The following is a 141,021-nucleotide window of genomic DNA, read 5'->3' as shown; positions in this document are numbered from 1 at the left end:
TCCCCAAGACATTTTCCTTCTAAGAAGAACGCGACCAGTCTAGATTTCTTAAGTGGTCGGGAAGGGCCTAACTTAGCAAACCTAGTTGTCCACGTTAACTCATGGGCAGCCCCAGTTGACGCCATCACGGCCTGAAGTAAGAACTAGGGATGCAAACGAATCATGGCAAAATTGATATTCGAATATGTGGAAATTCCTTTGATCGAATATTCGATTTTTTAAAATCAATATTTAAGAAATGTAGTAAACAACTACTCTATTTACAAAAACTATGGAAAAACCAAACCTACTTGGAAATTATTTTAATAATAAAACAAAAAAAAACTGAATTTTGACTTATCTATTGTACAACAATGTACTTAAACGCTACTCTATACAGTAACATTTAAAAGCACAAACGTTATATTGAAACTCGGAAAAAATAGAGTACAAAACCAGCACATGTCATTGATATCATTCCGGCGATTTGAATAATATTGCTCGGCTTAATTGGCAACCATGACACCACATTGGTAGCTGATACCATCTATCCTTTACTGACATGGTCATTACAATTTACTGAAAGTAATTGAAACTTGATTGTGTCACTTGCCTAATAGCCAGTTTTTGTAAAATTACGGGTACTGTTTATAGTCACCGATGATATGTCCCTTATTAAAATGTGACGCGTGTACAGTGTCATCACGTTCACGCCTCTGGCATAAGGGATCAATCGTTGTAAAAACAAGACAAGCAAATACGTACGACAACACAGTTGTAGACAAACGGTATAATTTTTTATCAAACAAAACATCGAATATTCGAATACCGATTTTGACATTCAAATATCAAACGTTCGATCGAATATTCGTTTGCATCCCTAGTAAGAACGTAGTCCCCAAGAAATTCGCCTTCTAAGAAGAACGCAACCAGTCCAGCCCTCTAAGTGGTCGGGAAAGTGCCTAACTTACCGAATCTATATTTATTTAACATGACACTAAGCCTTCTTGACAAGTAACTTGGGCACATATGATTGTTTAATATCAGCATTTCATTTATGTAGGTTTGTGCAGGAATGAAATCCCATGACCTATGAATCCGAGTCCTCACATTAAATAGATGAGTGACAAGAGATGTTTGTCAAACAATTTAATCATGTTAAGATGATGACTGATATTTGCAGATAAAAATGTGTCCTCTTCACAGCAGAGAATAAGTAAATATGACAAAATTTTAATAATGAATATGAGTTATGACCATGACCTTTGACCTTAAAATCAGAGCACAACTGGTCAGGCCCAACCTCCCAAGTCAAGTTTGAGGGCCATGGGTGCTGGCATGGATAAATTATAACTTGGACAACCCTATATCATTCAAGGTCACTGTGACCTTGACATCCTGACAACATAGTGCTCAGGGGGGCATAATGTTTGACAAACACCTCTTGTTGTGTTTAACATACAAGTTATAATTCATCCATGCCTGCACCCATGGCCCTCAAACTTGAATATAACATTGCCAAAAATAAATGGTACTGACCCTTGTATTGCGTTAAAAGTTTGAATATGGAATCCTATAACTGCATGCTGCTTGGCCCTTGTGACAAGCGTGATAGTTATGACCAATCTCCTTAACAGTTAACTACCCTAACAAGCAGAATAGATCTCTGCCATCATGAGCGACTAAAGCTGGATGTCAGCTATATAAACATTTGTTTATGTTTTTTCTTCTCTCTTTTTAGGATAGTTTTTATCAAATTTCAATTATTCAAGGTGCAATGAGGGTAAAATGCAATTATTTTTTGTGATATTATCGGTTATGACAATCTTTAGTGATATGATATATGGTCACATAATTTGCATGACCTTCAAGACAAGAGTGTGATAGTTCTGTCCTGCACACATTCCCATGCTGTTTTACCACTTTAAAATCTAGTTTCTTGAAGGTGAAAGTTACAATACAGACATATAATACCACTATAAAATCCCCAATGGGCACCATAGATAACTTAATTGCGACTCTTCCGTGCCCAGCGCATACAATTTACTGTTATGCTGCTCTTACTTCACCTAAATCATATGAAAACAGAGGTATGCTAAGATGAAACATCTATCCACTTATTGCTGAGTTTTGAAACAAGAGGGCCATGATGGCCCTGTATCGCTCACCTGTAGCTTTGCTAAATAAAGTGAACATTCTGACCTATTATCTTGACCTAGATTTTATAGAGATGATCATTCTGACCAAGTTACATTTAGATTAGGCTTAAGTTGTGACCTCTATTGTGTTCACAAGGTTTTTATACTAATTGACCTAGTGACCTAGTTATTGACCGCGAATGACCCAATATCGAACTTGACCTATATTTTTCTAGAGATGATCATTCTGACCAAGTTGAATTGAGTTAAGCCTAAAATTGTGACCTCTATTGTGTTCACAAGGTTTTTCTACTAATTGACCTAGTGACCTAGTTTTTGATCTGGGTTGACCGAATATGGAACTTGACCTAGCTTATGTTAAGATGATCATTCTGACCAAGTTTCATTAAGATAAGGCTAAAATTGTGACCTCTATTTTGTTCACAAGGTTTTTCTAATAATTGACCTACTGACCTAGTTATTGACTGCGTATGACCCAATATCGAACTTGACCCAGATTTTATAGAGATGATCATTCTGACCAAGTTGCATTAAGATTAGCCTAAAATTGTGACCTCTATTGTGTTCACAAGGTTTTTGTACTAATTGACCTAGTGACCTAGTTATTGACCGCAGATGACCCAATATCGAACTTGACCTAGAATTTATAGAGATGATCATTCTGACCAAGTTGCATTGAGATTAGGCTAAAATTGTGACCTCTATTTTGTTCACAAGGTTTTTCTAATAATTGACCTAGTGACCTAGTTTTTGACCCCAGATGACCCAATATCGAACTTGACCTAGATTTTATAGAGATGATCAGTCTGACCAAGTTTCATAAAGATTAGGTCAAAATTGTGACCTCTATTGTGTTCACAAGGTTTTTCTACTAATTGACCTAGTGACCTAGTTATTGACCGCGGATGACCCAATATCAAACATGACCTAAATTTTATAGAGATGATCATTCTGACCAAGTTGCATTGAGATTAGGCTAAAATTGTGACCTCTAATGTGTTCACAAGGTATTTCTACTAATTGACCTACTGACCTAGTTTTTGACCCCAGATGACCCAATATCGAACTTGACCTAGATTTCATAGAGATGATCAGTCTGACCAAGTTTCATAAAGATTAGGTCAAAATTGTGACCTCTGTTGTGTTCACAAGGTTTTTCTAATAATTGACCTAGTGACCTAGTTATTGACTGCGGATGACCCAATATCGAACTTGACCTAGATTTTATAGAGATGATCATTCAGACCAACTTGCATTGAGATTAGGCTAAAATTGTGACCTCTATTGTGTTCACAAGGTTTTTGTACTAATTGACCTAGTGACCTAGTTGTTGACCGCGGATGACCCAATATCGAACTTGACCTATATTTTATAGAGATGATCATTCTGACCAAGTTGCATTGAGATTAGGCTAAAATTGTGACCTCTATTGTGTTCACAAGGTTTTTCTACTAATTGACCTAGTGACCTAGTTTTTGACCTGGGTTGACCCAATATGGAACTTGACCTAGCTTATGTTAAGATGATCATTCTGACCAAGTTTCATTAAGATAAGGCTAAAATTGTGACCTCTATTTTGTTCACAAGGTTTTTCTAATAATTGACCTAGTGACCTAGTTATTGACTGCGTATGACCCAATATCGAACTTGACCCAGATTTTATAGAGATGATCATTCTGACCAAGTTGCATTAAGATCAGCCTAAAATTGTGACCTCTATTGTGTTCACAAGGTTTTTGTACTAATTGACCTAGTGACCTAGTTATTGACCGCGTATGACCCAATATCAAACTTGACCTAGATTTTATAGAGATGATCATTCTGACCAAGTTGCATTGAGATTAGGCTAAAATTGTGACCTCTATTGTGTTCACAAGGTTTTTGTACTAATTGACCTAGTGACCTAGTTATTGACCGTGAATGACCCAATATCAAACTTGACCTACATTTTACAGCGATGATCATTCTGACCAAGTTGCATTGAGATTAGGCTAAAATTGTGACCTCTAATGTGTTCACAAGGTATTTCTACTAATTGACCTAGTGACCTAGTTATTGACCCCAGATGACCCAATATCGAACTTGACCTAGATTTTATAGAGATGATCAGTCTGACCAAGTTTCATAACGATTAGGTCAAAATTGTGACCTCTGTTGTGTTCACAAGGTTTTTCTAATAATTGACCTAGTGACCTAGTTATTGACTGCGGATGACCCAATATCGAACTTGACCTAGATTTTATAGAGATGATTATTCTGACCAAGTTGCATTGAGATTAGGCTAAAATTGTGACCTCTATTGTGTTCACAAGGTTTTTGTACTAATTGACCTAGTGACCTAGTTGTTGACCGCGGATGACCCAATATCGAACTTGACCTACATTTTATAGAGATGATCATTCTGACCAAGTTGCATTGAGATTAGGCTAAAATTGTGACCTCTATTGTGTTCACAAGGTTTTTCTACTAATTGACCTAGTGACCTAATTATTGACCGCGGATGACCCAATATCGAACTTGACCTAGATTTTATAGAGATGACCATTCTGACCAAGTTGCATTGAGATTAGGCTAAAATTGTGACCTCTATTTTGTTCACAAGGTTTTTCTAATAATTGACCTAGTGACCTAGTTTTTGACCCCAGATGACCCAATATCGAACTTGACCTAGATTTTATAGAGATGATCAGTCTGACCAAGTTTCATAAAGATTAGGTCAAAATTGTGACCTCTATTGTGTTCACAAGCAATTGTGAACGGACGGACGGACGGACGACGGACGAAGAGTGATCACAAAAGCTCACCTTGTCACTACGTGACAGGTGAGCTAAAAAAAGTTGAGAATGGAATGCTGACCAAAATTTAGAAATTCCATCTGCTATGCCCTCGTAGCAATTTCAAAATGCCCCTCTCTACTGAAATAGAAACAATAAATGCATAAATTTAACCCTCTCTGTGGCCCAGTGGTTAAGGCTCTGCTTACGGAGCGGTAGTTCGTGGGTTCGATCCCTGGCCGCGTCATACCGAAAGACGTTAAAAGTTGGTACAAGTAGCTCCCTTGCCTGGCGCTTGGCATTTAAAGGGTAGTGCTTGGAAAGGTGGTGTACTCAGTACTGATTTAACCCAGGAAAGTTGTACCCCGTGTATTGATGCTTTACACTGAGCACGTAAAAGAACCAAGTGGTCTCTTTGAAAAGAGCTAGGGTATCGCACCACTGTCGCTTCCGCGTGCTGTCCCTTCAGCAAAAACAAAGGACCTCGTTGGAAATAAGTGCTTGCACTTTCACGGGTTATCCTTGACCGCAAGGTCTAAAGAAATACATACATACATACATACAGATGACTTTTTCCACAGTTTTATTTTAAAATTTAAGCTCACAAAAGTGTTTAATACAAAAACGTATAAGAACTACAACAATTAACAGGCTTATTTACAATTGAGAAACTGATACAGCAATAATTATTGAACATAGAAATGACTAAAGGTCCTTTAACAACAGATACTATTCTGTAATATGTAGAGATTCATTCACACCCTGTCTTCTAAAACACTCTTGTTTGTAAATACTAACATAGAAGGAACGCAGATTGATTATGATGGCAAAACAGTAATGGCTAGTTGAATATTACAAAGATGGTATTGGCACATACTGACAAATATCAAACTGAAAAACACAACTGAAATGTAGCAGTACAATGATGTGAGGTTAAGATGCATAGATTCTTACAGAAAGGCTCTACATGTACCAACTACAAAACCAGTTGCCCACTACTTGAAACGTATACATTTTAGGCCAAAGCTTTCTTACTACTAACACATTGATTGCAACACTATGTACATAATGATCAGACTATTACGCTGACTGGCAGAAGTGCTTTAAATATCGAGGAATAATAAAGAAGTTGTTGCCCTATTCTTAATGATCATACATGTACTACAAAGTATCATAAGAGGTAAATATGAAGCTTATATCACAAATTAAAAAGAAAAGGTTGACATGCAAATTCATGTTTCATATATATTTGATCAATCAAGCAACTTTTCACAAAAAGTGGGAATAATTAAAAACTGTAAGTAACAACTACTTATTGTGAGACCATCTTACAAACACATGCATCATATATTTAATTTTTGTATTGTTCATTCTAGGTCGCATCAAGATATATTTTGCAACAAATAGTTGTCTGGATTAATTATTATAAATTCATTTAAATAAGCATGTAAGAAAGTTAATTCTGACACTGGATCAGTAAACAAATGAATTTCTTTATCAAACAATTTTTTATCGCATGCTTGTTGGTAAGATGGCTCTGATGAACGAGCATAATCACACAGAAAGCATCACAGAAAGACTAGAGAGGTATTGTCGTAAGCAGCAACAAGAACAAACGTAACAAACAGCCAATCATGTTCTAGTATAATGTTAAAGATAAAATCTGAGTAGTAGATACATTCCTTCATATCAAGCATATTTAGATTTTCATAAAATACATAGAAAACTCTTACAGCTTAAGTTGTACTACCTTTATTAGGATCAATATTAAATACCAATTTCCAAATATATTTGGAGATCTTATTTTCCTTGAATGTAATCCTTTTTGAGAATCATAGCTGAAAGAATAGAGAGGTAGAGTACCCTGCAATAGGATACTTATGAGAGGTGGAGTACCCTGCAATAGGATACTTATGAGAGGTGGAGTACCCTGCAATAGGATACTTAAGAATAGAAAGGTGGAGTACCCTGCAATAGGATACTTAATAATAGAGAAGTGGAGTACCCTGCAATAGGATACTTAAGAATAGAGAGGTGGAGTACCCTGCAATAGGATACTTAATAATAGAGAGGTGGAGTACCCTGCAATATGAAACTAAATAATAGAGAGATGGAGTACCCTGCAATAGGATACTTTATAATAGAGAGGTGGAGTACCCTGCAATATGATACTTTATAATAGAGAGGTGGAGTACCCTGCAATAGGATACTTAAGAATAGAGAGGTGGAGTACCCTGCAAAAGGATACTTAAATTTCTTACACAACACAAGGGCATAATCTAGGATAATGTAAATAATTTAAAAAAAATCAACCATTTACGAGAAACTACTTATTCTGATCCAGAGAACTAGGATGCAATTTTGCAAACAAGTTTGAGTCTCAGGACTGAAGCTAAGCTCACAATATTTGTTTTGGTATTATTTGTGTATGGTTCTCAATTCTAAAGAGTTTTAAGATTTGTAAACAAAATTATTTTGATATTAAACTATTTTTTCTTTTGTAAAATAGTGCCAAGGATTTTGGCTTAGATAAGCTTTTTTGCTCAAATCTTTTTCAAGAAATTGGGCCCCGGTCTTTCAGAAAATAAGTCACATTCACACAAAATCTAATCATCACTATAAAATTTCCCCTCAACACACTCAGATGTAACAAGGCATAACAAAAAATAAATAGTAAAATACCCATAAACATGAATATTGTTAAGACTTGTTTTGGTTTAAAGTATAACGTGACCACATATTAACAAATATACAAAACAAAGCAATGAATTTATATTGCACATACATATCTTACATAATGTAAAAAAAACAACATCTCCCAACACACACACACACACACTTTTATATGGATAGTTTGTTCTTTACAATATTATATATTTACTAATTATTCAGCAAAATAACAACAAAAACACAACCATATACAATGTGATGCTAATACAAATCTGATAATACAGATTAACTTGTTATATATGAGAGTCAAGCGTAGGCATGAGAGTCAGGCATGGTTTTGATTTCATAGTTTTGAATATTAATAAGTAAACTAAGTATCCTTAAAATGAATAATAAGGCATACATTACTGTAAATGTTCCAATTTGATATACACAGTGGTCGAAATTAACACAAGCCCGCAAGCCCTGCACTGGTAAAATATCTTCCGGGCTTGCTCAAATTCTGAATTTTATACAGCAGGGCTTGTTAAAAAATTTGATGCCAAGGTAAAGTATATAGTTCATCCAAAAGTCTAATTTCAATGATTGTATATATATAACTAATGTTTCATTACATTTGCAATGTGTTAAGCTTGTGGAAAATCTTTTCAGCATATCACACATACTACTTATGATTTACTATTTATGAAAGATGTCACTACAAATACTTATGTTATTCTTTGTAAAGAGTAATAGGCATCAAACTGATATGCCCATTGGCTGATGAAAGTCTTTGAATAACTGTGCAGTAAAGCGCTGTTGTTGAGGTCAAGAGAAGAACAAAATGAATAAATCTATAGGCCGAAATATAATACATGGTTTTCAGTTATTTAAAGCAAATAAAAAATTAAAAAATGACAAATTGCATTTATGATCAGTTGAATATCTACAATCCTGTATTGCTGATACAAATAGAAAATGAGATATAAGAAGACACACTTGCAGCTCTCTTATGATTTCTTTCATCAAATGTGCACCGAACACACTTTGTTTACTGGCCTAGAAAGAACTATTAACATTGCATACAATAACATATGAATAATTCAATAGAAAGCATGTGTCCCAAATGTATCGGCAATTCTTTTTAAATCAAACGCGGTCGAACAAAAAGTTCTGAAGCTTAAAAAATATTATGATAGAGTAATAAATATTTGAAATATTTCTTCATTGTCTTAAATATGGTAAAATGGAATTACTGTCTTTATAACACATCAAAAGCCTGATTTTTTATATTTAATTATCAATTATCAACATTATTTTATTGTTTGATTATTGACCCTTTACAACATGTTGGTTTCAAGTTCTGTAAAACTCATCAATTAAGCTAAGGGCTGTTCTAGGAAAAGAGGTAATGGGGTGTTGGAATCAGATGAATTCAAGTTGTCTTTGTGGGGGTGTAAAAAGAATTCAAATTGTCTTGGTTGGGTTGTTAAAGGAGTTCAAATTATCTTGGTGTTGGGTTGTTAAAGGAGTTCAAATTGTCTTGGTTGGGTTGTTAAGAGTTCAAATTGTCTTGGTTGGGTTGTTAAGAGTTCAAATTGTCTTGGTGGGGGGTGTTATAGGAGTTCAAATTGTCTTGGTGGGGGGTGTTATAGGAGTTCAAATTGTCTTGGTGGGGGGTGTTATAGGAGTTCAAATTGTCTTGGTGGGGGGTGTTATAGGAGTTCAAATTGTCTTGGTTGGGTTGTTAAAGAGTTCAAATTGTCTTGGTTGGGTTGTTAAAGAGTTCAAATTGTCTTGGTTGGGTCGTTAAGAGTTCAAATTGTCTTGGTGGGGTTGTGAAGAGTTCAAATTGTCTTGGTGGGGGGTGTTAAATTAGTTCAAATTGTCTTGGAAGGGGGTGTAAACTACATATTCAACTGTGTTGGTTGTGGGGTCTTAAAGGCAGACCAACCAGTCGAAAAATTATTAAAACTAATACCAATTGACTGTAGTTCGTAACAAGCAAACAGTACCGATTTCAAATCCAATAGTTAAATAGTATGAATGCGAATGAACTGACTGGTACTGAAGCAGTAGTCACAAATGAGATGTATCAATGATGTTTTCCGCTTTTTAGCAGAGAACTATTTCCAAATACTAAAAGACACATTCAAAAATATAGGTGAAATGACATCCCATGTGGTGGTAGGTGCAAGCTCTTTTCTAATGGTGGTGCCTTTTCTCACTGGAGGGTGAAAGCCCAAAACAAGTTGAGGCGGTGGAGGGTGTAGGCCCTATTCAAGTTGTGGGGGTGGAGGGTGTTAGCCCAAAACTTGTTGAGGCGGTGGAGGGTGTAGGCCATATTCAAGTTATGGCGGTGGAGAGCGTTAGCCCAAAACTAGTTGAGGTGGTGGAGGGTGTTAGCCCAAAACTAGTTGTGGCGGTGGAGGGTGTTAGCCCAAAACTAGTTGAGGCAGTGGAGGGTGTTAGCCCTATTCTAGTTGTGGTGGTGGAGGGGGTTAGCCCTATTTTAGTTGTTGCGGTGGAGGGCGTTAGCCCAAAACTAGTTGTGGCGGTGGAGGGGTTAGCCCTATTCTAGTTGTGGCAGTGGAGGGTGTAAGCCCTATTCTGATTGTGGCGGTGGAGGGTGTTAGCCCAATACTAGTTGTGGCTTTCGAGGGTGTTATCCCAAAACTAGTTGAGGCAGCGGAGGTTGTTAGCCCTATTCTAGTTGTGGCATTGGAGGGTGTTAGCCCTATTCTAGTTGTGGCGGTTGAGGATGTTTGCCCTATTCTAGTTGTGGCAATGGAGGAGGTTAGCCTGATATTACTGTGAAATCATTAATGTTCGTGGGGCATTAATGTTCATGGTTTTTGTGGGTTGGGTGATCCACGAATTCAAGATCCCACGAAATATGGACCCTTTATTTACTTTTTTCAATTGCCATGTGATGTACATTCTCTAGTTTATTCATTACAGAGGCCGCAGTATACAGTGTAAATATATATATCCATCTCACTGTATATCTTACTATCATCATTTTGTTAATATACATTATATCTGCCTTTAACAAATAATAAACCAAATTATTTTAATATGTTTTATGAACCAAATGACAGAAGCACGTGCCTAAATGTGTGCTGTTCATAGAAGTCTCCAGGCTAACAAGATGTGAGTGATGAGTGTCGGTTCTTGATTTTTTTTCTTTAATCAAATAATTAATCGATTACATTGGAGATTCTGAGCAGCCAACGTGACAATGTGTAAAACAACGCGTTCAATACACTTATTAAACAAAAAAAGTGTGAATAAATATTGAAATTATGATATGAAATGAGATGGTATTCAAAGTGATTGAATTTGTAAACATCAGCTATCTTTTGGGATTGTTTCTTCAAATATACAGACCTTCTCGGTGTTTTCACAGTTTGCAAAATTCTTAATTAGCATTCAATGGCTTCGGCTATTTGTATTTATGATCAGGGTACATCTTCTTATGACCTTAATTTCCAATTAAATCGACGATTGACATGGGTATATACACTAATTGGCATGTGTACAACTTTAGCGAGTGTCATAAACCGAGTGACGTTGAAGACAGAAATCACGGGCCAGCGCGTGGAGATAATGCAGACGATCTAGGACGATCGCAGCTTCGATTTTTTTCAAAAATGAAAAACCACGAATTTAAGTACCCACGAAATTGTAATTTTTCGGCGAACCACGAAATTTCATGCCAACGAATATAAGTGATTTCACAGTAGTTGAGGTGGTGGAGGTAGTTAGCCCTATTCTAGTTGTGGCGGAGGAGGTGTTAGCCCTATTCTAGTTGTGGTGGTGAAGGGTGTAAGCCCTATTCTGGTTGTGGCAGAGGAGGGTGTTAACCCTATTCTAGTTGTGGTGGTGGAGGGTGTAAGCCCTATTCTAGTTGTGGCTGTGGAGGGTGTTAACCATATTATAATTGTGGTGGTGGAGGGTGTTAAACCTATTATAATTGTGGTGGTGGAGGGTGTTAACCCTATTATAATTGTGGCGGTGGGGGGTGTTAACCCTATTACAATTATGGTGGGGGTGTTAGCCATTATAAAATGGTTGTGGTGGTGGGTAATAAGGTGGGGCAGAAATGAATCATAATTGTCTTGGTGGTCCCCCTTTTGGTAATTCAGTTCCTCCCTCCCAGTACATTTACTCCTGGAACGGCCCTAACATAATGTCTTGATTTCAATTCTTATATTATATATGAGAGATGACCTAAGGCTAGTCCAAATGCCAAAGGGCTGCATTTACATTCATTATAAGAAACATGCTGCACATAGCTAATTTAAAGCACACACAGGGTGGTCGCTATCATATTGCACTTGGTCTTTGGTTGGATGGTCCACAGTCATCACACTTATGTAGGGCACAGAACTGAAATACAAATATCCAGGAAAATGTAAAAAAGATGTATATATATTATCACATTGTTATAAGCATTATTAAAAGTGGAAACTGTCCATTATATTTTCATATACATTATATAAGTATAATTAACACATAAATGCATGCCACAGTTATAACTTGACTTGAACACATGAAAGACAGAATAACAAGTGCATAGTAATTGAATGAAATAATTGGCCAAGAAAAAATGGTTTGTATCTAAACAGAGCTGTCTTAAGAAATCATAAATATTGCATAAACCGTTATAGGTCAACTGAATGACAACATGTGGTTCATCAAACCCCCCTGAGCCTGGAAGTAAAGGGTTCAAATTTTAAACTCAAAAAGTGTGTTACCAGTACCTTTGAGGATGTAGTCTGTGAGGAGTGAGGGCACGGTTGGGCTGTCCTCATTTATAGCCTGCAGGACTGGAACACAGAAATCACCGTTAGAAATTGTCATTAAAACATAAAGCTGTCATTGAAAGTTATAGAACAAATGTTTTTTTATTTGTATGAAAGAGAGTAATCGTTTAAAATATTGGTAAAATATTTCACAAAAAATCTCAAGTAATACATACAATTTACATTAATTACAAAGAACAGAACAAGCCTTTATTTTCTCAAAAAATCCCCATCAACCCACCAAAGAAACAACAGAGTGTGTTTTAGTTCAAATGTGTAATATTAATAATTTTATTTCTGATTTAAGCATACAAACTTTTGATGTAGATCTGGAGTTGCTCGGAGTTGGGAGGACCCTGGTGGGGATGATACGGGATCACCGTGCTCAGGAACTGAAATGGTCAACACATATACCTTACCAGATCTTAACCAATGACAAAGTTAGAGTGAATGTACATATACATGCATGCGAAAGGAATGTATTAAGTACAATCTATTTATTTCAGAAATGTTTCCAGTTTTATGGACAGACAATGAAATATAGTTGAACATTTTGATTATTCAATGATCATCTTTCTAAAATCTGATCACATGAATGAAGTTGGAAAAATCTGATTTTTTTAAATAATGTAACTTACATAACAAGATTCATTTTTGCTGACAACATCACATTTTGCTTTTGTCCTAATTATATGCAAATCTGCATAGCATTCAGATTTTAACAGAATTAAATGGTGAATGGTTTATGAATAAGATTATTCAAATGTCATTTACAATGGACCAATGGCACATTTGCTGGTATTGCAGGTAAGATGTAACTTAAATGAGGACTGAAAATCACCAGTGCAGATTAAGATATTCAAATCCACTTATCAATATCATTTACATATCATTCATCTTAATGACTGTGAGATAAATAACAATAAACCTACCACGCTGGGGCCAGCCTCTGCGGTTGGACTGTTGTTGTTGTTCCCACTCCCGCTCGGAGAGCTTGTAACACTTCCTGTCTTGCTCTTCCTCTTCTTTTTATCCACATTTGCCTCTCGGCGCTTCCTCTGTATATTCAGCAGTAGCGATATAAACTGATTTTTCAGTTCTTTATCATATTCAAGTTCATCTCTAAGCGCCAATTCCTGCACCAGAGTCTCAGATAACTCCTTAATTGTGAGCTCGTAGTCACTTAATATTTCATTTATGGCTGTATTAGACATCTCCTTCATCTCTGAAAAATGGGAATTTCTTTTATTTCATAGCATATTTCGCGAGTGTTTTGAACTTGAATATATTTGTTTGCACTTAAAAACAAATATGGAATGCGAATATTTATGAGGATAAGTTTCTCAAATGCACTTTTAAGTGTTGTATTGACATAATTGTTTGATACACCAATTCCATTTACTTTTGCAGCAGATTCTATAGTTTAACAATACACATATATGAATAAAACAAACCTCACTACTGCTCACTATTATTTCTGTGACCAAATGTTCAACGAAAATTTAGGCAACCCTAAATGCCATAACTTCTACAGAAAAAGTCATTCTACAAATGCCAGACCTAAGTTGAAAATTAAAGCAGCCCTAAATGCCTTACTTTGTACTTAATATTCAGGCATTCTACCTTCCACTAAATATCATATTATACAGTTCATCATTTCTACTGAATATTCCTACCTCCTTAGTCCTTAACTTCCACTGAATATTCAGGTCATACCCGAGTTCTATTGGCAAATCATACAGCCTTAACTTCCACTGAATATCCAGGTCATACCCGAGTTCTATTGGCAGTTCATACAGCCTTAACTTCCACTGAATATTCAGGTCATACCCGAGTTCTATTGGCAGTTCATACAGCCTTACCTTCCACTGAATATTCAGGTCATACCCGAGTTCTATTGGCAGTTCATACAGCCTTAACTTCCACTGAATATTCAGGTCATACCCGAGTTCTATTGGCAGTTCATACAGCCTTACCTTCCACTGAATATTCAGGTCATACCCGAGTTCTATTGGCAGTTCATACAGCCTTAACTTCCACTGAATATTCAGGTCATACCCGAGTTCTATTGGCAGTTCATACAGCCTTAACTTCCACTGAATATTCAGGTCATACCCGAGTTCTATTGGCAGTTCATACAGCCTTAACTTCCACTGAATATTCAGGTCATACCCGAGTTCTATTGGCAGTTCATACAGCCTTACCTTCCACTGAATATTCAGGTCATACCCGAGTTCTATTGGCAGTTCATACAGCCTTACCTTCCACTGAATATTCAGGTCATACCCGAGTTCTATTGGCAGTTCATACAGCCTTAACTTCCACTGAATATTTAGGTCATACCCGAGTTCTATTGGCAGTTCATACAGCCTTACCTTCCACTGAATATTCAGGTCATACCCGAGTTCTATTGGCAGTTCATACAGCCTTAACTTCCACTGAATATTCAGGTCATACCCGAGTTCTATTGGCAGTTCATACAGCCTTACCTTCCACTGAATATTTAGGTCATACCCGAGTTCTATTGGCAGTTCATACAGCCTTAACTTCCACTGAATATTCAGGTCATACCCGAGTTCTATTGGCAGTTCATACAGCCTTACCTTCCACTGAATATTTAGGTCATACCCGAGTTCTATTGGCAGTTCATACAGCCTTACCTTCCACTGAATATTTAGGTCATACCCGAGTTCTATTGGCAGTTCATACAGCCTTAACTTCCACTGAATATTTAGGTCATACCCGAGTTCTATTGGCAGTTCATACAGCCTTAACTTCCACTGAATATTCAGGTCATACCCGAGTTCTATTGGCAGTTCATACAGCCTTACCTTCCACTGAATATTCAGGTCATACCCGAGTTCTATTGGCAGTTCATACAGCCTTACCTTCCACTGAATATTTAGGTCATACCCGAGTTCTATTGGCAGTTCATACAGCCTTACCTTCCACTGAATATTCAGGTCATACCCGAGTTCTATTGGCAGTTCATACAGCCTTAACTTCCACTGAATATTCAGGTCATACCCGAGTTCTATTGGCAGTTCATACAGCCTTACCTTCCACTGAATATTCAGGTCATACCCGAGTTCTATTGGCAGTTCATACAGCCTTAACTTCCACTGAATATTCAGGTCATACCCGAGTTCTATTGGCAGTTCATACAGCCTTACCTTCCACTGAATATTCAGGTCATACCCGAGTTCTATTGGCAGTTCATACAGCCTTAACTTCCACTGAATATTCAGGTCATACCCGAGTTCTATTGGCAGTTCATACAGCCTTACCTTCCACTGAATATTTAGGCAACTGTACAAGGGTCTCCTGCAGTTTAGTGTATGGAGAACCTGGCATCTGGGGAAGATCTGGCTCCTCAGACTCACTACGATCTGTTCCACTGTCCTGTAGAGGAAATAATAGTTCAAGTCAAAGAAATTACATTTACAAGGGATATAATTTGGTAATGTTGATTGTGTTCCACTTTGTAAGTACAGAGTACATTGTATTATTATAACAGTTTTCTGAAATAAATGTACAAACTGATCCTGAAGTCTTTCAGTACTGGCAATAGAGTAATTGTCACAAGTCAAAATTATCTTTCCTTCACATGTATTTCTTTATATCCTTTACAAGGTACAAAAAGCCATACTGTCCATTCCTTACCATGGAAAACATAACAAACTGTATCTCTTTATTAAGTTGTCTCACACAGTGAATACAACAGAGTTTTCTCCCCCATATATCTGAAAATACAACGTAAGTTGTCCTTCTTATACAGTGAATACAAAGAAATTGTCTCCCCTATCTGTAAGAACCATAACAGGCCCATTTGTGTCCCTTATCTGTAAGACATTTAGCCTCTGTTGTCTTCCTTACCTCCATCATTATCTCCAGCTCACTTATGACCTCATCTGCAGTGACGAGGTGGTCCGGGTCGTCATTGGCGTGGGAACGCATGATCATGGAGTGATAGTCCATCGCCGTTGTCAACTCATCATCGTCTGACAGGTCAAGATTTATAGGCTCTGGGCTCTTGAAACATTCAGCAAATAAGATATTTATTCATTATTATGTAATTTATGTACCGGGTAATTATTTTCATAATGAAAATGTTAGTTTTTGTTTTCTATCTCAGGTGCTATAACGCAGTCAATTAACATTACAAAGTGTTGTCATGTGTCACTGTGTCAAATTATAAGTGTGTAATTCATTTCATAACTAACTAATATGTAGAAAGTATTTGTTACCTGTCCTTTTTACATACACAAGGTAAAATATTAGTTAAACAAAAAAATGCTATAAACTTAAAATGCTAGAACGTCTTTTCACACAGCTACAGTTTTCAATTACACCATCATGATCCCAGTCACTATAAGTCAAAGAAATCCAAAAGAACAAATACTGGTAGATCATAACATGATTTGCAGTCTTTAACAGGGGAAGGATAAAACAGGGGCCCTAAACACAATCCCATGAAAGGTCTCCATGAACATTTACTATATGTTTGGTCACAATATATCAATCAACCCTAAATAAAGTTATTCATTACAAGCACGTTTTTCTATTTCTAGTAACAGTGACCTTGACCATTGGATCCTCAAATATACTCCCATGAAAGGTCTCCATAAACTTTTCCTGTATACCAAGTTTGATCACTTTATGTCAAACCTAACTTAAATTATTCCATAGGTAAGTTTGCCACCTCCCGCCTGCTGGAACAACCACATACATCATTCCAATAACCAGGTTCCACTAACTGTGAACACCTGGTTAAAAATGCCTTGTGTATGAAATATCAGTGTATTAAAGTTTATTCAGGTGCAGTCACTATATCAAACCAAGATTATTTCCAGGAACATATAGAAACGCAAAAATATTATTATGATTTTTTTTTAACAAAAACATTTTATATATCTATAAATGCTCTGATAATAACTCTGAAATATACTGCCTGCATGTCAGCACATAAATAATTAATTATTACCAGTACATATAGCCAACAGAGAGCATCATACTTCTTCACACAAAGAGGATGGAGAGAAATATTTAGCCAGATTGATTGATATGTATAAGCATTCACTGCCAACTTTGTAAATTTTGTATTAATGTGTTGAACAGTTGCACCAAGATATATTTTGGGTATATACAAAAATCTTCATTTTGAAAAAAACAAGAGCTGTCACAGAGACAGCGCGCTCGACTATTCCGCCGCTTTTCAGTGTAAGGATTGAAAAGTTTTGGCGGAACATGAATGGATCACTGTTAGATTAGATTTCAATGCAGTACATGATGTGCTGAGATATTAACATAAATGTGGTTACATGCAAAATTTTAACCAGAATTTTTAAGTGTAATAATAAAGGGCCATCATTTGCAAAACACAGTTATCTAACTTGATTATTCAATTAGGTTGGGTGGTTGAATACCATTGTATAAAGTCTCAGACACCCACTCATGTACTATTTAAATAATTGTCTTCCCCCTGTGGGTTATATGTTTTACTGGAATAGCCCTAAAGTCAAATTAGTTATGCAATACATCAAGTAGTTGCTGAGATATTATCCAATGTGTGCTAACATGCAAGACCTTAACCAGAATTTCTAAGTCGCATAATAAAGGGGCAAAAATTATAAAATATGAAATATAGAGTTATCTTACTTGATTAAATAAGAAGGTTAAATGGTTGGGAGCCTGTGTGTAAAGTTTCAATGCAATACATGATGTATTTGCTGAAGCATGGTAACATGCAAAACCTTAACCAGAATTTCTATGTTGAATAAAAAAGGGGCCATTATTTGAATTTAGTGCAAACTAGAGTTATCTTACTTGGTTATTTAATTAGATTAAATAGATGGTTGAGTACCATTTTATAAAGTCTCAATGCAATTCATCCAGTAGTTGATGAGATATTAACCTATGTGTTCTAACATGCAAAACCTTAACCAGAATTTCAAAATTATATAATATGCAAGATAGAGTTATCTTACTTGATAAATTAAGAAGGTTGAATGGTTGGGAGCCTGTGTTTAAAGTTTCAATGCAATAGATGATGTATTCGCTGAGGTATTGACTTAAAAGTGGTTACATGAAAAACCTTAACCAGAATTTCTATGTAAAATAAAAAAGGGCCATTATTTGAAATTTAATGCAAAATATAGTTATCTTACTTGGTTACCATTATCGCATCAATTTGTAGTATTGGTATGTTAAACAGAACAAAAGGCAATGCGAGTTTTTCACACCTTATCATACAACTGACAAAAAATATTTTGACAGTGCCCAACTTTGCTTTCTTATATGCAAGTTTAATTATTTTTCAATTCAATTTATTATTAAAAATAATATTGAATAACTTTTATCTAAAAATATTTTTGTTAAAATTATAAACGTCTTTCGCTATACCGTATACCGATCTTCAACTGCCGTTTTAACCCGTATATAATCGATCAATATGACGTGAGTAACATCCCTTTCTTCATAAATCTAAACAAACTCTCGGCTTGAAATCGACCTCAGAAAAAAAAGTTCAAAACATTGTTACTGGGTATTATACGCAGGCATTTTTTTGCATCGGAATCTGAGGGAAAAAAGCGTGTCTAATACCCAGTCATTTACGGTAGCTCTCCTTATTTTTCGAATAATCGAGCTAAAAATCATGTGATGCAACAAAAAGAATAGCAGAATGGTTTACCCGTCTTTCTCCTAGATTGAGAGCCTTCTCCTGCAGTTTTCTGGCATATGACTGCGACCAGTCAATGGGGAGGATATTGCCATAATGGCCCGTTATTGTCCACCAGGTTCTGTAAACATATAGACCAGAAAATTAATATGCATATTATGACACAGTCCTTTTCATAAAAATATGTTTTCAAATTAAAAAATTCCTAAATCTTAATATATGAAAGTACATTGTTATATTTTTTATATAATAAACAACAAGAGATGCTTGTCAAACATTATGCCCCTATGAACTCAATGTTGTCAGGAATATTTGGTCAATTGTATAAAATATGAATGGACCAAAATGCCAGCTAATTTGACCTGATGACCTCAAAACCAATACAGGTCATTTACTGGTCATACCCAGCCTCCATGTCAATTGTGAGGACCACACCCACAACTAAAATTACTTTCATGTCAAGTAAGGCCATGGTTTTAGGCATTGTCTAGTTATCACTCAGAGAATATTTTCACAATCAAGGTCACTGTGACCTGAACCTTTTACCTGATAACCTCAATAGGGGCCATCTATTTGTCACACCTAACCTTCATGTCATGTTTGAAGGCCATGGGTGCAGGCATCATAAAGTTATAACTCGGACAATCCTTTTGCATTCAAGGTCACTGTGCCCTTGACCTTTGACCTCCAAATCAATAGGGGTCATTTACTGGTCAAGCTCAACCTTCATGTCTTGTTTCTGGACAATAGGTGCAGGCATTGTCCAGTTATCACTTGCACAATATATTCTGTTTTAAGATCACTGTCACCTTTGACTTGATGACCTCAAAATCAACAGGGGCTTTTAGCTGAGCCCAACCTCAAAGTCAAGTTTGTGGACCATAGGTAGAGTTATCAGTTGGACAAGCTTTTCACGTTCAAGGTCACTGTGACATTGACCGTTGATCTGATAACCTCAAAATCAAAAGGGTTTATCTACTGGTCACGCCCAACCTCCAAGGCAAGTTTGAGGATCATATGTCCAGATATTGAGTTATCACTCAGACAAGCTCTGGTTTACTGACCTACCGACTGACCAACTGTGGTACCATTGGACTAACATGTGCAAAGACTGACATACCAACCAACAAACAAAATGCCCCCCCCCCCTTTCGAAGGGGGGAATAATTAAATACCACCAATGCAATGTTTATGAAACATACATTACCGTGAGATTACTAGTAATATTTTTGGTAAAAATGAACTAAAAAGGAAAAAGGTTTAAAAAAATTCAAACTATGCCGCTTGGCAATATCATTGATTTGTCAGGTCTTACAATCTTAGTCATCACCAGTACTTGTAATAATGATTAATACCTTAACATCACTTGAAGCAATATGGTGAGTAAATCGGAAACAAAAATGCTTGAGAACTAATTTTGTTTAAATCCTATGCTAAAATGAACTTGATCTGAGACTGTTATACCTGAAATAAGTTTAAACCTACATAAACTTTTGAATACATAATAGCTGGCAAGAAATGCAGGGCACTGAGCACAGTTATGCTACTCATCATGGAGTCCACTCATAGCCAGCATGGTTGCCTTAGATCTGTGTATCAGTATTCAGCCTGTGTATTGATCCCAGAAATGATGCCCATGTAAACAATGCCTTTAGGAAGCCAGGAGGCAGAGACAGATTCACCCCTCTACAACTCATTGCTGATCAATATCACTCAGCCATTGATTCAAACCCACAATAGATCAGCAGTAGCAGCCAGTTCATGCACCTATTCCCATTTGGCAAACTAGAATAATTAGATATCTTCCTTGATCTTGCTTTTTTTTTATTATAATTATATTTAAATATTATTAAAATAAAATCACTGCACTTTTCAATAATTTGCCAAAAGCCCTTTTAAGTCATTGTCTGTCTTATTTTTATTAAAATCAGGGGTCTGAACAACCTTTAGGAATGATTGTTGTAACAGGCTGAAGCACTAAGGTGACATGCACAGAGGCTGGCCCCTTTCTGATTTTCTGATGGGTGTAGTGTTTTACATAGATGCCATTCATTTTTGTCAAAACAAACCATGCTATATATATATATATAATGCAGCCTATAGATGGGTACCTGCTGACTTGGTGATAACTGGACAAAGGTTTCTAAAGTGATTGATCGGACAAATGCTTATTTTAGGTAATTCATATAATTAAATATCAATAACTCTGGAGTGAGTTAAGAGATATGGCTGGTTATCACACTTGTGCATTATGGCATTATGCCCATACACATTCTGACCAAACTTGGTGATGATTGGACAAATTCTACTAAAGTTATCAATATGACAACATACTGGATGCCGTTTGCACGCCTCTCCGTAAATCCACAGGTGTAACTATTACAGTTCCAATCTACAATCATCTAAGTAACACAAATGATTAATGGTTTGGTTTGGGGTATGTTTTGAATTTGATGTAATGTGGTTAGTTTGCAAATACACACAATTCGCATGGTACCAGTAGCAACATTAATTCTAGTCCTACAACATTGATTAACACAGACTTGACACTGTCAGTAGTTTTCATCACTTTTATGGAAATTATTGAAAGTATATGCAATGCCACGGATGCATCAAGAAATTTACAGTATTTTGCGTGTTGTTAAAATATCAGACCAGTTAAAAGAAATTCCAAGAAGTTTATTCACCTGATATCTGACAGATCGTATGATTTTTTAAAGAATTCTTGCCAGGATTTTTACATGTACATGTAGTATTATATTTTTTTTGTAAACCAATGCATCCTTGTAAAAATCAATCGTCCAGTGACACATGCATTTTTCTCACTGTTACTTTCAGTTTCATTTTAACTTTAGGATTTTGCTAAAAACACTCATCGTTTATATTGCCTATATAAGTATATTCCTATATTGTTCTTTTTAATAAATTGCAAAGCAGTCAAAGTTGTTATGGAGTCAGAACTACTGTTCACTGTCAATGGTTTATGCCAAACATTTCCTTTTACTTTCATGAACATTTATAGGACTATTTCCTGCGCATTAAGACTGCATACTACAAAAACTGTTACACATTAAAAGCTTAAAAAATGTTTTGCAAAGGGATGGTAGTTTAAAAAAGGTATCCATTAATTTACATCATGGGCCATTAATGGCACATGGGTTTCGGCACCTTTTATCAACAGGGCTGTCTTTCATCGAATTTTGGGGCCGACATGAGGTCCCATTCCCCAAGCCAAGGAAAATAAATTTTTCCCTAAATGTTGGTAAATATTCCCCACCATTATTTAGAAAAAACTAACCTTTGGAAAAATGATTGCACTTCAAATGTAAATAAAGAATAAAGGATTTCATTAATTATTGACACTACATTGTGTTATGGGTTTTGATACATGTATATTACATCAACTTGCATCAAAATGTTGTTGTTTTATTTTATTCTGATAAGCTTGCAAAATTGCCCTTTTCAGCAAAAATAACAATAAATTCCTCTTTCTGAGGGCCTCGGGCCCCATTACCAAAATGTAGAAAGAGGCTCTGATTTAAGAAGATCCTAGACTACCTGCACTTTTACTGTTATAACCCCACATCAAGGTTAAAGCTTGCTACAAATTTATGATGCCTCAATTCGGGTCATTTATTTATGCACCAGTCAATTGTAACCACAGCCGCCCCAGGGCCGGGGACTTTGACTTTCGGTCCAGCCAAGCCCAGGCAAAATCCCCACCTTGCGGGAACAAACTGCTGGTAAAATCCCTGCAAAATGCCCCGCACCACAGGGACCCTAAGTAAGGCCCATTCCCTGCTATATTTGGAGCGAAGACAAAACCACCGCATTCACCCGGCACTGCGGGGCCAACTGGAAGGTAAAAACAAGGCCCATTTCCCTAGTATGGGGGGGGGGGGGGGGCGTGGTTACAATTGACTGTTGCATTATTGTGCATCAAAACCTAGAAGATCAGGTCATATTATATCGATGCCTGTGATAAATAGATCATATATACAGGGAATTAATTATGTGTATGCAATACATATCATGTAATGTGATACGAATGTCATACAACTGGTGTGTTTTGAAGCACTCATTTGAACAAAAACGTTACATCCAGTGTTCAGATGAATTTAGTTGGTACTTTGACAACATTTATAATGCAATTCATAATATTTCCAAACATTGTGTGCATTTGAAGTACTGGGTGCATAACAGTGCATTTGAAGTACTGGGTGCATTACAGTGCATTTGAAGTACTGGGTGCCTAACAGTGCATTTGAAGTACTGGGTGCATAACAGTGCATTTGAAGTACTGGGTGCCTAACAGTGCATTTGAAGTACTGGGTGCATTACAGTGCATTTGAAGTACTGGGTGCCTAACAGTGCATTTGAAGTACTGGGTGCCTAACAGTGCATTTGAAGTACTGGGTGCATAACAGTGCATTTGAAGTACTGGGTGCATAACAGTGCATTTGAAGTACTGGGTGCACAACAGTGCATTTGAAGTACTGGGTGCCTAACAGTGCATTTGAAGTACTGGGTGCATTACAGTGCATTTGAAGTACTGGGTGCCTAACAGTGCATTTGAAGTACTGGGTGCATAACAGTGCATTTGAAGTAATGGGTGCATAACAGTGCATTTGAAGTACTGGGTGCACAACAGTGCATTTGAAGTACTCGGTGCCTAACAGTGTATTTGAAGTACTGGGTGCATAACAGTGCATTTGAAGTACTGGGTGCCTAACAGTGCATTTGAAGTACTGGGTGCATTACAGTGCATTTGAAGTACCGGGTGCATTAAGGCACACATAATAAAAGAGTATTTTCTTTGTAAATTGTTCATCATGTGTGCCATGTTTTTTTGTTTTAAATATTGCTTGATCCAGCAATATTGCCTTACTTGGCAAGTTCAACCAGCTTATTAAACATCAATCAGTTTTGATTATCAAATTGATGATTAATCGAGATACCTTCTCCAATCATTTTATCATTGATTAAGGTATTTGTCCAATTTCAAAAATTTCTACTGATAATTGCTTTTCAGCCTTAGCACCCTGTTGTTCAACTAGTAAAATTTAGTTTGATTAAAATATATGATGAAATCAACAGGTTACAAACTTTTTTGCAGTTACTTTCCAGTTTGAACTAAACGTTAACCTGCTTTATCCACAATACAATCCTATGACTGACAATGATGAGGGATTGCGATGAATTTGCCTAAGACTTCTTGTGAGTATTTTAAGTGCATGGAAGTGTTCTACAGTGTTTTTTTTTATTTGTGTTGTGTTCACAATTATTATCATTATTGCATTAATTTATATTCATAATTGAGATCAATATTTCATAATTTCAATTTGTTTCATGTTGTTCTCATGTTTTATGATAGCATGTTATTTCATATTTTTAGATGTATGTTTAATTTAGTACATTAAAAACCTTCTTAATCTTATGATCAATCTAATATCACCTGCTACATCTTTAAGTACTGTCTAATATTTGTATATTCTTAATCACTAAACCAATATGCCAGCTAAAAGGTCTGACTGACTGTTTGGTGTTCATAACATTACTTTTGTTCAATTATTCATTATTGGTCCAGACAGTTATTATATAAGAACTTGTACAATATTGTGATAGTTTTAAATGACTATCTCATCCAACTGTGTGTGGCTGGTCTAGTATGTAACCTGGGTTTAAAGTCAGACAAATCAAACTTAAATGTCAAACTGTTTTGGTGCTTGTCGATCCAGGTACCCTCCTAACCCGAAGTGCAAGTGGTCTAGCAATAAGCATTAGTAATAACTCAGTTAGAACATAAGCCGAAGAAGCTCAATTAACTCAGTTGGTTAAAGTGCCATGCTAGTGTTCCAGCGGTCGTTGGTTCAAGCTGATGTGTTGGTGTCTAGTCAAAAAAGCCCAGTACCAGAAAGGCCCGGTCCAGATAGGCCCGCTTTATATTCAATGAAAAACACCTATACTGTGTTAGAGTGGGTTTGACTTTGTTAGGATGAGCAGTGTGTGTCTTATACGAGTTGATACTTGTTACGTTTTGTTTTTGATGTTTCACGGTAAGTTTTACAAGGGATAAGATGTGTGATAAAGATATGTCAATAATGTTTATATGTTAAATCTTGAATTGTATACTCACAATTCTGTTCACATTGCACTTTACCATCAACATGAAGTATACAGTTAATAGAATGTATATATTTATTTGGTCTCAGGTGTAAGATATTTCAGTATCCAAATATAATGCAAAATCCGAATTGCTGAATTATTTAGAACTATTAATAAATGCTTTAATTTTAATAAAATTTGACCAAATGTGTTTAATAGTAGACAATAGTATTTTCGTAGAAATTTGAATTTATAACAAAGATAATTGATTTCAAAATTGTGGCCGCGAGGAATCTCTGCGCAAGGACCGTTCGCTACTTTTTGCTGGGATGGTCGACGTCACGAGTCTGCCATAGTAAAGAAATCGTCAAAAGACTCATTGACGGCCATTTAGGTAGCGATGCCAAGTCAAATGTAGTAATCTCCCCTTATGAATCTCATGAATATTAATTTTTCACGGAAGGCGACCCAATACTGGTACCGGTTTTATACACCCTTAAAACACATATACCCTTTAAAACACATATATCAACATTTTCGGAGAACCATGTGGCTATTTATAGTTAATTAGATGATGAAATATTCTGGAAACCAGTCAGAGTTCACTGAAAACGTGGTTTTTCTAGTCCAAAAACGAAAGTGGAAATTTGATTAAACGTTTTTTTCATGTCTTAAGGCAAGTACAAAGGATTATTTGGTTTGTTTTTATATATATAAAGCATGGGATGAATCTCTCATAGTTTTTTATCACTTTTGATACGAAAACAACTGGACTATGATCGTTCTTAGACCATTTATAGACTTCGCCAAAATGTAAACAAAAATCTAAAATGGCTGCCGCAAAGTGAAACTACAGTTTTCACTTAGTCAGATGCTTGATGATTAATGCATGAAACAGTTGCTGACAGCTTAAAACTGCAAGTACACCTTGTGTAAATAGGTGTTAACATTCAGAATGAATACATTTTATGTCTATTCTTTAAATAATTGTAAAATAAACAATTTTACAATGTTTTTTCACAAAGTTTGTGTTCGTCCCCAGTTTCATACCGTTTCCTTCTCAAATATGTTTACAGTATGTAATAAAGAAGAGTTTATATAAAATAAAGCCCGAGAAAAATGCCAGATTTAGGTTACATCAGTAGTTTTCTAACTGAAACGTTGTTTTGTGTAATAAGAAAAGATAAGATAAATTTTATTCCAATCATTGGTCATGTTATATGAAATATAAATCACAGATAATTACATAATGTAGAAAATAAATTGAAACAGTAAGGCAACATATTGAGTGAATGCAAATAAGGCTTCATTTTGATTTTTTTTTTCAACACAAATAACATAAGCTTATTTGAAAAATTAATAAGCATGTTTCCCATTTCCTTTTTATGCCTTAAAGTAATGTAAATGTACTATTTAAATCCAGAGTTGATGTTTATATGTAATTATAACTTACAAATGGGAATCATGTTTATAATCAACCACAAATTAGTATTTATAAACAGGGCTTTTTCACTCAAAATTGTGAAGAGGCCTAGCCTTTTCAATTTGGGAAATTTAAACGCGTGAAATACTGCAAATTGTGATATTTAAATGGGTAAACATCTCAAAAATGGGAAATTCCACATATGAGGATTGAAGACACCTTTTAAACACGGGTCAAGGTATCCATATGAAACTTGGAACTCATTTTACAAAAAACAGGCTCGTACCTTACATGTGAGTCTACTTCTAGCTGAAAAAGAATAATTTGCTCAAACAGGATAATTTTTATTTTAAATTTTTGAAGTAAGATCTTCCTTTTTGGGAAAATTTCTGGGGATTGTGAAAAAAAATTCTGGAAATTGGGAAAAACTACCATTTTTCCAAATTGTGAAGTAGCCTTATTTCGGCCCCTAGCAAAGAAGGTGAAAAAGCCCTGATAAAACATTTAACAGGAGACAACAGCAAAAAGAAGGAATTCACTCATAAATTGACATTTAACAGGAGACAACAGCAAAAAGAAGGAATTCACTCATAAATTGACAATCATTATTACATATAATATAATATTAATATAATAATTGGTTTGATCAATATCACATTATTAAATAGCAGTGTAATACAAATAAAATCTGTTTTTGCAATTGTACAAGTCGTTTCAGTTTGTAACAAAACTGTTTATTTATTTTAGTTTGTTTATTTGCTGTGTTTTATTCAGTTATTATGTTTGCATGTAGTAAAAAAGCCTTTTGGGCAGATCTACATGCCTTACAATGAAAATAAAAACTTGGGTCAGGATTTCGTGACTTTTCAGTTAGTGCATTTTAATGGCGGTGAAGGGTGGGTGCATACAAATTGCTATATCTTCACTTTGAAATGAGATATTTGAATAATTCTTGCATTTTTATATGGGCGAAATGATATACTGTAATAATATGCATTGATGTTGAATAATAATGACAAAGTTGTTCAATTTTTATCCGACAGTGATCTGAACTGGATTTAATCTGTCATTAGAGTTGTTATTTTCACATTAATATATTATGGGTCACGAATACCGTTATATTGTACACAACCAGTCAGATTTGTCCCAGATTTACCGATATCGGGATACTCGATAAACAATCGACACTTGTAAGTGTTTCATGACAACTTAACATGTTTTTTGGGCATACTGACATAACTTGTTTAATAGTAGGCAATAATATTTGCGTAGAAATTTGAATTTATAACGGAGATAATTTCAAAATTGTGGCCGCGAGGATTCTCTGCGCAAGGACCGCTTGCTACTTTTTGCTGGGATGGTGGACGTCACGAGTCTGCCATATCAAGAAAAGCGTCAAAAGACTCGTTGACAGCCATTTAGGTGGACTATCTGGTACTCGGGCCTTTTACCCGGCCTTTTTTGCCCGATTTCATTCCAGCCCAACATCAGGTGCACTGACCCCCCCCCCCTCCCCCCACACACAATTCTTAACTGGTGTCAGAAGTAAAAGTTAAGAATGACTTGATTGGCCAAAGCATAGTTAGTAGAAATGGGGAGGAATTGCTGTTGGAATTGCCATACACAGCTGACACTACATTTATTACTCCTCAAAAGATACTTACGGACAGTTTGCTGTGAGATCATCTGAACTTCTCACTTGAACAGGAGCAATTTGCTCTACGTTATCATCATAATTACAAAAACAGTTTGTAATTTTTTCGTCTAAAGATTTCACAAGATCTGACAGAGAGCCGGAAAAGGTTTCACCAAAGTTGTCGGATGCACCCTCTGTTTTTTTCTCCTCACTGTGTTTTAATGGAACATTTTGTTTATGTGAATCTGCATTCATTACGGACTGAAAATCGTTAAAATCATTCCATTCTTCTGTTTCAAAACTTGCCAACGGAGCTTCGAACTGCAGCTCTGCCATTTTTGCAGTTACTCATAGTCACCTTGACCTTCGTTAATTATTTACACCGAAAAAATCCGCTACCTTATGGAAGAAGGTTAAACTCTACCAATACAATCCGTTAATAGCTTTCGTGGGAAATGCCGTCACTTGTTCATGTTTTTTAGGGTCAGACATCTTAAATAGAAATAGATATCATGGGCAATTTTAAACAAAGTGCTTGTTTCAACGTTAACTCGTCATCACAAGTACATATTAAAAACAGTTAACTGGTTCCTGATGTGCTCTATTTTGGGGTATGTATAAAATCCGGCCCTATAAGGTCTCTACAGAGGTATAGGTAAGAAAAACACGGCCCTAGGGTCTAACAGTTAACTGGTTCCTGATGTTAGTTAAAATATGCTCTATTTTGGGGTATGTATAAAATCCGGCCCTATAAGGTCTCTACAGAGGTATAGGTAAGAAAAACACGGCCCTAGGGTCTAACTTTTTTAATTCTTTACCAATTCAATAAATTCTGTTGTCGTTGTAAAGAAAAAACAAACACCTTTCAGAAAATGTTTTTGGTTTTTAATTTCTAGTTTAAAAAAAATATGAAAATATTACTTTAAAGTCATTGTTGAAAACCGCGTATTTTCACACAGAGAAATAGGTATGAAAAACACGGCCCTAGGGTCTAACTTTTTAAATTCTTTACCAATTTAATAAATTTTGGTATCGTTATAAAGAAGAAACAACCACCTTTCAGAAAATGTTTTGGTTTTTAATTTCTAGTATAAAAAATATGCTTATATTACCTTAAAGTCATTGTTGAAAACCGCGTATTTTCACACACAGAAACAGGTATGAAAAACACGGCCCTAGCATCTAACTTTTTTAATTTTTACATTTTAAAAGTTTTGGAATGATTGTAAAGAAGAAACATCCAGCTTTCAGAAAATGTTTTTGGTTTTAAATTCCTACCTTTATAAGCTATGTAAATAAGGTCTAAAAGTCACCGTTGAAATTCGCGTAATATCGCACATGGGCGCAAGTATGGAAAAACACGGCCCTAGTGTCTAACTATTTTAATTCTACATCAATTTAATAAATTTTGGTGTCGTTGCAAAGTAGAAATAACCAGCGTTTAGAAAATGGTTTTGGTTTTAAATTCCTACCTTTATAAGCTACGCAAATAATGTATAAAAGTCACCGTTGAAATTTGCGTAATATCGCACAGAAGCGCAAGTATGATAAACACGGCCCTAGTGTCTTTCCATTTCATTTCTTCATCAATTTAATAAATTTTGGTATCGTTGCAAAGAAGACAAAACCAATTTTTTGAAAATGTTTTTGGTTTTAAATTCCTACCATCATAAGCTATGTAAATAATGTCTTAAAGTCACCGTTAAAATTCGCGTTGTATCGTTCAGAAGCGCATCGTTTAATTGCACATTACTGTCACAAATGTCACATAGGTGTGAAGAACGTGGCGCTATGATCTCATTTCATTCATTCTTATTCAATTCCAAAGAAAATAATTAGTTTAGTTATTGTTGTAAAAAAAAGACAATAAACTTACAAATAATTTTTGGATTTAGATTTAAGAACAAATATGTCTTGAAATCATCATTCAAAATCCGGTCCTTTACTCAAGTAATTGGTAATACAGGAGAAACACGGCCCATTTTTTTAATGTGATAGTTATTCGCATAGAATACACCATCTGGAATGCAACATTTCAGAATAATATAAGCCAAAACTTTCATGGGCACTCATGCATGTACAGCTTTCAAAGGGGACCACCCAAGTAACTATTAGGCCCTCTCTTGCTAATGTCAAATCATGGGGAGCCCCATGTGTAACGTTTCTTCCCTAGCTAGCTCGGACACACTACCATAAATTAAACTACAAACATATTCTCGGACTGCATTGCCCCAAAAATTAAGTGTGAAATCAGTAATATAAACACGTGATTAACAATATTATGTTTCAAGAATCAATGTTTAATTATCCCAAAACTAATTACGCACAAACAGAAACACTACAATACACTACAATACCTGTACTTCGACAGGACCATCATACAAAACGCTTATGTGAAGCATTTTACTTCGGCGCATATAACTTAAGGTCTACTGTATATTTGACGAGGTTCACCTAAGTGTAATCTGCATAATCATTTTGACCAACCTCAAATTATCAAAAATTAGTTGAATCAACTTGAGTCTGAATTAATGGAATGTTAATCACCAACAAAACATAAAACCATGCTCGTTTCTTGTGTAACGAACGATAAATCTGCCCGGAGGCTCTCTAAATGATACACGGTATGGTGTAACCTCATTCGCCTTATTCCAGAAGCCCATAATGCTTTGCGACAAAGGTGACTTCCGGTTTATTTCCGCATTCAATTTCCTAGTTATCGATACGAGTGAAAGGAAGAGCATACTTGGCAAAATAGATCGATAGGTGAGTAAAACATGTTAGGAACATCAGGTTATACATTCGTCTATAAATATCTACCGTTTTTTGTAAATGTCAATGAAGTTTTTGACGTTTATACACAACTTCAATACACATTTAAGTGGGTGGGGTAAAATAACAAATATAATGGTAAAGACTTTCATAGTAGTTCTCAAAGACTTCAAATACATATTGGTTGTTATAAAGTATGCATTCAATTGTGGTTTGTTGAGTTTGTTATTAAATTAAATGAATGATATGTTGCAATTAGTGTGAAATTGTTAAAATCTGCAACTTCAAAACAGTCAAGTAAATGAAGCTTAAATGTGATTAAGAAGGGCATTTAAATACTGACTGCTGTGCTGTATGTAAACAAATATGCAGGTCTTAAAATAAAAGCTTATTAATATTGTACTAGTAAATTGTAACTATATAAATATCTGACAGATATTAAAGCTGCACTCTCACAGATTAAACATTTTGACAACTGTTGTTTTTTTTGTCTTCGACTGCCAATTTATGCAAACGTGCAAGAAAACCGGCGATATAAGACTGCTGACAAAACATTGGATCGTAGATTTTCATTTTTAAGTAAATAAAATAATTTTTTATGCATTTTTCTTAAACCGTTAGTAACGCTTTTAAAATTAGCCATAAAATAATAATTTTTAAATGGAGATATGAAAATTGGTGATCTGATTTTTTTGTCAGCAGGCTTATATCACTGGTTTGCAAATATTTACGCAGAAATTGCCTCTTTCCAAGACAACAAATAAAAAAAGTTGTCAAAACGGTATATCTGTGAGAGTGCAGCTTTAACAGTTGAGTCTTTTATATTTTTATTTTTTCTGGCTAAGTTGGATGATGATAAAACTATTTATTTTATTTCAGAGATGTCCATTCTGGATGTTTGATTCCGCCAAGTTGATGCTCAACAGGAGTAGGCAGTTGATACCATTGATCTGATAGCACCTGCTATATCAGTGGTTTTACAAGAAAAATTTGTGCAAAACACAAGAGACGGAATCGGTTCAAGAACAGAGATAAAATAAATGAAGTGTGTCAATATGAATGAAAACTTTCCTTGACTGCAAGGACTAAAGAAATGCACACAAGTGACATAAATTTAAATGTTTAGTACAAAAAGTAGACATGTAGAACTTAAAATTATGACACAGGATGTGAAACAACACTTTATAGCCGATAACAGTCGAACAAGAGATTTTTCAAAAAGAAGCAAGATGTGGTTTTTTAACCCTTGGCAAATGAACCTTTAAAGGGATTATTGCATACCAAGGACAATTTATTGTTATTGAATTATATCATGTTTAATGTTATTATTAAATTGTAAAAAATACCGTTGTTATTAATATGATTGTCTATGATCTTTTTATTCCAATGACTGTGTAAACTCCCATGGTTAATATCAAAAAGACATAAAATCGAGTTAACATTTGTGGGCAATAACTAGCCACCCGGTTAACTTAGTTTGTAGGAGCACCGTGCTTTTTCTGGCAGCCCTTGGTTCGAGCTTTTTCATATCATGTTACTTTAGTATTGTTATAGTCAATAAGCCTAGGTGTCGTTAGCGCAGTACTGTAGGCCGAATATTTTCTTGGCCCAAATTCAAACAGCCTTGAGATTTAAATGAAACTTGGTACACATGCAAATTTCCAGAAACAATACATTCAATGATGCAATTCAACTTATTCATTTTGATGAGAATCAGCATTTAAAGAAGTTACCATGAGCTCTGATTTTTTTGCTGTGCTTTTTTTATGACAAATTTATCATTTCTGTAGAAAATGTCTGACACTATCATACAAATTGTAGCAAAAGAAACAAAAAAAGGTTGTACAGAATTAATGTTTATTTAAATATCTATAAAAAGAGTTGTTCATATAATAAAACACATTGTAAATGTAAAACATAACTAAAGTACAAGGACATAAAAAAATATTTAATTTTATATATTTATATGATTTTTGAATAATAATATTTCTTATGATAACAATAATAATAATAAGTGTTGAATACTAAGCACTTAACATATTATACATGTATGAATATCAATAATAACAGTCAAAAAATAACAGTTCAACCAACAAAAGAGATCCAACAAGTACTAGCAATGGGAATCAAACCAATATGACCCAACAGTGATTCAAATAACACTAGTTGTCTATCACACATTCTGTCCAACAAGCAGTCCAAACAACACTGGTGGTCCAACCAACACTTCCAGTCCAACCATTTATAATTGTTCAACCAACACGTATGGTCCATCCAATATAGCGGCCCAGTAAGCAATAGATGCCAAACCAACAATAGCATGTCAGGTACTAGCTGTCAATCACGTTGCTACCAATCTAGAAGCCCAACCAATTGTAGTGATGTTCTTCATTGAAAGTAATGATCTCAGAAGGTAACATCAGCATATTTGAATCATATCTGTAAAGAAAGGAACGGAACATAAAAAGCATATTTTTATAAAGAAGTAAGTTACTCTCAGACTTATTTATGAATGGGTTTTAAGACAATCTGGAAACCGATTTAATTCCAGGCCTGGGGGTATGCGACTAGTCCGGTGGCCATCATAATATTTGAAAATAACAAATCATTCAGAAGACTACACAGGTGACAGCATGACATAATTACTCTAAGTAAAATGTTTATTACATAGTTATAAAATACACACAGCAGTATAAATATCATAATTTATATTGATGATGATTTATTTATGTTCATTCATAAGACTATTAGTTATACCTGGTAATGTACATACAGATTCCTCATTAGATTATGACTGTCAGATAGTAAAACAGACTAATGTATTATTTGTGTTAATTTTCAAAACAAATGTTTTAGAATAGATGAGAATTTGTTGTTTATAATACTCCAATAAGAATAGTAACTGCAGTCTTTTCTGAACCATCTACCCCACCCACCAGAACTAACTGTCCAAGTAAACAGTCAAGCGATTTATAGCTCATGACATTCAAATAATATCACAATAATGTAATATAAACTCATTAAAATGACAAATCTAATAAAAATAAATAAATTATAACAAACCTGGAATGATAATTTGTCCGTATTTATCGCTGTTATTGTACTTCGTCATAACCCGGAAATAAACCGGAAGTCACCATGCCGCAAAGGATTATGGTCTATTGGAAAGTCGAGAATTGAATAACTTCGGTTGAACCAATCGGAACTCCTCGGCTAGTATCAAGATGTCTATCTCGAAGCTTGCCGGAGTTGGCCGAGTTGTTACGATTGCGGTTGAACGTTCACACAACATCACGCGACTTTTAAGCTTGTACATGTATGTGAAAGTCGAAAGTACAGTAACTGGACCAAAATGAATTCTTCGTTATCACTTACTATATTATTTGGCTTAGTTGCCGTGAGTTTTGGTGTACAGTTCAAGGACTGTAAGTTTTAATTTTAGATCTTTCTTAATTATTTTTAAAAAGTTTTGATAATTTTTTTTTTCTTCAACTCGCTGTGTAGTTGACTGTTAGTCATTCTAAAATGCCGTCCAGGCTTTTTTTTAATGATGGTTAGCCTGGGTCCAGGCTAACCATCATTAGAAAAAAAAGTTGACTGTCTACTGTGCACGGTCATCTGGCTCATTGTGTCTGAACTATAGATTAAATTCATTTTGGATACATACTGTATATTGGATTTGGATTTAAGCTATTGTGGAATTGCGATTGTCTGTCATCTTCGTCTGTCGTCAACATTTTCCTTCAAATAATTTCTCCCCTGTTTTGACCATTTCAACCAAACTTCACAGGAATGTTCTATGAGTGGTCCTCTTCCAGGTTCCTTCAATAAAAGTGGTTACATACAGAACTCTAGTGCCATGGCAATAACTTTGAAAATCATTTCAGAAACCACACAGCAGATTTCACCATTTATATATAATTCACAGAAATGTTTATTAGGTCACCCTGTATCAAATTCCTTCACCTCATTTTGATTCGTAAAATAAAAAAACAACAATTGCCTCCAGGTGGAGGGCTACTTTTCACTTTAGCCAGAGGGCAGGGCTACTTTTCACTTTATGTCTATGCATCATGTCTATGTAACCACGCCCCCCATAAACCATGATTCATTAACAACATGGTTGCCAGGGGCAGGGCTAGTTACGACTTTATGTCTATATTGAATATATATTTTTTTTGTATTTTTTTTATAATTACTTTGTTTTTCAATCATTGATGATATGAACTTCAAACTTCATGAATTTATTCAAATTAACAATTTGCCCTTTTGTGACCAATAATATAACTGCAACTTAAATATTGCAAGATATTTTGCCCTTGTTAAAGCCGCACTCTCACAGATTGAGTCAGTGGACTGTTTTATATATTAGTAATTTGTCAGATTTTGCCGTAAGTTTTATTAACATTTTATCAATTTAGGCTGTTGATGGCTGACTGTTTCAGTATTAGATTGACAGGGAAATAGAACTGCTTTAGTCATATACAAATACAACATTTTATCATTCTTCAAAACAACAATTTTACCATACATGTTTTCATGTTGATGTTTACATAGTACATTTAAACTGATAAAAATAAGTATTTTATCGTTTTTGACTTATTTATCGTTTGTAACTTATCACCCTTATATCAGCATAAAGTTTGCCCAAGAACTGAAATACACGTAGGGCCAGAGCTTATCCCCAACAATGTGTGGTTTTAAGAGCAAAATGATTTGTTTCCAACCTTTGGTCACGAGATTTATAATAGACTTGGCATCGCTATTGTCTTATTACCGGCAAACAAAAAGTTTACTGGTTTAACTTTCTTTTATCGGATATCTCATCAAATCAGGAAGGTATTGTAAAAAAACAACTTCAATTAGTCTCTGAGATCTGCGTACCTAGTGGTACTTGTGGAACAATGTGTAAAATTACGCATTTATTTACTATTTTCTTAACATTCTATAATGCATTTGCATGTTTTTAAATATTTTTGTATTAATTTTATTTAAATCTATCAGATTTGTTTTACGAACAAAATGTTGAAATTGAAAATTATCAAACTAGTGGAAAATCAAAGACTTCAAAAGTTCACACAATTTACATATCTTTAGAGTTATTGGAGAAGAAATAACATTTAAATAATGATGGGTATTTGAAATTTACACATTGAATTGTTCAATCTGTATTTTTACAGATAATGTGTAAATTTACTCAAGATATGTCAATTTAGCACTTCCCTTTTCCTGAAAGACAAATTAATATTAACCCAGCCAACAGTCTGATAATACTGTTAGTAATTTGAAATATATATTTTTTTAGACATTGGTCAACAATTGGTTATAATCATCTTCTTGTCCTAAACCACTTGGACAATTTTGATGGAACTTCATAGGAATGATCCTTGGTTGGTGCTTCTTCAAAATTGTCCAAAGAAATGAATTCCATGCAGAACTCTGGTTGCCATGGCAGCCTAAAGGAAAATGTCAACAATTTGGTTATAATCATCATCTTCTCTTAAACCCCTTGGACAATTTTAATGAAACTTCATAGGAATGATCCTTGTTTGGTGCTTTTTCAAAATTGTTCAAAGATGATGAATTCCATACAGAACTCTGGTTGCCATGGCAACCTAAAGGAAAAAATACAAAACTTTTTTGGCAAATACTATAAGGCCTAGTGCTTAAATATTTGGTGTGTAACCTTTTCTATTGGTTATCTACCATGTTAATTCAAAGTATGCACCTGAAGAAAAATTGGCCTCACCCAGTGGGTTACTAGTTCATCATAAATACATTTTGTTTGTTAGTTTTGATAGTTCATTATAAATACATTTTGTTTGTTAGTTTTTCTTTAGAAGAAATTTCATTTTTACTTAATGATAAATTTAATAATCAATCTTTTCCATTGAACTTCATGTATATTGTTGTAAACTTCATGTAGATTATTCTAAGCTACAAATCTTATCTTCTGTGTGGACCATCTCCGTGGCCTAGTGGATAAGCGTCCGCCTACGGAGCGGGAGGTCATGGGTTCGATCCCTGGCCGCGTCATACCAAAAGACGTTAAAAGTTGGTACAAGTAGCTCCCTTGCCTGGCGCTTGGCATTTAAAGGATAGTGCTTGGAAAAGTGGTGTACTCAGTACTGGTTTAACCCAGGAAAGTTGTACCCCGTGTATCGGTGCTTTACACCGAGCACGTAAAAGAACCAAGGGGTCTCTTAGAAAAAGAGCTAGGGTCTCGCACCCGGACTTTCTTGTATTCCACCACTGTCTCTTTAGCGTGCTGTCCCTTCAGCAAAAACAAAGGACCCCGTTGGAAATAAGTGCTTGCACTTTCAAGGGTTATCCTTGATCGCAAGGTCTAAAGAAATACATACATACATACATACGTGGATAGTGAATAAGCCTTATACAGAAAATTTTCATTCACAATACTTGCAGTATGGTGATGTTGTCCAAGATGGAATAAGCAGATATAGAAGATGATGGTGTACTGTTCTATGATGGTTAGAGCCTAGGGCAGATTATTGATTTTATTGGATCGATGGTGCACTGTTTGTTGTTTATGTATCTATAATAAAAGTTATTTTAGTGTGCAAGCAATTTAACATAGTTTTGTCAGTGTGCAGGCAATTGAACAAAGTCCTGTCAGTTGTTTGTGTATCTACATGTATACTAAAAGTTCTTTCAGTGTGCAAGCAATTTAACATAGTTTTGTCAGTATGCAGGCAATTGAACAAGTCCTGTCAGTGTGCAGGCAACTGAAAAAAGTCCTGTCAGTGTGGAGGTATCTGTACCAAGTGCTGTCAGTGTGCAGTCAATTATCAAGTCCTGTTAGTGTGCAGGCAACTGAACAAAGTCCTGTCAGTGTGCAGGTATGAGAATCAAATTCTGTCAGTGTGCAGTCAATCTTCAAGTCCTGTCAGTGTGCAGGCAACTGAACAAAATCCTGTCAGTGTGCAGTCAATCGACAAGTCCTGTCAGTGTGCAGGAAACTGTGACAAGTCCTGTCAGTGTGCAGGCAACTGTGACAAGTCCTGTCAGTGATTATCCAGGGAACATTTTTGACCAGTATGTTTTTCAATATTCTTTGAGAACAAATATCAAGCTATATTGATAACATCTAGGTTAAACTCTTTTACTCAGGTGAGCGATTTAGGGCCATCATGGCCCTCTTGTTTATTTTTTGTCTTGGAAGAGCAGTTTTTTTTGCGTAAATATCTGAAAACCAGTGATAAAAGACTGATGACAAAAGATCAAAGGGCAGATTTTTTCATTTCCGCTCCAAAATTGATGTTTTGTGCATTTTTCTTGAACCGTTAGTAACGGTTTAAGCCATAAAACATTAAATTTGGAATGGAAATATGAAAATCTGCGATCTGATCTTTTGTTAACAGTCTTTCATCACTAGTTTGCAGATATTTACGCAAAAAAAATGCTAATTCCAAGACAAAAAATAAAAAAAGTTGGAAAAACGGTAAAACTGTGAGTGCAGCTTTAAGATTTTAATACAAATAATTTTCAATGATTTGTTTATTCAAGTTTATCAAATTGATTGACAATGTCTGCTATGTCCTGTTGGCTGTGTTATGGCTTGACCCCACCATGACCCCATCACAACTTAAAATGTGTTTAAATACCATAGGTAATGTAGATGACCTGGGGATAGAAGTGATTTTGATGCCCAGTCAAAACCAGATATTTGAAGACTTGATATAAAGGAGTGAGGTACTTGAGATCTGGGTGTAATACCGTAGCTTTTTGAAGTGACCTCTTGGTTCTTTCCATTGGTTTAATCAGGACTGAGAGTCAGACATAGTACACTTATTCCCAGTACTACCCTTTGAATGCAGAGCGCTAGGTAAGGGAGCTACTGGTACCATATTAAGATATCTTCTAGTTTGACGCAGAGGTGGTTTGAACCCCTGACCTTGTGCACCAAAAGCCATGGAGCTATTGGGGCAGTATGACCAATTTTCAATGGTACAGAGTACTATGACGAAAGGCTTTAAGAATTTTTTATTAAACTAGCTTCATTTCAGCATGGTTTTAATCGTATACTTTCAGTCCACCACATGATTTTTGCTATCTTCAAGTTCAATTTTAAGCCTCTTAAAGGCTGTTGCCCTATGCCAGGAAGTGTTTCATTGAATTGTAGTAACTACTGTTGCTGATAAGAACATTTTTTTCTTTTTATTACCTAACTAAAATAAGGTACTAGTTCATGAACTGGGCATTTCCTATCCAATGTTTACCAATCTAGGTAGCAATGTTTAAAGGCATCTCAAAATAAATACCAGATGACTACAGTGATTTAGCTCTGAATAATTTAGCAGGACTTTGTTGCATATTTAACATACATGTAATAGACTGAAATAGATTATTCAAATTGTTTTTAACCTGTTTTCCAAAAAAATAACTATTGTTGAAAATGTTAATTTTAACAAAAAAATTAAGTTGCCCTTGTTAGTTTGAACATTTTATTTCGAATTAAACGTCTTCTTAATTAAATTGGGTATGTATGCATCCAGGAGACTTGTCTAATAGCAATATTTACAGCTACCCACATTTCGATTTTGAGGTCATTTTCCAAAGTGAAAGCACTATATTTCAGGAATTCCTTGTTGCATCTTGCTCACATCACTCTATTCCCCAAACACTCTGCAAAATGATTTACAAAAAAAATTGGCACAATTTGTTACTTGATACTTTTTTTTATATTTACAGAATTACTTATAATCAATTCAACTAGTATTCAATACTGGTGCCAAAAAATAATCAATTACATTACAATACCTTGTTCTGAACATACCGTTTTCTAAGTTCACCAGTATACACATGTGGTTAAATCATGTTGTTATTATTTTGTTTTTCAGGTGGTAGTAAGGAAGGTGTAGTGACGGAAGTAAAATGTACCACAGGCGGATCCACGGCCTGTTTACTGACCAGGGGAGAAAATGCCACGCTGGAGATAGACTTTAAATCAAGTAAGTTAACAATGACCACAATCAATCTCCTTTTATAAATAAGTTTGATCAATATATCTATCCAAGTAGACTGCGAGAGAGCGCAAGAATATTTCATTTATGCATTTGAATGTGATTGAGACTATTCAACTTCTGACCATACTGTATTGCGTTGTCATATTCAACTTCTGACCATACTGTAATGCGTTGTCATATTCAACTTCTGACCATACTGTATTGCATTGTCATATTCAACTTCTGACCATACTGTATTGCGTTGTCATATTCAACTTCTGACCATACTGTATTGCGTTGTCATATTCAACTTCTACCATACTGTATTGCGTTGTCATATTCAACTTCTACCATACTGTATTGCGTTGTCATATTCAACTTCTACCATACTGTATTGCGTTGTCATATTCAACTTCTGACCATACTGTATTGCGTTGTCATATTCAACTTCTACCATACTGTATTGTGTTGTCATATTCAACTTCTGACCATACTGTATTGTGTTGTCATATTCAACTTCTACCATACTGTATTGTGTTGTCATATTCAACTTCTACCATACTTTATTGTGTTGTCATATTCAACTTCTGACCATACTGTATTGTGTTGTCATATTCAACTTCTGACCATACTGTATTGTGTTGTCATATTCAACTTCTGACCATACTGTATTGTGTTGTCATATTCAACTTCTGACCATACTGTATTGTGTTGTCATATTCAACTTCTACCATACTGTATTGCGTTGTCATATTCAACTTCTACCATACTGTATTGCGTTGTCATATTCAACTTCTACCATACTTTATTGCGTCGTCATATTCAACTTCTACCATACTGTATTGCGTCGTCATATTCAACTTCTACCATACTGTATTGCGTCATCATATTCAACTTCTACCATACTGTATTGCGTTGTCATATTCAACTTCTACCATACTGTATTGCGTTGTCATATTCGACATCTACCATACTGTATTGCGTTATCATATTCAACTTCTACCATACTGTATTGTTATGTCATATTCAACTATTGACCTGTATTGTGTTATTACAGATACTGCACAGAAAAAACTGAAAAACGTTGTGCACGGCATTATTGCTAGACTTCCTGTTCCTTTTAACCCAGCCGATGCTGATGCCTGCAATGGAATGCAACCAAAATGTCCAACAGAAGCAAATAAGAACTACAAGTTTGTAACATCATTACCGGTCAAAACAGAATACCCTACAGTAAGTAATTGATTAAACTGTTCCAATGTTGTTAGAATTCATGTAAACCAGGACTGGCCGCAGCGTTTGAGACAAAGTTCAAAATCCCCTCTTGAGGTTGAGACTTCCGCTTCCATTTCGAGGGGTGAGAGCGAAAAGGTTCTATCTGCTTCTTTATTTAATGTCACTTAGAACCTTTTCGCATTCACCCCTCGATTTGAGAGTTTACATTTTGTTAATTACATATTTACAGTGTACTTTGCTAAAGCAAGTACCTGTTACAGAGGATGATCAAGTGGACACTTTAGTTGTGGAAAAATAATATGCTGTAAACAAACATTGTTGTAAGACTAGATGATTGTTGAACAAAGATTTTGATGTTTGTTCTTTCTGTTTCAAGACAAAAGTAACATGAACACATCCATGTCACTGAAATACACACTATAAATGTTCATTTTAATTTCAGATAAGACTTGTTGTCAAATGGGAGATACAGGATGATCAGAATAATGACGTAATCTGCATTGAAATCCCAGCTCAGATCAAATAAAGTCTCTAAATTCCATGATATAATTTCTATAAACAATCACAGTCATAAACAGTGACAGGTGAATTAATTACATTCCATGGCTTGTATAGGCAATCAAATAGGACACTTAAAACAAATTAATATACAATTTACTGGACTACCTGGACACCAGGTGAATTAATTACATTATTAAAGCCATTGACAAAATCTGTCATCTGTTCCAATTCCTTGCCTTGTTATGGTTTGGTTTATAGTATTAAAAAAAACATCCAATGGACCAAATTTTGTCAGAATATTGAATATTTGAATCTTGCATTTGACTTTGTTAATATTTCACTATTTCACTGGATTCACCTAGATTGCCAACACTTGTGATGGTCTTACAACACAGATGGACAGATTTGAAACACTTTGTTTTAATTATTTCCTGTTTGATTGTTTCATATGCAAGTGCATTGTTCAAAACGAAATGTTATCTGAGTGTTTAAAATCAACTTGAATACAACTAATTACAAAGTTGGAAGTAAGCATTCCAAAATAAAGATTTAAGATGCTTGGTCAACCACACATTTCTTTTATTTGTGCACGGAGAAAGATTTTTTTATATCATTCACTGTTTTGTTTCATTTGATTGTTGTTACATGATACATCTGTGTTGAACAAGCTTAACAGCTGCCCAAGTGATTCCACTTTGTTCAAGTGGGCACCAAGGAAGCCGGTCATTTACTGACACCATTAATAAGACTCTTACTTCTTGCTATGTGCGTGAAATTTGCTTATATGTTTTTCATGTATGGCTGTTGATTGTATGTCTTGTATGTTGATATTGTCTATTCATGCACAGACAACAACGAATAATTATATTGTCCTAGAATCACTGAATTCTGTTTTAAAGCTTCCCATGTTCAAATATGAAATTTTTTGATGACTGACATCATTTTAATGGATTTGATATGCAAAAAAGATATTAAATATCATCAAAATAATCATAATTATTATAAAGAAGCTGGTATTATTTTTTGTCATAGCTATAAATACATATTACCGGGTAATAACCAGGAAGCAATTCATTTCTATATGAAATGAAAATGATGCTGGGTCACAACACAGCAACCTTTAACATTATCACCTATGACTTGATATAGCAGTATTAATAACTAGTTGAGACGGTGTTTGTTAATTTAATACACCAGCTTATGTAAGAGAGTTTGAACTTTATACATATATATATGAATCTCTGTATTGTTTTCTCATGTTATTCGAGTCATGGGCATATACAATGGTAAATTAACGAATTTTGTACTTTTGTGCTATTTGTTTTCTCTTTGTATAGTTAATGTATACTCTTGGTCATACCTATTTTTTCTAATAAAATCTGAAAATGCACTTATGGCTTTAAATTCCCTGTATTATGTCATTATTTTCATGTATTTGGTTACAATAATTATGGACAGTAGAAGTGTATATTTCTCGAATTTAGACTTGTGCTTTATACCACTTATATTAGTCTACTCCAATCTTGCCATGGATCCCGTTATTAATTGGGTTGAAACATATATAGCAAGACCTGGAAGTAAGATATGGTAGATGTATTATTGGTCCCAGGCAAGACATAGTAAATCAACATTATGCAAAACAAAGTGATACTTTTGTCAAAATATTAATTGTCGAGTGATGTGACGTAAAAATACGTTTAGAAAAAATCAGAATTACAGCATACCGAAAAGAAAGTATTCCATTTTTATTATACATTATATATAAAGTTTTACAATGACGGTTTTTAAGTTAGTCATAATTGTCAATGAGTACATCTAGGGGATTAACAAACTGAGAAAAAAAACTCAGTCAGCAAAAATCGGCAGAAAAAAATCTCATTTGGAGCTCCTCGGCCATTTTTGTTGTTTTCGATAAAAATTGCCAAGGATTTCCGAATGAAAAGATCTGACCTACGGTAGTCTATTTTCCTGGTGGCGGTCTCCCCGGACATTTCAAAACCCTATCAGTCGGAAATCAGACCGCTGTCTTGTACTCTTGACAAATGCAACTATGAAGAAGTTTTATTGGCAAATCGGCATCTCACCTATGGCCATTTACATTCCGATGAAATGAAGGAGAGCAAAACAAACCACAAGGCCTGACACCACTTTTTCTTGTGTGTCTTGTTAAATCTGAAATCGCCGTTTTAAGTTTCTTTGTATTCCGCGGAACCAAGTGTGAACTTCATGTATACATGGAACACATGTGCCATTTCATTTTAAAATCCCACTGTGCACGACCTAATAACAGCCCGGACACGACCAACTAAACTCTTAAGTGCATTTATGCAGATTTCCATTATGATTAAACCTGTAAGTTTGAACTTGAGCTTTGAGGTAGGAACGTGGGTCTCGCATGTGACACGTCGTCATTAAGTACCGGAAAAATATATGCAGCATTCCATAAAAATTGAACTCATGTGTGACCTTGAACTTTAAGTAGGGGCGCGGGTTGCACGCGACACATCGTCTTTATGTATCGGACATTATATGCCAAATAATTTACATATCCTTCTCTGCATGGCAAAGTTACAGTCCGGATACAACCAGCGATTATGTATGACAGTATGTGCATGTTAGCAGCATTCCGTAATGATAAACCTGTAATAGTGACCCTGGCCTTTGAGGTTGGCTCATGGGGCTTGTACACGACACTTGGTCTTTATGTACTGAACACATGTGCCAGGTCATTTTAAAATCCCTCCTTGCATGCCTGGACACGGAAAACCGGACGGACAGACAGGAGGTTCGATTTTAAATCGTACCGCCTTCGGTATTGAAATCAACTTACGAAAAAGTAGAAAACTATTCAAAATACAACTTATTCGTATAAATTAATCATTTACTTGCTAAATTTAGACATTTAATACTAAAACCATAACATTAGTATTAAATACACGAAATCATCATAAAGAAGTCATAGCGATATTTTAAAGCGAAAATCAAATACTCTATAAAATTCACTAAAACATAAATGATTATTTTCCGGGCTCCGGACTACATGATTTCATGAACATTACATTACCCACGCCTCCGGGTACATGCGTCCGCGCATGAAATATTATGTCAAACAAAATAAAAGAAATGTTCAGTTATCTTTGGTTTCTCTAGTTTGGTATTTGCCACTGCATATTCCAAACCAATGTCTCAAGGCTTGAGACAGACGTTGTCAGATTCTCAACAGCAATAGCCAGTGAATCAGTCTCAGTGGATGCAGACCTCATATGTTCCTGCTGTCTTTTCTCAGCCCGATAAAAAAAGCTTCCAACTCCACTGCATGCCTCACAGCATCATTCAGATTGGTTGGTCTTGACTGTTTGATTTTCAGACTCATGCCTGTATTAACCAGCGCATCCATAAACTGCTCTTTTGCTAAGGTTTCTCTTACATCTATAGGTGCACTACATGGTACCCTAGGTTCGTAAGGCGTCTAATATCCTGATCTAGCTCTCCAATGGACTCCATGGCCTTCTGTCGCCTATCCCGAAGTTGAAACCCTATATAATTCAGTCTGGTTGATAGGCGAAAATCGGTCTTCTAATGCTCTGACTAACTCCTTGTAGTCAGTTGTGTTTGAGCTCAGGTAACCAAAGACACCTTGGGCATGGCCTCTCAATGATACCGAAAGGTACAGACCTTTTTGTTCTTCGGACCATCCGTTTAGCTGAACGCATTCCTCAAAATGTGCCTTGTAGTCCGTCCATGCTCCAGTGCCATCATAGGTAGCCGGCTTTACATGACACTTATTCTGGCCTGTACTACTATCAGATTTAGTTTAAACTTTATTTAATTTTACAACGATTGTGAAACAAGCTATAACAACTTATATTAATCACTCTCGTTGGCACGATGTTGCGCGAGAGTGTGGTCTTTTGTTGTGGGGGAAACCGGAGAACCCGGAGAAAACCCACTTGTCCGGCTTGGTGACAACTAACCAAACTCACATGCGCCCAGGCCGGGAATCGAACCCGGGTCGCCTTGGTGAGAAGCGAGTGCGCTAACCACTGCGCTAACCGGACAACCTCAGGCTTAGTACCCGTCCGTTTCCTAAACTGAATTACATGTCTGCCCATACTCTGGTCCTGGGCGTCATCACCTATTGGAGACGAAAACTTTTTACATCCAGTTTCATCATCCGAAAGTCCTCTCTGTATATCAAACCTCATGCGTGGTTTGAGCTGATATTTTTGTGTAGACGTCATGCTTGGTGCTGCAGTTCTATCGAGCTTCTTTTGCAACGATGAAATTTCCTGCTCCAACTTAAGCCTTGTTATTTCTTGTTTCAAGACAGCGTTTTCGCCGATCAGTCTCGAAACCTCGTTCTGGTTTGGGCTGTCCATGTTTCTTTTGTATTCAGGGTAAGCTAGATTGCTATGAATCTATATTGTCCCTCGTTGGGCGCCAAATTTTGGTAACGTTTCTTCCCTAGCTAGCTCAGACACGCTACTTTAAATTAAACTATAAACCTATTCTCGACTGCATTGTCCCAAAAAATAAGTATGAAATTAATAATATATACAAGTGTTTAACAACGATTGCTTACAAAACTAAATGATTGGAAATAATTATAATGGTTTGAGAATCAATGTTCAATTATCCCAAAACCAAGAACGCACAAACAGAGAAACACTACAACAACTATGAAATAACTTCAAACTGGACCAGCATACAAAACGCTTAAAAACCAATTACAAAATATCAGTGAAACCCACAGTCCTAAATGTCTAGCTTTTACGGGGAATCAAACCATTGACCCTGTTCCGTCTGTATCGCAATGATCCAGGCTTACAAAGAGGCCAAAAAGAAACCCCACGGATGTCCGAACCTAGAAACTAGAAGCTGTAGCGCAATGCCTCACTTTAATTTTCCTAGCCTCCAATAGTTCAGAACCCGCCCTCAACAGTACAAAAAGATATTTTAAAGCTTCCCTATATATTAACGTGATGTTCTCCCATCGGCGTCCAGACACGAACTAACTATATATGTCGGGTGGTGGTGTTAGTAGTTTATACTCCGAGTCCCGGCGTGAGCACATTGAAGGGTCCCAGAGTGACAGTTCAACCACCGTACACCTATATTGGGCAGAACCAGTACTAGGTGCCTTCACCTCTGCAAGGAACTGACAACTTCTGTACATGCCAGGGGCAGTGGTACAGTCAGTGCGAATGATCGTAGAAATGATTTCATAACCAATCACAACAAAGGTGACCTGTTCCGCCCGGGAATCGAACCCGGGTTGTCCAATTCAGAGTCCAACCCTCTACCGATTGAGCTAACCGGGCGGACACTAGCTATGGTGGTGGTGGTGTTAGTAGTTTATACTCCGGGTCCCGGCGTGAGCACATTGAAGGGTCCCAGAGTGACAGTTCAACCACCACACACCTATTCTGGGCAGAACCAGTACTAGGTGCCTTCACCTCTGCAAGGAACTGACAACTTCTGTACATGCCAGGGGCAGTGGTACAGTACGAATGTTCGTACAAAGGATTTCATAACCAATCACAACAGAAGTGACCTGGTCCGCACGGGAATCAAACCCTCTACCGATTGAACTAACCGGGCAGACTCCTAACTATGTCTATGCCTTTCGCTTGTTATATACCCTAACATCACGTGACCAAAATGGAATGGTCCATTTTAACAAATCCTATGGGTGAAACCATTATATATAACAAATGTTACAGAGTAGGGGTGTCAAGTTTATCAAACTTGCGAAAAAGTAAAAAACTATTAAGAATACCACTTATTCGTATTAATTAATCATTTACTAGCTAAATTTAGACATTTAATACTAAAACCATAACATTAGTATTAAATACACGAAATCATCTTAAAGAAGTCATAGCGATAAAGCGAAAATCAAATACTCTATAAAATTTGGTCCCTAGACTTACCGAAATACGATTATTTACCGAAAGACGGGAAAAATTACCGAAAGACGCATGAAAGTTACCGATATAATAATTAATTATAAAATTCACTAAAACAGAAATGATTATTTTCCGGGCTCCGGACTACATGATTCCATGAACATTACACTCCCATATTAGATCATCCAAGTTCAAGGCCAAGGTAAGGTGGTATTATGACATAATTGCAAATATTTAAAGTTTCATGTTTCATCACAGGGACTTCTAACAGTGTTAATACCAAAGACAACACTCACCATAAAACAGATTTTATTTTGAACGTTTTCAAGTTCTGATTGAGCTGTTGGAATTGTTGTCTGCTACCAAATTAGCGGGTTATCTAAGAGTTACCCCCCTTAGATTCAAAACTCATATGACCTAAAAGTGGTAAGCTGTTTTGAACTATACTGTAATACTGTGTCTCAGAACCTCAGATTAACATCATTAAAAAAAGCCTTGGACGGCCTTTTCTAAAATCTTGAAGTTTTCAGAATGACTAATAGCCATATGTTTTTCTGTTCATAGCTGAATAGCTGAAGTTCAATGTCCAGAAAAAACAAACCGAATATGTCAAATAAGGAGGGAAGTCATTCTAAAATGCCGTCCAGGCTTTTTTTTAATGATGGTTAGTCCAGGCTAACCATCATTAAAAAAAGCTTGGACGGCATTTTAGAATGACTAATAAGGTGGGTAATTTGAAAACCTTTAGTTAGTGTAGGCGATCTACTTCCTTACTGGTATAACCCAAATCATGCTAATATATTTAGATAGTGTAGCATTTTGCAAAAGCTTGTTAGGCATTTTTACCATTGTAACTTTGAAATTGGCTTAAGTTGAACCAAAATTATTATGCTCTTAAATTCCATATTAACCTTGTAACAAGGACCAAAAATGAAATATTGAATGCATTTATAATGATAAACAATGGGGAAATTGTTTTCAGTTTTGTATTTATCTTTTATACCTCTGTAAGAAAATAAAATTTGTTTTACTTTAATGCATCCCATCATTTTAAGTTCAAAATGACTGCTAACAGTGTGTACACTCAAATCCCCAGGGTTTGATAATCGGAAAAATTTCATAATTGATAATCAAATCAAAACGGAAAATCATTATCAATCGTCAAACTAATATATTTTGCATTGCTTATAAGTATTCAATATCAAAGAATTGCATTGCTTAGGAGTGCAATGTAATAACATTGGTCTAACATAATTCTAGAACTGCAACGATTTACATAAAGCTCGCTTCGATTCTATTCTGATATCAGACATGTTGATTTGATTATTTTCGATTCATGTTTTACATATTGCTTCTATTTAAAATTAAGATGTTTACTGAAAGTATGTTAAATCATTGCAACTATGAAAAACTAGGACAGTGTTTCATCAAAAACAAATTTTAATTTACAAAACATTCTGTTTACAAAGCTAAATAAGAAGTTAACATCACAAACTTATAACAGAAACTGTCTGTTGATAAACTTGAAATGAATAACAAAACATGACATGGTTTTGATATTCATTTCAATTTTATTAACAGATAATTTCTGTTAAAAATGTGTGATGGTTTTCTGTACATGTCAAATTTGACGATTTGACAGACTAATTTTGAACACATCAGTGGAGTGTTTCCTTTTTAAATGCTGCATGAGATTACCGGTAGTTGAGCTGCCGGACTAAAAGTGGATAACTAAGTCTAACGTTATCAAATTAAATGTTACATGTGGTATTTTGTATCAATCCCTCGCGGAGCCAAAACTCCCTGATTTTAGTTTTTTAGGAGCATCTTGCATTGAGGGAGATGTCATATTACTAGGATAGTAAGAATGAAACTTTATTATTGATTGGATGCCAGATTAACTATTAACCAATCGCTTGCCGACAAAAAGTCGACAGGCTTAGAATGCGGATACAATGGGTCATCTTGTAGCATGCATGTTTTATAAGCCGATCGAATCAAGTTTTTGGGGTTTCTGTATCAAATCCAAAAGGTGAGTTTAAAACTGTTTTTTCGATGCATTGAGGCGAATCGTTGCACCTCTACATAATTCAGTCACTCAAAGTCATCAAAATTAGAAACCAATTACTAAATAAAAAATTGATTATTTGCTTTTTTTTCAGAATTGGAATACAAAATGGGAGTGATCATTACTATAAGGAGATGGTCTTTTGATCTCAAATCTATTACAGTAGAGCCAGTTATGTTCATCTACATGTTCAATGTGTTTTTGAACTTTGTAACGTTCCAGGCCCTAGTTTACGACAAAGTGTGTAAAATGAAATTTAATTCAACAGTATGTAAAAATCTGGAAAACATGACTTTTGCTTTAGAGGAAGATACTGTCCAGAAAACAACTTCCACTTGGCTCTTGTACAGTAATCTTACAATGGCTGTGCCAGGCTTGTTGACTGTCATGTTTTTACTGGGGCCATGTGGGGATAGATTGGGAAGGAAACTTCCTGTACTTTGCCCCATTATCGGAGCCATTTTGAGTACAGTCTCAAATCTTGTCAATGCTGCATACATGGATGCGCCTTTAGAGTATTTATTAATAGGCACTGTCCTTAGTGGGTTATTTGGAGGGTACATTGGAGCTTTAATGGCAATGTACACATACATAGCACACATTTCATCACCTACACATAGAACTGTCAGGATGGGAATTCTCGAAGCTATGGTATTTCTCTCAGGCACATTGGGGACAGCAGTGTCCGGTGTGATACTTGATAACACCAGTTATGTGTTTGTGTTTGGGCTGCTTGCCGGTCTGCTTCTGATGGGCCTGGGGTACACTGTGGTCTGGGTGGACAACATCGTGCCGGAGCAGGCAGAATCCACCCCTGATCCTCTAGGTTGGGCGGCTGTCATGCTGGGAGTGGTAAAGGATGTTGCCATGTGTGTGTGGAAAAGCAGGAGCAACAAGAACTTGCTCAATCTCTGCCTGCTCTCTGTGATAATCTTTTTTCTTATGCTCGTTAATGTTGGTAAGTTGTGTAAAAAAATAAATATTACATAATACAGTACCGGTAGTATTTTTTGTGCTTATTACACTAATTTAATCTTGCGGAGACTTTCTTAATTTGTGTTTTTATCCATACCGTAGTAACATTGAAAAATGATGGTTTTACGACTTTATACAGACTTGTCCAAAATATCATACGTTGTGTATTTAGAGCAAAAATGATAAACTGCATTCTCAATATTAACTTTACAATTTAAGTCTTTTGTATAGAACAAAGTCATTTCATAAATTTAAGAAACATTCCATGGTCCATGATCATGATAAAATCTTGCTTATTTATCTTTACAGGCGAAAATGATATTATTCTTATTTTCACGAGACATCGGCCATTCAAATGGTCCCAAACTACTTTCGGATTGTTCAAAGGGACAGAGTCTCTACTCCGAGGGCTTGGAATGCTGATATTGATGCCAATCTGCAAGAAGATCTTTGCTGCACGGGATACTGTTGTGATGCTTGCTGGCCTTATTTCAAAAATGATTTCCATGATTTTTTATGGTTTAAGTCAAAATACTGGAGTCATGTTTATTGGTAAGATTTTCTGAATTTCTTGTGTTTTTATCTTGTACTTGTATATTTGATTTTGTGTATTCAAACCTAAACATAGAAATAAAAATGTACATCTGATTGGTATCAATATTATTTCAGAATCAAATTATCCAGAAATAAATTCAAAGGCTCTAATTGTTTCTGTACATGCATGCATATTCAGGTAGATATTGTCATGCTGTTCACATATTTGCATGGTTTCAATGTTTTTCCAAATGTTGGGCCCCAAAAGAGCATAGGACAAACTATTTTAACTTGCAGCAATATCTGGTCTCAAACCTGTGATGTCCTGTTATAAGGCATTAACCCGAGAGTCCTTTAGAAGTGTTTTTTTTTCTGCCCAATTTAGATTGAAATTTGGCCCCATTCTCAATGTTATATCAAATGCTTTTTTTCAAAATATGATAATAAAATTACAAATTTATGTATATTTTTAATAACTTGAAAGTACACTTTGAAAGTTTTTATAAGAGTTGATTTATTCTTAAGTACACAAACGTTGTACACATTCTTTTTTTAAGGCATTCTTGTTTATTGTAGGCAATATTGGAATTTAAATTTTAGTCAGCATGAACCATTTTGACAATCAGAAAGGCAGTTTCCTTTTTCTAAAATTGTGAAAAAAATATCATTGTCTAGTGACAGAAAATTTGGCAGCTAACCCATTTTCTACCAAAAAAATGAATAGTTACTGTAACAATTGCTTTGTGTGGCATGTTTCAGGGGCTATCAGTGGAATCCTGCAGGGGTTTAGCTCAGCCTCGATTAGAGCACAGTCAGCTGGGATGGTGAAAAGCAATGAACAAGGTCTGTACAACAAAACCAGGAAGTATTATCATCTTTGTTTACACATCTTAACAAAATGGAAAATAAATCATGTGTTTTTACAGTTTTATTTCTTTAATTTTCCTTTGTGAAGGTTACAGTATGAAAATGGTTTATGTGTGATACTTTTTGCTGTATTTCTGGGCCAGGTTGCTCTGAAAGCTTTATATTTAGTTAAAGGGACTAGACACCAGAAGATGCCTTTGGAAGAAAAAATAATATAAAACATAAAATATAGTATTATTGTATACAACGCATTGGATCTTACTTACTTACTGATGTATCACATGGCTTACGTCACATGACTGACTTTCGCAGTTCTTGTGTATTTTTAGCTTGACTATTCGAAGAATAAGGAGAGCTATACTATTCACCCAAGTGTTGGCAAGGTTGTCACACTTTGGTTAAGGTTTTGCATGTAAGCACCTTTAAGTCATTATCTCAGTAAATACATCATGTGTTGCATTGAAACTTTAGATGTGTATTCCAAACTATCTAACCTACTAAATTAATTAAGTTAGATAACACTTGAAGTTAATGTAAATAATGGGCCTTTATTATTTGACTAAGAAATTCTGGTTAACGTTTTGCATGAAAGCACACATAGGTTAATATCTCTGCAACTGCTTGATGTATTACATTAAGACTTTATAAAATAGTACTCAACCATCCAACCTACTAAATAAACCAAGTTAGATAACTCTAGTTTGCATTTAATGCAAATAATTGCTCTTTATTATTCGACTTAGAAATTCTGGATAAGGTTTTGCATAGAAGCACACATAGGTTAATATCTCAGCAACTACTTGATGTATTACATGGAGACTTAATACAATGGTACTCAACCATCCAACTTACTTAATTAACCAAGTTAGATAACTCTAGTTTGCATTTAATGCAAAATAAATGCCCTTTATTATTCGACTTAAAAATTCTGGTTAAGGTTTTGCATCTAACCACATCTCAGCAAATACATCATTTACTGCATTGAAACTTTAGAAATGTATTTCCAATTATCTAACCTACTAAATTGATGAAGTTAGATAACACTTTTTTCAATATAATGCAAAGTATAGGCCTTTATTTTTGACTTGGAAATTCTGGTTAAGGTTTTGCATGTAAGCACACATAGGTTAATATCTCAGCAACTACTTGATGTATTGCATTGAGACTTTATACAATGGTACTCAACCATCCAACCTACTTAATTAACCAAGTTATATAACTCTAGTTTGCATTTAATTCAAATAATTGTCCTTTATTATTCGACTTAGAAATTTCGGTTAAGGTTTTTCATGTAAGCACACATAAGTTAATATCTTGGTGTATTGCATTGAGACTTTATACAATGGTATTCAACCATCCAACTGACTTAATTAACCAAGTTAGATACTCTAGTTTGCATTTAATGCGAAATAAATGCCCTTTATTATTCGACTTAAAAATTCTGGTTAAGGTTTTGCATGTAACCACATTTTAGTTAATAATTTATCAACTACTTCATGTATTGCATTGAGACTTTATACACAGGCCCCCAACCATTCATTTCTACTTAAATAACCAAGTAAGATAACTGTAGTTTGCATTAAATTCAAATTCAGGCCCTTTTTTATTTGACATAGAAATTCAAATACATCATGTATTGTATTGAAACTTTATACACAGGCCCCCAACCATTCAACCTTCATAATAATTCAGGAAAGATAACTATCTTGCATATTATATAATTTTTGCCCCTTTATTATGCGACTTAGAAATTCTGGTTAAGGTTTTGCATGTATGCACACATAGGTTAATATATCAGCAACTACCTCATGTATTGCATTGAGACTTTGTACACAATGGTACTCAACCACCCAACATACTTGAATAACCAAGTTAGATAACAGTATACCGTAATGGCCCTTTATTATTGGACTCTGGTTAAAATTTTGCAGGTAACAACATCATGTTAATATCTTGGCAAATACATCATGTATTGCATTGAAATCTAATCTAATCTTACAGTGATCCATGTTTCGCCAAAACTTTTCAATCCTTACACTGAAAAGCGCGGGAATAGTCGAGCGTGCTGTCTCTGTTACAGCTCTTGTTTCAATTCGAAATTTACTGGATCTGTCTATCATGTAAATCCCAGTAATATCAAAAATAGTCATTATTTATCTGTACTAATCACATGACTTTCACATGTTAAATATACACACTATAAACTGGGAAACCATTATGTGCTATTTTTAAATGGGCAAATTGAGCTAAGACAGCAACAAAATATTATTTTAATAATGTAAAAAAATTTGGCATCATACTAGCTCATATTGACAATTCTAGGCTTGTTTTTTCTAGGCTTGTTTTGAGGAGATGCTGTATTTGCCAATTTAGTCCATTTGGTGTCCAGTCCCTTAAAAAACCTGTCTGCATGAAGTCTGATAAAAAAGGAGTATATCTTCCACTGTCATAGATAAGCCCCCACATAAGGTCATTTCTTTCTTGGTGATAAGACATGAATCTTACACCTCAGTTTAAGTTTAGATTACCACCAAAAATGGAGTCTTGACTCATCAGTATGGTCAGAAGTTATTTGTTAATCAGAGTTTCTGAAATAAAACAAAGATTAAATTAGGGTATTTCCTTAGGCTTATGAAAGTGTGTACAGTTAGTTTTGATGGTGTCATCAATTTGCATCCAGGCTGTTACTTGGCCTGCTTATGGGGATTCTAAAATAATTTTACAGAAATGTTCTCCATGACAAGATGTTGTTTCGTGTGATAGACCCATGTATGTAGGTCGAAGGTCAAGGTAACACTTAATGGTCAAAATTTGTTGTATTTTGGCTTGTCCTGGCTGTAAATTTGTACATTTTTTGGTGAAATTTAAGATTAATTATGTACAAATGTTCACCATGAAAAGCCAACATGTCATATGCCTTACCTTTGTTAGTAGGTCAAAGGTCCAGGTCACACTTATTGCTCATTCATCAAATTGTATTTTGGCTTGTCCTGGTACCTTTAACTTAATTGCCATGTGTTTGGAAATTTTAAAATTACAATTGCCACATGTTTTCATTGTGAATAGCTTGTCGCCTGAACAAAACCAATACAGCAATATTAATATTAGTTTGATATTCATAAAAAAGTGTTTAATTTAACAACCATTTATATCTATTTATCGACGGGCTTGACATTGATCACGTTTTGTGGGTGAAGCCCTTGCATATATAGAGCATATGAAAATACCCTTGTCCATATGTAGACCCAACCATCACTCATCAATTTGAAAATTTCACAAATTGTAAACCCGGCAGGTCTAGTTTATGATATATTTTGTGTTTTTAGGCAAGTTGTTCAGTCTGATGGCGCTGTTTGAGAGTATTGCTTCCATGGTAGCTACTAGTTTGTTCAACCCGGTGTATAACGCCACACTGGATTTTTTCCATGGCTTCTGCTTCCTTATGGCAGCTGGAATTATGTGCATAGGGATTGCCCTTGGCATGTACGTAGCTAAAAACTTTTACATTTGTATTAAAGCTGCACTCACAGATTTACCGTTTTTACAACTTTTGTATTTTTTGTCTTGGAATGAGCAAATTTTTGCGTAAATATCTGCAAACCAGTGATAAAAGACTGCTGACAAAAAAATTAGATAGCAGATTTTTATATTTAAGTTCAAAATATGATGTCCTTGTTCCACCAGAATTATATGCCTTGTTGGTGTATTTCTTATGCAGACAATAACTGGAAAGCTACTGAGTGTTATTGGTAAACAGTATAGTCACAGAACAGGTACTTTGGACTGTTAGCTGAAAATAGCTGTAAAATTATGGCAGCAACTGAAAGCAAATATATGAAATTTGAAAAAAACTGTATAGTTAATTTATATTGTTCATCTAACCATATTGGCGATGGCAATACATCTACAATAGACCATTGTATGTTTGTACATGTACATTTATAACAATGCTACTTGGCTTTTGGTATCTAATTTCCATTTTGAATTTTATTGACATTATTAGTGAACTGTTCAAGTTGTCTTTGCAGCGTCCTGCATGTGCGAGTGAGTAGGAGTGGTCAGCAGAATTACAACCACCTTGCTGAGGACACACTGGACATAGCTGAACACAATGACCAGTCTGTACAGGAACAGAGCACTGCAGTCGATATACAGTCATAAATAATAAAAATCACTAATTATAAGTCATTGAAATTATGAAGTTCATGTAACTTTCTTTGGTAAAGGCCTGGGCTTGATTTGGGTTTGCAAGCTTATGCTTACTTCTTCCTCTGATGTATTAAAGTATGTTCAAAATTAAACATTGAGTTGTGAGTGTGTAATACTGCTGTTTTAATATGTATGTATTTAATACAACTTTTGACAAGGTTTCCATTCGGTATGTAGCAAGCTCAAGAGGCAACTTACCTTGTGATGCAATTTCGCTGTTTCTAAAAATAGAAAAACAGTTCCTACTTAAATTTATTTATGAATTATGCGCAGTGATGAAAGTTGGTGTATAGCTTACTCTTGTGGAGATGTAAGTTGAGATTACATTTGGGGTCATTGGGTAAAGGTCAAGATCAAGGCTTCTAACAATAGAAGAACAGTTTGTGCTCAAAAGCTTGAGTTAGGTATGCTGTGTAGTGATGAAAGGCTGTGATGAAACTTGGTATGTTGCAAGCTCATGTGGAGACGTGCCAGTATCTCACTTGTACTTCATCTGAATATACTCATCCATGGTGAAAAATAAAGATGTGATGGGTTGAAACTTGTGAAACATATCTCGGGATTGTATTTTGGGTGAGTAGAGTCAAGGGTATTGTTTCTTAACCAATATTTTATCTCAATAACTGAAGTTATGAATGATATCTATTAATAAAGTAAAGTCAAATAGCATGTATGATGATGTTTACTTTGCATTCATTTTGGTCGGTACGAAAAAAGTAAATTATAGAATTTCTGCTTATATTTCTGAGACACCTTAATGTGAACATGCTGAATCATTTTTTTTGGTATAAAATCTTCCAATAGAAAGTATGGTATGGATTAGAAATTGTTTTATTTTGGCTCTGTTGATTTATAAGCATTCTCATTCATCAGAGGTTTGATAATGATAGTTATATGTTATATGCATAGCATCATCTCTTTGGAATGAGAATGATTTATAAGTTGGTGCATTGAAGGTTGTTTAGAATTTCATTGACATTGGGTTCGGTTCACATTTTCGAGCAAGTTTGGTATTTTGGTCACTTCTAAAAAGCCTTTAATGCAATTGACATATTATTTATCATAGTGAATAATGCCATCCAAAAAAATAAGTTGGATTACTCTATGATTCTCAATTCAAGTTATGACCTCAGATTGACTTTAAAAGTTTAATTGATTTTTTTTTTTTGCAAGTTTGGATTTTTGGTCATATCTCAAAAATTGTTAAGGCAATGTAGATGATATAATTCACCTTAGTATCTTAGTATTCAATGTCATTTGACAATTATGTTGAATAACTCTTACTGACAGCTCTTGTTTGATGTTTTGATGTTAAGTTGACCTACTAGTGTCTTTATTTTGAATGAACCTAGTTCAGTAAAGAGTTTCATTGTTACATTATTCACAAAAAATATCTTTATCATAAAATGATGATATTTACTGTCATAAATGTGTTTCTTCCCTCTTGCTTGCATAGATAATAATAAATTGCTGCATGGATGTGTAATGATTGAATGTAATTTATTTTGAGCATAATGAATAATGATAAGACTGGCTGCTGTGATACACTAGACAATCCATTTACTGTATTTAGTGATTTTGTTTAAAACTTGTTTTGTATTGCTATAAAAATTTAAGCTTTATTTTTTGCTTCTGATTTATTACCCGGTAATAGCAAAATTTGAGTCTTAATAAATATGTCAAGGAGTTCCCCATGTGTATAGATTATATTCCCACAAGCAGAGATTGAATGGGGTTTATAAGAATATTCATACATTTGGATGGTCTGTTGCAAAAGGTTTGTGATTGACTTTTAGAGGTTAGCCTTGAACATGTGATCACCATGAAGTGCCTGATATTCTATTAAAATTAGCATTTTAAATTTAGCTGTATGGGCTTTGTGGAGCCAATTATTTCTTCATTATGTCTAAGCACTTGTGTACTTGGGTATGATATATCAGTCTAAGCTGAATTGAATGGAGTAAGGAGCCCATGAACAAAACATGCTGGACAATATGTCTCTTGTTCACATGATGCCTGCATAATATTTTAACATCCTTTGAACTGTACGATAACTCTGTAGTTTTGCATCTGCTACTGCTGCGTATTGTCCCAGGCTAAATCTCCGACCATGTCATACCAACAAAAGTGTTCGTTGCATTGCAGTTATAGAGAAGGAGATTCTTAAATATTTTCCTTATAAAGTCTATATAAAAGATGTGACCTCTAGGGCGGGGCCAATTATGACCCAATTGGTACAATTCGAAAGTTCTTTGTTGACGACCACAGAATAATGCTACACACCAATTATCTAACCTCAGCCTTGAACATTTTTAAAGATTGTCCTACGAGTTTATATGAAATAAGTCATCCCCAGAGTGAGGTTAACACTACATGCTAAATATCTAAGCTCTAAGACTTGTCAATTTTGGAGTTAAAGACTTTTTTTAAGTTTTTCCTTTTGGTTGCCATAGAAACCTAAGTTTTAGATAGAAAATACTAATATTAACAGTTTTAAAAGAATATCAAGTTTGGTCAAATAAGAGCTATGGATAGTCAAGCACATATCATTTGAAGCTATTGTTGATGACCAACCTACCAGAATTGCTCATTACTAGTATTTCCCTTGGCTGGCACTTGGCATTAGAGAGTAGTATTTGGAACTCAATACTGGTTTAATATAAGCAAAGATTTCCATGTATTTGTGCTTCATACAGGGCACTGGCAATTTGAACAAGAGCTGTCACAGAGACAGCGCGCTCGACTATTCCGCAGCTTTTCAGTGTATGGATTGAAAAGTTTTGGTGAAACATGCATGGATCACTGTTAGATTAGATTTTAATGCAATAAATGATGTGCTGAGATATTGACATGAATTGAATTGGAAAATATTTGAAGTGGTACGCAAACTTTATTGTAAATTCTAAGTCGAAAAAGGGGCATTAATCTGTTAAAATGCTTGTTACAGTGACCTCCTCCTGTGTACAGATTGGGGGCATGATGGTGAACAGGCTTGTGAAGTTTCAAAGCCAGATGTCAATGGACTTTGAAAATATTTGAGGTGGTAGGCAAACTTTAACGTAAGTTTTAAGTAAAAAAAGGGGCATAATTTTGTCAAAATGCTTGATAGAGTTACCTCCTCCTGTGTACAGGTGTAGGGCATGATGGTTAACAAGTGTGCAAAGTTTCAAAGCCAGATGTCAATGGACTTTGAAAATATTTGAGGTGGTCCGCACACTTTAACGTAAATTTTAAGTCGAAAAAGGGGCATAATTATTTGTCAAAATTCTTGATAGAGTTACCTCCTCCTGTGTACAAGTTAGGGGCATGATGGTGAACAAGCGTGCAAAGTTTTAAAACCAGATGTCAATTGACTTTGAAAATATTTGAGGTGGTACGCAAACTTTAACATAAGTGGTTATGCCGGCGCTCGAGTGACTAGGATAGCTCTCCTTATTCTTCGAATAGTCGAGCTAAAAAAGTAGGGTATGAAAACCAGATCTTTAAAAACACTTGACATCATGATGGCACACAGTGGTATCAAGCCACAATGCACAGTTGATTTGTGTATGCAGACCTATATGAACTCAAAGAAAAAAACTGATGTCAAAGCATGGGTTGTGATAATTCATGATAGTTTTAGTTTAATTGTGATGAGCTTGACATATTGTTTAACATGATGGAGTTTCATTGTACACCTGTACCACAATACGATCTTGTCACGTCTGCAACTTTGTCATTCAGAGGCACCAAAATTGTCTGTTATTGTAATAAACAAAAAAGGGACATGCAACAATAATAAAGCCGGAGTTATGGGCCCTGCTACATGTATGCAGATTGTCTTTGGCAAAAGTGATAATAGGTTCATGTGGACGAGTTTTGACCAAAATGTTTCACAAAAACCTTTTTTTATAAGAAGAGGGCCTTGATGCTGCCCCAAAACACTCACCTAAGCAAAGGGCCACAACTCTGTGATAAAGCATTAATAAAAATGTTGCAATTTAAACATATCTTTACTGATGACGATGCCTTGTTTTATATATGTAAAGGGTCATGCAATGAAGCTACCTGTAAAGTTTCAGTGAATTAGGCCTGGTAGTTTCAGAGATTTTATTTTAAGCAAAACAGTAAGTGGGCCATTTTGTTGTTGTTGTTGTTGATCAATCTCAATGCCTTGTGGTATATTTGTAGAGGGTCATGCAATGAAGCTTTCTGTAAAGTTTCAGTGAATTTGGCCTGGTAGTTTAAGAGGAGATGTTTTTTTAAAGCAAAACAGGAAGTTGGCCAAATTGTTGTTGTTGTTGATCAAACTCGACCCCTTGTTGTATTTTTGTAGAAGGTTACCCAAGGAAACTTCCTGTAAAGTTTCATTGAATTTGGACTGGTAGTTTCAGAGGAGAATTGTTGACGGATGGACGGACTTACCACGGACAAAGACCGATCACAAAAGCTCACCTTGAGCACTTCATGCTCTGGTGAGCTAAAAAAGAGAGCTGCAAAAAAAAAGATTACTTCCTTTACCCTCAAATCCATCCCATTCTCCTCAGACACTACAGACACAGGAACTTACCAAGAATATGAACACTGATACTGTTAAAAGGAAATGGTGCTTCATATGCCAAATACACGGGAATTAACGGGATTTATTGACCATGAGTAGCATGTCCCCCCAGTTTTAACCAAGTACTAACCTCTTAAAAATACAACTTTGTATTTAGAAAAATCCCGTGATAAACAAGAGTCCTGCATGTAATTTTCAGTTCATCCTTTTTATATTCAATAGTTATAAAAGCCAGTTTAGGGCCTTCCTAATGCATATGCATGTTGTCATTGGCAACAAGTGTGCCAAGTTTCTCATGAAAAACTCTAGTAAATTGTATCCATTTTTGTTATGTACATATTAACAATAATATCTTCATGTTTTTGTTTTTATTTTCTATAATTACATCAATAACAAAACAAATATCACAGTGAGACTGACTACAATGTATACCGGAAAATCTTAACCTACAACTAGTAAATTCATAATAATAAATGTTTTATATAATACTGACAACTTGTCCTAAGATACATGTCAAACTCAAATTTGAATATAGCGTAAAATAATACATGATATGGTATACTGAACGGTTTAAGAAAAAAAGAGCTGTCTCTAAGTTAAGTGAAGAATGCCCCTATTGTGCCAGACAGATGAATTGAATATGCAAACTTTCAGGAAAAGCTTACTTAACTTTAAGCATATATTCAGTACTCCATTTCTGTTGACTTCAAGAGGTAGGGACCTTGGACTTGCATGAGACACATCCAGAGATAAGGACCTACTTCATGCACCAAACATGTCGCCTTCAGTAGTGTGCTGAACATCTGTGTAATGCTAATATTTCACAATCACCCCTTGCATGACAAAGGTTCAGCCTGTAAATGACCACTTATACTCTGTGTGCAGTATTCCATGATGATAAACAACTAATTGTGACCTTGACCTTCCAGTTAAGGATGTGGATCTATCAAATTGCCAAATTCCCCCTCTGTAAGGCAAAATTACAGCCTGGACACGACCACCTACTCTCTATGTGCATACATGTGGCATTCCATAAATAATGATTAACCTGTGTGTCAAGTGTGACCTTGACCTTCTGGGTAGGGACGTGGGACTTGCATGCAACGCATCGCCTATGTGTGCCTAACATCTGAGCCAGGTAATTTCAAAATCACACTGTGCATGACAAAGTTACAGATAGGACTAAGAAACAGACCAGCTAATGAAGTCGGCAGGAATGATTCATTAAAATAACATACCCTGGTAACTGTTGAATGATACATGTTTAAATTAAATATATAAGAAATGTCATAAGTTAACTCTACACCTGATGAACATTTAACTTAAAACAAGATCAAGACATTACATGTATGTCTGTCAAACAAAACAACATTGACTTTCAATATATTTTTATGATCACAAGGGTCTTTAAACTATAACAACCACATTTTGAATGATTTCTATAAAATGTAAGTAAATCACACATGTTTTTATAAACTTAGTTTAAGAGGTTTAAAACCTTTTTTCAATAACTTCTTTGGTAGTAGATTAATGGATTAATTTTTACTCAGAGTCAACACAGCATCGGCATATGTAGGAAATGGAATACTCATAAGTTTCAAACAAAAGCATCACAAGTTAAATAAATGCTATACTAGTAATACTACCAAAAATTCTGTTATGCAGAGATAATACCAGCAATGCAAAATGCTAGCTATTGTCTAGACTGCTATGAAAATCTTATTTTAACAAATGCTACAAAACCATGCTTTCAAAGAAAAGTCAACCATACTATTTATTCCATCACTCAAATATTCTTTAACTCAAAGAGAGTGTACCCTGATTCATAAATCAATGTCATGTACAGAGGCATTGATAGGACCAAGAAATTTGGAAATAAATTCCACATCTGACATTTTTTGGTAATGGACAGTTTCCATGTTGCTGTAGTCAAAGTGATCACCGTGGAAATTGGCACTGGTACTCAGGACCTCTGCCTCATTTCCTTTCATACATCCAATGAATTTGGCATGGAATCTTTTGAAAGGATAAATCATTGCTGAAAAGATCTTGTACTCAATGTACATCTGCTCTTTGGCATCATATTTATCCAATGTCTGTTTCTTAACCTGTTGAATGGTACCAAAACCATTCTCATCACACTTTTGCCGGACGTAAATGGAGTCTAGGTTGGCCTCAATTCTGTGCTGTATGACAATGTTGCAGATGTCGGTGAGGCGGGTGGCATCCAGAAAGGGGGTGACAATGTACACCTTCCTATCAGGATCGGCAAGCCAGTTGTGCAGAAGGGACCGCCAGAGTCGGTAGATGTATGTGGAGCCGTCACGAACACAGCATGTCTGCAATTTCCTCAGCTGGCTCTCCAAAACATCGACTGGCCACTGAAACAAAATATCATAAGGTAGTTGTCAGACTGCACACAAAAAAAACATACTCTTTCTAAATAACAGTTTATTTATACCGAAGGAATTTCACTGGGAGTATGATGTATTACTGGTTTAAGCAGCAGTTAGCAGTATTTGATGAAAGGCTTTTTTTCCCAATCTCAAGTCATAGGCAAGTAAAGCCATTTGACATGAAACAATGATTTTGTAGACTACAGAAGTCCACTCACTATTGGCAAGTCGGGCATCAGGAAACTCTACCAGTTCCCCACACTATTTTCAATATCACAAAGGAGGCAGTATGACATGTCAATGATTAAGTACCACATGTCAATATTACGGATAACGAACCACTTGTTAATATAAACAAAGGGGCAGGAAATTGCACCACAAGTCAATATGACAAAAGGAGGAAAAACATGCTACATGTCAGTATTACAATGTGGCGGGGTAACGTACCACACGTCAGTGTCACGATGTGGCGGGGTAACGTACCACACGTCAGTGTCACGATGTGGCGGGGTAACGTACCACACGTCAGTGTCACGATGTGGCGGGGTAACGTACCACACGTCAGTGTCACGATGTGGCGGGGTAACGTACCACACGTCAGTATTACAATGTGGCGCACATGTCAGTATTACAATGTGGCGGTGTAACGTACCACATGTCAGTATTACGATGTGGCGGTGTAACGTACCACATGTCAGTGTCACGATGTGGCGGTGTAACGTACCACACGTCAGTGTCACGATGTGGCGGGGTAACGTACCACACGTCAGTGTCACGATGTGGCGGAAAAACATGCTACATGTCAGTATTACAATGTGGCGGGGTAACGTACCACACGTCAGTGTCACGATGTGGCGGGGTAACGTACCACACGTCAGTGTCACGATGTGGCGGGGTAACGTACCACACGTCAGTGTCACGATGTGGCGGGGTAACGTAACGTACCACATGTCAGTATTACAATGTGGCGCACATGTCAGTATTACGATGTGGCGGTGTAACGTACCACATGTCAGTATTACGATGTGGCGGTGTAACGTACCACACGTCAGTGTCACGATGTGGCGGTGTAACTTACCACACGTCAGTGTCACGATGTGGCGGGGTAACGTACCACACGTCAGTGTCACGATGTGGCGGGGTAACGTACCACACGTCAGTGTCACGATGTGGCGGGGTAACGTACCACACGTCAGTGTCACAATGTGGCGGGGTAACGTACCACACGTCAGTGTCACGATGTGGCGGGGTAACGCCACATCGGGGTAACGTACCACATGTCAGTATTACAATGTGTTGGGGTAACGTACCACACGTCAGTGTCACGATGTGGCGGAAAAACATGCTACATGTCAGTATTACAATGTGGCGGGGTAACGTACCACACGTCAGTGTCACGATGTGGCGGGGTAATGTACCACACGTCAGTGTCACGATGTGGCGGGGTAACGTACCACACGTCAGTGTCACGATGTGGCGGGGTAACGTTACGTACCACATGTCAGTATTACAATGTGGCGCACATGTCAGTATTACGATGTGGCGGTGTAACGTACCACATGTCAGTATTACGATGTGGCGGTGTAACGTACCACACGTCAGTGTCACGATGTGGCGGTGTAACTTACCACACGTCAGTGTCACGATGTGGCGGGGTAACGTACCACACGTCAGTGTCACGATGTGGCGGGGTAACGTACCACACGTCAGTGTCACGATGTGGCGGGGTAACGTACCACACGTCAGTGTCACAATGTGGCGGGGTAACGTACCACACGTCAGTGTCACGATGTGGCGGGGTAACGCCACATCGGGGTAACGTACCACATGTCAGTATTACAATGTGTTGGGGTAACGTACCACATGTCAGTATTACAATGTGGCGCACATGTCAGTATTACAATGTGGCGGTGTAACGTACCACATGTCAGTATTACGATGTGGCGGTGTAACGTACCACATGTCAGTATTACGATGTGGCGGGGTAACGTACCACATGTCAGTGTTACGATGTGTCGGGGTAACGTACCACATGTCAGTGTTACAATGTGGCGGTGTAACGTACCACATGTCAGTGTTACAATGTGGCGGGGTAACGTACCACATGTCAGTGTTACAATGTGGCGGGATAACGTACCACATGTCAGTATTACAATGTGGCGGGGTAAAGTACCACATGTCAGTATTACAATGTGGCGGGGTAACGTACCACATGTCAGTATTACAATGTGGCGGTGTAACGTACCACATGTCAGTATTACAATGTGGCGGGGTAACGTACCACATGTCAGTATTACAATGTGGCGGGGTAACATACCACATGTCAGTATTACATTCTGGCGGGATAACATACCACATTAAGGGTCATCAGTTCCAATTCCTCTCGGGACTCCTCTGCTGCCGCCTCTACAGCCTGTCGCAGCTTCTTTATACGAGTCTCTACAACAGTCACATAATGTTGTATTATTTTCACTACATAGAGACTCTTATAACTTAAAGACTATTGCTTGAACCAGTTGTCGCTCACCTGGCAACTTTCCCATCTTTAAGTAACCTGATAATTTTTGCTATTTTATAAAACCCATTTAATGAAAATTATTGCTCACCTACTTGGGTCTGAAAAACTAAGGTCTTTAAGTATGATTTAGCAAGGTTGGAAACTTCCTTTGTGTTTCCTATTGTTTATACTAGTATATTCAGCTTCCAATACATAAGATCAATTTTTACCAAGGATTTATATTTGATGCGTGTTTTTTTAAGCGTTTTGGTAAAATAACATGTTCATCTCACTGCTGGTATTTTTACTGAATCTGCTTCCATTATAATCAAGCTAAAAGAAATAAGTGAAACCAACACAAATCTCTCCATCAAGTCTCAGCAGTACAATTCATTAACCATTTCGTATTTGATGCTAAATGATTTACTCATCATGTCAACAAGTGCCACATAATACCTTTGTCTTCCTTCATTCTATCATAAGCTTTGGCTGTATCAGTCTGAATGATATTTTCTCTGTCCTCCAAGATCTCCAGGGAGCGATCTTCTCTAATTCTCTCCTCTCTGTCTGTTTCAGCTGTAAAAAAATCTGAACTGTATCATCGTACAATAACACAAGTCCTGCAGACTTGAATGATTTTAACCTAAATCAGATGGCTAGTGTTGAAACAAATATCTGTCATAACAAAATCTTTTTTAAAATGTAAGCAAAACTGTCTCAAAATAATTCAAACATTCATGATGAACTGAGTGAATTTTTATGGACAGAACATATTATCAAATCTATCTATTTGTATACTTACTCATAAAAACATGAAATATTATACGCAATTATGTTTACTTTTTAATTTTACTACCTCTAGAAGTTGTCCTTTATCTTATTCTTTGAAACAGACTTCAACAGCTTAACTTCTTATTACTAAGATCTGATCATACGCCAAGCAGTCTGTAAAAGTCAGTGAATAAGTACTGTTATCAACGTTTATTTTCACCCTCAATATCTCACCTGTGATTCAGATACACTCATGTCAAAATTCTGGATATGGAAAACATGTACGGTAAAAGGCAACTAAAACAAAACACACCTCAGAACTTACCTTTGCGTAGTGCATCACTCTCCTGCAGAGTTTTCCAGCTCTCTGTGTACTGCTTGTAGACTGTGGAGGGCTCGGACCGAACACGCTCTGGGGCATCATACGCCTCAATGATTGTGGGGAAAGTGTTTAGGAACCACTCTAAAACCCAAGAGCCCTGCATTATCAGGGTGCCACATCGCATCAGGGTTGTTATTTTTATACTGTCAACTTTCAGAATCACCTGAAAAGAGGGATATCATCATACATGATGTAAATAAAGTTTAAAAATAAAAGTTTACAGCATTTTTGTGTGTTTTTTTTCCAAGCAACCAGCTCCAAGTTTTACATAATTATTTGTTTTATTATGCCTGAGCTGTATGAGAACATTTCATGGATTTCTACAAGAGTTTTCAAAAAGGGTAATTATTTTCTATTCATTTCATTGATATTTTTTACCTTTAATTTCAATTCCAACAATGTCATCATTGAATGTTATGGAGCTTGATAATGTATTACATTTAGTAATTGCATATCATGCTTTATGCCATTTAAGTCATCAATGTATCAGAAATCTTTGTACAAATGTTGAAATACATGTACACCCAAGTGCAATGACATGTTACCTTGTTTGTGCCTTGTTTATCATAAACCTCCTTGTAAGGGTATTTGGGCATCGGGTAATTGTTCTTGTGTCTTAAAACTCTCAGCCAAAACATGGCAAGAGCAGTGGAACCCTGTCTGGCGCGTGATTGGACACATATTGTGTTGCTCTTTGCAACATCCAACCAAACTTGCTCTTGAATTTTGGCAAACACAAATTCCCTCACAGACTTTTCTATGGCAGTCTCTCCTTCCATGGCTCAAGCCTGCAACAAAAATGTAGTTTAGGATTGGACAAAAGCATCTCCAGTTAGAGCACGGACATGTCTATTATTTTTAATGCAACTTCATCGACTTGCAAAAGACGGCTATTTTATTGTTATGTGACATTGGTCTGCTTTAAGGTAGACCTGCAACATATGTATGTAGAAGTTTCATTTCTGATTTAGTTTGCCTGGCTAAGAGCACAATGCAAAGTACTATTCCTCATGGGATGATGGTTGTGTCACAGGAATGCTAAGTACAAACATGAAACTAGATTTAGACAGTCTCCAAGATCACCCAAAACAGGCAAAGTTGGTCTTCCTGTTTAAGATAATTAGTGGTATGGTGCCAGCAATCAACAAAACAAGTTATTTATCACTGATTGAATAAAAGTGACAAATAAAAGCAAAAATATATAAAGACTCCATTCAAAAAGAAAATAGTTGAAAAATTCACCAAAAATCTCTCTAACTGCTTCAAGATACGAGATACAACAATCTTCTTTTTTATATATATATATATAATAAGAAATATACAAAACATAACTAAAAGCTGGTGACCTAGAAAATAAAAGCATCTAGTTTTAAATAGGTACAATATTGGAACAAGTATTTAAAAAGGCTGTTTCTTAATATATTCATTCAATTACAAGAAGTAAGATGGATTAGAGCACTGTATACAGTGGTAACATCAACAACCGGTAGTATTCCTGGCTGTACGACCTATTTGACATACCTCTGTAAAATGTAAGTTTTTTCAAGAGTATAAATTAAGGATGATCGTATACATTTAAAAAGGCAAAATTGTAAGTAGCATTATGTACATGGGATTACAGCAGGGTGATGTGAAGTTGGTTGAAATATTATAATTAATTTACTTTGCTAGGAATAATCTTTGGAAAGTATTGCTAAGAGGAGGTACTTAATTTATCATGTAATTTAAATACTACTAGATTTTGCTGATATTATCAGAAACAGTACTGTACAAAGGCATGGTTTCTCCTATGCATAGATCAATCCCTACCTACAGGTAACCATCCAAATTTCTGCACGGCCACCGTCCTGACAATATCAGCACCTACCACTGTGTAAGAATGTTAATTGAAAATGCCAAATTGTAACACCTTAATAATCACCTGCCACAAAAACACACACAAATAGATGTATGTGTTGGACAGATGTTAATAATATGTAAATTTGAAACAGTCATAAACAGAGATTAGTCCTTGTTATTCAATTTGATAATTTTTATTCATATTCAAAATGCCTGCTGAAATCTTTTCTGGTATTTAAATGCCACATCTTGTCCAGTGGATGTAGGCTATCCCAATGGAAACAAAACACCTTTTCTGTGTAGACAAATGATAAAAGATACTCAGTGAAACACCTAATAATTCTCAATTTCTTCTCATTTTAAGTTATAAAAGATTATTTGCACCTAAGGTAAGAAGCACCAGTCCAGGTGCAGATCAGCCTTACAAATTCCAGGTAGTTTTTTGAGCAATTTATTTCCTTCGGGAGGCTGTTCAATACCTGACTGGCCACAAAGCGGGAAGAGTTCTTCCCATATTTAGTTCTTACTGATAGCACATCTACACAGCTTTCATTATCTGAGATTAAAATTGTGTCTTAAAAGCTACAAGGTTTTGAACATATTCTGAACATATTCTGGTGAGAAACCCTGCAAACATGTTTAGGTTTCGTCAATTTTACAGGTATCGTGATAGATAAATGGTTTCTCTTAGGTTTCAAAGATAAAAGAACAATTATTTTTTTTATAGTTATCATTAGTAACAGTTAATAAAAAAAAATCGAAGGGGGAGGGGCATGGTAAAAGGATTGTGTCAAAACAATACACCCTGCCCCTGTGGTACATCCCATATCGGATCACCTACTAACCCCGTAACATATATATATCATGTCAACAACCTGTTATCTGTTCAAATGTTTCATTTATTTATCAGAATATTCACCAGAATCAGAAAATAGATGCCATTTTGGTACGATATAAATTTGGTGACCCAATATAGAAAAGTATGGGATCACCGTGCGGTGACCAGTCCTTGACCAATGATGCGTCATTTATGTTGGAGGCGTGATAAATGAATATGAATATTAATAAGGAGATGAAAAAAGATGAAGTCAAAATGCAAAATAGTGAAATACATCAGAAAAAAAATCATCAAGAACAGTATCCAAAGGCAAAGTAGAAGTTAGAACTTCAAGAATATATAGAACAGAATGGAGAGCAGAAGCAGAAATTGCTTATCAGGGATCGAATTTAACGGTCGCTAACTCGCAAAATGCGAGTAAGAATCGAAAAATGCGAGTAGAAAATCCTGGCACTGAATATTTTAGCGACCGCGAATAAAATCGTCGAATTCGCTCAAACTCTCCTTTGCGCTTTAAAAACTTCTTTCAGCAAGTTTACTGCCAAAAAAGAAGAGAAAATTAACCACGTTTTGTTACGCAAAAAGGCCTGGAAAGGTGAAAAGGCTGACAGCGACGCGGGGATTGACCGAGAAGCCCCCCAATAAAACCAAACCTAGCGAAAAGTCATGAATTGTCGGTACTTTGTCGCAAACCAAAAATTCTCGGTCCGTTTCTACGGCATCTGTCAGAACCGTCAAAAAATAGGAAACGGAGTTGAACACCAAACTTTTGTATGCAACAACAGAGAATAATGGCAATGTTGAATTCAAAGTGTAGTGTGATGTTTGTAAAGAATTCGTCAGCGATAAAACATCAACTGTAGGCATTTCAGTATTTAATTTTTATTTACTAAGCAACAGTTTGCACCCTGCCCATATTACTTGCTAGATCCTCCATGCTTTGGTCACGTGTGCAACATACATTACCATCGAAAAATGTCAGTGTACATATATATTTTCAAGAGAAAAACATCTACTCTGTGTAGGATTCGAGCCTATGAACCCCTGCTTGCAAGTCTGGTCCTCTACCCAACTTGACTTACCAGGCACTTGGCTACTCAGTCGCATTGAATGGCTTAGAATAATGACTGTTACACTCCTCCCCACTTTACATTTTGAAAGTATAAACTTTGGTGGGGAGGAGTGTAGTCACTTACTACTAATGATTCAAGGCTTTTGAGTAACCAGGAGCTCAGTTAGCCCAGCTGGGTATATGATTTATTTATGTAAGAATTAAAAACAAAATGTAAACGTTTATAGTTTATTCTTATCTCAGTGCACTTTATAAGCAATGAACATAATGCTACAACAGAACTACTTGTTTATTTGGCAACTAACATGAAGTAAAACAGCCTTTAAATAAGTGCTAGTGGAACCCACCATTTTGCTAGTTGAAAAAAATGGCACTAGCAAAAACTTGCTAGTGGCAAAAAAAGTTAAATTCGATCCCTGCTTATGCACTGAAGTTCAACTACATGCATCAACTACATGAACTACGTGTATCATTGTATGTATATGTTGCATTTTTTCGCATAAATGTACGCGAAAAGACTATTTTAACACCAAATTAATCCAATTACTTACGTTAGCAACAACTGTTTACACAGACACCGGTTACCTCCTTTTTGAAGAGTAATACGGAAGTGAAGTTCCCGCGAAAACCTTCCCGCCGCAAACAAAACCACGTGAACAAAACAAAGATGGATACAGGCTTCGACGACCCGGGCATATTTTTCAGCGATAATTTCGGCTCTGAGGATCAAAACAATGACGATCAAATCAACAGAGTACAAGTAAAGAAGCGGTTTAAGGATTTCATCCGACAATTTCATGAAGGCCAGTTTTCATACCGTTACAGGTGAGATATCTTTGTTACACAACTTCAGACAACTTCCTTCGATCGTTTGTTTTATGCGAGTTTATCGAGATCTGCCCGCGCCCGTTGGCTGCATTTTTGCTTGACCCCGCCATGACGCTATCACGATTTAAATTGTGTTTGAATGCCATGAGTGTCATGCGATAGAAGTGACAGCAATTCACAGGCAAATCCAGACATAGGACAGTGGCGGATCCAGGTTTTTCAGTTAAGGGGGGCGTAACTTCTGAAATTGACTTCTGTTGGCCGCTAAGCCCATGTTATGTTTTCATGGTAAATCAGGGGGTCGGAGGCCTTCGAAACGGCCTCAAGCTCTTTAGTCTAAATAATTGTACGTTGGCGGATTTTTTTTTAGATTTTTGATATGGCAAATCCTTCACGTATACAAATTGTTTAGTATCAAAAGTGGGTAGTTGTTCCGATCAGGATTCCGGGTTAAAGCATATAGAGTCTATAAAATATCATAAAAACGAGAAATATTACCAGATAATGTTATTTTATATTAGTTCCGTACACAAAAAATAAATATCCAACTTATAATTATGAGTTTGACGGCTTTTTTTCATTTCATTCTGTCAAAACATAACGATATATATATGATGGGCACCTGCAATGCTTCAGGGCACAGTTTTAAATCGCTCGGAACATTTCGGCCATGGCCGAGTTGTTACGATTGTATGACGAGGTCAATCTCGAAGCTTTGTCGGAGGAGGCCGAGTTATTACGATTGTATCGAGTTATTCCCCTTTGCATAATTGTTTTCTGTGTTAGTCAACTTCCGTTTTATTGGAAAGGTAAACAACTTGTTTTAATGCATTAAATGCTTGTTTAGTGCAAAAAAACATTTCACTTACATGGTAAAATATGAATATAACTCTTTATGATCAATTTCAACCATAAAATACTTCACTTAAAACAATTTCAATATTTTTAAAACACCCCCGTTTTTTGCACATTCCCGTTTAGACGTTAGGGATTGGAAGAATCCTGTATAACACATCTATTATTTTAGACTACAAGCTCTTAAACTATTGCATGTGTTAACTATGGAACGCCGGGCTCCATGCTTCTTGCGAAATGCGTTATGCAAATGCTATACAGTACACTCAACGAGTTAGACCCACTTTCCGTTTCCCTCCGCGGATTTTTGCTATAGCGGACAACAAAATGATTTTATTGACTGTCTGCGTTCCTCGGAGTTTGAATTTAAACCCGAATTTAAGGCCCTCGGAGGGTGATCAGTCGACCGAAGAATAACGAACTCGGCGTTCCTCTGAGGGGTTAACTCCGTGAAACTCTGCGGACACTAGATAAGAATCTACGCTAAAGTTATATTTATTTTATTATAATTTTCAGCCGATTACGACGGCTCCAGTAAATTGCTATTATTCTTTTTCCTCTGCCCGTTTTGCATTAAGTTAGCTTACCACAAGAATGCAGTCGTATTTCACTAGTTGCACATGCATCTTATAAACATGTTTTTGCTAATGACTGATAAACATATTTCTTCCGAGAAATTCTTGGTTACACATTTTCGGAAAATCAGGAGGTCAAACACGCGTTCCAAGTTCACAGCGCATGGTTTTGAAGGCCTTCTTGCCTCGTTTTCTGTGGAAAATTCCTTGAAACGTCATAGCTATTTTTAACCACCAATAATAAATAGTATATTCTACATTGTATTGATCACGCGCTTGACATCAGAGGTCATGGTCCAGAATCGTGTAAATAGTCGGCTGCTTTATGATGTAATAACTTAGTGGATATACTTTAATGATTCAATGTTTATAATTAAAGACAATATTCTTTATTAATGGAAAGTGGGTCTAACTCGTTGAGTGTACTGTATATAGAACAATAGTTTATTTATGTCTTATGATCTAAAGACACCTCTGACTTTTGCACTCGGTAAAATTGATATCTTACTTGGCGATTTAATGAGGATGATGATGATAGCATTGTACTACAGTAGGACAATGTTTTTGTCCGATTAAGTATTCTACGTTACGTGTCGTATAACCCTGCTATTAGTAAAAAGTTTGAAACGACTAATATGAATCTACCTGAATCAGTTTAACATCATATGGAACTGTAATTAGACATACTTAGGATTTATTTTGGATTTGTAAAAATGATCACTTACACAGGCATCATCAAACATCAGACTCCATATAACATAGACTAAATTTTGTTTTTATCATCACAGGAAATGCAATGACATGACTTTTGTGCTAATTAAAACAAAAACAAAACAAGGGTATTTTTTAGAGTACTTTTTTTGGTTATTTAGATGTTTTTATGCACCAGCCAATTGTATATGCCCCCCTCCCCTAAGTCCGGAATAGCGGGGACTTTGACTTCCGGTCTCTCAAAACCCAGGTAAAATACCTGACCTGCTGGGACACACTGCTGGTAAAATCCCTGCCAAATGGCCCTGCAACCCCGAATGCCTATGTGAGGCCCAATACTGACTATTTTTAATATGAAGACAAAACCACATTCACTAGGCACTGTGGGGCCACCTGAAAGGTAAAAACGCAGCCCGTTGCCTCCGCTGTCCCCGGTATACCCCTGGAACGAGGGCGAGGGGTAGGCAGGGCAGTGGTTACAATTGACAAGTGCATTACAATCCCGGATTATGCTGCAAATAAAAACAAAATATAAGGTGATAAACTTAGGCTTATTATGCCCCCACAAAGTGGCGGCATATAGGGTTGCCCTTGTCCGTACGTACGTCTGTCTGTCTGTCTGTACGTACGTACGTCCCGAAGATTGTTTCCGATCTAATTCTTGAAAACTGTTTGTCCAATCCTCACCAAACTTTAAACACATGTTTGTGACCATAATATCTTGATCAAGTTCGATAGTCATGGAAATCGCTTTAGTCATTTAGGAGTTACGGCCCTTTTTTGCCAAAAATACTTCAAAAATATATGTTTCCAATCTAATTCTTGAAAAGTATGTGTCCAATCCTCACCAAACTTTACATACATGATTGTGACCATAATATCTTGATCAAGTTCGATAGCCATGGAAATCGCTTTTGTCATTTAGGAGTTACGGCCCTTTATTTGCAAAAAAAGACTTGAGATTATCCTGAATAATCATTATGGCTTATTTTCTGTGACAAAAAATCGAAGTGGGGGCATCCGTGTCCTATGGACACATTTCTAGTTTATGTTAAGGTATATCCACACCAGTGCTTATATCGCTATTTGTGAAAAGATATTTGTTCAAAAATGATGTTTTGTCAGAATTTGATGAAAAATGAGCTTGATACATCAATTTGGACCAAACAATGACTCATGTTCCAGATAAGTTGACCTGTCATCTTCAGCATCGTCGTAACGAGGTAAAATTTTGGTCCCTTGTATTATGACTTGAATAAAATAGTACTAAGTTGATCATTCCGATTTCCATTCAAAACCAGTCAATTATTAATTACGCAAATAATCGCTACCATTCTCAGATACACATGCTTTATTGCATAATGATTGCTTTAATTAATGATCCTTTAGTGCATTAGATGGTCAACAGTGACTTCAAGCATGCTCAAAACATATTTATTGTCAAAAATAAGATTTAATTTCCAAACTTTGAGCCACATTGTTTATACCGGAAGCCGCCATTTTGATGAAAATTATTGAAACCCATGCTAAACCGATCGATATACAGTATAAAAACACTACGCATCGGTAACTTCCCTTTACAAAAACACGAAATCTAGCGTAGATGAATAATACTTGATTATTTTTAGCCTTTTAATAAATTATAACCTGAAAAAAATTATTACCTGAAAAAAATCTGCTTGGCAATCAAAATGGAGGTGCGGGCGCACAAAAAATAAATAAATGTTTTTTACATGTTGAAAATAGGAGCGGTAAATCTGCGGAACGAAATATCAATTTGGTGTGGCCTTAGCATGTAAATATCAACCAAAAATTCTAAGAGAAAAAAAATCCCCAAAATACTAATATTCTAATTAAGGTTGACGAACGATGGTGTTTTCGTAAAGCTTATAACTTATTTATTTTTTAACCAATTGTCTCCAATTAACTTGAATTCTTCTGAGAATATTATAAAGTTTCATAAAATGCACAACTTCATTACATTTCCATCAGCAAAATATAAAGTTTAAGACCCAAACTCCAAAGAACCCTAGGTAGGCAATTCCTAATCCAGGGATCGAATTTAACTTTTTTTTGCCACTAGCAAGTTTTTGCTAGTGCCATTTTTTTCAACTAGCAAAATGGTGGGTTCCACTAGCACTTATTTAAAGGCTGTTTTACTTCATGTTAGTTGCCAAATAAACAAGTAGTTCTGTTGTAGCATTATGTTCATTGCTTATAAAGTGCACTGAGATAAGAATAAACTATAAACGTTTACATTTTGTTTTTAATTCTTACATAAATAAATCATATACCCAGCTGGGCTAACTGAGCTCCTGGTTACTCAAAAGCCTTGAATCATTAGTAGTAAGTGACTACACTCCTCCCCACCAAAGTTTATACTTTCAAAATGTAAAGTGGGGAGGAGTGTAACAGTCATTATTCTAAGCCATTCAATGCGACTGAGTAGCCAAGTGCCTGGTAAGTCAAGTTGGGTAGAGGACCAGACTTGCAAGCAGGGGTTCATAGGCTCGAATCCTACACAGAGTAGATGTTTTTCTCTTGAAAATATATATGTACACTGACATTTTTCGATGGTAATGTATGTTGCACACGTGACCAAAGCATGGAGGATCTAGCAAGTAATATGGGCAGGGTGCAAACTGTTGCTTAGTAAATAAAAATTAAATACTGAAATGCCTACAGTTGATGTTTTATCGCTGACGAATTCTTTACAAACATCACACTACACTTTGAATTCAACATTGCCATTATTCTCTGTTGTTGCATACAAAAGTTTGGTGTTCAACTCCGTTTCCTATTTTTTGACGGTTCTGACAGATGCCGTAGAATCGGACCGAGAATTTTTGGTTTGCGACAAAGTACCGACAATTCATGACTTTTCGCTAGGTTTGGTTTTATTGGGGGGCTTCTCGGTCAATCCCCGCGTCGCTGTCAGCCTTTTCACCTTTCCAGGCCTTTTTGCGTAACAAAACGTGGTTAATTTTCTCTTCTTTTTTGGCAGTTGCGAATCACAAACCAGACGAAAAAAAGTTATCTCCTAGGCGCTTGCTTAAATACCCGATAATAACATTTGAGGACAGCGACAAGCGTCCATACACGGTCACATGATTATCTTCGAGGCGCTTACTTAAATATCCGATAGTAACATTTGTACGCAGCGACAAGCGTCCATATACCGGGTCACGTGATTATCTTTTATGCAGTAAACTTGCGGAAAGAAGTTTTTAAAGCGCAAAGGAGAGTTTGAGCGAATTCGACGATTTTATTCGCGGTCGCTAAAATATTCGAGTGCCAGGATTTTCTACTCGCATTTTTCGATTCTTACTCGCATTTTGCGAGTTAGCGACCGTTAAATTCGATCCCTGTAATCACCATCAGAATCTGTGTTTTCAGCTAAAGTTCACCTTCTAATTTCATGCTCTGTGTAAAGCACCAATTTAGTGTCACAGGATTCAACTTTCCTGGGTTTAATCAGTACTGAGAGCACCAATTTCCCAGCGTCCCCTGAAGGAATGAAGTTGCAATTCTAATAAACATTTAATTGGGCCTCAAACCAAATAAATTGAGATCCTTTTTATCAAAGAATTAAACAAATGTAAATGTTGTAAAGATCTTTTTTATCAGGATGGTAAAAGATATGAAATATATATCATGTTATTAAAATATTTAATCATAATGCAGTTATTTTTTGCATTGACATATATTTTCGTTTTTAATTTCCTGTCGTTATTTTGCAGGGATGAACTGAAACGTCATTACAATTTAGGAGAGTACTATCTGGAGGTCGAGATCGAAGATGTATCCAGCTTTGATGAGGCACTAGCAGAAAAGTTGTACAAGCTGCCAGCACAACATCTTCCACTGGTAAGTAAATATTAGGCTCTTCAATAAACTCTTTAGTTTCTTGTAATAAAAATATACATTCTGCAATCATTCCTTTGGGGCTGATCTAAAGAGATACAGTTTAAAATATTAATTTGCATTTGTGTCTTGGAAAAAAATGTTAGCTGTACACTAGATAAACAAATAAGGAGTTTGGACAAATGTCTTATGAGTTTTTATTAGTTTGAGGATGCAGCAAAGGAGGTGGCAGATGAGATTACGAAGCCAAGACCGGATGGAGACGAGGAAGTTCAGGACATTCAGGTCATGCTTACATCTAAGGAAAATGCAACCAACCTCCGCGGGCTCAAGGTAGTTACTTTTTTGTTTGGTTTAAATGATTGACAAGAAAAGAAGTCAGTTTTTGAATAACCACTTTCAGTATTTTTCAGGGATAATTATGTTGATGTTCTGGTGCTGCAGTGAGACTTGAAACCCAAATTGGCCTATTAATCTTGATACAAAAAGTTAGTTAACATTAATTTGAGTCTTTGTAAAAAATACAACAAGGTGAATGAAATTATCAATGTTTCAATCATTTTCAGTCTGACCAGATGTCAAAATTGCTGAAGATTCCTGGCATTGTCATCGCAGCATCAGCCATCAAATCCAAAGCCACCACACTGACCCTCCAGTGTCGCAGCTGCCGTAACGTTATCAACAACATTGCTATTAATCCAGGATTAGAGGGCTACAGCTTGCCTCGAAAGTGCAATACGTAAGCCTTTGTTATCTCTTAGCAGGTGTTTTTGTATTTGACACGCAGATCAGGTAATCTGAACCATTGGCATTCTTTTTAGAATAAAACAAGATTTCTAGTTTTGACAATAGTTTTTTGCTATACTGTATTACATAAATAATAAACAACAATTTCATTCTGTCACCCTGATTGCTCTCTCCTCGAAGCCCTCAGATAATTTGTTGTCGTTGAGAATTGTATAAGCAACAGCCGTAGATTGTATGTTAATGTTCTTTACACCTTCAGCTAAGTATATCAAACACATGGTATAATGTGACGAATAACACTGTCATTGCATCAGTTTGTACTATTGGTATGGTGCTAAAGTAATGCAGAGGGAGATCTTCGCACATTGATGGTGCATGATGCCACTTAATGATCATATGCATGTCTATTTTTATTTTAATACAGAATTGTACTACCTAATATCTATTGTACAATTGAAAACGTTTAAACAATGTAGGCTTCTAAAAGTTTGAAATTCTGGAATTTCACTTGGTTGAGCCCTGGTTTTGACCGAGATTAAAAACAGAAATTACAATTGGTGTACCATTTTTTAAGCCTTTTTCTGTTACTGAAATCGGTCTTGCAGAGTAAAAATCGGTCCAGACCGACAAATTGTCAGTTTTTAAAAGACTTGTTAATAACCATAACCGATTTTCCACAAGGGAACCATGTCTATTTTCAGTGACCAGGCAGGGAGGCCCAAATGCCCAGTTGACCCGTTCTTTATTGTACCGGACAAGTGTCGCTGTGTAGATTTCCAGGTGTTGAAATTGCAGGAAGCTCCCGAGTCAGTGCCCAATGGGGAGATGCCACGACACATGCAGCTCTTCTGTGATAGGTGACCAGTAATCTAAATTAAGATTTTCTTTATCAAGCTTGAATACTTTGTTCATCATATTATTTAAATATTATAACTAACAAGCCTGATTCTGAAGCTAAAGACACTGCTGACACTCAGCAATTTTTCAGGACAGACATTTTATCAGTTTGAACCCCTGTTTATAAGCATGTATGAGAGATTTTCCATACATGTTTATAAACAGAGGTTCAAACAGATAGTTTTATCTAGTGACCTAGTTTTATCTAGTGACCTGCTAGCCAATAGGCTGTGGTAATCCTGTACAAAAATTGGGCGTCTTTTGTCACCAGGTTTCTGTAAGTGTTGCTGCTCTCAAACCCAGCTCAAAATTGAATTATTTGTTCTATGCTAACATCCATACAGTGTTCTTTCAAAGAGCTATCATTCAGAATTTGAAACTGGTAGTATGAATTTCCTAAAAAATAATATATGAAGATTTTCACTGAAATGTGGAAGTTTTAAGTCTCTCAAAAAAGTTGTTAACTGTTTCAACTATAATGTTTAAAAACATGTTTTGGGCATAGTCATAAAATGTTCCCCATTTTTCAACTTTTATGTTTAAAATCATGTTTTGTGCATAGTTGAAAATCTATCATTTGCAGGTACATGTGTGACAAGGCTGTTCCGGGTAACAGGGTGTCTGTCATTGGCATCTTCTCCATTAAAAAGATGGCCCCAACTAAGGTTTGTCAGACAGATAATCTTTGTGAAATTTGGTAAAGTATTGTTCTGGGTGGTTCCCATTTTAAAATATAAAATAGTGAACATTGTATAATAGTGAACATTGTATTTCATGTTCTTTGTTAGACGATCATGACAGATCAATGGACAGTTTGGCTGGTAAAATATAATGGAGTGGTCTATTGGTATAGGTGTCATCAAATTTGTGTTGATTACAATTAAGAATGTAGAGATTTAAGATATGACCTATCAAAAATTTTGGGCGCAGTCATAAAACCTATCATACTGTTTGAAATCCCTACCAAGGGTAAAAGGTTTCCCAACTGCGGTTTCATTGTTTCAGGGCAGTGCTAGGGAGAAGGTGAATGTTGGAATCAGGGCTCCGTACTTCAGGGTAGTGGGCATACAGGTGGACACAGAGGGTAAAGGCCACGCTACAGGCACCACCATCACACCCACTGAGGAGGAGGACTTCCAGAGATTGGCCAAGACTCCCAATGTTTATGACACCATTGCCAAGAGCATTGCTCCCTCCATCTATGGTAGCTTAGATATGAAGAGGGCTATTGCTTGCTTGCTGTTTGGTGGCTCTAGGAAAAGGTAATTTGGCCGATATCTTATAATTCCCATTTTCCTTCATGTAATGTCCCAAATATGACCTACATTTGGTCCAAGGGTGATGAAATGATGTGAACATGAGGTGGTCAAAATATCTACATTTTTTAAGATAAATATAAGTCATGAAATGGACAAATTTAGATAAAATGTTTAAAACTTTTCTGTTTAGCTTACTTGAGCTCTAGGTGACTATTGTGATCAGTCTGTGTTCTGCGTTAACAATTGCTTATAAATACCACCTCCTCCAAAACTGCCTGGACCATTTTGATGCAACTTCACTGGAATATTCCTTGTGTGGTGCCCTATCAAAATTCTTCAAAGAAATGAACTTGATGCAGACCACTGGTTGTGAAGAGTTGCCAAATGGAAAAACAAAAACTCAATTTATAAATAGTTTTGATAGGGTGAAACTTTAAAAAAACTATTGCAGTTTGCTTTAATTTCCCTAATCAGGCATTTTCCCTATATTACTGAAATAGCCATGCAGAATTAAAGATTTAAAATTTTGTATGTTCCAGACTACCTGATGGTTTGACACGTCGTGGGGATGTAAATTTGTTGATGTTAGGAGACCCAGGTACTGCCAAGTCCCAGCTGTTGAAGTTTGTGGAGCGTGTCTCTCCCATCGCAGTTTACACCTCCGGCAAGGGCAGCAGTGCTGCTGGTCTTACTGCTTCTGTCAATAGAGACCCGCAGACAGTGAGTGCTTATGATCAGTTGAAATGATTCATCGAATGTTATTGTTTAAGAGTTCCAGTAACTCGTGCAATGATCACTTGTAATTACTAGTTATTTAAAAGAGATATTTGGTTCAACAAGTTTAAATCCTTACATTATGATATGGCTGATTTAACAAGCTTTGTAAAATTAAACTTTTGAGCAAAGCCAGTTAATATTTTACCTTGAGTTTTTCCTAATTGTTTATCATATTCATTGCACCAGTATGATTTGGTACTAGTCTACAATTATCAAATTAACAACATTGTCAAAACTGGGATTGTTATGTGATTATTTCAGCGTAACTTTGTGATGGAGGGTGGGGCGATGGTTCTGGCAGATGGAGGTGTCGTCTGCATTGACGAGTTTGACAAGATGAGGGAGGATGACCGTGTCGCCATTCACGAGGCCATGGAGCAACAGACCATCTCAATTGCCAAGGTACTTTAGTTCTAGGCCATGGCCCTATCTGACTTCATAATCCTTCAGCAACAGACATGGCATTGCTGACTTGTAAAGAAAGTTATATTTTCTAGTCTTAAACTTAGGGTTAATTCTCTAATAGGCTAGGCATCAATTACATAAGTGATTTGTTGTCTGAAGACAATGCATTTTTTTATGTGTTTAAAACTATTTCATGAGCTTTAGGTAGATCTCCTGATCATGTTTCAACCATTTTATACCAATTCATGCTATACCAATTTGCTTAGACATGGGATGCATATTACAGGCTGGCATCACAACAACCTTGAATTCTCGCTGCTCGGTGCTGGCAGCTGCAAATAGTGTGTATGGCCGTTGGGATGACACCAAGGGGGAGGAGAATATTGACTTTATGCCAACAATCCTCTCCAGGTTTGACATGATCTTCATCGTCAAGGATATGCATGATGAAGCCAGAGATACAGTAAGTATGTTACCCTGTCATTTCAATTTCTGTTTCATAGATCATAAATAAGATTACGATTTTCTCGATCAAGCATTATCACTAGATACTTGTCCTAGGTTATAACCCGCAAGCCTGAACATGAATATATATCAACGCTCCAGCTAGGCCTAAATAGCAGAGGGTAAAGCCCTGGTGTCCTTTTTTGGCCCCCTGTTACATTTTATCCGCCCTGCTGTACCCTTTTCCTTTTGTTTGATGGACACTTTCATCAATTTTTTAGAAACAAGTTTAAAAATAATAAATATACCTAGTTTCATAATTCAACAATATTGTAAAGAGAACAGAGCATTCTATATTAATATCGTGTCTGGGCCTGTGCCCAATTTGATAACTGCTGTATGATAACCACAGATGACCTCATGCTCTATATACTCTGCCATTAAAAAGTGGAAAAATATTTGTACACGCTATTTCAGAGATTGGCCAAGCATGTGATGAATGTCCATCTGAATGCTCTTCAAATGACCGAAGAACAGGCAGAGGGTGAAATTGACCTCCTGACCCTGAAGAAGTACATCAACTACTGCAGGGGGTACAGGCTTTTTGTCTTCTACCAACTGATATGTGGCATAAAACTGTGTTTATGCTGTACTTTTTCGTTGTGTAAAAATCCCACAACTTTCTGTTCTTTTCATTTGAATAAATTTAATATTAAGAAAAGAAATTGCAAAGATCCACTTAATATAAGTGTGATGGCCAATAACTTGCTAGACTTAATTTCTGATCCTGAGTCTTGTGCTCCTTGTTTGAAAATTGTCGATATTGGCTAATAGTGCTGTTATTAAGTAGACAAATGAATATTGTGTACTCACCCTTCAGTAAATGTGGTCCCCGCCTGTCTTCGGAAGCTGCTGAGAAGCTGAAGAATCGCTACGTCTTGATGCGCAACTCTGCTGGGGAATATGAGCGAGAGACGGGCAAGAAAGTCAGCATTCCCATCACTGTCAGGTAGCCTTTGTTTCCCTGTAGTATATATATATATATTTATACTGGTAGCGTCTAGTAGTAGGTCTTTTGTTGATGCAGACTAAGAGGAAGTTACTGATATGCCAAAGGCCAAACAAAAATAATGTTGTGGTTTGTTTAAATGTTGTTGTTTTTTCCCTGATTGTTAAGGAAGTTAAATTAACTAAACTTAGATACTCTTCGTTGGCGTGAGAGTGAGTCTTGTGTTGTGGTTGAAACTATTGAAAACCCATTCATCCGACTTGGTGACCACTATCCAAACTCACAAGCACCAAGGCCAGGAATCAAACCTTGATTGCATTGGTTAGAAGTGATTGTGCTTACTGGACAACTTTATGTTGTCGGTCCTGTTATATGCTGCCAAAAAAACAGGCTTAGTAGGCAGTGTAAACATTTTGTTTTTAATGAATAATTGTGCACTGACACATGAATAATATAATAACAAAGAAAAAAAACCCATTTATGATGTTAAAATGAAAATTAATAAATATATGATGTCAAATTAAAAATGCCATGTGTCCTATGCAGACAACTTGAGGCAATCATCCGTATCAGTGAGTCGTTGGCAAAGATGAAGCTTCAGCCATTTGCCACAGAGTCTGAAGTGGACGAAGCTCTACGCCTGTTTCAGGTCTCAACCCTGGATGCTGCCATGACTGGAAACCTTGCAGGTACGCTGCTTGGTTTTATTTGGTTACTTGTTTTGCTTATTGCAGGTATTCAGGCTAAGGAGGTTGGCTGTAACCAGTACATGATCCATTTTGATTTTGAGGTCATTGGGACGAAAGGTCAAGGTCAAAGTGACTTTAAACCAAAAATTTGTCCTAGTAATTAGACAATACCTAGACACATGATCTTCAAAGCTGACTTGGTTGGTGTGACCAGTAGATGACCTTTATTTCGAAATGATCAGGTCAAGGACAATTAATAACTTGACAATGTCTGCATCTATGACCTACAAACTTGACATGAAGGTTGTGGGTGTGACCAGTTGATGACCCCAATTGATTTTGAGGTCGAAAGTCGAGGTCTGAGTCACCTTGAATGTGAAGTTTTTCTTGAGTAATAACTGGACAATGCCTTGATATATGATCTGTATACTTAACATTGAGATTGGACTGCCCAGTAGCTTACCACGGTTGGTTTTTAGGGTCATCAGTTCCAAATGTCAGGCAAGTTCACAATTAATTGGCGTGAAAAAAAATCGAAGTGAAAACAATGCCTGCATTGAATGGTCCTCAAATTTGATGTGGAGGTTTCCAGTAGATGAACTGTAGTGATTTTGAGTTCATTTGGTCAAAGGTCAAGGGCAAGATGACATTGAATGCAAAAACCTGATCTGATTGATAACTCGAGAATGATTTGCCCTCTTCATTCTTCCCATATGGTATGGCATGAAGAGACTGAACATGTAGATCTCTGTATTACACCTTTTTTAAACTATCCTCCTTTATTGAACATTGGTCATAACCTGCACTGCATCATAGGCATCTTTTGGTCCATGCATATTTTATTTCAATTGTCCAAATTATTGTGACATGGTGCACAAGGGGGCATTATGTTAGACAACCATATCTTATTATTTATATGTCATGTTGGCTTAATCAAGTAAGCTGGCTTATCAATGTGTAGGTGTGGAGGGGTTCACGACAGAGGAGGACCAAGATATGCTGTCTAGGATCGAGAAGCAGCTGAAACGACGTTTTGTGATTGGTTCCCAGGTCTCTGAGCATGCAGTTCTTCAGGACTTCTCTAAACAGGTCAGTGCAGGGACCCGAGCATGCATTAACTTCTATTTAGATATTGGGGATTGGTTCTTTGATAAATAAAGAGTTAAGTACATGTGTCTTTTCTAACAGGTGTCATCTTCCTTCTCTCCAGGTAAAATGTTCAGGATTCTAGATAAAATAAAATCTTTGCAAGGACACCAGATGAAATGCAATAGCGGTACGTAAGTGATGTTTTAGGTCATGAATAATTGCATTTTGTTGAAATGCACTGCAGTAACAATCATTTTGGCATGGTTGTCCCACTGAACAAATGCAGTCATAAGAACTTTGCGCACAATTATCAATCTCCTGATAGAATCATTTTGCCCTGAAAAGTTCTGAAATGACTGTGAGGTACAGTGACCATCTATTATTTTGCAATATTAAGACCATTCAATGATTGGTTTTGCAGAAGTATCCAGAACGTTCTATTCAGAAGGTGATACACTTCATGCTGCGTAGAGGGGAGCTCCAGCACCGTATGCAGAGGAAGATGCTGTACAGGGTGAAATAGGGGGACCCCAGCAATCTGATTAAGGCCCCTAGTAGGCCTACAAGCACTAGACCGGAGCTTCGTAGAGTTAGCCTAAGACAATACAACAGTGCTAGAAAAAAACACATCTGAAGCTCACAATATACATGATAGTTAATTATGATAGTTAATAATGAAGATTTGTTCCTTTGTCACAAACAGGGAACCTATTTTGCAATTGGCAGGATTATCGTGAACTTTAAAAAAAAAAAAAATGGCACCAAATTTGATAAAAATATTTAAAAAAAAAACTAGTGTAGTATGATAAAGGCAAATTGAGCAAAAAAAGAACTTTTAAAAAGGCAGATGTAAGTGATAAAATAATTTGCCAACAGGGCATTCAGTTATTAAGTTTCATGAAGACAGTTATATCTTCTATACTTATTCTCTGGAAATGAATGTTCTCAGTGTACATACTTGTATTATACAAATGTTATAGCCAAGATTTTGAGGGAAACTGTTCTGATACCACGTGTGTGTTCAACTGTACAGAAAATGTGTTCAAGACTATAATGTGTTCAAATATTTTTCATAAATTCTTCCAATGGGTTTTGTTTGTATTGGCTTTTGGAACCTGTTTACTTTGTATATTTATATAAAATTGCATTTTTACAGCGCATATACTTGCTCTCCACACCCTTTTTTTGTCATGACGATTTCTACATTGATCAAATAAAATTCAAATGAACAAAACTATTGTCAGTTGGTTTCTAGCTCGTCTGGGGTTTTGTAAGAAAAGAAGTTGACGTTTAGCCCTGGCTCGTCGTCGTGTAAAGAAATTAATCCTTAATGGAAACTGGGGTCTCTTTAAGCTCGTGTGTGTTTTAAGCTCTACTGGCTAAATGGACCTCTGTGGCGTCCTTGACAAATCGCTTGTGAAAGCGAGTCATTTATTATCCGACGTTACTAAACTTGTTCAGTAGCCAGATATCAATGAGCTCAGTTTCTTGCGAAAAAGATCCGTCCATGCATGACAGAATTAAGGCCCTTGATTTAGACAAAATTATTGGCCTTTTGACAAACCATGCTTGACTTGATTATGGCCCTTTAAATTTGAGGTCATAGAGTCCAAGGTCATGGTCATAACATACTCAATACCCACACTTTCAATGGTCATAATCTTAAAACTGCCTCAACGGCATCCAATGTCAGTGACAAATCAGCTGTCATTTCGGTTCATGCATATTTCATTCAATTTTCCATATAATCCTGACAACATGGCGCTCGAGCATCTCTTTTTCTGTTTTAAGTGAATTTTTTGCCAATTTTATGTATTATTTTGAACCTGTTGAACAATCACGCGTAATGACACGTATTTATCTTATATTTACTTTACTTTGTATTGTTCACTTAAAAGGCTTTGCTGAAGACATGTTTTGTCATCATTTTGTGTCCGGCATTTGAACTTTCATATTTATTTGTTTTTTTTATCATACCACCTTGTACAATGAATCTGCTTGTATTTATTTTGCTATAACCACCACAACAGCTATTCATTTAATGGACATTCATGTGCAGAACTTTGTTTGTCTAAAACACACAAATGTTCAGACAGAGTATCGCATGCAGGACCCGACTCCTTAGTAAAAGGATAATATAAAGTCATTTTTACCAAACGTATTTTTTTCCAGTTGACAGTTGTTTGTCTTTGCATAAGTTCATTATCGTGCATACTGTGACATGAGCAAAATTTATTTTTTATAACCATGGGCAATGTGACAAACCCAGAACTTAGCATCCTCCATCTAAGGTCAATTTCTGTGATAGAAAGATTTTCGTTGTTGGATTTTAGGGCATAACTGTACGACTACTGAAAGCTCATCAGCTTTTGATCTTATTCATTCAAACTTTATACAATTGTTTGGTATTGACCATGACCTGATCATGTGCAGACCCAAGTCCCTGATTTCAAAATCTAGATAAATGTAAAGAAATTATGAAACTTGGCCAGACCATAGCTAACTACAGCTATATTCTTCACGTATTTCCCCCCTTTCCAGTCATACGTGAGTATCCGATTATAACGAATGATATTTCTTACTGTTAGACCGTTTTGTGTCTTGGAATTGTATCATATCAGAATTTATCTGTCACTTATTTAACTATTTGGTTTAACTTCTCCATGCATTTATAAGCTTGCATATGCTGTCTAAATAATTACATGGTTTCATATTGCAAGTTTTCATCAGTCAAAACAGTTTATTTTCCAAAAAACATTTCTTAAAATGTCTCCTGGTGCAATGTTATAATTCATGTCATATTAAGTTAGATATTTCAAAATCTAATATTTCAAAATCTAATTATGATGACAAATATGGTGAGTTTTCTAATGTGCATCTGATATGTTAAAAGCATCTTGTCAAATTTTGCCCATAATTTGTCTAACGCTTCAAATTATTTATTTTATATTATTTTATAATGCATAGCAGACATTTTGTTTTGAGCCCCTCTTAATGGATGAAAGTGGCAAGCTTTGAAGCTTTGTTTTTTGCTTATTTATTTGCTGCAAAAACATCACTTTGTTGCATTTATGTTCACTTCAATTTGACATCTACATTGCTTTGAACATATATAACTATACAACTTTATTCTTGTTTATTTTATTTAATCAACATGTCCGTTACGTAATCAACATCTCACTTAAGATAGAACTTGTTAACATATTGAACTTTAAAGCATACCATTAGTACACTTGAGTTTAATTAAATCATCTTTATTTTAAGTGCTATACAAAGTGCTTCCTCTTTTTATACAAACAAAACTGATGTGAAAATTATCTCTTCGCTGTGATCTAACTGGGGCTTGTTGCATAGTTATTTTTTAGTTAAGATTAAATGTTCAATAAACTAAATCTTTTATATTTTAAGCAGACCACAAATAAACTAAAGTTAAGTCTTTTAATACTTTATTATCATGAATGTCATTTCATACTACAGAAAGTTACGTAAAAGCTTCTCTTCCCTAAGAATTTGACTATAAAAGGTCAGGCAGTTGACATGTGCACCCCCCCCCCCCCCGCCCCAACCACTCTATCTGCTTCTTTAATATAGGTGTGGGGGCACATGTCAACTGCCTGACCTTTTGAACATGTTCGTCAGTCAGTCTGTAGACCAAACATCCGATAAATAACTAACGCGAGGTTTGTCCTCAATCTTTGTAGGTAGGTTACCCATGACCAATATTGATTTTGTGGTCACGGTCACGTTTAACGCCACTTGTAAAAACACCCTGAAAGAACAGTGTGTGTATACACCACGTGATAAATTGCGTCATAAATGCTACGTCGGAAGGCAATATTTTGCTTCGATTGAAGACTTAAAACAATGATACGGTGATAACTTCTCATTTTCTTTAACATTTTAAATGAAACATAGCACAGTCTATGCAGCTTACGGAGCCCCGCCTTCGGTCTTTTACCAAATTTTGATTGACAGTTTAGTTTCTTATAACACTTCGACAAACCTTTTCACGATACGGCCGTCTGACGGAGCACTGTCAAAACATTGTTTGGGAAACAGGTTTGTCGAAGTGTTCGATGAAACTAATCACCTTATCAAACTCCGGTTATAAAACAAAGGTGGGTCTATTAAAGCTGAAATGACTGGCCTTTCTTCATTTAAAATGGTGAAGTAAGCGAAAAGTTATCTTTAATTTAAGTCTTTATTTTAAGAAAAATATTGCCTTCCGACGTATAGTAGCATATATGACGTAATTTATCACGTGGTATACACACACTGAAGAACGCTGGGCCTAACTGACCTCAAGAGCGGTTGGTCCTGACAAGTATACGACCACCTATCGCTATCAGTGTTAGATAATTTGCTACAGTTAAGTAATTCGATCTGCTGTTGGGTGAAGGTACCAGTAGTTAATATTGAATTAAAAATTAAATTTGCGCGAAAACGACATAATGTCGTATTATATAGTATAGTCGAAAGCATACTTTACCAACAATCAAAAGACCTGGACAAGACTCCCGGCTGCGGGAGACGGACGTTTCATGTTCCACAACTGATTTTAGTATTTGTAATTTTGTAACTCTAATTGCTCACAAATGTCTGATGATATTCATACAGAAAGTGACAAATTTGGCAAGCCAGTAGAGCACAGGCCTCTTGTTTAAGAAAAAATAGTTCTTGTGATTACCTTTCCTGCATGCAAAACGTTAAAACCGTTCAAGACATTTGCATGAAACCTTAAACACATGTTTCTAGTTAAACACATGTGTATCAAGATTCATAACAGGCCCCAATATCACAAAAATACTTAAGTCAACTTTATACTCAACCCCTTTTTACCACATAACGTCAGAATTAATTAATAGTCTTACAAGCTTTTGCATTATTTAAATGCACATTTTGTCATAGAATAAGTGGATGAAAAAATTGGTAAAGATGTCAAGATGTTAGGGTTTTTTTTAACTATCGATCAAATGTTTTTATCAACGTCTTCTATGAGAAATAATATTTTTACAAAGGGTATAATTATGTACGATTTTTTATGTTTTGTGGTAAAATGAGTTGAGATTTAGTTGATATTGATAATGAGATTTGACTTGATTTTGGACATCATATTTGACAAGCTTTGCCTCTTGGTCGACTGGAACAGACAGGCGAACGAGGGCACCCGATTGGCTTGAGAAGGGAAGCGGAAACCGTGGGAACAAGTTGTTAATTGTCATGCCAAATTTCGTGCTATTAACGTACCATTGTTCATTGTCAGACTTAATATCACACTGTCATGTGGTGGATGGTGGTCTTTAGTATCGGAGAAAGTTTGAGATCGGAAACGACGGAAACAAGTTTAATCGTAATATTATACAATGTGTGAATTGGACGTAAAGGGTGTGTTGTTGCCATTGTCAAGTTTCGTGCTTTTATTTCATGTTATAACATTTTTCATTGTCAGACTTGATATCACACTGCAGTCGTGCACAAAATCGATAAGAACATATTTGGTTGGGGAACTGAAATATCTGTAAAACCGCCACTTACTCGGTGAAATCCAATAATCGTGAAGACAATTGCAGTGCAGTGAAATAGCCTTCACCATGGCCCTGGAAGTTTGTCAGGATTCAACCAACGAATACTAGTTTGTCATGAACACTTTAATCATTTAATCAAGAAAGAACATTAAATGGACTCGAGGAATGCCTATATGATATGATCGCCTGTTTGAAATTACTGCATCAAAAAGTAGCCGGGACCTAGACTGCTATGGATCAAACGCCCGTTGAGTGTTCGGAAACATTTCCGGATTGTCGCAAAACGGAAGTTGATGTGAAGGAGGAGACGGACGCGCTCCGGGATTGGATAATCCAGCAACCGGAAATACCAAACTTTATTGGTAAGAAACGCGCTTGAATGCAAATGCATATGAGCCACGTGTTGTATTCATGTGCCATGATTTTTTAACATTATATATTTTCAATGTGACCGATACTAATGTTATGTTTTTGCTACTTTAAAGTAATTAATTCACAATGATTTTATCATTTGATTAGCAACAAGCACATATTAGTTTCATTTATTTTATTGAAATGATGTTAATGCAAATAAATAATGAATTCATTGTATTATATAACCAAATATCGTTTTATTTTAATACCTACTAGTATAGAATTTGTTAATTATACGAATCGTTTCATGTAAAAATGCGAAAAAGACACAGGATGCGCATCGTTCCATATACTTTTCTGACAATTTTTCACTAAGTTCATAACCAGAGGCGTAGCTTGGCTGAAAACACTGTGTGTGCTGAGTTTTCGGGGACTCTGACGTTCGGGAGACATAACCTCTTCTGAGTTATATATTTCTTATAAATAAAGATGTCTTCATCATCATTCTTTTCTCGAGTTTTCTGATAAGAATGTATGACTCCGCCTACATTACCTATATGTAGCTACGCCCCTGATACCAACACATATTGTTTAAGGTCGGTTACAATTTGGCTGCAATATATTTGTGCTTTGTCTATTTGTGAGTCAGTTTCCGCTAAAGGATTTCAAAATAGCTGCATCTAGTGCACGTTGTGGCGACGATACATTGAGGTCAAGCAACTTGACAGATAGGCAAACAATATGAACAACTTAGGCAGGGTTTTAGCAAAACAGTTATGGGGGGTGGTGCTGTACCCCGTCCTTTTGGGAGCACCCTCTCCCTCATGGAGACCAGCATGTACACCCTGTCCTTTTGGGAGCACCTTCTCCCTCAAGTAGATCAGCATGTGTCCCCTCCTACCTTTAGAGAATTTAATGCTTCGATAATCAAAACATTCTTTGATCAAAACTTTAACTTTTATTTTAAACTCGTACAAACTTGAGATATTCGGCAGTTGAAACCAATTATAACTACGATTAGGAACAAAATTAATCTTATTTTTGTTTAAAAATTCATTAAGTTCAAATTCTTCACTGCCGACACAATGCGCCCTTTTCTACTTCAGCACCCTGTCCTTTAAAAAACCTGGCTAAAACCCTAATAGTGATACCAACCGTTGCGTGAGTTTACATTGTACATCACGCACATAATACATTCATTTGTATGCTAATCAGGAATTGCTTCGATTTTGAGATAACTTGGCTCAAAAACGTCATGATGATGTGGTTTCTGGATGAATGTTACAGTCGCGGCAGTGCAATGCCAAGATTATCTGTTATTTTAAATGTTTGTCAATAACTCACTGTACGCTTTTCATTATATATAACCGTATTTCATTATGCCAAAGAAATTATATGTTCCCATTTGTGCTTTCCATCTTACTCAAGTTTATCTTGGTTAGCATTCATCAGCACCATGCTTTATTTGAAAACCGACATAATTATTCACTTGTTTCGTAAGTGTCCTGACAACCGATGTAACGTGTTACGCCATGATAATTGGTTTTATCTTTTATCTCAGAATCTCGCGTTTTGGCGGCTTTCCTGAACGTGTGCAAATTCAACCAAACCAATACCCGAGAACGCCTTCGGCGGTACTGGGTAACACGGCGGGACGGTATTTTACAACACCTGAATGACCTTGACCCCGCGTCTCCAGTCGTCCTTGAAATCCTCAGGGGTCCACAGTAGGTTCATTTTTTTCTGGTTCCGAGTTAACTTTTGTTTGAATACTGAATGGGATATGTACATTAAAGAATATGCCACATTTATCACAGTTCGGGTGATGGCAGGAGTAATACAGATTGCCAACTGAATCAACGACCAATAACATAGTGACCCCATTTATATAACAAACCGATGAGGCGCAACCATGTTCGAGGTAATTGTTGTTGGTCTATTGATGATTTGTATTGAGTCACCTATGACCATCCTTAATCAAAAACAAAATCATTGGTCATTATGAAAACATGTTCTTATAATTCATACAGCATAGATATTAATATAGCAACACAAAAACGTGTATTTCAGTGCAGTGTACGTGCCGCTGCCAGGCCGCGACAAGGAGGGGCGGCGGGTGATTTTGGCTCGCTGGAGTAAGCAGATAATTATATCATTTCACCATAGGGACATAGGGATAGTTAAAATTACATTTGGTTTTCATTATAAAGCAAATCACCTTCTCTGACTTCCACCTATGCCGTTATCCTGCTATCGTATTCTTGGTATCCTATATGTGTAATAATTAATTACGGATATACAATTACGCTTGCCAAGTTGGTTTCAGTGTGTTAAAAGGTTTAATTAATACGACGATAATAACTTAATATTTCTAATGGAATCACGCAAACATAATCACCTGCTGCACGTTATACGGACTAATTACCAATACCTTGATGTATTCTGATCTAATGAATTTATACTCTCAGATTTACACCGCTGGAAAGTGCCAGCCAAAATGGCCATATATCATATGTACATGTACACTATTACTGTAGATGTATTGTGGCGCTCCAGACATGGTCTTTCTTTATCAAAACCAAATACATCTACATGTAAAGTGTTTTTTTTTTTTTGTTTTTTTTTTTACAGATGAGCTTGACGTCAGCGGAGTGTCTTACACGTTTGAAGAATGGTTCCGCGCAATCAGCGTCGTGTTTGACGTCGTCAGCTTCATGGATGAAACCTCATACCGCAATGGCATCACGATCCTCATGGACGCCAAGGGCGTGCGGCTCGCGCACCTGCTCTTTTTCGGTTACACCAACAGTTGCAAGCAGGTCGCAATGATGCAGGTCAGATCAAACGTTTACACACACTCGTTAAAACTTTCTAGAAAGTTTCCGGATCCCTTAGACATTTTTTTCAGTGGATTCTGTCAACATATGTAGCATCTGTACTTAGAGACATATCCGAACTGACAAAGACAGTGTTAGAAAGAAGAAGATGACTTAATGCCGAATAAGTACTAAAAACGAATATTGTATTGTGTTCTTTTGCCTTTATTCCCTCCAGAAAGGCTACCCGATCCGGATCAGGCAGGTGCATTACATTAACAACAGCCGGGTGATCGACATCTTCCTCCGCATCGTCAAGAAGGTCCTGTCCCAGAAGCTCGCAAACAGGGTATGCAAACACCGCCCCAACCACATCACCGTGATCACCATAACCACATCACCGTGATCACCATAACCACACCACCATAACCACATCACCATAACCACATCACCGTGATCACCATAACCACACCACCATAACCACATCACCGTGATCACCATAACCACACCACCATAACCACATCACCGTGATCACCATAACCACATCACCGTGATCACCATAACCACATCACCGTGATCACCATAACCACATCACCATGATCACCATAACCACATCACCACGATCACCATAACCACATCACCGTGATCACCATAACCACATCACCGTGATCACCATAACCACATCACCGTGATCACCATAATCACATCACCGTGATCACCATAACCACACCACCGTGATCACCATAACCACATCACCGTGATCACCATAACCACATCACCGTGATCACCATAACCACATCACCGTGATCACCATAACCACATCACCGTGATCACCATAACCACATCACCGTGATCACCATAACCACATCACCGTGATCACCATAACCACATCACCGTGATCACCATAACCACATCACCATGATCACCATAACCACATCACCATGATCCCATAACCACATCACCGTGATCACCATAACCACATCACCGTGATCACCATAACCACATCACCGTGATCACCATAACCACATCACCGTGATCACCATAACCACATCACCATAACCACATCACCGTGATCACCATAACCACATCACCGTGATCATCATAACCACATCACCATAACCACATCACCGTGATCACCATAACCACATCACCGTGATCACCATAACCACATCACCGTGATCACCATAACCCAGCCGACTCCGGCCTATCCCATTCAAACACTTTATTTATACATTTAGTCTAGTTACTTGGCCAATATAAATCTTGCTAAAGAAAGAACAGTTGTTGAACAAAATACTCGACTATGTATAATTGTTTAATTCCTTTTCATTTCCAAACATCTGCGTTGTTTTCTCCTTGCAAACACCATTAACAAGACTGGGTATCGTCTCTGTTAGGGCTTCTGTGACCCAAACTTATTCATCATTATTTTTATAGTAGGAAATATCATTGGCTCAGTGACATGAATCATATGAACTTGTTTAATACTTTTTAGATCGCATTGCACGGGACTAAGTACGAGAAACTGTTCCAGCACGTGGATGTCACGTGTCTCCCTGACAACTACATCCCGGCGTCCGCGGATAGCGATGGGACGGGAGTGGGGTCTATCCATGATATCAAGGGTACATTCCTCTTTAAGTTCCACTTTTAGCCCGACCGTTTTGGCATACTTAATAAAAATATAATAAAGGCCAGAGAAAAGAGGAAGAATATGGTGCACATTATTTAGCACTGCCAAACTTGTAAAATAAAAAAGGAAGATTATGCCATCGTTAAAAGAATATTGATTCGGTCATTTCGAATGACTTAATTTGGGAACTATGTTATTTATTTTGCTACCATCAAGTCATGCCGTGTATAACGTTAACAATTCACCAGTTTGTGTACTTCTGTTAAAGAGCGTTTTGTCCACGATGAGCTGCTGGCCCCACGGACGCTGACCTTCCTACGTGAGCTATACAGCGCGAGGGCCGGACAGGATGAACCCTGTCCTCGGAACTCGGGACTAAAACTGGAGGAAAAGCCAGCTCCGCGGGATGGAGTGTTATTGCCGGGGGAAGAGACCCCGGCGAAACCGGTGTATGATGAGTGTGACTTTGACTAGGAGGCAGATGACGGACAGGGCGGGAAATAGAGACAACTACGACAATCGTGTTCACGCCGACTGTGATTTATGTGTTCATGTGAACTGTGTTGTAATTTGGTTATTGAGTTATGTTTGATTCCTGTTTTTTATAATTAAAATATAATTATTCATGACTTGCTGTGTTATAAAACAGAACAGAAATACCACTCAATTTATAATACATCTACGAAATGTTACCAGCTTGTATAAATGGTCGATCACTGTTTTGGGTGTTTAAATGTGTAAGCAGTGGCTGAGTTTATTGACCATTCCAATATCCGGGCTCACTGTTCTTGGAGGCCAAACGTGTACCAGGCGGTCTCCCGGTACTGCTGGTCGGGCCTCAACACTGACTGGGGGAACTCCGGCTGAAACACGGAGAATACAAACAAGTCTAATCGTTGAAGCTGGATATGCGTGCTCCCTCGGGATGTGGGGATCTTGTTGTTTTTTTACTAATCGACACAATGATATAAACATATCATAATGAAACTTATACATACATTATATAAATATATATATATATATATACATGTAATTATGTATTTAAAATCATTGTTAACCCCCGGAGAAATATTAAACAATAATTGACCCACCGTTCAAAATACTTCTTCTAGGACAAGCATTATCGTGTTTTATATGTTCCAATCATAAACTAAATTCAGATATAAGCAGACATTAAAATGTGAAGCGTGTAGCCAGAATTCTTTTTTCTTTATGAATATTCATATTGGTACGTGCAAGGTTTAAATAAATTGATGTTTCGAGTGTCCCCAATGTGAAGAAATTGGAGCAAACCATCTTTTTAATTGGCACAGTGGGCAGAGAAGTCAAATGATAACCTGATTGTAAATTGCCGACTGCGATTGAAAAATAGATAAAGCATAAGTCCATCAAGAAGATAATGTTAAAAAAAATGTTGTATTCTGGGGCTGGGGGCTTTATTAACAATAAACTCAGCTGAATTTGAGTTGATATACTATTTATATTAGTAACAAGAGATATGCACCTGAGGCTATGCCCATGTTGCCAAGTCTGGAGTAAACAGACAATAGTCCTTGTTGCAAAACATTGATGTGGAAACAGTTCGTTTTTTTTGTACTCATGTACACATATACACATATCTTACAAAAAGAACACTATGTAAATCATTTAAAACATATTAACAATTGCCTTTCTCAGTCTCAGTTTAGGGTCAGATTGGTGTCCGTCCGTATATAGATACCTCAGGTACTAGATTAGCAGTATCAACAGTCATAAGTCTGTGTTGGAGTGTGTGTGTGTGTGGGGGGGGGGACTTTTGCCATTACTCAGGACACAATTCGGTACAGAATATCTAAACAGTCACCACAATGTTGAAGCGGTCTAAGAAACTCACCATTTTGACGGAGTTAGGGTAGCCCATCGGCATGAACTCAATGGCGGCGTAGCGCGGGTACCTGGCGCCTGCCTTACATGGGGCGTCCCCGACAATTTGGGGCATAAAGTGGTTACTGTACGCGAACACTGTACTGTTGGTAGAGGCGACCTCTAGGTACCGACCGCTGCCCGGATGATCCACCCTGCAGTTAAAAGTGACACGAAGGGATTATGCTAAAAGCTAGTTGCTTTCAAATGTATGATCAATCAAAATTTGACAAGTTGTGCGACGTACTATTTCGACACTGCTCCCTTTTCATTACACTTTACTATCTACTAAGAGGTAGAGAGAGGTCTAGAAGTATGTGTATCCATCATAGGTAAGGGCCAAAAGAAATTAGTATAAACTAACCTTGCCATGCGTTTTCGCTCTCCTCGGCGGTCGAAGACAAAGGCGTGATGGAAGGCACAACCACCGCTCAACGTTTCTAATACCTCACCGGCCAGGTCGCGACCGGACCGGAAGTCCATCACCGGATCCTCATCCACCGATATCAGCTTACCTGGGGCAGGAAATGGATTTCGGGTTAAAGGGGACGTAACTTTTAGTTTATGAAAAGGTAATGTGTACCCTGCCCCCTCCCCTTTTAATGATATGCAATTTATCTTTGGCAAGGAATGAAGAATGACCACTTTTCGAGAATGCAATTTGGTGAACCTTTATAATACCTGTTGGAAGAAAGTCGTCGCCAATGTCCAGGAATTTGTCGCTGTAGACGGTGACTTTGTGATCTTTTATGGCCCCTTTGTCCTGAAAAACAAACACAATGAAACTTTTTAATGAATGTCAGACTGGTCAATTAAAGCGGCACTCAGTTATACCGATTTTACAATGTTTTTATTTTTTGTATTGGAAAGAGCAAATTTTTGCGTAAATATCTGCAAACCAATGATAAAAGATTGCTGACAAAAGATCAGTCGCAGATTTTCATGTTTCCAAAACACCAATTTTTGATCTTGAATATAAAAATCTGCGATCTAATTTTTTGTCAGCAGTCTTATATAACTGGTTTCCATGTATTTTCGCAAATTGGCTCGTTCCAAGACAAAAAAAACGTAAACAAAAGTTGTCAAAACGTTCAATCTGTGAGAGTGCAGCTTTAAATAAATGGATAATAATTACGATTGACACATGATACAAGCTACACGTTACATCAACCCCACCCCCATGTGTACGCACGTGTCCGGCAAGATTGACCATGAAGTGACTGCCCATGTCCACCACAGTGGTCTTTGTGGTTGTGGCACTGTAATCCATAGTAAGGGTGTTGTCCTCACCCAACGTGAACGTTACATGGGTGGTCACCTCCCCTGGGAACCCTTCGCTGCCGTCAGCGTCGACGTACGTTAACGTCAGCGTATCGCCCTCGATCTTGTAGTCCCATACACGCTGGAGTAGGAAGGTGATAGTGTTGTACTGACATCGAAGCGTTGAACATACATGACAGATTCATGACACATGATTCGATTCTGATAATGAAGAAAAACATATTGTATTCTGTAATAAGTTCTCGTAACTAAGCTACTTATGTTGTATGTACTAGCAAAAAGGAACAGTACCTACTTCGAGATTTTGCTGAATAAAGTCGCGTGTTTCGATGATTGCATTATGTTAACCAACTATTTGGGAATACATGCAACGGTGTTAACGAGAGGCACTTCCTCAAAGATTTTGAATTTTTCACAGTTAAGTCATTTTTAAAATATCCAATACAAATGTAACAACGTATGCCGTATATTAAAGGCGCACAAATAAGGTTGATAAAAACCCCAGACAAAGCGTACCCTGCTGAAACCTACGAATCCCCCATGGACGATATGGCCGCCGAGCGGGTCGTTACGGGAGAGTTTGAACGTTTGTCCGTCAATCGTCATCTCGCCGTTCCCGATCCTGTTTGCAACCCTTCCACACAGCGCTCCAAAATAGTTGTTATTCTTCTCATAATCTGGTGGATGAATATTGATTAGGTTTGCTACGAAGTAATTCCGTACCGTTTTTGGTAAAATCAAGTCAAGTTTATCGTCTCACCCCTTTTTGAAGACTGGAGATACACGTCTGTAAATACCGGTTTGTCGGTCGGATAGTCTGTCTGTCGGTCTGTTTATGTCCACACAAAAAATGGGATGATGTAAGACCATAAACCTCCAATGGAATTTAGCCAGTAGCTGACGCCTATTGCATTTGGGGGTTTGGTCCAGTAGTAGGTTTTCATTGTCCGTGATTTTGATGTTGGAGTCAAGATAAAGTCACTAGTGTTTGTTGGTACACTATCGAGACAGGTTTGACCTTTGACAATGAAACTTTAGTAAGAGGTTGTCCTTGACCAGTAGTTGATGCTTAAGGCTTTGTGGTCCGTATGTCAAAGGTTAAAATATAAAGTTACTGCACAGTACCTTAAGAGCGGTGGACGACGAGTCAGGAGAGAGTTATCCCTGTCCAAATGCTGACCCCATTTTTTTGGTGTCACAACGTCAAAGTCAAGACCAACTCACGACCCGTTTGACATAGGACCTTGTAACTTGACGGGAACGTTGTTGCTTTGGAAACGAATTCGTCAAATATCAAGGCCACAGCGATTTTCAATGCATTCCTTCTTAAAAAACTGAATGCAGTCTAGCAAATGTTTCTGATAAAGTGGCGCTGACGGGGATGTTTTACAAACATTGGTTTTGTGTACGTAGCATTGAAATCGATTCTAATCTTTATAGAGCAAATAAATGAGCAGTAACGATAAGCGTTGTATGTTTGTTTATACAACGTTTGTATGTTCTGTTTGATGTTGTAAAATGATTCGGTATTCATTTAAGTATATTCACTGTAGCATCTTTTTTTTTACTATTTGGTAAATAAGTTAGAGTTATGTACGTACCTTTGACGTTATCGAAGCCAAGGTTGACGTCGACAACGTTGCCGTCTCTGTCCGGCAGCTTTATCTCGTAAATGACGCAACCAAAGTTCAGAACGCTGATGGTGACCTTGTTCTCATTCGTGAACGTAAATCTGTTTGGTAAAAGTTTTAAAGTACATGTTATTTGTGTTTCTGTAGTCGCTTGATTCCTTTTGCAGAGTGGAATGGTCTCGCTTTTTGGATAATTTGAAATTAAGGAATAATACCAATTTGGGGAGATATGGTAGTAGACTTGTCAGTCCGTCGGTCAGACGATAACTCATAAGATTGTGGATGGATTTAAACAACTGTTTAACAGCATAAGCCATTCGGAGATCCTCGGCCATTTTATCGAAAACAACCTCGGATGTATTTGGACGGTTTACATACTCAAAAAGTGGTACGTTTAAGTCCGCTGCAAGTAGATCGCGTATTAATTTTATTTAGCAGTTAAACTTTGTGACATTACTCTTGGGATTCTTAATTATGTTTGCAATAATACAATTCAATGGCAATCAATTTAAACTTAGATCAATAAATACAACTCTAAAACACTACTTTAATTAACGATATAATTCAAAATTTTACGAACTACTTCAACTGATGTACCTGCATACATCCGAGGTTGTTTTTGAAAAAAATGGCCGAGGAGTTCCGAATGAGCATAAGCAAAACGCAAGCTCGTTTTGGGCTACGCTCCACTATATTTTTTATAACATTATGGCCCCTTTCCATCTAAGAATTTGCCAAAACTACGTTGTCCGGACAAGAACTCATGACAAGGTCGACGGATTTAAATTAGTATTGTTATCTACGCTTTACACCATGAAAAACAGGTCAAATTTGACTACAAACCATCAGTTATTGACGGAGTTATGTTTCCTTTTCAACTTAGAATTTGCCAAAAAAACGTTGTCCCGGACCCTGAATACCCGTGAGAGGATTGGCGGATTAATATGAGTTTTGATATAATAGTTGTTTAACACCATAAACAAAAGGCAAAGTTCGCCTTTGGTTTCGATCAACTAGTTTTTACAGAGTTATGATCCCTTTTCAACTTTAAATTTTGATAAACTTCGGTGTCCGGACAATATCTCATGACAAGGTCTACGGATTTAAATTAGTATTGGGACCCTCGTTTAACACATTTGGTCAAACAAAATAACTTCGACGTCTTTATGTAAAGAAATGATATGACAACAACTTACACAGAGTGTGTGTATACCACGTGATAAATTACGTTATAAATGCTACGTCGGAAGGCAACTTTTTGCTTCGAATGAAAACTTAAAACAAAGATAACTTCACTATTTCTTCAGCATTTGGAATGAAACATAGCGCAGTCTACGCCGCTTATTGAGCACCGCCTTTGGTCGTTTACCAGAGTTTGATTGAAAGTTTAGTTTCATAAAACACTTCGACAAACCTTTTCACAATACGGCCGTCTGACGGAGCAGTGTCAAAACATTTATTGGAAGCAGGTTCGGCGAAGTGTTTTATAAAACTAATCACCTTATCAAACTACGGTAATAAAACAAAGGTGGGGCTCTTTAGGCAGCATAGACTGCCCTTTGTTTTATTTCAAATGGTGTAGTAAAAGAAAAGTTATCGTTGATTCAAGTCTAAATTTTAAGCTAAATGTAGCCTTCCGACGTAGCATTTATTACGTAATTTATCACGTGGTATACACACACTGTTAAATTAATATTAAATAAATACCCATAGTTAATGGAGCTACCTTTTAAACATCCGGAGCATTACAGTGCCACGGGTTACAATTCCAAGTACATGATCTAATTGTTAGGTACGTTTATGAATGCACACAGCCAATATATGAATGAAATGGAAGCATTATGAGATGTAAGCAATGGGGGTAGTAATTCATTTTGACAATTAATCACTGAAAACTAAAATAGTTTTTTTTTTGTACATAGACACCACAAATCATTTTAATATGGTTCAGTAGTGGCATGCAGTCTTAACAAGACTTAGTTCAAAGTTATTTATGGTTTCAAGACACACCAGCATTTGGTGCGCTTCCGTTTACAATCAAAATGTTTTATTTGCTTAATATTTAGGCAGCGCTCTTTACATACATCATTAAATGGGACACCCGATAGCCCAGTGGTTGAACGTTCGTTTTGGGTGTTGAAGGTCAGGGTTCAAAACCCAGCCGCGTTTAACCGAAAGACGTTAAAACATAGTCCCGTAGATCGGTGCTTTACACCGAGCACGTTAAAGAACCAAAAGTTATCTTCACAACAGCTATGTTTCTTCAAGTCTTCTTAAATCTAGGTCGAAAGTGATGGTTGTATAAATCCATAGCGAGCGTTCTACCTGTTTTAATAACGGTACCAATAGGTTGAATAGTTTTACCTTTAATCACAAAAATCCAATGTATAATAAAAAGCAACAGCAGAAGAGCGTATTACCTGTGCGAACTGTTGGTCATCAAGAGAAATTATCACCCATCGAAAGAAGAAAATGTTGCAAAAACATCTTGTTATAATAAACTTACCACGTTTACAGGTTGCATTGATTAAGGGAATTGGCTGCTAGAATTATAAAACAACATGCGTTTGTGCTGTAAAGGCAACCTGTAACTATATGCATCGTGGTTTCGGCATTCAGCACTGACTTATATTTTCCCAACAAAAGTCGCTGTAAAAGAACAATATCATAGCTGATGTTTTAACCATGCATTATAAATTACATTTCTTGAACCGATTCATGCTGAGAAATGTCTTACAGAACAGACAGGTATATCAAATTTACTTGTAAACGTCTTCGCCTGTCGACGTCTTTCCGAATAATTCTTGTTTTAACGGCATCTTTCACCTCACGTTCCCCTCATCAGTCAACTTGGATGTACACCCTGAGTTTATTTTCATTATCTAGATATACATGATTTTATCGTATGTCTATCATAAACATTCGGTATCTGTCTGAACTCACGATAAACAAGCATATTCAGCGGGATATAACCGAGGTCATGTGTTCTCTCACACCAGCCGCCCCAGACATCCCCCATCACAAGAGACCAGCCCAGATCAAACGCCCGTTCCCTTTCGCCCTACAGACAACCCTTACCATAAATACGTCACTGTATTGATTTATGTTATATTTCTTATATGCTGAATTTAACATTTAAGAACGAGTTCAAACCAATGGGCGTTTATTTGAAAATTGATAGATACACATAAAGTCTCGACGTTATATGGTGACCTTAGTCCAGAAGTGTTCAACTCCTGTGCAATCATGGAACGCACCGTTACTTTAACTAAGTACTACGGTAATTAAAATCTGGGACAGCAGTAGTGGTTTCATTGCAGTGAAAATAACAGCAGAGTAAATAACATGATAGCTCACCGAAAATAACAATAACCTTCCCCTCTCCCATATCTTATCACTTCACGCCATTTCCCTCTCCAAATGCACATAAACTGACGCCTTACGACCCCCCCCCCCCTCTTCCAAATCACACAACCTTACGCCATTCGCCCCTTCCCCTCTCCCATATCACACAACCTCACGCCTTTCGCCCCCCTCTCCCATATCACGCAACCTCACGCCATTAGCCCCTTCCCCTCTCCCAAATCACACAACATCACGCCAATCGCCCCTCCCCCTCTCCCAAATCACACAACCTCACGCCATTCGCCCCTTCCCCTCTCCCAAATCACACAACCTCACGCCTTTCGTCCCCCTCTCCCATAGCACATCACCTAACGCCTTTCGCCCCCCTCTCCCATGGCACATCACGTCACACCTTACCCCTCTCCCATATCACATCACTTCACGTCTTTCGCCCCTCTCTCCCATATCACATCATCTCAAGCCTTTCAACCCCTCTCCCATAACGCCATTCGCCCCATCCCCCTCTCCCATATCACATCACCTCACGCCATTCGCCCCTTCCCCTCTCCCATATAACATCTCCTCACGCCATTTTCCCCTTCCCCTCTCCCATATCACACAACCTCACGCCTTTCGTCCCCCTCTCCCATAGCACATCATCTCACGCCTTTCGCCCCCCTCTCCCATGGCACATAACGTCACACCTTGCCCCTCTCCCATATCACATCACTTCACGTCTTTCGCCCCTCTCTCCCATATCACATCATCTCAAGCTTTTCAACCCCTCTCCCATAACGCCATTCGCCCCTTCCCCCTCTCCCATATCACATCACCTCACGCCATTCGCCCCTTCCCCTCTCCCATATCACATCTCCTCACGCCATTTGCCCCTTCCCCTCTCCCATATCACACAACCTCACGCCTTTCGTCCCCCTCTCCTATATCACACAACCTCACGCCTTTCGTCCCCCTCTCCCATATCACATCACCTCACGCCTTTCGCCCCCCCCCTCCCATGGCACATCACGTCACACCTTTCGCCCTTACCCCTCTCCCATATCACATCACTTCACGTCTTTCGCCCCTCTCTCCCATATCATATCATCTCAAGCCTTTCAACCCCTCTCCCATATCACACAACATCACGCCAATCGCCCCTCCCCCTCTCCCAAATCACACAACCTCACGCCATTCGCCCCTTCCCCTCTCCCAAATCACACAACCTCACGCCTTTCGTCCCCCTCTCCCATAGCACATCACCTAACGCCTTTCGCCCCCCTCTCCCATGGCACATCACCTAACGCCTTTCGCCCCCCTCTCCCATGGCACATCACGTCACACCTTACCCCTCTCCCATATCACATCACTTCACGTCTTTCGCCCCTCTCTCCCATATCACATCATCTCAAGCCTTTCAACCCCTCTCCCATAACGCCATTCGCCCCTTCCCCTCTCCCATAAAACATCTCCTCACGCCATTTGCCCCTTCCCCTCTCCCATATCACACAACCTCACGCCTTTCGTCCCCCTCTCCCATAGCACATCATCTCACGCCTTTCGCCCCCCTCTCCCATATCACATGATCTCAAGCTTTTCAACCCCTCTCCCATAACGCCATTCGCCCCTTCCCCCTCTCCCATATCACATCACCTCACGCCATTCGCCCCTTCCCCTCTCCCATATCACATCTCCTCACGCCATTTGCCCCTTCCCCTCTCCCATATCACACAACCTCACGCCTTTCGTCCCCCTCTCCTATATCACACAACCTCACGCCTTTCGTCCCTCTCTCCCATATCACATCACCTCACGCCTTTCGCCCCCCCCCCCCCTCTCCCATGGCACATCATCTCACGCCTTTCGCCCCCCTCTCCCATATCACATGATCTCAAGCTTTTCAACCCCTCTCCCATAACGCCATTCGCCCCTTCCCCCTCTCCCATATCACATCACCTCACGCCATTCGCCCCTTCCCCTCTCCCATATCACATCTCCTCACGCCATTTGCCCCTTCCCCTCTCCCATATCACACAACCTCACGCCTTTCGTCCCCCTCTCCTATATCACACAACCTCACGCCTTTCGTCCCCCTCTCCCATAGCACATCACCTCACGCCTTTCGCCCCCCTCTCCCATGGCACATCACGTCACACCTTTCGCCCTTACCCCTCTCCCATATCGCATCACTTCACGTCATTCGCCCCTCTCTCCCATATCATATCATCTCAAGCCTTTCAACCCCTCTCCCATAACGCCATTCGCCCCTTCCCCCTCTCCCATATCACATCACCTCACGCCATTCGCCCCTTCCCCTCTCCCATATCACATCTCCTCACGCCATTTGCCCCCTTCCCCTCTCCCATATCACATCACCTCACACCATTTGCTCCTTCCCCTCTTCCATATCACATCTCGTCACGCCATTCGCCCCTTCCCCTTTCCCATATCACATCTCCTCACGCCATTTGCCCCTTCCCCTCTCCCATATCACATCACCTCACGCCATTTGCCCCTTCCCCTCTTCCATATCACATCTCCTCACGCCATTCGCCCCTTCCGCTCTCCCATATCACATCCCGTCATGCCATTTGCCCCTTCCCCTCTTCCATATCACATCTCCTCACGCCATTCGCCCATTCCCCTCTCCAGTATCACATCACCTCACGCCATTTGCTCTTTCCCCTCTTCCATATCACATCACCCCACGCCATTTGCCCCTTCCCCTCTTCCATATCACATCTCGTCACGCCATTCACCCCTTCCCCATTCCCATATCACATCTCCTCACGTCATTTGCCCCTTCCCCTCTTCCATATCACATCTCGTCACGCCATTCGCCCCTTCCCCTCTCCCATATCACATCACCTCACGTTATTTGCCCCTTCCCCTCTCCCATATCACATCTTGTCACGCCATTCGCCCCTTCCCCTCTCCCATATCACATCACCTCACGCCATTTGCTCCTTCCCCTCTTCCATATCACATCTCGTCACGCCATTCGCCCCTTCCCCTCTCCCATATCACATTTCCTCACGCCATTTGCCCCTTCCCCTCTCCCATATCACATCACCTCACGCCATTTGCCCCTTCCCCTCTTCCATATCACATCTCCTCACGCCATTCGCCCCTTCCCCTCTCCCATACCACATCACCTCACGCCATTTGCCCCTTCCCCTCTTCCATATCACATCTACTCACGCCATTTGCCCCTTCCCCTCTCCCACATCACATCACCTCACGCCATTTGCCCCCTCCCCTCTTCCATATCACATCTCCTCACGCCATTCGCCCCTTCCCCTCTCCCATATAACATCACCTCACGTCATTTGCCCCTTCCCCTCTTCCATATCACATCTCCTCACGCCATTCGCCCCTTCCCCTCTCCCACATCACATCACCTCACGCCATTTGCCCATTCCCCTCTTCCATATCACATCACCTCAAGTCATTTGCCCTTTCCCCTCTTCCACATCACATCACCTCACGCCATTTGCCCCTTCCCCTCTTCCATATCACATCACCTCACGTCATTTGCCCCTTCCCTTCTTCCATATCACATCTCCTCACGCCATTCGCCCCTTCCGCTCTCCCATATCACATCCCGTCATGCCATTTGCCCCTTCCCCTCTTCCATATCACATCTCCTCACGCCATTCACCCCTTCCCTTCTCCAGTATCACATCACCTCACGCCATTTGCTCCTTCCCCTCTTCCATATCACATCACCTCACGCCATTTGCTCCTTCCCCTCTTCCATATCACATCTCGTCATTCCATTCGCCCCTTCCTGTCTCTCATATCACATCTCCTCACGCCATTTGCCCCTTTCCCTCTTCCATATCACATCTCGTCACGCCATTCGCCCCTTTCCCTCTCCCATATCACATCACCTCACGCCATTTGCCCCTTCCCCTCTCCCATATCACATCTTGTTACGCCATTCGCCCCTTCCCCATTCCCATATCACATCACCTCACGCCATTTGCTCCTTCCCCTCTTCCATATCACATCTCGTCACGCCATTCGCCCCTTCCCCTCTCCCATATCACATCTCCTCACGCCATTTGCCCCTTCCCCTCTCCCATATCACATCACCTCACGCCATTTGCCCCTTCCCCTCTTCCATATCACATCCCGTCACGCCATTCGCCCCTCCCCCTGTCCCATATCACATCTCCTCAAGCCATTTGCCCCTTCCCCTCTTCCATATCACATCTCGTCACGCCATTCGCCCCTTCCCCTCTCCCATATCACATCACCTCACGCCATTTGCCCATTCACCTCTCCCATTTCACATCTTGTCACGCCATTCGCCCCTTCCCCTCTCCCATATCACATCACCTCACGCCATTTGCTCCTTCCCCTCTTCCATATCACATCTCGTCACGCCATTCGCCCCTTCCCCTCTCCCATATCACATCTCCTCACGCCATTTGCCCCTTCCCCTCTCCCATATCACATCACCTCACGCCATTTGCCCCTTCCCCTCTCCCATATCACATCACCTCACGCCATTTGCCCCTTCCCCTCTCCCATATCACATCTCCTCACGCCATTTGCCCCTTCCCTTCTCCCATATCACATCACCTCACGCCATTCGCCCCTTCCCCTCTCCCATATCACATCTCCTCACGCCATTTGCCCCTTCCCCTCTCCCATATCACATCACCTCACGCCATTTGCCCCTTCCCCTCTTCCATATCACATCTCGTCACGCCATTCGCCCCTTCCCCTCTCCCATATCACATATCCTCACGCCATTTGCCCCTTTCTCTCACATATCATATCACCGGTACTGCCCACTACATATTGACGTACCAGCCGGAATTTACTGCAGCAGTCCGTTTGTTACTAATATTTTTTAACAATACCAGTACTTGAGTATATACATAATATGCATTCTTATTCATCACAGAATCTGTAGTACGCAAAGCATTATCGCTCGATCTGGTGTACGAGAAAGAGATCTGGCTGATGCAAGCCGATAGGAAAACTTTTACATACAATTTGTAGCAAGTGCATGCTGTATTTGTAGCAAGTGCATGCTGTATATGCAGAAATATAACGCAAGCCCCCAAGTTCACAATGGTATAATTTTGCAAAAACAACATCATGATTAATTGAAATATTTGTTTTTAAATATAACGCTTATAAATTCAACAAAAGTTACAACGTAAGTAAGTAATAATATATAATGTAAATATAACACAGGCCGGGGCTCAGCCAAAACCATGAGAGTAATTGCATCACATACGATGCTGTAATAAGTTCTTATTACTTTAATGAAGGTTGAGATCTATCTTTCGATTGATGATACACATGTATATACGTTTACAAGCGGTCTCATAACTTTGTCTGAAACATGAACACATCGTCTCTGTGAGCGGGCCTGTATGACATGGCGAATTGGTTTGTCCGTCTGTCCTCCACACTCGGACTGCGATCACGTGGTGGTTTTCTAGGTGACGTATATGCACGTGCAATATTTCCGTTGGGTGCTCGTGTGAGTACCACAAATGGCTCCCGATGCAGATTAGAGCTGACGATCTCCCGGTCAGTGTAGGCCTGGGGAGTCGCACTGACCGGGCTGCTCGGAAGCTGGCTAGATCTCGCTACACTATAACTCCGGGGTATCTGTTGAACATAACCAGAGTGCTCTTTATCTCGTTGTGACCTCGTTTTCAAGTTTTTGTCCTTACCTCCGGGACTATCATGGTTTATGTCTCTATTTATGTGCTTCGTTGTCGACCTGCGATTGTTAAGTGTGTAGTAGTTTATATCTGGTCGTTCTGTCTGTAAGTTAAAGTCAGGGTCAAATGACTTCGACCTGTATGTTTGTCTGAATGTGGACCGAGGGTCCGCGTTGAAATTGACCGGATGGTCCTCCATTGGCGTCCTAGGGAGTGAGCGCTGGCTACTTGATCGAGGCTGTTTGCTATTCGGAATAACCCCATTCTGAATGTTCACTTTTGCACTTTTAGGTATATAATTTGAAATCTCATTATCACTGCTGTCAGGTTTCAGAATCTTGGGCACATACTCACGAAGTGAAGCTCTGGATGATTTTAGATCATTCGGATTGCCACTCAGTCTTTTGTCAAAGATGCGGGAGGTAGAGAGTGACCTCCCTTTGGGGCTAGTGGGCTTCCTCGTCACTAGGTTAGCGTTCGTGATGGAGTACTCGTAGTTGGCCGCATCCGGGTCGTACCAGTTGCAGTGTGGACTAACGGGGCGAAGCTCAATCGAGCGGCGGTAGGCCGGGTTGTCGAACATGACCGGAAGTCGGGAGAAATCCGTGGATCTCCGAATAAAGGAAGAACCACTGCTTCGCTTGCTGGACATCGATTCCTGTAAAACGTCGAATATTTATATGCATGAGATTGATTTTAGACATGGTGTCACTCAATTTACTTCGTAATACACGTAACCCAAGGGAGACTTAGAAAAACCATTTCAGGTTACTTTTTTAATTCTGTGAATTTATAAGCTATGTGAAGTTAACTAAACATACGACATTGGACATTCGAAATCCAATGTCGTGCCAGCACGACTTTCATTTTTGAATGTCCAATGTCCAATGTCGTATGTTTAGCTAACTTCACACAGCTGAATTTATATTACTGTTATGCATTGCAATTGACCCGATTTGTTCAACAAACATGTTTTGCAATAAATACTGGTTTAACCAACAATTTCACGGGCACTCACGTCAACGTCCACACTATCATACAACTTCGTGTTTTGCACGTCGGGAAAGCGCCGACGACTCCTGCCTCGTTCACGACTCCGCTTCCGGGTAACCACGCCTCGCTTCAGAGCGCTGCCAAGAAAGAGGCCGTGCATTTAAATATACAAATCACACATTAAATTACAGTAGTCTAGTTTTTCTTATCAAAACGGAAAATTCGGTTAATGAAATACGCCAAATTCATACATATAGGAATGCGCATTAGTCCATTTACCATCATGACAAAATATACTTTCTCGTTTAGACAATATAAGCGGTATAACACGTCTGTGAGCGAGGAATACAAATTTTAGTCATCGTGTTTTTTTGATTGACTTCAATTTCCATCTTGCATTTTCCCCAGTTATAAGAGAGAAAGAATTTAACAGAGTAGTGGCATTTCCATGATAAGATAATGCTAGTTTATACAACCAGTAAAATTGTTCTGAAACTTGAATATATGCTGTTTTTTCTAGCAGTCAACATACCGATAAAGTTCTTCAAAAATCATCAAACGCTACATCTCATACTTAAAAAGATCCCTGTAATATGTGATATTTTTTCACCACGAATATTCAACACAATTGATTTAACAAGTCCTCTCACAATTATCCTAGAGCATTTAATCACAGTCTGCCTTAGTTAGAAGGCAGTTAACGCGTTCGCAACGTCCATCTCACGTCAAGGCTTCGACGTGACAGGTCCGTCTGAAAGGTAATCAGTGTCGATGATGGGTGTTGTTATTCCCTGACTCGCGGTTTAATTATCATTATCCGCCTGTCAATATCTGACCCTGTGTTGTAATTAATGACCGTTTTGTTATAAAAAATATTGCATCAAAGGGTTAAAGTCAGGGAGTTTAGCAATTGTATTTTCTGCGTCGTATGTATATATTCGAGTACACAAAATATCCTTGATAAAATTATGAGCAGTTACTTCCCTATTCGTGTATGTTTGCAGAAAATAAACAGAAAACACGTTTTGTTGTTTTGAGATTCTAGGTTCAATCAATAATTGGCAAACATTTTTTATACAAGTTTTCAATTTTCCGAGGAAAAAAATCAGGCTTCAAAGGCCTAGATGCCAATGGCCGGGAAGTATTTTTCAGTGTTCAGTTGCTGTTTTACGTTTAAGTCCATTGTCTCCTGAAATATTTAAAGATTGCTCTATGCGTCGATTTTGATAGACTTCACGTCAGCAACGTCGACCCTGTCCGGCCCCTTATGATAACTCATGTGTCCTTGCTCGTCAGTCCGACGTGACCTTTTTCTTAGTCATCAACGAACACATTAATTAGGTTACATGGTATTATCATTTATTGAGCGTAAATGTCATCTGTGACATGGGGTATTAACATTCTTCATATAAGTTTATACAGCCATGATCAACTACAACTTATGCATTTCGCAGGTGTACTCGCACTTAACAAAGCCCGACACACTCTCAACGTCATCGGGAGAACAGTTACCTACTGTAGCGATACTGTAACAATGCAATCATAATTATTCAAGATGTAAATTGTATTAATGCGTAATAGAAATACAATCAAACACACAACTCACTACTTTTTAGTTCGTAAATTTCCTTGATACATTTTTATTTTCTATTATTATACCAATTAATAGAAGGTTCGGTATCTTATAATATTTTGTTGGGTAGCAGATTGTGCCTAAAAGCTCTTGAGAGTTGAAACAATAAACATAGACAGGACAAGGAACTCAATGAAACGGGGAAATGTTTTGACAGAACTATTATTACAGCTAGACACGAGGGTAACTGCAGTGTTGATATGAAGGCAGATGTATTTTCATTGAGGATGAAATGTTACAATCAAAATAAAGATACGGTCGACGTGGAAGCTTGGCTTTATGCCTATCCATCTGGCACATGCAAACGCTATTACAGCCTATTGGCATATCAGTCATTGTTCTATTGTCGGTAAAACCTTCGACACGGAGACCTCGTGCACCCAAGTCTGCGATCTAGGGTAATTTGGGAGACTCACGGAGACGAATGTTCAGAGCTACGATGTTTCTATCTTTTGGGCTAAATTTAATGTCAGACTGTTGGCCCACTTGTTCTGGGAAATTAGTTTCAGTTATTTTAGAAATCTAGAGAAACAACCCACATCTCTCGACACATTAGACTGTCTACTCAAATGAAAATAATGTTTTTGTTTGATCAAATGTAACGTAATTGTGGTTAATTGTTTGTAGGCAGATGCTCCACCTTTCTGGCGCAACCATGTTATTAGTCGGCGCCGACTATATTTGATATTACTTTAGAAATATTCCAACTTCGGGACTAGTTCATAAATTGCAGAACAATGCTTTCAATAGTTTCCACGTTGCATGATAAAATATGAAGTTTTGTTGGTTTTATAAAACTTTACACTTTAATTGATAATGAAATCTTAAATTATAACAGCCCTACTTATCATTTTGAAAATTTTGATTTTAAATACCAACTCAATCATAACAACTCGGCCATCTCCGAGAAAGATACAGGCCGAGGTGTTCCGATTGAAATCAAATAGATGAAGCATTCGGAGCTCCTCGGCCATTTTATAGAAAACAACCTCGGATGTATTTGGACGGTTTACATACTCAAAAAGTGGTACGTTTAAGTCCGCTGCAAGTAGATCGCGTAGTAATTTTATTTAGCAGTTAAACTTTGTGACTTAACTCTTGGAATTCTTAATTATGTTTGCAATAAATCAATTCAATGGCAATCAACTTAAACTTAGATCAATAAATACAACTCTAAAACACTACATTTAATTAATGATATAATTCAAAATTTTACGAACTACTTCAACTGATGTACCTGCATACATCCGAGGTTGTTTTTGAAAAAAATGGCCGAGGAGTTCCGAATGATAGATGAAGGTTACACGGTACTATTAAAATATCCTTTATGTTTGTAAACCTCCTACGCAGTAATCTCCCTTGGCGACAGCAAAATGCCGAGTTTTAAAAAAATAATCTTGAGCTTAATTGTTTGTTTCGAAGGAATGAACTCCAGATAATTCCCCTTTGATGTATAGTGTTTTTATCCCCGTTCTATACACTCATATAATGAGTGAAATGTGTTACAAAAACTTATACAAAATATAAAGCAAGGAATTAACATAACATGCCGGTACAAATAAAAGGTGAATTTCATGCTATTGAAATCTATGTATTAGACCATTGACTCTATTTCATCCGAAAAAAACGTATGAATATTTTAATAATACGCCTCCGACACTAGGGAACATTCGTTGTTAAAACAAGAGAAACGAAAATTATACACAACATAACAGTGGTAGCAAAAAGGTTTTCGAATACCGATTTTGACATTCGAATACCAAACGTTCGATCGAATATTCGAATATTCGCTTGCATCCCTAATATTTTTGTTATAATTTAGTTTTAACCGGAGGATTAGCTTGGCGAAAAAACAGAATATCTTTAATTCCGGGCTTAAACTATTGTAACAATATTATTAACCATAATGTCCTTCGAGCATATGTACACCCAACTTAAAACAAAATATTATCATTGATATAATAACCATTTTTGGTTATCTGCATGCACGTTTTTTCTTCTAATTTCATTGCTATGCATCAACTTTTTTCTTGTATCTTTTGTCTTAATGTATTCATTATCTAGCATGGAAAGCATTTATGCTCACGTGACAATAATGTCATCACCTTCTTATCCAATGTGCCACAAATACCACTTTCAAGTACTGTTGTTGTTTTTCTAAATGTAAACGGATTTCACAATTTTCTGTTTGTATGATCTACAATAAAGATACTTAAATCTAAAGGCCTAGTACGTATAGTGCTACTTTAATCTTATGTTGTGTTACTAACTAGATACACGTGCACTTGTTCCGATTTCGTAAGTTTACACTACATATCGACTGCTTAGAAATATTCATGCATTTTGATAGAAATGTCTCCCACAAAATGTATGTCTTACACACAGAACATCTCAACGAAATACTTACATAGCGAGTACGGCACACATGATGACAGCCAAACAAAGCGCTCCCGTCACCACCCCCATCACACACACATCATTACAAAGCTCAAAACGCCCTTGGGTCTGCACACCACCTGCAGCTTCGTCCGTACTGACGTTCCCTGACGTCGCGTTATCCGACGTCCCGTTTATAGGCGTGACGTACATTGAGAACAATGTTGTCGGAATGTGTGTGTTTGAGGAGGGTGTTCCTTGAAATACTGTGGTGGAAATGTATGTGGTGTTATCTACATCGGCATCCGTACTGTTGTAAGAGGTGAACGGCCATTCGGTGCTGCTAGTAGTGGTAAGAGTTGGTGACGTATATTCTGATGTAGACTCTGTTGAAGTCGCCGTTGTTGGTGGAACTGTGGAAGTTTCAGTTGTTGTTGTTGTTGGCATCGTCGTCGTCGTTGTTGTTGGAATATCGATGTCACACTTAGCACGGATGACGTCAACCTCGTAGGCTGTGAAGTTGGCGGCAGTGGCGGTGGCGACCAGGATTTCGTACGCGCCCTCGATGAAGACTGGCGGACACGGCGCACAGTCCAGGGAGTCAAAACACAGCTCCATCTTGCTCTCATATGGTGCAGCTCCTCCCTCCTTCTCTAGGGGGTTTAGCCCACTCTTTTAGCCTAATATCTGAAAGTAGGACATACAAATTGTGAACTCATTTGTAATTTCATTATCTTCAGCACATATGTAAAATGTCTCATGTTGTTTATCAGTCTCGATAAGTAAAAGTACATTGCTGACCATGTTTACGTGGCAAGGCAACGATATAAGACCATATAGCTAAAACCTCCAAAGAGTAGAAACTGGATCCCAATTCCCGCCGAGTTTTAATAACAAAAAGACCCAAAGCTTTACCGCACAAAGGCTTTGAACGGATTTCTCATAATATTCAACTTTAACATCTTATACAAGGCCGAAACAGATTACCTGTCTTCGTCTGATGTTTCTTTCACTATAGCTTAATTAATTGCGTAAGGTTTGTTCTTGCTTTTGAGGTAATTGACTCATACGGCTTGTTGAGCAAAAATTTCTGTGGTAAGTCCATGTTATTTAGCTTATTACTGTGGTAAGTCCATGTTATTTAGCTTATTACTGTGGTAAGTCCATGTTATTTAAAGCTTATTACTGTAGTTAGTCCATGTTATTTAGCTTTTTACTGTGGTAAGTCCATGTTATTTAGCTTATTACTGTGGTAAGTCCATGTTATTTAAAGCTTATTACTGTAGTTAGTCCATGTTATTTAGCTTTTTACTGTGGTAAGTCCATGTTATTTAGCTTATTACTGTGGTAAGTCCATGTTATTTAGCTTTTTACTGTGGTAAGTCCATGTTATTTAGCTTATTACTGTGGTAAGTCCATGTTATTTAGCTTTTTACTGTGGTAAGTCCATGTTATTTAAAGCTTATTACTGTAGTTAGTCCATGTTATTTTGCTTTTTACTGTGGTAAGTCCATGTTATTTAGCTTATTACTGTGGTAAGTCCATGTTATTTAAAGCTTATTACTGTAGTTAGTCCATGTTATTTAGCTTTTTACTGTGGTAAGTCCATGTTATTTAGCTTATTACTGTGGTAAGTCCATGTTATTTAGCTTTTTACTGTGGTAAGTCCATGTTATTTAGCTTATTACTGTGGTAAGTCCATGTTATTTAGCTTATTACTGTGGTAAGTCCATGTTATTTAAAGCTTATTACTGTAGTTAGTCCATGTTATTTAGCTTATTACTGTGGTAAGTCCATGTTATTTAAAGCTTATTACTGTAGTTAGTCCATGTCATTTAGCTTTTTACTGTGGTAAGTCCATGCTATTTAGCTTATTAATGTGATTATTCGCCACCAAGCGTATAACCTTCATTAACACTTAATGAGCCCCATTTTTTGCCTTGATATATATATCAATATATATATATGTATGTATGTATATCGGCCAATTCTTTTACTATACATGTACCTTATTATTATACACATCCAAACAGTTTTGTTCAATGCGAAATAAATACGCTCTTTGGTACCTTTAAACGTCAATCATACCTGGGAGCAGGATTTATTGGTCCCAGGTCATACGTTGTAAACTTTCAACTCGTTACTGCTCTGGTAGTCTCGATATATAGAGAAAATCACAAGTAAAGTTGTTTCAGCTGTACTTGTTTATATTTAAAGTTTTATTTTTTTATGAGCACACCATCGTATAGTTCACGTTTAAACGTTATACCGTATTAACAAAGATGTCGTTCATCGCGTTATTAATTACTTTCAGTTCGGCCAACAATCAGCCCAGCCTGTGTCCAATAAATCCATTGTTTGTATATGAAGAACAGGGCCGATATTCATAAAACATCTTGAGTTATTTCCTAACTTAAGTCATTTTAAGTATCTCATTGTTCATTTGACATAAGTACTATTAATTAAATGAAAATTTTAGGAAACTATGTAAACTAGGAAATGACTGAAGATGTTTTATGGATATCGGCCCTGACCATCCTCTCGTTGTGTTCTTATCCTAAACATCTTGACATGCACTAACTCCACGTCCCAATTCCTCGAAACTTCTTAACCTTAACAGACTGAAGTACCTTATTTTAATTAGTCGAAACACACACTTTAATTTGATTTTGATAAATAAAACACGGTTTAGTGTGATTATCACACAGAAATTTCCTAAGTTTAAAAACTCTTAATGGAGAAATTACTACGCAACTTCTAAAAAAAATAGTGAGCTTAGCTTAATCCTGTAAGGAGCTTCAGAAGGTCCAATTATCATGATTACTGTCAGACATCAATCGCACTGAATCTGTGAAATAGTCCAAACTTGTGTTGTAATCAGTAAACCGGAAGAATACATCGGTATCAACCAAAACTTCCGAGGGTGCCGGGCCAATATGCTTTAACCCAATTAAACATCTCCATAGTTCAGCCTTGCGCATTAAGATCAATACAGATGCTCGATATGATCGCCCAAAACAGAAATCAATTTACCCAACATGCTGCATGCGTAATCTGAGATGCAGACCGAGATTTGGTTTGCACTTTTGCTGCGGAGAATAATAAAGCCCGTCAACAAGAGACAGCCGGCGTCAAATGATTGTTTTTATAAATACAACATACTTTGTTGTATTCCCTAACTCACCGTTTTTCGACTTATAAGAAGCAACAGTAAAATCTGTTATAGTAGAAACACAAGTACTCACTAGCTATCAAAGATGTACAAATCCAATATTTCTTTCTATAGAATACATGTATGTCCAATAAACACTTTTTTGATGAAATAACTAACTAGAATTAAACTGCAAACACTTGCACTCAAGCAATAACATGTAAAATTGGAAGGCAAGCAACTCATTTCACGGGGAGTACATATAACTCCCAGTTACGATGTAATGAGTTGTTAATTTTTTGCTTCGAAGCCTCTCGTGCAGGTAATTCCCGCGAGCAGACATAGAAACTCGGTGCGCGCGTGCTCGTGCTCGTGAGCATCTGGCATTAGCAGACATTACAAACGCTGGTCCGAATTTCCTGATTTATGATACATGTGAAGATGTACGTGACGGAAAGACTGTATACACCTCACATTTTGATCATGTTCTTACATTGATACACAGGTCGAAAAAAATTGAATCATGAAAATCATGCACGTGAGTGGGCCGATTGTTCAGAATTCAGGTATGTACAGTAAAAACGTTGTTAACGTCATCGGTGTAAAATCATCTACGTAAGTGTTATCAGTGCAATATTTACTGGCGAACATACCAAAATACACTGTTAATTTCATTTTCATACAAGGTTCAGAATGGTGAAAAAAAATGGCTTTTGTATGAAGCGGTATTAACACTGTAACAAAGTGTCTATCCAAGATGTTTATCGCTGCCTTCTAGCTCAGTTTCTCCTCGTTCTGCCACACGCCAGCATCGTATTCATAACATCTTCAATTATAATAATTATTTACAGTTTTATTAAACATTGCTCTTCTATTTTATGCGCAAAACAGTAAATTCATTTCTGGCTTTGTTTGGCTCACTATTTACCAATTAATGTATCTGGGTTGTTCATATAATTGTGAATAGTAAGTTTCGAGTTAGAATAAGCGAGTTTCGGATCCATAAAGGTATGTTTCGAGTAACAACGTGAACTTCGAGTTTAATAGAACTTGAAGTGAGTTTCGAACTGGCTTCTGGAATTTAATTAACTAAAGAAATAAAACATTACATTTACTCTATCCTCCATTATGTTTTAAGGCACACAAATGCATTTAAATGTTGATAAAATCGAATCGAAAAGAGGAGTTTACTGCTAGAAATGCGCTTTTGGGACGAGATGACCCGATGCCTCGCCTAAGCGGTCGATAATGTAAAATGCAGGGTTGACCCATGTCACGATGCATATAATATGCCCCATTTAAATGGCGAGCCCTTAGACCTGAGTAGCCGAAATGGATCTCAAATATTGAAGTTAGCTACTGTAAAAGCACTTTTTGGCCGAGCTGACCTGAAAATTCGACTAAGGGGACCATAAAAAATGCAATTTTGAACCATGCCACGAATCGAACAATATGCCATATTCAAACCCAAAGTCGAATGTAGCTACTGTAAAGACGCTTTGGGAGCGAGCTGACCCGGAAAATCTACTATGGGAACAATAACGAAACGTTCTTATAAACGAAAATAGAGCTCGAAAATCGAAAGTAGCAACTGTAAAGGCTATTTTGGGCCGAGCTGACTGGACCACTAGACTATGGGGACCTAGTGCAAGGATGAATCACGCTTCGAGGCATTTGATATGCCCTTTAAAGATCGCCGTACTTTTCGTCTTGAGTAGCCGAAAATAGAGCTCGAAAATCAAAATAAGCGGCTGTAAAAGCGTTTTGGGGCCGAGCTGACCCGAAAACTCGACTAAATGCAATACGATAGTAGTTTATTTCGCTTGAAAGCTTAAACAAACATGATGGTAATGAAAGTTAAACATTTTCAGAGGAAAACGGTGTGTATGTGTGGGATAAAATGCATTTAAGAATGTAAAGCATAACTTTGTACAAATAAACAAGTCATGTTCTTCTTTTCATTGCAAAACATATTAATCCAATACTACCGACTTAAGCCAGTCTTAATTCTTTTTCAAACTTGTGTAAGGAAGGCCATATTAAAACGTAAATCTCTATATTCTGGACATACTTGTATGATACTCTGATTCTATAACTTGCATCTTACAACACAAACACATATTTTGTTCTTCAGTGGTAGTATTGTATCTGCCTGTGTCAATGGCCCTGTGTCTGAGTACCAATGTTGGTAACACATGTCTTGTTATCTTTGTTTTATAACAAAGATGGAATATTATTATCAACTCTGTTTATCCATATGTATTCTAACCCTTGTTCTTGTAACGTCGTTCTAATTTGTGCCCAGTTTGTGCCATTGTATGTAATATTTTGATTTGCATCGATGAAGTTTAATAGCTTTATCCGATATTTAATCGTTTTATTTTTTTCTAATAACAATCAGTGGTACTCTGAATTTCTCATAATTCTCCATACAGTGCGGAAATATTAGTCGACCTGTTAAACAAAGAGTTTGTCTCAAAAATTTAGTATGTATAAGTTTAAGACTCCTGCACCCATTTGTTCCCCATGTCTCACAACCAAAACGTACGGCATATGATACAAGTCTATCAAACAGTTTGTATTTTTTTTGTTTTCTTTTGGTGGCAACCAATTGTATTTTTTCCTAAATTCAAGTTAACATATTTTTATTTTTCTAGTAACGTTTATAATTTTAAATGACATTGACGTAACATTGACGTAAGGGCTGAAATGAATGTTGTCTTAACTTGTAGCCCAACCCATTTGTTTTGTTTTGTTTGATTTGACTGTATGTGTATGTGTAAATTTAATGTAATTTATACCGTTGGCAGAAAAGAACAATACAATATAATTAAACTTAATTTAACCTTGTTTAAAATCGAAAGTCATTTACTTTCAAAGTATTAAAACATGGTGAGCTACAGCTTTTAGCCTTGTAAACCAGGAACCATTTTTGAACAGGTAAATCCCCAAAATATTTAAACGAATTAAGTACCTCTACCTTCATGCCATGTAACAAGAAACCATTCACCGTTTTGCGTCCTTTTTCACGAAGCATTACCGTGTTATACGTATTAAGTTTTAACTTACAAATATTGCCAAGTAGTAATATATTATTCAACAATAGCTGTAAAGATGATGAAAATATTGCAAAAACAACTTGATCATCAGCATATAACAGTAGAAAAGCTTTAATTCACATATAGAGAAAAGGTTGTCCATACTAGCATCAATATCGTCAATTAAATCGTTCAAGAACACAATAAATAACAACGGAGAACTTGGGTTCCCTTGTTTCAAAGTAAGGGGATTGGGGTGAAAAAAAATGGAAGCGATCGCCAAGAAAGAATATTAAAAAGGGTCATATTGATGGCCACGCTTCAAAACACCGCAGCTTCGAAATTCAAAGTTTTTATCATAACGATTTTTCCCGGCATTTTGATCACACATGGTCTGTTTACAAACTGCCAAAGTTTTTCAAATTCTGAAGTAACACTTTGTGGAGGTTCGACAATTCTGTTTCTCTATGAGATTTCCGATGTCGACATTTTGACTGATCCCATGATACAACGCCATTTCCCATCGGACTATTTTCGATATTTTGCAACAAGATATGATTTTAGTGATGTAATTATTCCGAAACCAGGAAAAAAGTTCAGCTTCGGGCGTTTCCTTAGATGTTGCCTTAGTTGTAACCTGATTTAAAGAAAAGTTTGATCTAGAAAGTTGTCTTATCACTTAAAAAGTTGTTTAGATCAACATATTAAAGTTACGAGTTAAACAACATTGATTTTAAACACATACCTGTTTTGTCAACTTAAATATAAAATGGCTGTTCAGCGTCTGTGGTTAACTTCCTGTTCTGAAACATGACAAATACATACCTGTTAGTTAAACTAGAATTTTTTTTATATTATCTTACATAAAACAATATTTTCCTTTTAGAAAGTTTGATTACGCTCTCATTTAATGTTATTGTATTCGTTAAAAGTACATAAACATTCAAAAGAAAAACAAAACAACAGTATTGACAGTTACGAATAATGTTATATATAAGGCTTTTTACCTGTTGTGATTTGAATACATGAACTATGTGAAACAATTTAACAATTTTAGTCATTCAACTCTTATTAGTTTCTCGTATAAACACATACTATAAAATATAAACACACATGCACACTAAAAATATTATACATTTCATGGCAAGTGTAAGAAATGTAATACTATAAGGTTGAATAAAACAATGGGAATGCATTTACATAATTATCTATTCAGGCGTATGTGACACGCTTCTCATGCTGATAATGTTCAATTTATTCTTGATATAAAAGAAGAAGGTAAAACTTTATTTGGGTCATTCATTCACAATGGTGACCGTGGCCGTCTACACAGACATTGTCTTATTATGGTTAACATTCGAACTAAGTTATTTCACATGTCTCCAGTTTATTGCCACAAGATTGTCAAATGCATACGTTTTTTTCTTTCAAACTAAACATTTCAAGCTTCCGATGTCTATTTTTTCGACAAAAATAAGTCGAGTTATTGCGGGGCGTTATCGTTGTGTTTCCCAGGAAGGAACCAGCGACCTCTGCAAGCGTGTCGGACGGCTTCTTTACAAGACATATGCACCTTATCAGTAGTTATTGCATTTCAGCGTGGTCACATCTCAGATAAGTTGTTTGTCTTTATTGAGCTACGCCAACGGGCACCAAAATGTAAGAAATTACTGCTGATAAGACCTGCAAGTAAGCATTTACAGGTAGATTTTCAATGTTATATTTCTTAGATGTTCATAGTCTTAAACATGAGTTTCTATAGATGACGAGTTTTTTTTTGTTATACATGTATTTAAAAAAACGGCCCAAAAGTGCCTTTACAGGAGATTAGTTTGATTTTCGAGTTTCATTTTCAGCTACTTATTTCTAGATATCAAGCAAATTAAACAGGCAATATTGAAGGCGTTGTGGCAAAGTTCAGTCGTACATTTCTCGTTATGGTCTAAGTTGAATTTTATGATCAGCTGATGAGCGCTTACAGTTGTAATTTCAATTTTGCAAGCCCTATTTTCGGATTCTAATGGCAAACGTTCTTTTAATCTAAGTATGCCACATAGCGGATTGTATCATACAGTTTATTCTATGATCCCCTAATTGGGATGTTTGGATCATATCGGTTCAAGAGTACCCTGGCAGCAGTAGCTAATTTTCATGTTTGAGCTCGATTTTCCGCTTCTCTGGACAAATACTTTAGTAATCTTTTTAAGCCGTATGGAAAGCTTTGTGGCAAAGTTTAACTCACACTTTACCCTATTTTCTCCCACCTCAGATAAGTAGATCCATTAATTTAACCATGCTAGAAATTCTTATCTTGCCCACGGGCGAAGATAAAATGCCAGTATGGAACTTCTTTTAATGGTCACCACATTGTAATTACCTCCATTGTTGAAGACTGTCGTCTGTAGCGCATCATGGAAACCTTGTCTGGTGTGGCAATATTTAGAACGCGAGTTAATTATTTGTCGCTTCAAATGTCATCAGAAAAAAGGGTTCACGCATCTTTCAAGAAATAATGCTTTACTCTTCTTATAACTATTTAAAGACCGATCAGACCATTTACATACTCTGAATCACTGCGCGAATATCCATGACAACCACGAATTATCAAATATCCGTACGCAATTATTTTCACTAGGCACAAAAGAGTTCCGCCCAAAAAATACATTTTTACTTAATTTTGTTTAACTGAGGTGGGAGAAAAAGCATCTACCATAGCCGCTCGTGTAAGATAGGTTCATCCCGACCCTCGCGCAGGGTGTTTTGCGGAAACTCGGTAAACCTCGTTTCCGCAAAACACCCTACGCTCTGGTCGGAATTAACCTATCTTACACTCTCGACCATGGAATATACTAATATTCTCCCACCTCAGATAACTAGATCCAATAATTTAACCATGCTAGAAATTCTTATCTTGCCCACGGGCGAAGATAAAATGCCCGTATGGAACTCCTTTTTAATGGTCACGACATTGTAATTACCTCCCTTGTTGAAGACTGTCGTGTGTAGCATCATAGAAACCTTGTCTTGTGGCAATATTTAGAATGCTAATTAACTATTTCTCGCTTCAAATGTCGCCATAAAAAAGTTTTCACGCACCTTTCAAGAAATAATGCTCCACTCCGATCAGGACTATTTTAAGAACGATTTGACTATTAACATAATCTGAATCAATGCGCGCATATCCATGACAACCACGAATTATCAAATATCCATACGCATTATTTTTACTACGCACGAAAAAGTTCCAGCAAAAATACATTTTTACTTAATTTTGTTTAACTGAGGTGGGAGAAAAAGCATCTACCATAGCCGCTCGTGTAAGATAGGTTCATCCCGACCCTCGCGCAGGGTGTTTTGCGGAAACTTGGTAAACCTCTTTTCCGCAAAACACCCTACGCTCGGGTCGGGATGAACCTATCTTACACTCTCGGCCATGGAAGATACTTATAAATCTCAAAAGTCGAATTTCCTTATCAGCTCACATCAAGAGAGCTCTTTATGCAGTGAATTTCGATTTTGAGCTCTTTTTTCGGCTACTAAGGACAAAAGCCACGTGGCGATCTAAATATAAAGGACATATTGAAGTGTCGTGGCATGGTTCAACCCTACACGTTTTGTTATGGTCCCTAGGGTCGAATTTCCGGGTCAGTTCGGTCTAAAATAGCCTTTACAGCAGCTAGCCTACTACTGATTTTTAGATCATATTGTAGGTCTCGTGGCATAGTTCAACCAAGCACTTTTTGTCCTAGTCCCATTAGGGGATTTCTTCGGCTAGGCTCGACCCAAATGTGCGTAACATCAGCTAATTTCCATATACTAGCTACATTTTCGGCTACTCTGGACATAATCACAAGCGATCTAATAAGGTCATATTGCAGGTATTGTGGCATGGTTTAACCATGCAATTTTCTTTATGGTCTCTTAGTAGTTTTTCGGGTCAGCTCGGCACAAAATTGCCACGTCAGTCATTTTTTGGACCGATTTTACCCACATATTAATACATATGCTTGCCTTTATCGTTTAATATTATATGAAGGTATAATTAATTTATAGTTATTTAGATTGTTGATTGGTACAAAATTTAGAAGATAGCTACCGGCTTACTTCACGCAAATGATTCATATCCTATATCCCGAGCTCTTACTGGGTCAGCCACTGACCATAGCAGAACAAGCCTTCGAACAGCCCTCACCCCACCCATAAACACACATATACACGCTTCTAGGGCGGACGCCCTAACCACTTATGTTATACCACATATTCTTTTATAATAATTCATTCTTAATTTAAGTGTCAGCGGGCCTTTAAACCACGGTATTTCGTAAGAGCCATCGGCCCTGAAGCGAATACGCGAAGGGATATCGGCGAAGTATCGAAGGCGAAGACGCGAAAGAAGGAATGGGAAGACGCTTATTCGCCTTCGTCCCTTCACCGTCGTCACTTAGTTCCTTCGCCTTCGTAATTTGCGTCTTCGCCTTTTTGTCTTCGACCCTTCGCTCCTCGTCTTCCGTTTCCGCAAGCGCTCAACACTCATTTACCATGCCAGTAAGTCTGTAATGTTCTTTTTCCAGCCTGAGATCTAAACTGTGGCTGAAGAATATGTCACCTTCATGCCATCAAACAGTTGCTATAAATCAAGTCTTCTAAGGCAAACTTTAGAGCAGCAAATTGAAATCAAAGAAAGCATGTGATATTATTTGTATGCTTTAATATAACTGTCTGCTCTTCGTTTCATTCGAAATGCACTGAATATATTTAATTTGAGAAGATGGTGGCCCGGGAGACATCGATTATTCGTGTCGTAAAAAAGAGGAAGCATGAATTTACATGTGTTCCAAATAAATTATCTTCTCCGTATTTGTGGGGTTAGATGCACAGCTTTTGTCACGTTTGGACTGAAGATACAATCTTTGAGCTAGTGACCTTGATATTGGAGTGACATGTCTTGAACATAAGTTTTGCACGTCGTCTCGTTGATCTTTTGACAAAAGTTGAGGCTTGAAAGAGGTATGAGCCGCACACGATCAAACGGACAGGCGGGGGCCATTACTATCCACATCCCTTATGGCGATGGGATCACAAGATCAGCATCGGCTTTATAGTTTGGTATCATAACTTCAAAAATTGAAAAAAATACAAAGAAGCGTGTTCATTTTATCCTAATTGTTGTCGCATTTTCCAGACATATTTGGCATTTCTGTGTAAGTTGTAGCCTATCTTGCATGTTAATAGTCCTGTTTTCCTAACTTCGTGCCTTACTTTCCCCTGTTGTGTTTGCTGCAAGCACATTGCGCACATTTTGGTGTGACTGGAAACAAACCTCTGCCTCTGTTCAATAGTTCAATTGTGTTCTACCGTCAACATTGCATCGTAGCCCAATAGCATTATATGGTTGTGAGCTTTGGTGTAACATGTCTACGACAAATGCTAACTTAGTCAATAGATTTCAACACTTTATTGTAAAAAAGATACTGGGGTTTACGATATTGACTAGATCTGATATGTGTGAAGCAATAGTTGGCTTGCATAAGCTTAGTTGCGACATTGAAATTAGAAAGCTTCTGTTTTTGCACAAACTCTTAGCTTAAATGTCCACTGCATTAGTAGAAATCTGTTTATTCGTAGGTATCTATTATATTTATCACAAGTTGGAACTCACATGTATGGCTTTGTACCTGATATATGTTTTATCCTATGCAAATATGGTTTACAGTCAACTGTTAACGATGTGATTGTTAATCCATCAAAGCTGCCATGCAAATCAAATTGGAAGAGCCACGTTAAGACCTTAGTTTACCAGTTTGAAGAGAGCAGGTGGAACTCGCGTGTGCTTTGTGATGACAGTTTTCAATATTTTAGGGTTCTTCACCCAAACGTCCGTCCATGTATTGTATACAAAGTGTGTTTTCACAGCGGATACAGATGTATAATGAACACTATTGCAAGACATTGGTGCCGCAGCGTCAAACTCCAGCATAATATTTGCGATCAATGTTCTTTTCCAATGACAGATGTGCTAGTACATAGTGTACATGTATGCGTTGCGACATCGACATTACGCACGTCATTTATAAGTGACATTTATGTTTTTGGGACGCAATTCCTATCAGACTTATTGCATCTAGATGGAACTTTCTTTTTACTAAGACTCCTCGGTGCTCCTATCTTACCACAGTTGAATGAAGAGGAAACCCTTGTTTTCCTCAAACGATCATTTAAGTTCATCTGTGACTGTGATAAAGTTCCCCTTTAGGGAAGGTAATGCGTAGGGCACGCAAGACATGTTGCTGACGTTTATAGAAATATATACATGTATACATATGTAAATGCATGTACCTGACCTACACGCAAAAGCTGTACACATATTGTGTTAACTACATGTATGCTGCATTGAACATCACCATGTTTTCTTTTATTTAAACATTATGTAACCCTTCCACTTATAATATGTTTATTGTAATAATTTGTACATAACTTGTATATCTTCAGTAATGGAGGAAATAAAGAAGATAGATAGATGGATAGAAATAATAATAATAATAATAATAATGATAATAATAATGATGATAATAAGTTATGATACCAAACTAAGATGCCGATCGAGAATATGCTTTTTTGAACATACAAAGAAAAAGTCCCCTCACCAGGCAAAAAAATGGTACCATAATTATTACTTTTTTACATTTTCCCCGCCATTTTTTGTTTGCAACCGAATATTTTTCACACTTAATGTGTGCATCAAACCACAGTACGCATTCCCGATGTAAATGAAAAAATAAAGTCAGGAGTTCCACCTTGTTAGAAATTGTGAAAGGATAGGAAATATCACACAAATGGGACATTGTTATTTTACAATCTTGTTTTGTTGAAAACCACTCTGATAGGTATTTGAACATTCGTTATCTTCGTTATTTAAAAAGTTTTGCAGTTTGTATATCTTTTCTTCACTTCAACTAAAATTGCACGTGAGCAGGTATTTTCGAAATCTTTCAGCGCCAAAGATATAATTTGTATTATTATTTCTGGCATAATTTTTACACATTCTAAGTCCACTAATAAAACCCTTTCAAATGACAACACATATATTCGAAATGTATTTAGTGTCGCATATGTAGCTATATACAAACTACTACAAACAAATCACAGACCATACAGCAGTAGCAATATATATTGGAAGCTTCGGCTCTAAATAGCCAAACATTATTTAAATCATGCAAGTTGTTCAATTTTGAGTGAAATCATTCGTATACTGTTGGTGGCCGGTAGCGGCCATTTTCATTCCGCGTTTTTTTTTGTCTTCAAAGTTTCATGAATATTGGATCAAATTTAATCAAATCAAAGTCTATATTGTGTTCCAAAGACTTTCTTAAGATTGGACCTGGTGATCTAGTCTTTGGACCCACGTTTCCCAGCTTCAACTCATAAAAGATTTTATCAAGGCCACATTGGACCAAACATATTACAAAAAAATGTAACCGAATGATTTTCTAAGATTTGACCTAGTGACCTAATTTTTGACCCTATGAAAACTTGATTCAAACTTAGCAAAGAATTCTGATTAAGTTTCATGAAGATTGTAGTGGATATATTGCCTCTGTTTTTGTTCACAAGTTTTCTTTAAGATTTGACCTACTGACCTAGATTTTGACCACTTGTGACCCACTTTAAAACGGATTCGTTCATGTTTTGGCACTATTTTTATATTAAAGTATCTGAATATACTTATATTACAACGAGATTGCTTTTTGAAACCGAAAATGCAGAAAAAAATACATTGAAAGTATAGCAAAATATTCTGTTTTTATAGGGCTGCCAACACACGCCGTTACAGTCAAACAACAAAAAGAAAACTGACAAAACCTCACGTCCACAAGGACTCACGCACAAATATAAGGACATCTTAAACTTTAAGCCTTTTGATGAAACGTGTTACTAACGCTATTCAAAATTAAGGATTTCAAAGACTAGATTTAAACACACATGTCAATACAATGCATCTTAATTTTAACACTCCTAATAATTTGCCACAATTCATTTCGCCAAACAAAAAGTGCATTTTACAAACACATAAGCTAGTACCTTTAAAGTTTACCAAGAGCACATTCTTACCCCAGTTTGAACAAAGGCTGGTCAATAAATACCAATTTATTTGGTTTCGCACATGATATTCAAAATATTTGACCTTGTGATCTAGTTTCTCACCGGTTTCGATTTTTTTAAAGATATGATTCTTTGACCTATTTTTGACACCACATGACAAAGTTTCAAATAAATCCTAGAGTTCTTTAAGAAAAAGAAATCTGATAAAGTTTCATGAATATTGGACCAAGTAAAGTGTCTCTAGTTTGTTCCAAATATTTTCCTAAGATTTTGCACAATGACCTAGTTTTTGACGCACAAACGGTAAATGTTTTATTAGGAGGGACTTTGTGACCAAGTTTGAACATTTTCTAACTAATTCGTACCAAGATATGGTCCCGGGCCGAAAAATGTGAAGGACGGCCGGACGGGAGGACGGACTGACGGACAGAATGATCATATAAAACAAAATTTCATATAGTTTGATCCTTTAAAACATAAGTGTCTATTTAAATTGTTTATTTTGATATTCGTTGCATCGGTAAAATATATGCCGTTCAATTAACAACAGTGTTAATTTTGGCCTTCAGTGTGTACTAATTCACAATGGGGCCATACAATTCACGAATTAAACGTTGTGTTTAAAACTTTGAATGTTTTAAAAAGTAAAACGCCTCAAACTGTCCATAGCGTTAGGAAAAAATAGCCTCGGCATTGCGTGCCTCAAACTGTTCTTTTTCTGACATAATGGACATTTTTTACATTAACTACTAGATTCTGAGTAGCAAAAAACTCTGTTTATATGCTAGTTCGACCACAGGAGGTTTAGGTGTAACAGAAATAAGGACTATTTTGTAAAGCTGCATCACCTACAAAATTTACCTCATCATGGCGAGTGTGAAAACATTAAAAAATGTGTTGTCTATCTGTGAGACCAACCCTCTTCGTTAGACAAGTTCAAATTCAAGTTAAAGTTTTTATTCGTCAAGGCATATACTATGCATGTGGCATAACAAAACAATGAAACATATATTAATTAACATCAAATAAAACAGTGAACAAACATGTCAAACACAAGAAAAAAAGAAGAAATTTTTCTAAACAACATCAGTGAAAATATGAAGTAATAAGGCACAATGGAATGGTATTGTAATTATCAGTAGATCTTTGGTTAATCGGGACAGAAGTGACTTGATAAAACAAATGAGAAAGGGAAATAAGATAGTTAGTTTATGATATTCAGACACGTTTTATGGGAACTAGTATTCATAGAAAACAAATTATTATTGAACTGAAAAATCAACATCGTTGTTATTTATATTTGATAATTTCATGCCCATTCCTCAGACTTTTTGAACTGATATGAACTTGTGTCTCAAAATGGTTCAACAAAACTCGGGTGAGGATTTGTCTAACTTTCTAATTGTGCTAAAAGCTATAATGATTTTGTTCATTGCTAATCTAATTAAAAGTAATCAAAAGGTCACATGTATTGACGCACGTTTTATTGGATCAAAGGCAGTATTTTAATAACACTTCTGATCGATATAACAGGATTTAATAAAAACAAAATGAAAATCCTCGATTATTGTTATTCAATATTTTGCAAATGAAAGCCTCATAAGTTTCAGTGGAATGTTTAATGAAATGGCTAGAGATAAAACTGAAATATTAAGCTGTGATGAAGGGTATTGTTCATATTTTACCCCCCGTTAATGACTATTTATTTTTCTAGTGGTCTATAAAATTGAAAGTGTTTTATTAGTAACAATGTTTGTTTATTCAGACCGAAGTCGCCATGAATAAATACTGCCACTGCTCCGTTTGTTTGAGGAAATAATTTCATTTCATTTGTGGATTTTAACGTTTCAATGGTAAACCATTTTACTTAATTTGTATCAGAAAATACTTAATACATTAAAATGTAATTTTATGATTTTCTTGGCATTTAAAAATGAAAAATATATACGGCCCCTGCTCCGTTTGTCTAAGGAAATAATTTCATTTTATTTGAGGATTTTAACGTTTCAATGGTAAACATTTTACTTAATTTGTATCAGAAAATACTAAATGCATTTACATGTAATTTTACGATTTTCTTGGCGTTTTTTCATGTTTAAATAAAATATGAATATCTTACTTTAAAAATATGTATGTATGTATTCTTGAAAACGGACTGCAGTAGTGCATGCAATTTTAAATAGATGGAAACTGCACCTAGGCTAGCCTCCAGTTTGCAGCCTGAACCAAAGTATTGTATGCTGTTGTATCTGAGCACTTTTTTTTGTAAGTTTCCATTTTTTATACAGGCTACGGGAAGTCTAACAGAGAAACAAAGGGCCGGTAAGTTTGCATGCCGTGCGTATGACATCACGAACACATAACTGGCTTGTTGCCTGCCAACTTTTTCTCTCAGCTTTGTTCAGTGATAAAAGCAGTAATATTCTTTATGAAATAATAAATGAGAAACATTTAGTTTTATATCAATGTAATTGTAAACGTAACCTATCGTTACTGTTCGTATTCATGTCATGAAGCTAGAACAACTAAATTCAATAGTTTGTATTACACCAGAATTTTCCAGGGCATTTAAATACTCCATTTCCGGTTGTCCTTTTCCCCATATTTTGTCCTTTATGTTTGTTATCCTATTATGGAGGTAATAAAGTCATTGAATTGAATTGAATTGAATTGATAGATATAGAAATATAAATACAACCTGTCTTAGACATTCAGTCGGCGTTCGAGCGGCAGGCAGGGCCGGATCGGAAGCGGCTCTCCCAGGTGGAAGCGAGGACAGCCCTCTACTCACTCGGCCTCAACCCCACCAGCATCGACGTAGCCAAGTTCTGGGCAGACCAAGATCTACAAGGTATAATATGGTCTTGTGATTTGGTGGTAATCTGGCGAATTTACAGATAGGAGACAGCAAGAACATGTCACATTTTCTTGCAAGTAGTGATGTACAATTACAATGCACTAGTATGTGGTTGATCTAGTCTAAAATAATAGACGTGTTATACGGGGTTCTACTAATCCCAAACTACGTGAAGGATTTGCCAAATCAAAAATCGTAAAAAAATCTGTCAACGTACAATCATTTGTACTAGTGGTTGATCATTAGGCATTCCGAAATATGCGAATAACATTGTTAAACTACAGTAATTCACATTTATTTTTATGCTGGACCGTAGATGGGAGAGACCCCTTTAGTTTAAATAAGTACTTTTAGGTTAATTATCACTAAATTGTGTACAGGTCATATCACACTAAAGAAGGAGTCAACTCCCATCAAACGACTGTGATATCTGGAGATCGTTTTTACCATAGGCACGCCACTATTTTATGCGTTTTCTTGTAGCGCTTACCATTACCTTCATTATTTCTAACCAAGGCGTATCCTTTATTGACACAACCCCTCCCTATCAATAACGCTCAAAGCCGATTATAAATTTCCTGAACAAATTCTAAAAAATGCAATTCAGGAAGCAACTCGTAGTACACTCAAACACGGGAGGTAAATATAGGAAGTAGTCAGTATAAACGTGTCCCCTTGAATCATTTAGATGACGGCGAGATAGACATGCTTCAGTTTGAGCGGCTGCGGTGTTCCGTGGACGAGGACCCCGCACAAGCACTTCGCTGGGCCTTCAACAAGTTCGACACTAACGGTGACGGCACCATTGACAAACACGAACTCCTGTATGTACCCCGAGATTTGTCCCTCGTATTTGTGTTAGACTTTACTCCACTTCCTGTCAAGTTAAAAACTTAAAATACATCCATGTAGATATAAACCGAACAATTGTTATAACTTCTGCATTTCAAGCATTTCAATTTAATTTTTATTTTAAGTTCGATTACGGATTGGTAGATCATTGAGAATATTGTGTGCTTCCTTACAGGCGGATCCTGCGGACGGTGTATTACAGATAAGAAAATCATTGAAAAGAGCGTGTTTCTTTGCAGGCGGATCCCGCGGGTGGTGTATAACGGAGACCATTGTGTGTTTGCTTGCAGGCGGATTCTACGGACGGTGTATTACGGATTGGCAGAGCATTGAGAACAGTGTATGTTTGCTTGCAGATGATTCCTGCGGACGGTGTATTGTGGAGAACATTGTATGTTTGCTTGCAGGCGGATCCTGCGGACGGTGTATTGTGGAGAACATTGTATGTTTGCTTGCAGGCGGATCCTGCAGACGGTGTGTTACGGATTGGCAGAGCATTGAGAACAGTGTATGTTTGCTTGCAGGCGATGCCTGCGGACGGTGTATTGCGGAGAACAGTGTATGTTTGCTTGCAGGCGGATCCTGCGGACGGTTTGTTACGGAGAACATTGTATGTTTGCTTGCAGGCGGATCCTGCGGACGGTGTGTTCAAGATTGGCAGAGCATTGAGAACAGTGTATATTTGCTTGCAGGCGATTCCTGCGGACGGTGTGTTACGGAGAACATTGTATGTTTGCTTGCAGGCGGATCCTGCGGACGGTGTGTTACGGAGAACAGTGTATGTTTGCTCGCAGGCGATTCCTGCGGACGGTGTATTATGGAGAAGAGTGTATGTTTGCTTGCAGGCGATTCCTGCGGACGGTGTGTTACGGAGAACATTGTATGTTTGCTTGCAGGCGATTCCTGCGGACGGTGTGTTACGGAGAAGAGTGTATGTTTGCTTGCAGGCGATTCCTGCGGACGGTGTGTTACGGAGAACATTGCATGTTTGCTTGCAGGCGATTCCTGCGGACGGTGTATTACGGAGAACATTGTATGTTTGCTTGCAGGCGATTCCTGCGGACGGTGTGTTACGGAGAACTTTGTATGTTTGCTTGCAGGCGATTCCTGCGGACGGTGTGTTACTGAGAACAGTGTATGTTTGCTTGCAGGCGGATCCTGTGGACGGTGTGTTGTGGAGAACAGTGTATGTTTGCTTGCAGGCGATTCCTGCGGACGGTGTGTTACGGAGAACAGTGTATGTTTGCTTGCAGGCGGATCCTGTGGACGGTGTGTTGTGGAGAACAGTGTATGTTTGCTTGCAGGCGATTCCTGCGGACGGTGTATTGTGGAGAACAGTGTATGTTTGCTTGCAGGCGATTCCTGCGGACGGTGTGTTACGGAGAACATTGTATGTTTGCTTGCAGGCGGATCCTGCGGACGGTGTATTGTGGAGAACAGTGTATGTTTGCTTGCAGGCGATTCCTGCGGACGGTGTATTGTGGAGAACAGTGTATGTTTGTTTGCAGGCGATTCCTGCGGACGGTGTGTTACGGAGAACAGTGTATGTTTGCTTGCATGCGGATCCTGCGGACGGTGTGTTACGGAGAACATTGCATGTTTGCTTGCAGGCGGATCCTGCGGACGGTGTGTTACGGATTGGCAGAGCATTGAGAACAGTGTATGTTTGCTTGCAGGCGATGCCTGCGGACGGTGTATTGCGGAGAACAGTGTATGTTTGCTTGCAGGCGGATCCTGCGGTCGGTGTATTGTGGATAACATTGTATGTTTGCTTGCAGGCGATTCCTGCGGACGGTGTATTGTGGAGAACAGTGTATGTTTGCTTGCAGGCGATTCCTGCGGACGGTGTATTGCGGAGAACATTGTGTGTTTGCTTGCAGACGATTCCTGCGGACGGTGTGTTACAGATTGGCACTGCATTGAGAACATGGTATGTTTGCTTGCAGGCGGATCGTGCGGATGATGTTTTACGGATTGCTAGAGTATTGAGAATATTGAGTGTTTTCTTGCAGGCGGATCCTGCGGACGGTGTACGACGACGCCGATGGCGAGTTAGTTGACGAAGATTTCACAAGCGCGTGTCTGACAATGGCAGACTCCAACGGCGACGGTGTACTACAGATAGAAGGTAAGAAGTGGAGAGAGAAGAGAGGGTTGGGGATGAATGAGTGATTAGAGTGACGAACGAGTGATTTGAGTGATGAATGAGTGATGTATGAGTGATTAGAGTGATGAATGAGTGATTAGAGTGATGAACGAGTGATTAGAGTGATGATTAGAGTGATTAGAGTGATGAATGAGTGATTAGAGTGATGTATGAGTGATTAGAGTGATGTATGAGTGATTAGAGTGATGAACGAGTGATGAATGAGTGATTAGAGTGATGTATGAGTGATGTATGAGTGATTAGAGTGATGTATGAGTAATGTATGAGTGATGAACGAGTGATGTATGAGTGATTAGAGTGATGAATGAGTGATTAGAGTGATGAACGAGTGATGAATTAGTGATTAGAGTGATGAATGAGTGATGTATGAGTGATGTATGAGTGATTAGAGTGATGAATGAGTGATGAATGAGTGATGAATGAGTGATGTATGAGTGATTAGAGTGATGCATGAGTGATTAGAGTGATGTATGAGTGATTAGAGTGATGAATGAGTGATGAACGAGTGATGTATGAGTGATTAGAGTGATGAATGAGTGATGTATGAGTGATTAGAGTGATGAATGAGTGATGAACGAGTGATGAATGAGTGATTAGAGTGATGAATGAGTGATGAACGAGTGATGAATGAGTGACGTATGATTGATTAGAGTGATGAATGAGTGATGAATGAGTGATGTATGAGTGATTAGAGTGATGAATGAGTGATGAACGAGTGATGAATGAGTGATTAGAGTGATGAATGAGTGATGTATGAGTGATTAGAGTGATGAATGAGTGATGTATGAGTAATGTATGAGTGATGAACGAGTGATGTATGAGTGATTAGAGTGATGAATGAGTAATTAGAGTGATGAACGAGTGATGAATGAGTGATTAGAGTGATGAATGAGTGATGTATGAGTGATTAGAGTGATGAATGAGTGATGAATGAGTGATGTATGAGTGATGAACGAGTGATGTATGAGTGATTAGAGTGATGAATGAGTGATTAGAGTGATGAATGAGTGATTAGAGTGATGTATGAGTGATGAACGAGTGATGAACGAGTGATGAATGAGTGATTAGAGTGATGAATGAGTGATAAGAGTGATGTATGAGTGATTAGAGTGATGCACGAGTGATGAATGAGTGATTAGAGTGATGAATGAGTGATGTATGAGTGATTAGAGTGATGAATGAGTGATTAGAGTGATGTATGAGTGATTAGAGTGATGTATGAGTGATGAACGAGTGATGTATGAGTGATTAGAGTGATGAATGAGTGATGTATGAGTGATTAGAGTGATGAATGAGTGATTAGAGTGATGAATGAGTGATTAGAGTGATGTATGAGTGACGAACGAGTGATGGAGTAGGTTCAACTGTGAATACATATATTTTTTATCTTAATTAATACGAGTAAAGGTACACATACGTTATGGACCTAAGCAGGTGTGAACATTAGATAAAGAGTGCGCCATATTGTCAGAAACATGTATTCCATCAAACCACCCGAATGGCAACCGACAAGTCAGTTAGCAATAAATGTCTGAGAGACAAATTAAGGAGATACATGTTTGTGGAAAATATTTCATACACGTAAGGTCGATCGATACCAGGTGCACAATCGCCTTCTTTTGAGTTAATCATATGTCTGCCTAGCCTAGCTTACGCTTAGCTCTAGACTTACACCCTGTATTTCTTTTCGTTATAATCGTTATAACTAACGACAGGTATTTCCCTTGACAGAGGGTAATAACCATTTCGTCTGACCAGCGACCAGTCTCAATAAAAAAGAGAATATAATAATTTTGTTGTTTTTTGTTACTGTTTAAAGTTGGCAGCCACTTTATATTCATTCAGATAAAGCCTAGCTCGCCCTTCCGAAGCCACCTTATGTATGGCTGCCATTTGACAGTTTGTAGCCAGTTAACAGTTGTCAGCCACTTAACAGCTTGTAGCCAGTTTACAGTTGGCAGCCACTTAACAATTGGCAGCCAGTTTACAGTTGGCAGCCACTTTATATTCATCCATATAAAGCCTAGCTCGCCCTTCCGCAGCCACCTTATGTATGGCTGCCATTTAACAGCTGGTAGCCAGTTTAAAGTTTGCAGCCACTTAACAATTGGCAGCCAGTTTACAGTTGGCAGCCACTTTATATTCATCCATATAAAGCCTAGCTCGCCCTTCCGCAGCCACCTTATGTATGGCTGCCATTTAACAGCTGGTAGCCAGTTTAAAGTTTGCAGCCACTTAACAATTGGCAGCCAGTTTACAGTTGGCAGCCACTTTATATTCATCCATATAAAGCCTAGCTCGCCCTTCCGCAGCCACCTTATGTATGGCTGCCATTTAACAGCTGGTAGCCAGTTTAAAGTTTGCAGCCACTTAACAATTGGCAGCCAGTTTACAGTTGGCAGCCACTTTATATTCATCCATATAAAGCCTAGCTCGCCCTTCCGCAGACACCCTACAGCGAAGTGAGAGGAAAAAATACCCTCCTAGGGTTAGGTTAGGGTTACGGACACAGAAACATTTTTTTTCAGTTTCAACTTTCATCCTGGGACATGAGTGAACACATAAAAAGTTTTATACTTAGAAAATCAATAAAAAAATCTCTTTTAACATGCTTGCCTCCTGTGGTCTGTCTGTCTATCTGTCAGGCTGACTGTCAGGCTTTCTGCGAAGCTGTGATAGGACATGGCTCAGTGTTTGTCAATTTGCTCTTCAATGGCATTTTGTTCAATGGTTGCCTTTGATAAACAGGGGCAGGGACAATTTGCTTAACGGTCTGCCTGGCTAATATTTTTTTATAAAAAAACATATTTCATATCGGTGTTTTATCTATTCTTGGACACCAAAAACGGTTCCTTAACAACATATAGTTCATGGAAAAGAGAAATAAATGTGTTATCGATAAGCACTTTTCATACGATATAAAAAGTGAAACATGTATTCCTATCGACGCGGCCTCCGCACGGCCTCTAAACGCCAGCTCCACCACTTTACGGTGGTGCAAAGAAATAGTTTTCAGTAAGGTTAAGGTATTTCGTGTAGAGTTTTGTTTCCGCAAGTAGTATGAATAACCAGCATAACAATGAATGATAAACATAGCAACCTTTGTATTCATTTCAAAAGCGTTAACTTTTTATATTACTTCAAGAGCAAAACATACTCAATAGCGCCACCACTACCCGACACCGGCACCACTAGGGAAACAGCGCCACCATTTTTATAAATATGTGCATTTTTCCTTTTTAAGAAGTGCTTATTAGTTTTGTTGTGTTCCGGCTAAGGTACTATACATAACAGCTATGTTTGCATGCGTGAATAATGTTCTTACGGGGTGTGTAAGCACCGAAATGTACTTGCTATGCAAACAGATCTCAAAATATGCACAAGTCCGATTCGGGAGAAAGGCTCCTGGCACCACAGTTTGCACAATATTGAAACGAAATAGTAACCAGCCTGCAGTAGAAGTGTTCTTACACGGTACCACATTATCCATATTTCGAAATATGTCCGTTAAATGAAATTATCAAATAAAATATAAATCATACTCTCGTTTGTTCATGTAAACAGCTCCACCACGGAAGTGTCGACAGCTCTTTTTCTTTGCACCACCGTAAAGTGGTGGAGATGGCGTTTAGAGGCCGTGCTCCGGGACGCGACTAATTAACGTTTTTATTTGATTAAAAAATCAAAGCATAATTTATTCATGCGTTCACAGTAGACCTTGCTTTTTAAGAAACAGAGTCACTATAATAATCATATTTTAACCCTGCAGAGTTCGTGGACATGCTCATGGCACGGTCTGGAAAGGACGGAAGTTCTAACAATTCTACACCAACCACGTGACCGAAACAGCAAATCGGAACCACATGACCTGTCTGCTTTTGTTTGAACTATTTGTTTAACTATTTTCTGTCGTACGTCCTTTTTATGTCATTTATTTATCGTTCAGCAAATCATTGTATCTTTTTTTCATTTTATACGAAATGTTATGTTTTACAAGTGAAGTTAATCAATATAACAAGATATAAACTAGGTTCGTTAAACGATATGCCCCATGAAAAGCATGTGCTTGATTGCCTGATAAAGTGATTAACTAGCCAAAAATGACTTATTACACACACATACAGAAGTATAACTTGTTACCTTTAAGTCTTTGGTTGAAAAGCGTTACAAACGCTATTCGAAATCGCGGATTTTAAAGACAATATTTGAGCATACGAGCATGAAAAGTTTGTCAGTGTTGGTGGGAAATACTTCGAAAAAATGTGACGCTTTATGAGCGCAACGTCACTAACGTCATTGGACTGCGCCGGTCAGGTTTAACCATAATTATGTCATAAAAGCATTGTAATTCAGCAAAAAAACTTATGTATTGTTCTGAAAAATTCAGGAATTATACCAGATATGTAATATATATAATACGTGATTTTTCTATGTTCTATGTGCATCGATAATTGAATTATTAAAAAAGTCCACGTAATTCTGGAGCAATCCTCGTATATCAACACTTGTTGAAGGGTTCCAGCCGTCAGTATCTTAGTTTTAACATTTTAACATAAAATGTAAGAGGTTTACAACTTTTTCCAGATATAACTGAAATATTTCTTATTATGTTTGCAGATGATATTGCATGTGTATCTGACACCGTTGTAAGCCTACAAAGGCAGTTAATACAGGATTTTTGCAATGAATGCAAGCTTGTTGTTAATATAGACAAAACGAAAGTTATGGTATTTCAGAATGGTGGACAATTATCAAAACATGAAAATTGGTATTATGCAAATAGTAAACTTGATGTTGTAAAGGGTTTTGATTATCATGTTGGTGTTCATTTCTTAAGTACATTATCTCTGTATAAAATGGCTGAACATATGTCAATTAAGGCAAAACGAGTACTTTTGCATGTTTTATGTTCGTTTCAGAATTATAATTATGAACCATATAAAACATTTTTCAAAGTATTTGATGCAAAAATCATGCCCATTATGTTATATGGCTTAGAGTTGTGGGGACTTAAAAATATGGTTTGCATTGATAATGTACATATGTTGGGATGTAAGAGATTCTTGATTGTTCAACAAAACGCTTGTAATGATGTGCTTTTAGGTGACTTGGGACGTTTTCCTATGTATATGCATGTTTATTCGTCTAAACGTTGTATTAAATACTGGACTCGTCTTCTTAATATGCCGAAAACTAGATACCCTAAATTATATTATAATATGCTTTTATATTATGATAGTATTGGCTTTTGTAATTGGGTGACTACTGTAAGAGAAAATTTATATAGTAACGGCTTTGGCTACATTTGGGGAAGCCAACATGTCAATAATGTTACGTTGTTTTTATTCCAGTATACAAATATGTTATACTAATAGGTTAAAAGGTCAGTATTTGCAAATATGGAGAACCAGATGTATAGCGAATAGAAAGTTATCATTATATTCTCAATATAAAACAAATTTCACACTTAAAGCATATGTTTATGTATTAGATATAGCTAAATTTCGTAAATGTTTTGCATCATTCAGATGTTCTGTACATAATCTTTCTATTGAAACCGGTAGACATTTTGGGATACAGAGAGAAGAACGCACTTGCCCATACTGCGAATGTTATATTGAAGATGAATTCCATTTTTTGTTGATATGTCCTTTATATAATGTTTTAAGGAATGTTTATATTGCAAAATACTATCGAGAAAATTTTTATGAAATAATGTCTAGTACAAATGCTTTGAATATACGTAATATAGCAATGTTTATTCATTATGCATTTGAAGAAAAAAAATATATTATGGACTTTTGAGTTTGATATCATGACATGTCATTATCACTATCTCTCATGATTGTTTGATATCATGACATGTCATTATCACTATCTCTCATGATTGTTTGATATCATGACATGTCATTATCACTATCTCTCATGATTGTTTGATATCATGACATGTCATTATCACTATCTCTCATGATTGTTTGATATTTGTAGGCTATTGTGTTTGTGTACGGGCCTTTTGAACAATAAACTTTGAACATTCCTAATGATTTGCCACACTTAATTTCACCATTCAAAAAAGTGCATTTCACATGTACATGAGGGAGTCCCTTTAAATAGGCAAACGGTTGAACGTGTCGGCAGTGCTTTAAACCTTGTTGATACCATTTAAATAACATCTTGAATGTAAAAGGGGTCATTCACACCCTGCCCTACTGTCCTCAAAACCAATAGGGCTTATCGCCTGTTCAATATAAATATCCCTACGAAGTTTGATCGAGGAGCGTAGGGCTATTGAAGTTTACGTATACTGAGCGGAAACGTTTTCAAGTAAAATTCACTTCAACCTCGAGCTCTAAGCTACTGACCTCAAAATCAATAAGGGTCATGATAAATAATCCTCTTAAGTTTTGTTTCCATATCACATAGCATCTTGGATAAATTTTGCAAAACTGTTTGTATTAAATGTCACAATGGCCATTAAAAAGATGCAATCGAATGGACATGGTGCTACGTCAAACCGCTTCTTGCGATATCAAATTAAAAAGAAAACGTTGGCTGTGACCGTGACCTTTAACGTACTAAACCCCGAAACAATAGAGGTCATCCACTGTTCAAATGCAGCCTAGTGGTGGAAGCAAAATGATCCTAAGTCAAATAATTCCAGTCTGAGGGTAATTAGGCGGGCGATACATGGTCTACCAACCGACACACAAACAGCAGACTATCCGACAGACTGATCGACTCACAATTGAATACCGACATCTGCCCCATTTCCGTCGAAGGGGACTTGCTTGGACATCATGTATGATATATGCAAGCTGCACTTGCTCTATGGATATGGAATTTTATACAATTGTTCGGTCAACCAATCGTATAATTATAATATATTTTGGAGTTTGCAGTATAAGCCCATCCTATAATATGGCTGTCTAACGGCTTGAACTATT

The 141,021-nt window shown here is 37.3% G+C and overlaps 10 protein-coding genes and 1 long non-coding RNA gene across 15 annotated transcripts; 7 read left to right on the top strand and 4 right to left on the bottom strand.

Annotated features, from left to right (window-relative positions):
• Positions 1 to 5,478: 5,478 nt before the first annotated feature.
• LOC128208051 (fasciculation and elongation protein zeta-2-like) lies at positions 5,479 to 28,585 on the bottom strand. Its single transcript, XM_052911363.1, has 8 exons — positions 28,241 to 28,585; positions 19,061 to 19,169; positions 16,246 to 16,401; positions 15,657 to 15,771; positions 13,302 to 13,594; positions 12,686 to 12,761; positions 12,328 to 12,393; positions 5,479 to 11,953 (listed from the first exon to the last, which is right to left on the bottom strand). The coding sequence occupies exons 1-8, from the start codon at positions 28,546 to 28,548 to the stop codon at positions 11,937 to 11,939; spliced, it is 1,140 nt and encodes a 379-aa protein (XP_052767323.1). The 5' UTR covers positions 28,549 to 28,585; the 3' UTR covers positions 5,479 to 11,936.
• A 2,268-nt stretch (positions 28,586 to 30,853) lies between these two features.
• LOC128209957 (uncharacterized) lies at positions 30,854 to 32,330 on the top strand. Its single transcript, XR_008257087.1, has 2 exons — positions 30,854 to 30,978; positions 31,864 to 32,330. It is a non-coding gene; the product is annotated as an uncharacterized LOC128209957 (long non-coding RNA).
• A 1,921-nt stretch (positions 32,331 to 34,251) lies between these two features.
• On the top strand, positions 34,252 to 43,077 carry LOC128207235 (NPC intracellular cholesterol transporter 2-like). Its single transcript, XM_052910048.1, has 4 exons — positions 34,252 to 34,409; positions 39,846 to 39,956; positions 41,008 to 41,183; positions 41,629 to 43,077. Exons 1-4 carry the CDS (start codon positions 34,337 to 34,339, stop codon positions 41,710 to 41,712), a joined length of 444 nt encoding a protein of 147 aa, XP_052766008.1. The 5' UTR covers positions 34,252 to 34,336; the 3' UTR covers positions 41,713 to 43,077.
• A 4,926-nt stretch (positions 43,078 to 48,003) lies between these two features.
• On the top strand, positions 48,004 to 57,887 carry LOC128209468 (proton-coupled folate transporter-like). Of its 2 annotated transcripts, XM_052913499.1 has the most exons (6): positions 48,004 to 48,022; positions 49,759 to 50,622; positions 50,949 to 51,191; positions 51,933 to 52,016; positions 55,367 to 55,523; positions 56,069 to 57,887. In XM_052913499.1, exons 2-6 carry the CDS (start codon positions 49,773 to 49,775, stop codon positions 56,199 to 56,201), a joined length of 1,467 nt encoding a protein of 488 aa, XP_052769459.1. In that variant the 5' UTR covers positions 48,004 to 48,022; positions 49,759 to 49,772; the 3' UTR covers positions 56,202 to 57,887. The 2 variants fall into 2 exon arrangements, with proteins under 2 accessions (XP_052769459.1, XP_052769458.1); XM_052913498.1 differs by lacking the exon at positions 48,004 to 48,022 and having other exon boundaries at positions 48,330 to 50,622.
• Positions 57,888 to 61,167: 3,280 nt separating this feature from the next.
• On the bottom strand, positions 61,168 to 71,167 carry LOC128209432 (uncharacterized). The gene is made up of 6 exons (XM_052913456.1): positions 71,136 to 71,167; positions 67,381 to 67,623; positions 66,779 to 66,998; positions 66,139 to 66,258; positions 65,539 to 65,624; positions 61,168 to 63,170 (listed from the first exon to the last, which is right to left on the bottom strand). The coding sequence occupies exons 2-6, from the start codon at positions 67,612 to 67,614 to the stop codon at positions 62,613 to 62,615; spliced, it is 1,218 nt and encodes a 405-aa protein (XP_052769416.1). The 5' UTR covers positions 67,615 to 67,623; positions 71,136 to 71,167; the 3' UTR covers positions 61,168 to 62,612.
• A 49-nt stretch (positions 71,168 to 71,216) lies between these two features.
• On the top strand, positions 71,217 to 85,823 carry LOC128209431 (DNA replication licensing factor mcm5-like). The gene is made up of 15 exons (XM_052913455.1): positions 71,217 to 71,409; positions 77,294 to 77,420; positions 77,622 to 77,750; positions 77,984 to 78,156; positions 78,866 to 79,021; positions 79,645 to 79,726; positions 80,067 to 80,323; positions 80,860 to 81,040; positions 81,359 to 81,499; positions 81,789 to 81,965; positions 82,424 to 82,539; positions 82,827 to 82,955; positions 83,502 to 83,644; positions 84,606 to 84,733; positions 85,155 to 85,823. The coding sequence occupies exons 1-15, from the start codon at positions 71,252 to 71,254 to the stop codon at positions 85,254 to 85,256; spliced, it is 2,199 nt and encodes a 732-aa protein (XP_052769415.1). The 5' UTR covers positions 71,217 to 71,251; the 3' UTR covers positions 85,257 to 85,823.
• Positions 85,824 to 90,081: 4,258 nt separating this feature from the next.
• Positions 90,082 to 95,635, top strand: LOC128209556 (alpha-tocopherol transfer protein-like). Its single transcript, XM_052913632.1, has 7 exons — positions 90,082 to 90,620; positions 92,174 to 92,339; positions 92,683 to 92,747; positions 93,244 to 93,446; positions 93,667 to 93,777; positions 94,924 to 95,053; positions 95,330 to 95,635. Exons 1-7 carry the CDS (start codon positions 90,491 to 90,493, stop codon positions 95,533 to 95,535), a joined length of 1,011 nt encoding a protein of 336 aa, XP_052769592.1. The 5' UTR covers positions 90,082 to 90,490; the 3' UTR covers positions 95,536 to 95,635.
• Positions 95,310 to 108,052, bottom strand: LOC128209555 (galactose mutarotase-like). Of its 2 annotated transcripts, XM_052913630.1 has the most exons (9): positions 108,039 to 108,052; positions 102,639 to 102,738; positions 99,846 to 99,976; positions 98,761 to 98,921; positions 98,156 to 98,365; positions 97,645 to 97,726; positions 97,328 to 97,478; positions 96,935 to 97,118; positions 95,310 to 95,924 (listed from the first exon to the last, which is right to left on the bottom strand). In XM_052913630.1, exons 2-9 carry the CDS (start codon positions 102,692 to 102,694, stop codon positions 95,841 to 95,843), a joined length of 1,059 nt encoding a protein of 352 aa, XP_052769590.1. In that variant the 5' UTR covers positions 102,695 to 102,738; positions 108,039 to 108,052; the 3' UTR covers positions 95,310 to 95,840. The 2 variants fall into 2 exon arrangements, with proteins under 2 accessions (XP_052769590.1, XP_052769591.1); XM_052913631.1 differs by lacking the exon at positions 108,039 to 108,052 and having other exon boundaries at positions 102,639 to 102,743.
• LOC128207759 (mucin-4-like) lies at positions 103,122 to 108,233 on the top strand. Its single transcript, XM_052910885.1, has 3 exons — positions 103,122 to 103,155; positions 105,322 to 108,012; positions 108,136 to 108,233. Exons 1-3 carry the CDS (start codon positions 103,122 to 103,124, stop codon positions 108,231 to 108,233), a joined length of 2,823 nt encoding a protein of 940 aa, XP_052766845.1.
• Positions 108,234 to 108,294: 61 nt separating this feature from the next.
• Positions 108,295 to 121,208, bottom strand: LOC128209968 (uncharacterized). 3 transcript variants are annotated; one of them, XM_052914247.1, is made up of 5 exons: positions 121,109 to 121,208; positions 120,847 to 120,904; positions 113,944 to 114,599; positions 109,929 to 110,040; positions 108,295 to 109,568 (listed from the first exon to the last, which is right to left on the bottom strand). In XM_052914247.1, the coding sequence occupies exons 3-5, from the start codon at positions 114,528 to 114,530 to the stop codon at positions 108,564 to 108,566; spliced, it is 1,704 nt and encodes a 567-aa protein (XP_052770207.1). In that variant the 5' UTR covers positions 114,531 to 114,599; positions 120,847 to 120,904; positions 121,109 to 121,208; the 3' UTR covers positions 108,295 to 108,563. The 3 variants fall into 3 exon arrangements, with proteins under 3 accessions (XP_052770207.1, XP_052770208.1, XP_052770206.1); XM_052914248.1 differs by lacking the exons at positions 120,847 to 120,904; positions 121,109 to 121,208 and adding an exon at positions 117,158 to 117,350; XM_052914246.1 differs by lacking the exons at positions 120,847 to 120,904; positions 121,109 to 121,208 and adding an exon at positions 116,001 to 116,911.
• An 8,352-nt stretch (positions 121,209 to 129,560) lies between these two features.
• On the top strand, positions 129,561 to 137,917 carry LOC128207758 (calmodulin-like). Its single transcript, XM_052910884.1, has 5 exons — positions 129,561 to 129,579; positions 130,909 to 131,052; positions 131,747 to 131,882; positions 133,923 to 134,038; positions 137,847 to 137,917. The coding sequence occupies exons 1-5, from the start codon at positions 129,561 to 129,563 to the stop codon at positions 137,915 to 137,917; spliced, it is 486 nt and encodes a 161-aa protein (XP_052766844.1).
• The last annotated feature ends 3,104 nt before the right edge of the window (positions 137,918 to 141,021 follow it).

Source organism: Mya arenaria, chromosome 11 (assembly GCF_026914265.1).
Source record: "Mya arenaria isolate MELC-2E11 chromosome 11, ASM2691426v1".
Taxonomy (NCBI): Eukaryota; Metazoa; Mollusca; class Bivalvia; order Myida; family Myidae; genus Mya; species Mya arenaria.
The sequence above is the reverse complement of the archived record's forward strand: the minus strand, read 5'-3'. Positions and strand labels throughout refer to the sequence as shown.

Coding starts and splice junctions, on each gene's coding strand:
- LOC128209556 (XM_052913632.1), top strand. CDS start 90,491: ATGGATCAAACGCCCGTTGAGTGTTCGGAAACATTTCCGGATTGTCGC. Junction 90,621..92,173: donor GGAAATACCAAACTTTATTG/GTAAGAAACGCG, acceptor CTTTTATCTCAG/AATCTCGCGTTTTGGCGGCT. Junction 93,447..93,666: donor AGCAGGTCGCAATGATGCAG/GTCAGATCAAAC, acceptor TATTCCCTCCAG/AAAGGCTACCCGATCCGGAT.
- LOC128207758 (XM_052910884.1), top strand. Junction 131,053..131,746: donor GGCAGACCAAGATCTACAAG/GTATAATATGGT, acceptor TGAATCATTTAG/ATGACGGCGAGATAGACATG. Junction 131,883..133,922: donor ATTGACAAACACGAACTCCT/GTATGTACCCCG, acceptor GTTTTCTTGCAG/GCGGATCCTGCGGACGGTGT.
- LOC128209555 (XM_052913630.1), bottom strand. CDS start 102,694: ATGCCGTTAAAACAAGAATTATTCGGAAAGACGTCGACAGGCGAAGAC. Junction 98,922..99,845: donor TGGCTTCGATAACGTCAAAG/GTACGTACATAA, acceptor TTCATCCACCAG/ATTATGAGAAGAATAACAAC. Junction 97,119..97,327: donor GAGCGAAAACGCATGGCAAG/GTTAGTTTATAC, acceptor TTTTAACTGCAG/GGTGGATCATCCGGGCAGCG.
- LOC128209431 (XM_052913455.1), top strand. CDS start 71,252: ATGGATACAGGCTTCGACGACCCGGGCATATTTTTCAGCGATAATTTC. Junction 78,157..78,865: donor TTGCCTCGAAAGTGCAATAC/GTAAGCCTTTGT, acceptor GTCTATTTTCAG/TGACCAGGCAGGGAGGCCCA. Junction 80,324..80,859: donor TTTGGTGGCTCTAGGAAAAG/GTAATTTGGCCG, acceptor TGTATGTTCCAG/ACTACCTGATGGTTTGACAC.
- LOC128207759 (XM_052910885.1), top strand. CDS start 103,122: ATGGAACGCACCGTTACTTTAACTAAGTACTACG. Junction 103,156..105,321: donor TACTTTAACTAAGTACTACG/GTAATTAAAATC, acceptor CCTCTCCCATAG/CACATCACCTCACGCCTTTC. Junction 108,013..108,135: donor TCTCACATATCATATCACCG/GTACTGCCCACT, acceptor TATTCATCACAG/AATCTGTAGTACGCAAAGCA.
- LOC128207235 (XM_052910048.1), top strand. CDS start 34,337: ATGAATTCTTCGTTATCACTTACTATATTATTTGGCTTAGTTGCCGTG. Junction 39,957..41,007: donor GGAGATAGACTTTAAATCAA/GTAAGTTAACAA, acceptor GTGTTATTACAG/ATACTGCACAGAAAAAACTG. Junction 41,184..41,628: donor TCAAAACAGAATACCCTACA/GTAAGTAATTGA, acceptor TTTTAATTTCAG/ATAAGACTTGTTGTCAAATG.
- LOC128209432 (XM_052913456.1), bottom strand. CDS start 67,614: ATGGAAGGAGAGACTGCCATAGAAAAGTCTGTGAGGGAATTTGTGTTT. Junction 66,999..67,380: donor ATAAACAAGGCACAAACAAG/GTAACATGTCAT, acceptor CCCTCTTTTCAG/GTGATTCTGAAAGTTGACAG. Junction 63,171..65,538: donor AACTGATGACCCTTAATGTG/GTATGTTATCCC, acceptor ATTTTGTTTCAG/TGGCCAGTCGATGTTTTGGA.
- LOC128208051 (XM_052911363.1), bottom strand. CDS start 28,548: ATGGCAGAGCTGCAGTTCGAAGCTCCGTTGGCAAGTTTTGAAACAGAA. Junction 12,762..13,301: donor CAGAGGCTGGCCCCAGCGTG/GTAGGTTTATTG, acceptor TGACCATTTCAG/TTCCTGAGCACGGTGATCCC. Junction 12,394..12,685: donor ACTCCAGATCTACATCAAAA/GTTTGTATGCTT, acceptor TCTGTGTTCCAG/TCCTGCAGGCTATAAATGAG.
- LOC128209468 (XM_052913499.1), top strand. CDS start 49,773: ATGGGAGTGATCATTACTATAAGGAGATGGTCTTTTGATCTCAAATCT. Junction 50,623..50,948: donor TCTTATGCTCGTTAATGTTG/GTAAGTTGTGTA, acceptor TTATCTTTACAG/GCGAAAATGATATTATTCTT. Junction 51,192..51,932: donor TACTGGAGTCATGTTTATTG/GTAAGATTTTCT, acceptor GGCATGTTTCAG/GGGCTATCAGTGGAATCCTG.
- LOC128209968 (XM_052914247.1), bottom strand. CDS start 114,530: ATGGAGCTGTGTTTTGACTCCCTGGACTGTGCGCCGTGTCCGCCAGTC. Junction 110,041..113,943: donor ATGTGTGCCGTACTCGCTAT/GTAAGTATTTCG, acceptor CTTTCTTGGCAG/CGCTCTGAAGCGAGGCGTGG. Junction 109,569..109,928: donor ATGATAGTGTGGACGTTGAC/GTGAGTGCCCGT, acceptor GACGTTTTACAG/GAATCGATGTCCAGCAAGCG.